Source organism: Eptesicus fuscus, chromosome 15, assembly GCF_027574615.1.
Source record: "Eptesicus fuscus isolate TK198812 chromosome 15, DD_ASM_mEF_20220401, whole genome shotgun sequence".
Lineage (NCBI taxonomy): Eukaryota > Metazoa > Chordata > Mammalia > Chiroptera > Vespertilionidae > Eptesicus > Eptesicus fuscus.
The window spans coordinates 8046319-8190497 of record NC_072487.1 but is presented as its reverse complement, the minus strand read 5'-3'; the positions used below and the strand labels follow the sequence as shown (position 1 = coordinate 8190497).

The 144179-nt window shown below is 45.9% G+C and overlaps 2 protein-coding genes across 2 annotated transcripts; one reads left to right on the top strand and one right to left on the bottom strand.

The window, feature by feature from the left end:
• The first annotated feature begins 46572 nt into the window (after window positions 1-46572).
• Window positions 46573-108857, top strand: ACO1 (aconitase 1). Its single transcript, XM_054726970.1, has 21 exons — window positions 46573-46684; window positions 67468-67586; window positions 68840-69008; window positions 70050-70187; window positions 82106-82175; window positions 82301-82484; window positions 82981-83120; window positions 84980-85151; window positions 87105-87205; window positions 88754-88870; window positions 89663-89822; window positions 91064-91199; window positions 91911-91995; window positions 92815-92971; window positions 94568-94692; window positions 96216-96320; window positions 97198-97340; window positions 99292-99439; window positions 104066-104188; window positions 107017-107202; window positions 108023-108857. The coding sequence occupies exons 2-21, from the start codon at window positions 67490-67492 to the stop codon at window positions 108134-108136; spliced, it is 2670 nt and encodes an 889-aa protein (XP_054582945.1). The 5' UTR covers window positions 46573-46684; window positions 67468-67489; the 3' UTR covers window positions 108137-108857.
• A 5496-nt stretch (window positions 108858-114353) lies between these two features.
• Window positions 114354-117131, bottom strand: LOC114228115 (procathepsin L-like). Its single transcript, XM_054727625.1, has 6 exons — window positions 117078-117131; window positions 116551-116649; window positions 116327-116455; window positions 115929-116147; window positions 114721-114880; window positions 114354-114361 (listed from the first exon to the last, which is right to left on the bottom strand). Exons 1-6 carry the CDS (start codon window positions 117129-117131, stop codon window positions 114354-114356), a joined length of 669 nt encoding a protein of 222 aa, XP_054583600.1.
• Window positions 117132-144179: the final 27048 nt, after the last annotated feature.

Sequence of the window (144179 nt, the reverse complement as noted above, 5' to 3'; positions counted from 1 at the left end):
ATCCTGTGGCCCAAGGACTTAGGATCTGCCCTGGGCCAACAGGGCGAACTCGAGTCACAGCTTCCCTTTCTGTCCCCACCCCTTCCCTGTCCTGACCCAGGCTCTGGGACACGACTTCTTCCTTGATGTTCCTGCTTATACCCCACGGCTGCCTGGGGCCACCGGAGCCCAAGGAAGCCTGTTTACGGCACAAAGGTCATGCCAGTCTCTGCAGGGACACTGGGTGCTATTTCAAACCCCTGCCCTTGGCTGGGACCTCATTTAAATGGAATCGGCTTTAAGCTTTCCAAAGCCAAGCCTTTTTCACATTTATTCTTACCAGAACGCGAGGTCTCCAACCGGCTGCACTAAATGGGAAGAAATAAGCATCAGATTCACAGCCTCTACTCTACAAACCGCAAATCAGTGATGTGATGGCATCATGTCCCCACGGAAGGAGGGTCCATGGAGTCAGAAACCCATTTGCTGTGGGTGACGAGGCTGAGCCCAGTTCTACTCCCCGCGTGGTGGAGGTGGCCTTGGTGAACAGGGAGCACATGTGCATGAAATCACCGGACTGCCTGGGAAATGTCCACACGCCCGGTGTGATTAATCAGCTCCACCTAAAGGTCACACTATAAATATCATTATATATGCAGAAGTTCAAAAACGTGGTCCCTTCTGCTGTGGAGACACATCCGGGCTGAGTGGTGAATCTCGATTCCCGGGGGCTGCATGTCCTCTCCCTGCCCCTCTTCCCGGGACGGTGCTGAGGGCCACGCACTTGCCCTTCAGCAGTGATGAATGGACTGTTTTGCTAATTCTGGGAGCCACCATTTTTCATGTCCCCGTCCTCTGTCCGGCCTTTCTTTAAGGGAAGCATCCTGGAAGTGAAAGCGAGAACTGTGTTACAGAGCAAACTTCCATCTCCCTGGTTATAATCCCTGACGAAAGGCAGGCTTTTCTACCCCTCGCAGGCCCTTCCCAGGCAGGGGAGGGGCATTCACTCTTGGACGCATCCTGGGTCGGTGAGCAGGGCCCACATCCAGGCAGCTTCACCCAGACTCGGATGATGGGGCTCTGGGGACCTACAACTTCAGTCTGAAGAAGCTGAGCTGATAATCACATCACTCCACCGCCACAGCCTTAATCAGCCTATTGCGGGGATAAATTACAAATTTTACTGGAGAGAACGTGTGTCCCAGAATTCCTGACTGCCAGGACCCGAGGAGCAATGCTGAATATGAAGTGTTCCAGCTTCTCCCAGCTCTCTTGTCGCAGCTGCTTATAACCCAGTTCACGCTTTTTTGAAATGCCCCGGATTTGTCAGTCACCTCTCTCTCCTTTTTAGTTCTTAAAGCGATACTCAAAAGAGGGTATGCAGTGACACAAATTATATCCAAAGGATATTGGCCAAAGATTTATTATTCAATAATATAATTATAGTGATTTTTGTCATAATTAACGAAGAGCCAGAACAAGTGACAAGCCCATTAGAGCACAATGCAAGCGTCCATTTGGGTTATAAGACAGTCCATTACTGTAGTTGATCGTGGCTTCTGTTAAGTCTTGGAGCCACAGAGGTTGTAACTTTGCCATCTGCTACTTCATCAAATGGTTTCAAAAGCTTCTGGCCTGGAGAAAAACTGTAACGTGCTGCAGGGTGCTTGCTTCTCTCTCTTCAAGTAGTCTAGGACCCAATCCAAACTGCAGGAGAAAGGTAAATGACTTTATGCAGTGGAGTGCCCACAAACCCTGGCATTCACCATTGCAAACGTTCGACTGAGATTGATTTTGAAGTTGCTGCACGGGCATGCCTCGCTTTACGATGCTTCACTTTGTTGTGCTTCACAGATACTGTGATCTTTATACAACCCTTAACCAGCAAAAAGATGACAACTGGCTGATGGCTCAAATGATGATTAGCATATTTTAGCAATAAAGTATTTTTTAAATATATTTTTATTAATTTCAGAGAGCAAGGGAGAGAGAGAGAGAGAGAGATAGAAACATCAATGAGAGAGAATCATTGATTGGCTGCCTCCTGCACACCCCCTATTGGGGATCGAGCCCGCAACTCAGACATGTGCCCTAATCAGGAATCGAACTGTGACCTCCTGATTCATAGGTCCATGCTCAACTTCTGAGCCACGCCATCCAGGCAAGCAATAAAGTATTTTAATTAAGTATGTGCATTGTTCTTTTAGACATGATACTATTGTACACTTAATAGACTATAAGATAGCGTAAACATAACTTTTATATGCACAGGAAAATCAAAACCATGACTGTGCATTGCGATAGTCACTCTATTGTGGTGGGCTGAAGCCCAACATCTCCGAGGTATGCTCGTACAGGGGGCACTGTCCTCGCCAGTGGGGTACCTAGGTAAAGGGAATACGGTGAGACTTGGGATATCTTTACATTATCCAACTGGGAAGGCTTTACATTGCTCTCTCCACATAGACTCAGAAGACCTCCCTCCAGGTTGCCAACACTGGAAGCCACTACCCAACAACCACTCTATAGCTGTGGACACATTATGAGGGGCGGGTAAGATAGGGTGTGCTCCTCTATCTGCCCTGGCTCCCCTTGCACCTCCCTTTCCTGAGTCCACGGTAGAGTCCTCGCTAGTCCAAGACCGACTCGTAGAGCGCAGACAGTTAGAAGAGAGTGCTGGTCTGTTCCCAGGTGTCCCTAAACAGGCGACTTCAAGGTTTCCCTGAGTGGCTTAGGTTTTACTAAGTAGAGTCTTCGTACCTCTAAGACTGAAGAGAAAACACAGTCAACTACAGCTTCAACTCATCTATTTTTTAAAAAGAGTCAGGGTCATAGAGCAAACAGGGAGTTACTTGTCTATAGTGCTAGGACTGACCATTTCCTGGCAGCGGCCCCTGGTCCTTCGATATCTGGGGCCAAAAAAGCAGAAGAGATTCCCAGTTGGTGGAGATGGCCAATGAAGTTTGAACAGTGGCTTCTATTCTATCTTTTGATCTCCTTCTCCGAAGAAGCTAGAGTGCTTGTGAGTTCTGTGTTTGAGAGAGTGTGTGAGTACCGTAAATAGAGGAGAGAAATTAAAACAAGTTTTAGAGAGTCTCTATTCCTCCCGGCATCTCACAGTCTGTTCAGGGAGATGGACAAGTAAACAGCCATAATTGCAAAGCAGCGCATTATATGTCCCAGCAGCAGCGTTGTGTGGGCCTTGAGGAGGGCACAGGACATGCTGGCAGGTGAAGGCAGACAAGGCTTCATGGAAGGTGATGGCTGGTTGACTCCTGAAGGACAGTAGGAGTTTCCAGATACCTTGGGGGTCAAGGCCATTCCTGCTCCACCTAGGTGAGTGGTTCTCAAACTTTAGCATGAAGTCACGGCGAGTGACTGCTGGGACAAAGCACAGACTACTGGGCCTCCCTCCAGAATTTCTGACTGAACGGGTCGAGGTGTCCCATGAATGTGCGTTTCTACAAAGTCCACAAGTGCTGCTGATGCTGAGAACTGGGGGCTTGCCTGCAGGATGGCATACGATCTGCTGGGAAGTTAGTCTATCCCTGGAGCCTAAGGGCCCCTGGGCCCCATGCAAAGACCATTCACTATCTGGACAGCCATGCCCCATAGAGAGGTTTTAAGCCACAAAGTGCAACAATCATATTTGTGTTTAAGATGGCAACTCCGGTGCAACTGCAGAGGGACAGGGCAGTTGTAACGTGGTTCCAGTCAGCCACTCAGGAAATGATGAGGTTAGAACAAAGGCCCTGGGGAGTGGTGGGAATGTTGAGGACGGATCGGAGGTTAGTTAAGTGAAAATGAGAGCAAACGTCTGGTCTCTTGAGCTATCCTTTCAAAGCGGAGATATAAATCAGTCGTCTCCTTTGCCTCCCTTGCTAAAATATGCATGATGTATCTTCTAGGAAAGGACACACAGATTTTAACAACGTTTGCTTAATAGCTATCGTTTGTTCACTCTTTTTATACAAGAAAGAGGGAAGCATCCTTATTTGGTGAAGTAAGAGTACCCCCGTGGGTCTTGCACATGCAAAGCCCTGGGTGAAGGGTACCTGGGAAACGAATGGGGGAGCCTTTGTGTTCGCAGTTGGGGCTAAAGCAGACCAGAGAAGGCTGGAGCAGCCCAGACTAGCGATGTAGAGAAGGAAAATACCAAAAGTTGGTGCACCTTCAGGAAATGGAATGAGGATTTCTAGGAAGCCTGGGGACGATTCCACACGTGACTGAATCTCCTGTAGAATATGCTAGATGAGGGTAATATAAAATGTTAGCAGTGACATGAAAGCTAATATTTATTGATGGTTATTATCTTAGCCTGGGTTCCCCCAGAAGCAGAACCTGAGACAGAGGCTCACACGCTGGTTGATTTAGGAATGGGACCCACACAGCAGGAGTGTGGAAGTGGGGAGTCGCTTGGGATCAGGGAAAGCCAGTCCCAGGCTGCAGGATAGACTGCCCACTGCTCACTGCATCCCATAGGATCTGGTTTGTGAAACACACCTCCGAACCATCCACCGAAGGAAGAGAGAGGGCAGGGTCCAACCTTCTCCTCGGGACCCAGGGCTGGCCCACTGGATGTTAAATCTCTTGTACTTCTGAGTTGCACGAACAGGCATGTCCTCTGCAGGTGTCAGAGAAAGAAGCCCTGGGAAGGCATGAGAAAGGTAAGGAGCGTTTAGGTTGCACCTGCACAGCATGTCAGCATCAGAGGTGAGGCCGAGAGCATATGCGATAGTATTTGATGTGTTCAGTACACTTTCAATGGGCCAGGTCCTGAGCTGAGGGCTTTGCGTGCATTCTTTCATTTAATCCACACAACAGTGCTCGAAGGCAGGCATTGCTACCCTGCATTATGGATGAGAAAATGGGAATTAGAGCCCCAAGATGAGACAGCCAGGAAGTGGCAGGGTTAGAACTCAAACCAACTTCTTCCTGGCTTCCAAGCCCAAACTTAACCACAATATTAGGCTGCACCCAACACATTAAACTACATGGTAACTTATAAAGTCAGTTGAGGAAGCTGTATCAAAAAAAATATTTAAAATACTTATTAATATTATTTCTATGCTACAAATCTAACTTAAATAAATAATCAAAATTATGCACACATGATATTTTAACAGTCTTACTTAAAATGGATAAGATAGTTAGATGATAGAAAGAGATAGAGATAGGTAGCTGTATAAATTAAATGTCTATGTATATATACTAGAGAATCATGAAACTATTTATAATGATGACTATTAAAAAACAATAACATATAGAAATATTCATGATATGAGGTTAAGAAAAAATACAGCCTACAGAACATATAGCATGATCTTCACAACATACCAAATATAAATATATAGAAAAGAAGCCTGAAAGGATAAGTAAAAAATGTGAGTGGCAAGATAATATGAATTTAAATTGTTTTTCTTTATACTTCTCAATATTTTTTTAAATTTTCCACAAAAGCATGTAATACTGTTACGCTAGCTTAATGTGCAGCGAGCGGAGTGACTACCCCTACTAGGGACCCTGCACTGATGCCTGGGTCACCTGCAGCACCAGAGGGGAGTCTGTTCTGTCCTGCACCCGTCACAGCAGCTGCTGTCGCTGCAGTCACTGAGGAAGAGTCCTTCATGGCGAAGAGAAGGCTGTGTGTCCTCACGAGTCTCTCTCACAACCCTGCTTGCAACCCAGAGCTGCGCCTCTACTCCCAGGCCAGAGATTCTCACCAGCCCCAGCTGGGCATCACCGCAGCCTGGCCACTGCTCTCTGTCCACGGCAAGGCTCACATCCTTGGAACGCTTGTGTTTGAGAGAATAGACTCCAAAGATAAAATGATGAAGGAAATGGCCCCACAGCAATTCCAGGAGAGATGTAGCAAGCGGCACCTCTTTCCCTAAAAAAGGTCTAGCCTGTGAACATGAGCATTCTGTCCGGGGCGAGGCTAGAACTCCTGCACTCCCTGAAGTCCTGGAGTCTTCCCGGTGCCTGGAGAAGATGAGACTGTGGGCCGGGAAAAGGACCTTCTCAACATTTGCGAATACCTCTAGTGGCAGCTCTACTTTCACCCCCTCGCCTGCCCAATTTCCTTCATTCCCAATGAAGAATTCTTATATCAATAGGATTTCCCACCTCTGAGTCTGCCTAGAAGTCCCTCCCTTTTGTGTGTGTGTGTGTTGTGTTGTTTTGTTTTTAGGGAAAGAGGTGCCGCTTGCTACATCTCTCCTGGAATTGCTGTGGGGCCATTTCCTTCATCATTTTATCTTTGGAGTCTATTCTCTCTACTTCCCTGCTGGGAATAATTCCTGGAGACCCAAAACTAGAAGGGTACTATACTCAGAATGGCCATGGCCAAGTGCTTCACATTAACGCTTCCAAAGGCCACAGGGTTGCCTTTCGTCCTTTATATAAACAGTCAGAGCTATTTCAGAAAAAACAGAGTTGCTTGGCAGGGTGCCCTATAGAGGAGACACAGCTATACATTCTGGCTATAATCTGAAGAATATTTGCCGTTCTATCTCACTCTACATTATCAGACCTCGAAAGATAGTCTGACGAGAGCCAGTGGGAGGAAACCTTGAAAGCAAAGGTTTGCTATTTAGCAGCCATACAGCATGTTTTAAACAGCATTCCTGTGAATCTCCAGAATTTCACACATAACATCCTTGGCAATGATGTGATGGCAAATGTGTCACAACCAGCTTTCCAGCGGGTAAAAAGCCCTGATTTGTAGTATCTGCCAATATCTATGTGTAAATACTCCTACTATACCTATTTCAAGTTGTCAATAGTTTTAAACTGGCCTATAAAGCCCTTGAAACTTTACAGTAAGCTCTCATAAGCTGATTTGAGACATAGAACTATGCAGGCAAGTGACTTAAATTCCATAATTAGATGCACCTGCAGGAAGCAAGCTTTGAAGAGAAAAGAGAGAAATGTGAGGAAGCAAGCTCCACATGGACTCTGTCTTTTCGCAAAGGGCAGAGTTGGCGTGTAGAAGACTTGATGGTTCTAGGCCCAGTCCTAGCACCAGCAGTATGAGTGGCTGCATCCATTCCCATAGCAACAGCAGTAGAAGCATCGTTCCTGACTTCAGGGACTCCTGCCCACCTGGAGGTTCTGTGAACATTCTCACATTCTTTAGTAAATCCCTCCGGTGCATTGACATAGAGCGGATTCTCTTATTTGCAAACAAGAGCCCTAACCGATCCTGTTTGAGGCGGAGATAGATACTTGTCAGCAGAATTGAGTATTGCTTCCATGAAATCTGTCTTTAGAGTTTGATTTTCCCCGTGGGGGTGAGTTCAGGATTCATCAACTCCAGGTGCTCCCCATGAACAGCAGTGGTGGACAGAAGCCACCTCAAACTCGATTACTCTGCAGCTCAAGACATAGGAAGGGTGCGGCCAGCTGTACTGCACAATGAAGCATCTGATAAGGGTTCGATGAAGACTCCGGAGAGTGAAGAGTAACTCACTCCACCTCAGCAGTGCCAGTTCTCACATCTCCCCCCAAAAGTGGGGAAAACTCCTTGGAGGAGCAACACAGAAACCATACAGTTTATCATGTATATTTTGATAACTTCTAACAATTCCTCAAATATGTGGACCCAGGACTTTGTGAACCTGCCTCCAAGATACCTGAAATCCTGGTTAAAAATTCTTTCTGCCTTGCCAGATCTCCTGAGTCAGAGTCTTGGAGGGAGACAAGGAATTTAAATTTTCAGCTTCTGCTTAAAATGTTTGAGAACCATGCCTGGTGGGCTGGTGGGCGTGGCTCAGTGGTTGAGCATCATCCCAGAACCAAGAGATCACCGGTTCGATTCCCAGTCAGGGCACGTGCCTGGGTTGCAGGCTCAATCCTCAGTAGGGGGCCTACAGGAGGCAGCCCATTGATAGTTCCCTCTCATCAATGTTTCTATCTCTCTATCCCTCTCCCTTCCTCTCTCTCTCAAATCCATATTTTTAAAAAAATTAAAAAGACAGATTTCCCAAAAAAATGTTTGAGAACCAAACATATTTGATGCCCAACACCACAGAAAGCCCACCCCCCAAAAATACATCTAGCATTTTCTGTTTAGGTTTAATAGAAAATGCTAGATGTATAACACAAAATAGTACTTGGAGGGGTACTAAGCGCACATCTCTTTGGAAATCATGTGCTCACTCATTCCTTTTACACAAGTCCTTTCAACAAACAGTCTGAGGTCTGTGCTTCTGCTTTGTGTATACACGTCTTCACCACAGAAAGCCCACCCCCCAAAAAATACATCTAGCATTTTCTGTTTAGGTTTAATAGAAAATGCTAGATGTATAACACAAAATAGTACTTGGAGGGGTACTAAGCGCACATCTCTTTGGAAATCATGTGCTCATTCATTCCTTTTACACAAGTCCTTTCAACAAACAGTCTGAGGTCTGTGCTTCTGCTTTGTGTATACACGTCTTCAACAGGACACTGACAGATGCAGGAGGCACGCATGTGTCATCGGCCTGTGTGCTCACTCTCTTCGCAAAGGCCGTACCTGGGAGTTGCAGCACCCAACAGAGGCGTCTACTGCCTGGGGAAGTGGGGAGTCGGGCTATCTGCCTCCACACCCTATCTTTTCCTCCAAACAGCAAGAGCAAGGCCGCTGTCCACATAGGAATCAATGGAACGCAGCAAGCTCCTCTTCTCTTCTCAGCTTCCCTTCCATCCCTCTGCCCTCTGTGCATGGGCCACCTGCTCCCTGTGCCTCTCCATGCTGTGCTAGCTTGAAACTCTCTCCAGAACAGAGAGCAGTGAATCAAGTCCACTTCCAAAGCCACGCGGAGGGGTAAAACCAAGTCAGATGACATTGGATGACTGAGGACTGCCAGCCCATCAGCTAAGGTAAGACTGGCTGGTGCCTTTCCGAGAAATGTCACTTGGGTTTCATTTCCCAGCTTGCCCCAGGACCCTCCGGTTGGCTTTCATCATATATTTCTGACATTTATACATAGGAATAAATTGATTGGTTGATCTTTCTGGATTTCCCTTTCAATGACTAACCAAGGAAAGAAAAATTTAAATACATTATTTTAAGCCACCGGTTGCAACTGCATAGAATAAGAAATGAACAGACTCTCTTCTTTAACCAGCCAACATGTGACCATTTACTGCGTCTATATGCTTAGCTGCACGCTCTCTGCCCTCAAGCCTCATGGACTAGGGCAGGGTTTCTCAACATCAGCAACACTGGCATTTGGGTGGGACAATCCTTTGTTGTGGGAGCTGCCCTGTCCATTGTACAATGTTGTAATACCCATAGCTTCTACGCACAGGATGCCAGTAGCACACCCCACCACAGTGGTGCCAACCAAAAATATTTCCAAACATTACCAAGTGTCCCTTGGGGGACAAAATTGGCCCTGTTTGAGAACCACTGGGGTAGACAGAAATGTGAATAAATATCTATAATGAAATGAGAAGGTGGTGAAAGGCAGAAACGTATCCCATGCTACAGTAAGAAAAGCTCACTCCACCAAGGAAATGAGGAAAACAGAAGAGATGATAAGTGAGCTAGATGTAAAGCCTTTGTTATCAGAAGTAACTCCTTATTTTGAACTCAAATTGGCCTTTTTACACAACTAATATTCTTTTCTCTAGACTCTCTCACCTGATGCTTTGAAGTTAATAAATATAAAAACTATCTGTGCCCTAACCGGTTTGGCTCAGTGGATAGAGCGTCAGCCTGCGGACTCAAGGGTCCCAGGTTCGATTCTGGTCAAGGGCATGTACATTGGTTGCAGGCACATACCCAGTAGGGAGTATGCAGAAGGCAGCTGATCGATGTTTCTCTCTTATCGATGTTTCTAACTCTCTATCCATCTCTCTTTCTCTCTGTAAAAAAAATTAATAAAATATATTTTTAAAAAAACAAACTAGTTGTCTACACAAGTATTTCCTAGCTCAATAATACCGGCTGACTTCACTACTCTGGACTCTGGCCATGAAGGAGAGAAGGTGGGGACAAGATCACTGGTGGAGCCTCAGACACTGTCAAAGAAGAGAGCAGATCCCGGGAGAAAACTTGAGGAAACATAAATGGATGGCATATCACTAAGCATAAGAATCCAAGTTTACACAAAAAGCAAAAGTCTGGACAATAACTTTAACAGTGTGATATATTTTTCTGCTGTGAAATGAAACAAAAGTGAGCTGTAGCCATGGAGTGGTTTGCATGCAACACTTACCCAGAAGCCTCTGCATGTGACACTGCTGTTGGCTAGGGGTATCTCCTGGGCTCTCCTTCCAGGTTTTAACTGTTTGCTCCTCTCCAGGTTAAGAAAAGTTCTGGGTAAAACAGCAGATGCTCAACCCTGGCTGGTGTGACTCAGTTGGTTGAGTGCTCTCCTGGGCACCAAAAGGTCGCCGGTTCAATTCCTGGTCAGGGCACATGCCCCGGTTGTGGACTCGGTCCCCAGCAGCTGCTCAGACACTCACTGCTGCAGGCCTTTCATGTGGGACAGCCACAAAATGTCATTGTCCCCTGTGTGCAGTAGTGTGAGTCCACAGGAGCCCTTTTAATTCATTGACTTTTAATACTAATAAATGTACAAAGCATCAGTGAAAGAACAGAAGCACTTGGAGAATGGTGGAGTAGAACTTCCAAAAACCCATTCGTCCATAAAGGCAATGAGAACATTGACCAAAAAAGTCAATATTAAATTTTCAGAGCTCTATAAATTAACTAAGGGTACAATGATCCAAGAAGTATTTATTCAAGAAAAGTGGCTGATTCTCAGTAAAAAGGGTGCTCTTTGTGATGCCCAAAATTGACCTATTACCACCCTGTTTTGAATCAGAAAATTTGCATCATTATTTGTTGAACACACAAGTGCAGTCTACTCTGATTGATTAAGCATCAATTGGTTTGTGTGATAAGTTCAGCTTACAAGCACTGTTAGGAATTTTTTATATAATTATGTCTTTTTCTCATAAAAACCCCTTGTAATCAGGAAACTTTTGGGGTTTCTTCCTGAATCTGTGCTCCCCTAATTGCACTTCTTTGATCCCAAATTAATGTTTGTTCCCTCTCATTTCACTTTTTAACTTCAGGTTAACATACCGAAAGATGCTTTTATCATCCTATCACTCAGAAAATTCCAAGTTTCAGAAGCTCTGTGCTAGGATCTGGGAGCAAAGATCGAATATAAGTTTCTTATTATATCACAGTATCACAGAGGCACACCAATCCTTTCACCGAAGAGAGAAATTAAATTCCATGAAGGCAGAACTGCACCTGGCCAGGTCACCCTAACTCTCTGCTCAGGGTTTGGTGCATAGTAGGCATGCGATGGATGTTTTATAGAGATTATCAATCCGTCAACACAGAGCACATTGAAAGAGCCTCGGCAAAAATCCAAGTGGAAAAGACTGAGTGGCCAACCCGCTCCTTGATCCCAATGGACATGCAAATGAATCAATGCAAATATTCTACATCAAATATTCTACATATAATTCAAGGCTCTAGGCCCTAACCCTCATGTATGGAAAGGTGTTCATTGGTACTAGCAATAAGTCATAGAGGATGTGAAGGTAGAGAGCTAATTTAATACCCAAAAGTATCCAACAACTGTTTATTCCTACCTTCAGTCTCCCTACCACCACCATACCTCTTAATAGAAACACTGATAAAGAAGGAGGAAAACCAGGCCCTGACTCTCCTCTCCCCGCTCTGCTGCCTTCTGGGAGCCTCCAGAGTGAGCTGGCAATAGCGGAAGAAGAATGAGGAATAAAGGGAGTGAGTAATCGCTGCGCCTCGGCTTCCAGTTGTCATGCACTGTCAGTTTCTGACAAAAGATCAGAGTCATGCCCAAGGCGTAGGCAACCTGGGGTGCCAGGATTCAGGATTCTGTATCCCCAGTCCTGGCCCCCTGCACAGGAAGCGTCTCAATACAGGCTGCCTGTCCACCTAAGAACCAGGCGATCATGGGAGGTTGGGCCCAACTGTCATCCACCTGGACAGCTGCTGAACGTGACCCTGAGCATTAGGATGCAGAAACCAACCCATACTGCACTTTCCCATGGAAATGCTCCTGTTTGATCTGCTTCAGTGCAGACTGCCTTTCCTGTGAGCCTGTCATGGCGTGTGATGCCTCTATTACATACACAGCCTCTGGCACCATGGACAAGACTGAATTCCTGCCCAGCATTGAAACGTGCCAGAGCAGATCAAAATATGAAGCAGTGCTTACACTGAGGTGGAGAGCAACTCAAAGGCATGGAAACCTAACTCTTAACTCTTTCCCTGCTTCTGTCCTCAATGTCCATTGTACTGCAGCAGCCTAACTGGATGCCACATCACCAGCATCATCCCTGCTTCTCAAAACCATTATCGCCACCACAGCTCACCCAGATCCCAGGACATCCTACAGGGCTACCCATGGGATCCTAGCAGAGAGGCATTTCCAGAGTCCCGGGAAAGCATCGCCCCTCTGGCACTCCCAGCTCTCCCCGGGTGGCTCACAGGCACTCCCGTCGGAGAGGACACTTTCCAGCCTACAGCAGCTGCTCCATGGAGCCAGCTCAGAGGTTGCCTCAGCCTAAAGCCAAGGTGCATGGCAATGCCCGCAGATTAATAAAGCATGGGCATAAAGACAACCCTCTTAGGAATTAGCCTTCGGATTGTAGATCTTGGAAAGTCATGCCTGATCCAAGCTTGCCTGCAAGTCTGGCTCCTTTAACCAGTACAGGTGTGAGCAAATAAGGTATGCTGTTACAAATGTTAGGTGCTTGCCCTACCTGGTTTGGCTCAGTGGATAGAGCATCAGCCTGCAGAATGAAGAGTCCTGGGTTCAATTCCAGTCAAGGTACATGCCTGGGTTGTAGGCTCTATGCCCAGTGCGGGGAGTGCAGGAGGCAGCCGGTCAATTATTCTCATCATTGATGTTTCCATCTCTCCCTTCCTCGCTGAAATAAATATATAAAAAATGTTAAAAAACAAAAACAAAAAGGTTAAGTGCCTTTCTTAAAGCACAGGTGAGAAGCACAGGACAGAGTCACTTCTCCCTGCTCCTCCCTAAATGTGAGTGTACTTCTCTGTCCCAGCTGGGGGGCACCAGGGGGTGGCCATCAAAGCTCCCAACTAGAATGGACCCTCGTCTGGGGAGAGGTAAGACCAAGGACTGATGTTAGACTGTCTTGAATCCATACGTGGGGAGGCGTCAGAAAAAAAGATTGATAATGGACCTTGTTGGCATTGATACTTGCAGCTGTTTAAAAAATAACGTCTTTCTTATTACAAAGTTATTAATGTTTACTGTAGAAATGCAGACAAGTATAGGAAGAAAAATAAATTAGCAATAATCCACTTACCAAAGGTAAATCACTTTTACTTTCCATCCATGCGTTTGTGTGTGTGTATTTTCTGTTGTGATACTATTCTATAACTTGTGTTTTTGCTTAATAAAACTTCTTGCCCTAGCCTGTTGGGCTCAGTGGATAGAGTGTCAGGCTGTGGACCAAAGGGTCCTGGGTTTGATTCCAGTCAAGGGCAAGTACCTTGATTGCAGGCTCCTCCCCAGCCTGGGCCCTGGTCGGGGCACATGCAGGGAGGCAATGTTTCTCTCTGTCTTTCCCTCTCTCTTATCAATGGAAATATATCTCCCTAAAAATCAATGGAAGAATATCTGGGAAAGCAGAATGATGGTCCTTCAGACTACCCCTGCCTTGCTCTAAACTTCTCGCAGTGTTCTCACTCCGAAGCCCAGTAAACCACATGAAACAGGTCACCAGGCAGATCTTCCAGGACCATCTCTGACAGGGCAGAGCGCATGTGCAGGCAACACAGACCTGGCTTGCTTCTCCGCCCTGCTCCCACGCAGTGTTGGACCCGGACTCAGTTTCACTGTTCCTGTGGGTGACACACGGCACCATTTCCTGTGCAGTGTCCCCTGCGTATCATGTTTAAGGCCTGTGTCATGGCCTCTGCTTCAGTCTTGCCGGGACCAGAGCACATTCACCATGTTTTCTCTGTTTCTGTCACCTCTTACGGAAGAAGGTGTTGAATTCCTCATCTCCCACCTTGAATCATTTGTCCTCCAGTTCTGTTCCCTCTCGCCCTGATTTCGTTACTGCTGTGTCTTTGTAAGACACAGTGCATTCCCCCTTTCTTTGTTCCCTTTGCTCGCTGCACCTCTCCCCACCTCACCCGGCCCCTTCCACCAACTGATGGTTCCCCAGCTTCATTTTCTGTAGACAGCACTCTGGTATAGAAGGGACCCTTCCTTTTGCCCTCGGTCAAGCTTGCTCATTCAAGGCTGCTCTCGCCATATGGAGGAGCCGGTGGACAAATCATCCGCCACACAATGGACAAATCCCCCTCCACATAATAAAGAGACCTGTGGGAAGTCATCCCGTCCAGGAGAACCTGCCAGCTGCTGCCACACACAAGCATACTCCCCTGACCACAGGGAGGGAAAGCTGTGTTTGCATCCCAGCTCCCATTTGTTCCCCGAAGGACCAAAACCACTGCGACATTGTTATGCTAAGGGTCTTTCCTGGAGCCTCTCCTCTCAGTCAGCATTTGGCTTCACCATGGGTTACAACCTCACAAAAGCAAATGCAGGTAATGTGTGCAGGAAGGTTCCCATGCACCCTACAGAGGCCATCTGGAGTCAGCTCTGCTCTGCTTTCTGACAAAGGCCAAGGTTCTTTCGCTGCAGCCCATCCTGTTAGCTAGAGAGCAGGCTGCCCAATTTCCCGTGTCACCAATAACTCAAGCTCAGGAGTCAGAACACTGTGAGCAGTTTAGAGTGAGGCAGGGGTCGTCTGAAGGGCCATCATTCTGCTTTCCCAGCTGACTCTCCAGCAAGGCTTTAGGGAGCACTTACTTTTCCATTTGATTATATTCTCTTCCCCCTCCAGGGTCTCCAGCTCCTACTGTCTCTTCTCTGTGATCCTGCCTAACCCTCCACTTACACACACACACACACACACACACACACACACACACACACGAAAATACATATACACCCAAGAGTTTAAGGATTTTCAAAACACACTCACTGGTAGGAACCAAGAGCTATTTATAACAGTTCTTTTGCTGTTGTTGCTTTTCATTTGTACCACATTAGAAAATAAAGAAGAGAACTAAGACAAGTAGAGCTCATTGTGAGGACAGATCCCTACCTATCTGGTGAGATGTGATCACTGCCAAGTCTCAGAGCACTGGGCAGCCCATGGACCTGGTCTCTGTAGGCTCCTGCCTCAGTGTCCCCAGGTGTTGGCAACATCACCTGCAAATAATGAATGAACCAAGACTGCGCGTTGTGGCTACTCACTGGGTTTGCTTTCTAGAAGTAAATCCAGTCCTGACCTGTCCTCCAGGGGTAACACGGGGGAGCTCTTTCACAGACACTAGTGTTTTCAGTGAACGGTAAAAAGCTCCCATTTGGATAATATAAGATCAAAACCGTGTTGCTGCTTTATCTCCGCACAGAGTCTGACTCAAAGCTAAATGGTGGCAGTGCAGCTCTGCTTTTCTCTGAGCTGGAAAAGAATCTGCATGATTTTCTGAAGGATGACAGGAACATGAAAAATAAGTCAGAATATAAATATCTCACGTAAGACCCAGTGAACAGGATTAAGACAAAGTCTATGGAGAAATGAGAAAAAAGCATTGATCTGGGGAGATCTCAAGCAGTTAGGAGGCAAGGTTTTAAATAGCGACTGCTAGCTATAAAAACAAGAGAACTGTAAATTCTTCTGATTGTGGGTTTCCTAAAACATCAGCGATAGAAATATTCCTAAAACTCGAATATAGGGAAAGTCACTGCAATACATACCTCTTAAGGGAATCGATGCATTAAGAGGAAGCGTTTGCAGACTGAAAGCCGCATAATACACAGAGGTTGCATTCTGACAGCTTACTTGTTAAAAGAATCCATTTGCGGCTCCAATATTTGGGGTCAGCCATTTCTCAGAAAAAGGTTAATGGAAACAAAATGGAACTCCGGCACATTCTCCCAATTGCTGTGCAGAAATATAAGCAAAAATACTCCCTTAGCATATCCTAGGGCTATAGAATGCAAAATTATTGCAACTTCTACTGAGTAGAATATGCAGTCGGTACAATGGAGAAAAGAAGGGGGCTAGATGCAGGGGGGCATTTGTGTGGTGATCGGGCAGGTGGACTAAATGTCCGCTGGTCACCTCCAGCCTGGGGTGGCAATGCTTCCATGTTTGAAGGCAGAGAGTATGGAATAAGCCAAGTGGTGACTGGATGGAGCCGTAGAAACTTTCTCAAGTCAGCTTCCAACCTAGAAACTGCTCTGAAAAGTTTTATAAATGTGTCTCAGGCTCACAGATATTAGGGAAAGTTGATAGGAAATGAAGTCGTAAAACCTAATGGCTGTGGTCTAATCTTCCTGTCTGGGCAGCTGCATTCTAGAAAGGTGGGATCCGGCTTGGGTTTCAGCATTTAGAGCAGCTGTGCTCTCTGGAACATCACCAACTGTGAAGGTCCCAACAGACGAAGAGAAGAATCGAGCAAGAGCTGATGTCAAGAGGGAGTCTAGAAACCCGAGGCGGACATAGAAGCCTTGTGCACAGCGGTTTGGAACAGGATGGATCAGCACGTGTGAGGCTGGAAGGAATCCTCCCAGAGGGGGTGTCAAGGCTATTCCAGTTCAAATGACTTACGGCAAATGCACCACTGCATTTAGCGGGCCACACAGCTATCCACACGCGTCAGCCACAGCAGGTGTTTTGCGTTCTTTGGCTGGGATTTGCATGATCCAGGCTGGTCATGAATGGCTTTTAGGGAGGCCTCACTACCTGCCAGGCTCAGGGCCTAGAGTTCTGCTTGTAGCATCTTGGTTAGTCTTCACAGCAACCCTCCATCCTTATCAAACCACTCAGAGAAATCATATTTATTGAGGATTGATGGATTCTAAATTGCATTGTTCACTTAAATTATAAAATCATAAAGCTACACTACAGGAATGTTTTGGGGTATATGGTGCTTACCCTCTCCCCACCTCAAAATCCTTTAATTCTGTGGTTTTCAATTGGTGTGCCACAATACCTATTTAGTCAGGGGCATTGACCCCTTTTCCCTCACATTAAAAATGACAACAGCCAACACAGTAGCCATCTGGTGTGACTGAATCAAAATGATACCTAATTGACTTTGTCAGGGCAGCAAAAAAAAAAAAAAAAATTGGTGTGCTGTAGAATTTTAATAATTAGTCTACATGTGCCCTGAGATAAAGGTTGAAAATCACTGCTTTAATTGAATAGTCCTGTGGCATTAGCCACCAGCTGACACTGTAAGAAGCAATCATGTGAAATGTCTCAATGTGTTTGATGTAAGGATATTATCTATTGCATTACACAGCATCCTCTTCGCGAGTCCCCAAGAGACATAACTCCTGATCTCAGCATAACAATTATTATAGTTCTCCTAACACCTGGTATGTTTTTATATTATAGGCACCAGATCATGCAACTGATCCTTTTTCCATACTTACAATAGCTGCTAGCAAGTTCCAGGCCAGATTTGTGGCCCAACTCAAGACATGCTCTTACCCTGACTTCATCCCATTCTTTCTTACTCCATTTTTTTAAATTTAGTTATGCTTTGTTCTTTTATCCTATAAAATTCTGCACATTGTTTAATACCCTCTTTGTACAAGATCAGGTAGAAACACGTACATCCATACAGTCATGTGTACAGATCTAAAAGTGCTATGGCCAAATTGCAAATACAGTGCAGGTAATAATAGTTTCATGTACATATAATGGAAATTAGTGAAATTCCTCTCCTCTGTTAAAATTATTTCTTGTTAATATTTATAAGTAACCCAATTTTCCTGCTTTACGTTCTTATTGAATAAATCCATTTTCAACTTCCCAGAATCCTGAATTTCTTTATTACTTCATGGAGGAGCCAAGTCTTCTGATTTATATGGAACAACTTCTCCATCTATTGGCACAATTTAATATTGCGAATGATATCTTTTTTTTTTTTTTTTTTGCAAATAGTATCTTGAAATCAAATGTTTCCTTATTACTCTGAAGATTTTCTCTGTTTAAGTATCTTAAAAAGTTCCTACTATCTCTTAAAAAGATCTCTGCTGCAGTAAGCACTTTGCCTTCAGGGGTTAAAAATCCTATAGAAATTAAATTCATGGTATTACTACTGGGCTGAGAGGCCTCCTGGACCACAATCTCTACCTCCTAAAGGGAGTCAAGCTAAAGTTTCCAAAATAAGAGTTAAAAAAAATGAAGAGATGCTAAGCATATATAATCTAAGTCAGGTTAAGATGTGATAATCATTTTTAAATCAGGTTTAAGGGCTGCGTAAAACATTGGACATGCCAACATTCCAATACTCATTGGAAATAGCTTATAAGTGATAAAACATATGGGCATTCAGAAGGGCCAATCAATTGTATAAATATGTATCATAATATTAATATTGAGATGGAACCAGTCTTACCACTCCACCTACCAACAAATCTCTGCCCCCCCCCCTTTTTTTTTTTTTTTGGTAGTATTGGTTTAGTGATGGTGATCTCCTTCAGCATTTCTTGTCTGAGAATCTCTTTATCTCTCTTTCAATTCTAAATAATAGCCTTGCTGGGTAATCTTGGTTGTAGGCCCTTCCTCTTCATCATTTTAAGTATTTTGTGCCAATCTATTTTGACCTGCAAAAGTTTCTGTTAAGAAATCATCTGACAGTCTTTTTTTTTTTAGTATTTTTAAATTAAATGTATTGGGGTGACATTGGTTAATAAAAGTATATAGGTTTCAAGTGTATGATACATCATCTGTATATTGCATTGTGTGCCCACCACCCAAAGTCAAATCATCTGCTGTCGCCATATATTTGACTCCCTTTACCCTTTACTACCTCTACCCCTTCCTTCTGGAAACCACCAAAAAGAGAAAGAAATCAGTTGATAGTCTTATGGAGCTCCCTTGTAGGTAACTGTTTCCTCTTGCTGTTTTTAAGATTCTATACTTTTCAAAAACTTTATCTTTATTGTTGAAAGTATTACAGATATCTCCCTTTTCCCCCCATTGACCTCTGCTAGCCTGCTCACACCCCCACTCCAGGCCTTCACCACACTAAGATTCTCTACTTTTGAGTAAAGCATTGCCTTTACCTGACTAGAAAATTCCAGTTTCTTGTAAACAAAATACATCCGCTTTGAAGATTTTTAAGGCATAAAATGTTCTCAAAATCCCTGTAATGTTTGCAATCTCTATGTGATTCTGTATGTCTGCTGTGAATTTATTTATATGTACACCTCTTGAATTATTACCCTACAGATCTGAGCTTAAAACCCCTTTCTTCCATTAATACAAAGAGTATAGCCTTGAACAAGTTGCTTTTATCTTCAAAACCTTCTTTTCTTGTGTGGACATTAAAACAATACTGATTACCTTGTAAGACTGTACTGAGCATTACATAGTATTTTTAAAAATATGTAGCACTGAGATGTCCAGTCAAGATGGTAGCGTAGATGCTCACCTCCTCCCACAACCACATTAAAACTACAACTAAACTACAGAACAGTCACCACTGAGAACTTCCTAAAGTCTGGCTGAACAGAAGTCCTATAACGAAGAATGTGGGTTTTTTTAAAGCCACATTGAAAATGGTAGGAGGGGCAAGATGCTGAACGGGCTGATCCCACACCCACGTGTGGGATTTAAAAATTGGGAAGACATCTCCACTACAGAGGTGTCCCCTGAGGAGCAAGGGGTCCCAGCCCCACACCAGGCTCCCTAGCCCAGGGTTCCAGTGCCAGGAAGAGAAGTCCCTATAACTTCTGACTGTGAATACCAGACAGGAAAAGGCAAATGGGAGAAGGAAAAAGTAAGAATTAAATCAGAAATCAATGAAATTAAAAATACGAAATCAATAGAGAAAAAATCAATAAAACACAAAGTTGGCTCTTTGGAAAAATTGAGTCTTTAAGCTTCTATCCAGGCTAACTACACTAAAAAGAGAAGAGCCATGGAAATAAAAGAGAGGAGAGGATATCACTATAGATCTCATGGACATTAAAAAATAATAAAAGAATATTATGCCCAGAAATTTGTTAACCTCGGTGAAATCAGCCAATTACTTGAATGATACAATATGCCAAAATTCACACACATAAAAAATAGATTATCTGACTATGTCTATAGATGTTAAAGGAATTAAATAAAAAATTGAATAACCTTCCAAGATAGAAAGCACTAGGTTCAGATGGGTCCACTGGTGAAATCTACTAAACATTTAATAAAGAAATTTTACCACTTGTCTACAATCTCTTTCAGGAGATAGAAGTAGAGGGTATACTTCCTAACTTATTACATGAGGCCAGCATTCTCCTAACACCAAACCTAGACAAAGAAATTACAAGAAAACTATCGACCAATATCTCTCATGAACAAGATACAAAAATCCTCAACAAAATATTAGCAAATTGACTCCAACAAGGTATAAAAAGAATTATACACCATGACCAATTGGGATTTATCCCAGGTATGCAAGGCTAGTTCAACATTCAAAAATCAGTTATATAATCTATCATATCAACAGGCTAAAGAAGAAAAATCACATGATTACAGGAATAGATGCAGACAAAGCATTTGACAAAATCCAACACCCATTTGTGAGAAAACTCTCAGCAAATTAGGAATAAATGGTAACTTCCTCAACTCAACAAATATCTACAGAAGAACCTCTAGCTAACAGCATACTTAATAATGAAGAGATCAACGCTTTTGCACTAAGGTTAGGAACAAGGCAAGGATGTAATCTCTTAGCACTGTTTTAACATCTTACTGGAAATTCTAGCTAATTCAGTAAGACAAGAAAAGGAAATAAAAGGTAGACAAATTGAGAAGGAAAAAATAAAAGTCTTTGTTTGTAAATGGCATGGCTGTCTACACAGAAAATCTGAAAGAATCAACAACAACAACAACAATAAACCCTTCTGGAACTAATAAGTCATTGTAGCAGGTTGCAGGGCACAGTTAATATATGAAAGTCAATCACTTCCCTATACACAAGCAATGAACACGTGGAATGGGAAATTAAAAACATATTACCATTTGCATTAGCACTCGAAAAAATGAAATACATAGGTAAAAATCTAACAAAATATACATAAGGCTTATAGAGGAAAACTATAAAGCTCTTATGAAAGAAATTAAAGCAGTAAATTAACAGAGAGATAGTCCATGTTCATAGATAGTAAGACTAAATATTGTCAAGGTTTCCATTTTTCCCAACTTGATTCACAGAATCTCAGCAAGTTATTTTGTGGGTGTCAACAAGCTGATTTTAAAGTTTATATGGAAAGGCAAAAGACCCAAATTAGCCAATTCAATATTAAAGGAGAAAAACAAATTCAGAGAACTGACTACTCTACTTTAAGACTTACTATAGCTTACTATGACGGCACAGTAATCTAGACAGTGTGATATTAATCAAAGAATAGACAAATAGGTCAATTGAACACAATGGAGATCCCAGAGGAGACTCACATACAATTAACTGATCTTTGACAAGAAAACTAAGACAATACAATGGAGCAAAGATGGTCTTTTCAATAAACACTGCTGAAACAGCTGGACATCCACATGAAACAAAAATTAATCGAGACACTGCCCTCACACCCTCCACAAAAATTAACTCCATAAGAATCATGGACCTAAATGTAAAATCAGGACTATAAAACTCCTGGAAGACAGCATAGGAAAAACCTAGATAACTTCAAGTATGGCAATGACTCTTTTTTTTTTAATTCAATTTTATTAGGGTGACATCAAGTGCGGATTACTAATTTACAAAATCTGTATATAGGACCATGTGCCCACCACCCAAAGGCAAATCTTCTCCTGTCATTAGAAAGGGGTTCTAATGTGAGGCAATTACTCTTCAGATAGAACACCAAAGGCTTGATCCATGAAAGAAAGAAGCGATAAGCTGGTAAACATGGGTATATTTTGATATTTTTTGCAGTGACTGTGCTTTACTTTTATAATAATAATGAAAGTGATGTAGAGAAATATTCTTAATGTTCACCTCTGTTTAAAACCACTTTTTTATTTTGCTGCACAGCAATAAACGTCTCCTTCAAGAATACTTCATTTTGCTCTTTCCCAAAGTTGCAAAAACAACTCCGATAATGAGTAGTTTATTTTCAGTAATAACATATTGGCTCTACTTAGGGAACTAGCTCACAGAACTTTTCCCTATGGCAAAACAGAAATGTCATACACAGAGTTATTTACAGGGTTTATGCTAACTCTGGCATTTTACATGCTTAAGCTCATTATTATTCTCATTAATTTTATGACTGTTAATAGCAATGCTATTTATAGGATGACTTAACCTTTACAGATTTCAATCAAAGATTTGAAAGCTCATTGAAGGATGTGTCTAGAATATAAGAGGATGTATTTCTGAGTGATTTCCCCTAGTGGGAAGCATCCTTTGATCCTCAATGTATTTAAATGATTGGGTTGCCTAACCAGAGAAAAATCAAGAAACAATTATCAGTAAAGGTATAAAACTCATGAATGAATAATTGGTTTTCATAGGAATATGTATGAATGTCAAATATGCATATGAAATGAAAACACCTAAGGGGGAATTTTTTAGATATTCCCTTTTATATATGTAATCTTAAACTAGGCAAGGAATAAGAACTTTTGAACAAGAGCCTTATTTTATAGCTAAAGCTGTTCTGGAATTAAATCTCAGCAGTTAAACTATAAAAATCCAGAGGGATAAAAATATAGAAAACACTATTTTAATTGTGAAGAATACAGCAAGGACACCACTGTTCACTTTTGCTCACAGACGGTTTCAGCTGTCCAGCCCAGTCATTATATTCTTCATCCTAGAGTTATTCATTAGTCTGTGTCAGCTGTGTTTCTGCATAATTGTGAAGTGTTTTACAAGAATTTTTAAAGCCATAAAACCAATAAGGAATAACATACCCTCCATCATTTTATGAACTTCAGAACAGTTTATAAAGCATGACAATTACCTGTTGTTTAAAAGAACCATCTGATGGCAGAAACTAAGTTTGACAAGGTCATCTTTTGCTGGGGATGTGATGAAATAGCTGCAGTGGTACTCAGTGGTGGAAATGCCTAGCAGTCATACCACACCCATGGAGACGGGACCCACAGAGATGATTAAAGTATGGCCTCTCCGCTCTAAATCTACCCACTTACACTCTGCTTCTTGACGCTGGGACCAGGACTCTCCAGCCACTCTTCTGTTTGTCAGGTGGCTCTAGGTTAGGATATGTCAACAGAGGCACCAGAGGGAGTCTGAGACGCTAGAGAAGGAGGGAGGGACTTGCTCCTTCCTGTCTGTTTCATGGAGGCTTCCTGTCTGCTTTCAGTTTTCCTCCTACTTGCAAACTCCTGTTCCCCACAGAGACATCACCTCCTTCTTCAAGATCTGGGTGGCAAGCCCACAGGGCTCCCCATTTCAAACTCGGGCAGAACCATCTCCTCACATGTCTGGGTTATAATTCCGTAGGACCCCTCCTCTAGCTTTCCTCTGCTGAGGGCTGATAGTCACTTCCCACATTTGCTGACTTTTTGATACCTTAAAAGTTCTCTTTTTTTTACCCTCTCATTGATTCATAACCCTCGTGAACAACTCTATTAGATTCTATTGATTCAAATAAATTGTGTGGTTTCTGTTTCCAATTTGAATCTTGACTTAGTTGGGATGCTTTGACAAATTACCATAGACTGGGGGCTTAAAAATAAACATGCATTTCTCACAGTTTTGGAAGTGGGAAGTCCAAGATAAAGGTTCCAGCATGGTCAGGTTCTCGTGAGGACTATCTTTTAGGTTGTAGACTCCTGATATTGCACCTCACATGGCAGAAAGAGATCAAGCTAGCTCTCTACACTTTTAAGAAAAGCACTAATCCCATTCATAAGAGCTCCACCTTCATGACCTGATCAACTTCCAAAGGCCCCACCTCCCAATACCATCACTTTAGGGGTCAGGATTTCAACATATGAATTTTGGGGGACATATTCAGTCCATTGCAGACCCTAACTGGTACAAAAAAGAATTTGGCAATACCTAGCAAACATGACATGATTTTACCCTTCGACCCATCAATATCACATCTAGTACTCTAGGCAAAAAGACCATATGACCTAGCATTTTCCTTGAAGTGCTATTTATAAGAGTGATTATTGAAAACAAAAAAAGTCTATAAATCATACATGCACATAACAGAGTATCATAAAGTTACAGAAAGGAATGGGATAAGGTGTGATCACTATGATATGTGGCTAGGAAAACAAAAACAAAAGCAAAAAATAACAGGGAGAAAATATATGTAGGATGCTGCTATTTGTTTACAAAAGAATAAAAGAAGAGCATGTGCAGCCAGGGGAAAATAGACTGTTACCTCCTAAGGAACCCCATTAAATTATCATCAAATTTCTCAATAGAAACATTACAAGACAAGAGAGAGGCAAAGGAAATATTCAAAATACTGAAAGAGAAAAACCACTAACCAAGAGTAATATATCCAGCACAGTCACCCTTTAGCTATGAGGGAGTAATAAAGGCTTTCACACACACACACACACACACACACACACACAACACACACACACACAGCTGAGGGAATTAGCCACCACGACACCTGCATTACAACAGATGTTGAAAGGAGATCTCCATTGAGTAGGAAAATTAACTGATCAGACAAAAGCAAGAAACCACAAATCTACTACAGAATAGGTTATTAAACACTTAATTATAACATAAATGTTAAAAGGAAAAAAGAGGGCATTAAATATAACTACAGACCTGTTTCTCTGAAAAGATAACAAAAATTGACAAACCTCTTAGTGCCTAGACGCTCTAAGGAAAAAAAGAGAAAAGACTTAAACAAGTAAAATCAGAAATGAATGAAAAGTTACAACAGACACCACAGGGGGGAAGGACAATGTAAGATTACTACAGAATACTATAGGCCATCACATTTGAGAATCTAGAGGAAATGGACAAATCCTTAGAAATACATAGCCTTCCTAGAGTGAACCATGAGGAACTAAAAAACTTAAATAGACCAATCACTGACAAGTAAATTGAAAGAGTAATCATAAACCTCCCAAAAAACAAGTCTTCTAAACATGCAAAGAAGATTTAATACCCACTCTTCTCAAAATCTTCCAAAAAATTGAAGAAGAGGGGACACTTCCTAATTCATTTTTATGAGGCCAAATTACCCTTATACCAAAAATGGGAAAAAACAACATACACAAAAAAAGAAAATTACAGGCCAGTATCTCTGTAATTCACACACACACACACACACACACACACACACACACACACACACACACACACAAATACTAGCAAATGAATACAATAATACATTGAAAGGATTACACATCACTGTCAAGTGGGGCTCATTCCAGGCATGCAAGCATAGTTCAGCATCTGCAAATCGATCAATGTCATACTACACACTGACAAAATAAAAGACAGAAATCATCGGATTATATCAATAGATGCAGAGAAAAGCATTTGACAATCTACAACATCAATTTAATATTTAAAAACATTCAACAAAATGGGTATAGAATGTAAGTACCTCAACTTAATAAGGGCCATATATGACAAAACCTCAGCTGATGAAAAAGTCAGTGTTGAAAAAACTGAAAGCTTTTCCTCTAATATCAGGAACAAGACAAAGACGCCTACTTTCCTCACTGTTATTCAAGATAGCACTGAAAACCTAGTCAGAACAATTAGGCCAAAAAAAGAAATGAAAGATACCCAAATTGAGAATGAATAAGTCCCTATTTGCAGATGACATGACTCTATATATAGAAAACCCTAAAGACTACACTGAAAGATTATTTGAAATAATTAACAAATACATAAAGTTGCAGGACACAAAATCAACACTTAAAAATCTTTTTTTCCCTATATACAAACAACAAAATATCAGAAAGAAAAATAGAGAAAACAGTCTCATTTACAATTTCAAGAAAAAAGATAAAATACCTAAGAATAAACATAACAAAGGAGATGAAGGACCTGTACACTGAAAGCTATAAGATTTGTTGAAAGAAACTGGAAACACAAAGAATGGGAAAGATATTCCATGCGCATGGATTGGAAGAATTAACAGTGTTAAAAAGACCATATTACCTAAAGCAATCTACAGATTTACTGGTAATGCAATCCCCATCAAAAGCCCAATGACCTTTTACATGGAAATAGAAAAAAAAAAATCCTCAAATTGATATAGAACCAAAGACATACAACAGAATAGCCAAAGCAATCCTCAGAAAAAGAACAAAGCTGTAGTATCACACTCCCAACTTCCAACTACACTACAAAGCCAGAATACCCAAAACAGTCTTGTATTGTCAGAAAGAGTCACACAGACCAATGGAACAGAATTGAGAGCCCGGGGATAAATCCACGCATATATGGGCAACTAATTTTCAATAAAGGAACCAAAAACATACAACCGAAAAAAGTACCTTCAATAAATGGTGCTGGCAAAACTGGAAAACATGAATGAAACTAGACAGATATCTGATACCATACACAAAAATTAACTCAAACTGGATTACAGATTTGAATTTAAGACTTGAAACAATAAAATATTGAAAACATATAAGAAAACATATTTCCTAGTCATTTGGGCTCAATGGTTAGATTCCGGCCAAGGGAACGTACCTTGGTTGCAGGCTCCTCACTGGCCCGGGCCCTGGTTGGGCTCCTGCAGGAGGCAACCAATCGATGTGTTTCTCTCACAGCGATGTTTCTCTGTCTTTCCTTCTCTCTTCTACTCTCTCTAAAAAGTCAGTGGAAAAATATCCTCCGGTGAGGACTAAAAGTTTCAACCCTCATCTCAGGGTTGGCTGCTCTGGCAAACAGCCCCCACCCCAAGGTGCTTTCCAAAATCTCCTTCATTAACATAACAAAGATACCTTGATGGTACTTCAAGATGCTCTCAGTACTCAGGAAATTCCAACGGTTTTAGGAGCTTTGTTTCAAAAAAGGGAGGAAAACCAAATACGCATTTCCTATAACCAATCACAATATCACAACTTGGAAATAATGAAAAGAATTTACATAATCATTAATAAAATTAAACTTGAAAAAGTTTACAAACATATAAAAACTCTCTCCACTAACATTGTTCCTACAAGTACCAACCCAACAGCAGTGAGAGTCCGGATCACGTCTCTAAATACTGTTTCCCACCAAGCGGAACCAGAACTCCTGTTATGAAATGGCAGGTGTAGGTCTGGGGAAGAACATGTACGAAGTGAGTGAAGAACCTCTTGTTACACCAGAAAGCAAAGAAGCTATTAAGGGCAGCTGGGTTATCTCAAAAGGACCCAAGAGCCAACCTGAAGAGACTCCATTAGAACATTTTCACCTGACCTGTAATTAATGAGTCCAGGCAGTGATCATCAGCGCCTGGTCACATCACACACACACAAAAATGGCAACCAGATATTAGGTACCTCCTGGTAAAAGCAGACATCATCTACAAAGTATTCTTGTGCAAAACATGGAAACATATTCAAGCTTCAAGAAAAACGTGGAAACATAATCAAGCTTCAAGATATATGTATTGTCCCAGCTAGTTTGGCTCAGTGATTGAGCATCAACCTATGAACCAGGAAGTCATGGTTCAATTCCTGGTTGTGGGCTCAATGCCCAGTAAGGAGCGTGTGATGTTTCTATCTCTCTCTCCCTTTCCCTCACTCAAATCAATATATATATATATATATATATATATATATATATACACACACACACACACACACATACACACACACACACACACACACACATATACTAGATGCCCGGTGCACAAAATTCATGCACGGAGGGAGGGGGGTCCCTCAGCCCAGTCTACACCCTCTCCAATCTGGGACCCCTCGAGAGATGTCTGACTGCCCGTTTAGGCCCGATCCCACTGGGATATAAACAGGCAGTCGGACATCCCTCTCACAATCCAGGACTGCGACCACCCAACATATAAACGGGCAGTCGGGCATCCCTCTCACAATCCAGGACTGCTGGCTCCCAACTGCTCGCCTGCCTGCCTTCCTGATTGCCCCTAAATCGCTTCTGCCTGCCAGCCTGATCACCCCTTAACCCAGTGATGGCAAACCTATGACACGCGTATCAGCACTGACACGTGTAGCCATTTCTGATGACATGCAGCCACTGAGGCGGCCGCATGCCGAGGATGAAACATTTGCTGCTCCTGAGGATGAAACATTTGCGAAATAATGTTTTTTTCCTCAAAGTGACACACTATCCGAGTTATGCTCAGTTTTTTGGCGAAGTTTGACACACCAGGCTCAAAAGGTTGCCCATCACTGCCCTAACCACTCCCATGCCAGCCTGATTGATGTCTAACTGCTCCCCTGCCAGCCTGTTTGCCCCCAACTTCCCTCCTCTGCCGGCCTGGTCACCCCTAACTGCCATCCCCTGCAGGGTTGATTGCCTCCAACTTCCCTCCCTTGCAGGCCTGGTGCCTCCCAACTGCCCTCCCCTGCTGGCCATCTTGTGGTGGCCATCTTGTGTCCACATAGGGGCAGGATCTTTGACCACATGGGGACAGCCATATTGTGTGTTGGATTGATGGTCAATCTGCATATTACTCTTTTATTAGATAGGAGGATAGAGGCCTGGTGCACAGGTGGGGGCCAGCTGGTTTGCCCTGAAGGGTGTCCTGGATCAGGGTGGGGTTCCCTTGGGGCATGGAGAGGCCTGAGCAAGGGGCCTGTGGTGGTTTGCAGGCCAGGCCACCTTTGCAGTGGCGGGTGACCCAAGCAGAGGCCCTGGTATCTGGAATTTATTTACCTTCTACAATTGAAACTTTGTATCCTTGAGTGGAGGCCTGGGCCCGCCAGTGTGTGTGGAAAGTTTAGCTTCTTCTGTTGCCAGGGAAATCCAATGGTAGCCATCTTGGCTGGGGTTAATTTGCATACTCGCCCTGATTGGCTGGTGGGCGTGGCTTGGCTGGTGGGCATGGCTTATGTAGCGGAGTGATGGTTAATTTGCATATTACCCTTTTATTATTTTTTATTTTTTATTTTTTTAAGATACCTGGAAACAAAACCAGCAGCAGATGTTCGACGGGTGGAGTCAGACCCAACCTTGGTTTAGCAACCTCAGTTCTTAAGTTCTGGCTACTAAAGAATTCAGAGACAAGACTAAAACTATATAAGAGAATGTTTATTTAGAAAGTCACAGAACTAGAATTGAGCTGAAATGGTCTCTGTGTTATCTGTGGAAGTGGGGTGACCACCAGTGGAAATGGGAGATCCCTTTCCCCACTGGGTGCTGGGGATTGGATTCTTATGATACCTTGAAAAAAAGAATTTTCTAAGACTAAAATGGGATAATGAGTGATTTTTACTTGCATGGAGTCATAACCCTCTGTTTCAAAAGTCCCATTCCCCTTACACCAGTCCTGGAAAAGGCTCGGCTGGGGATTCAGCAGAGCTGAAAGCAAAGCCAGTGTCCGGAGTTGCAGTTCCATGGAGGAGCTGGGTCCGATGCAGCATCAGGCTAGTTTCAGTCCATTAGTCCATTGCGTGGGGTCCACAGGGCCATGAGCAAAGTGGGCAATTGCAGGGGAGTGAGCCCCCTGCAACAAGAGAGCCAAGAGTGTGGGCAAGAAGAGTGCAATAGAGGGAACCCCTTTGTTCAGGTGCTTAAATATAAAATCGTCCTGTGCTTGCACTGGCCACACCTACATGCCTCCTCTGGCCAATGCCCTGTTCCCAGGTATGACTGACAGGCAAGCACCTTCCATATGTCACCTAGACTTTACTAGGCTTGCATCTATTCTTTCTTTGTCTAGTTCCCAATGTGGGCACACCCCCCACAGGGCAATTTGATTTTTAAGGGGGGCAATTAGAGAATGAGTTATTAACAGTGAATTTTTTGCATTTCTTATATATATATATATATTGTGACATATTTATGTATTTCAGTTCTCTATTATATGTTTTGAAACTTTATTTGCTATTTTTTCATATCACTTCATATTATTATTTTTTAACAATTTATTAATAATTTCTTCCTCAGTACTTCAACTGTCCTTTCCTTCTTTTATTTTTCTCTTTCATGGATGCCATGTTTTTTGGAAGCCTGTTTAGACCAAGTTAATGGCCTTGTAGGCTTCCTCCACATGAATAGGAGTTCACTTTTTGAATAATAAGAATTCTATGTCATGGGGGGGAGGGGCGGCTGGGATCAGGATTTAGAGATGCTTAGGTGGGGCATGGCCAAGAAAAGGCTGGGGAACCACTGGTCTAGTCCCTTCCCCCAGGATCTGCAGGGAACAGACCTGGAGAGTGGTAAGCTGCAGCTTCCTGGCACAAATGGCATGCCCATATTACCCAGCCCGCCCTTTGCTTCTTTCCTGTTAATTACTTAATCACTGGCTAGAATACAATGGTATCATCAGAAAACAGGTTCAGAGGCAAAAGAAGGGGCCCTTGAGCTTAGGAGGGAGAAGGATGAAGGTCATGTGCCTGGGGGAAGAGGACAGGGTGGGGAAAAGGGTGCAGTGCTCCCAGGAGGCACTGGGTCCTCGTCCTGAGGATATTCCTCTGGAGGTCTCAGGGGAGGATCCCAGTAGATTACCCATCACCGTTCCAGGCATGTCCTTTCAGAGTCAAGGTCTCTATTGATTGGTTGGCACCAGGGCAGGGGGTCATTAGTCATTGCAGCTGGTCCCCATGTCAGCCAGGACATTGCTCATCTGGTTTTGCTGCTTTTCTGGGCCTGGAGCTAAAACACACTTAGACGTTATCCCTAGGGGTGAGTGCTGAAGGGATGGTCATGCAAGGGCCCACAAGGAGTTGCATGAGGCCACTTTTCGGCCCATTGTTCCTCCTCCAGGAGGTCTACCCCAAGATTGGCAACATGACAGGGGAAGAAAGCTCAGGGGAGGGCCTGAGCAGAATGACCAGCGACATGAAAGGTCAGGGGCTCTAAACCAAATGATCAGTGCTATGCTGGGGGAGGAAAGGTCACCCTGAGGTCAAGGTCCTTGTTTTCCCAGTTTTGCCCAATGTTCACCCTGGTGACCTTCTGTACCTGGCCCATCATCCTGTTCTGCTCATGTTTGTCTCCCTGCCTACCACATACCTATTTTGCAAGAACAGAGGAACATATTGTGACATCATGGAAATGCAATTAACAATACAGGTGTTGGAACACTATGGAACAAACAATTATTTCCCCAACAAATAAACTACAAGAAAAAGATAGAGTGTACAGATCTGTAAATTAACAGAGAAAAGGTTATGGGTCTAAATTAAACAAACAAATTGTAAGACAACTGGAGAAATTTGAACACAGATGGGATATTTTATGACATTTGGGAATTATTTTTAACTTTCTTAATATGAAAATGATATTGGGCTTATATTTTAAAAAAATATATATATGATACATGAAATTGTATAAACTTGGGTATTTTCTTTGAAATTACCAGGTGTGGGGAAGAACTGAATGAGGATATAGAAGAAATAGTATTGCCCAAGACTTTATAATTGCAGAGTCTGGGTCATGAGTCCCAGGGGGGTTTATTATAGAATTCTTTTTCCTTTTTTATATGTTTATATTTTCATAATGAAAAGCCCACTTTTAAAAGTCAAAATCATCTGAGTTAGTGTTTTTGGATGTAATTCTTTGATAACTTTTCCTATTATGTTACTATTGCACTAGCCAAGGTTCCATTTCTTCTACAGCCGACTTTTGTTAATCATATGTAACTAGAGGCCCAGCACACAAAATCGTGTATGGGTAGGGTCCCTAGGCCTAGCCTGCGATCAGGGCCATCTTCTGCCTGCTCACCAGTCCCCAGTCCCGCCCTACCGCCACCCACCCTGGTTCCCTGTTCTCCATCTGGCAATCGGAACTTGTGGGCAGGAAGCGGGGGGATAGGGGCCGAGAGGTGGTCAATGCAGATCATAGAGACTGGTTGAGCAGTTGTTCTGGTCATTACACTGTTATGATCGCTGGGCTTTTATTATATAGGATGTTGTGAAGAAACAATGTATTCATCAGACTTTTTCTTAGATAAAAAATAAGTAAGTCCACTCTCTATAGAATATTAGCAAACCTGACTGTAGGAAGAACAATGCCTGATAAAATAAAAATTTTAAAATGAGAAATTTCTTGGTTATATCTGAAAGGAAATGAGAAGAAAGAGAGAGAGAGAGAGAGAGAGAGAGAGAGAGAGAGAGAGAGAGAGAGAGAGAGGAAGGGTGAGAAAGAGAAATATGGCTGCTGGCTATGCTATGTAATGAAACAATTCCCCATTACTCTTGAATTGAACAGAAATCATCCATATGAAATAAAAGTCTTGCTAATTCTATATAATAAAAGGCTAATATGCAAATCAACTGAACAGCAGAACAATGGGTCGCTATGATGCGCACTGACTACCAGGGGGCAGATGCTTAATGCAGGAGCTGCCCCCTGGTGGTCAGTGTTCTCCCACAGTGGGAGTGCCGCTCAGTCAGAAGTCGGGCTGCCGAGCACAGTGGCGGTGGCGGGAGACCCTCCCGCCTCTGTGGCAGCGCTAAGGATGTCCAACTGCCAGCTTAAGCCCACTATTGGACATCCCCTGAGGGCTCCTGGACTGTGAGAGGGTTCAGGCCAGGCTGAGGGACCCCCTCAAGTGCACAAATTTCATGCACCAGGCCTCTAGTTATACTCGTAACATCTAGTGAGCATTTACAATCAGCTTTGCTAAGCACTATATACACATTAGCTCATTCACTCTTCATCACAACTGTATGAGGTAAGAATCATTACCACTGTTTTCAAAATGAGGAAACTGAGGCACCGAAAGGTGAAATATTTTTTCCCACGTGACACGACCACAGCAGTAAAAAGTGGAGTCAGGGCTAAAACCCAGGATGGAAGGCAAATGTCTCCAGGAACTTCATTCTTCAGCCTTTAGACTGCAGGGCAGGGTTCAGAAAACTGTCCGCAGGCCCAGCGCAGCCAGGATCCCATCTTAGTACCTTTTTTCCGGTGTGGGATGTGTGGTGGCTGTTCTGCTTGGGGTTGTGGGGCTTACGGGGGTCCAGGGCCTGCTAGGCAGCCAGCGCCGCACAGCCAGCACCACAGGACCAGGTCGCGCTGCTGGCTGAGTGTCCGGGGCGACAGGAGGGCCAGCTGTGCCCGCCGGTAGCTGTCAAATCCTCGGTGGGTGTCAGCTGTGGATGTCGGCTGCCTGGAGCGGGAGAAAGCCCGGGAAGCCCCCTGACCTTGGAGGACGAGGAGGAGGAGGAAGGAAAGGTGGCGCCCCCTGCGGAGCCTTTGCCCATGGGGAACCGGTGCGAATGCACAGCAAATGCCAGGGATGTGCACCTGTTCAGCACCTCGTCCCTCAGGGCAGCCTTCCGTAACCGCAGCTCCACTTTCATTCTTGAGAGCTAAGAAAAGTTGTTACATTTTTAAAAGGTTGTAAAAAAAAAGCATATGCTCCAACAAAGCTTTGAAAAGCTGACCGGCCCGTGCTCTAGTACCTTGCTAGAGTTTCCACGCGGAACATGGAAAAGGGGAGCACATTGACGCCTGCTTTGAGTTGCTGGAAGTTAAGGTCAGCCACGGGATGCAGGAGCGTGGATGCTGTGAAAAAGATGGACAAGTCACAGAATCTCGAAGCATGAGAAGGTCTTTGGATTGTCACAAGAAAATAGAAGTAGCATTTGAACCAAAATCAACCAAATCCCTGAGAGGTGGAAGCTACAGCGGATATTGTTTAGATAGATGGATAGATGGATGGATGGATGGATGGATGGATGGGTGGATGGATGGTAGGTATTTGTCAGACTATTTGGTTTGGGTCAGGCCCAGGCACCCGGGCAGTGTCACTGGGTAGCTCTAGCCTCCTTTCCCATTCACGGCATAACCCAAGACCTCTCAAGCCACAGAGACGCATGTGCATTTGAAACAAGGTTGTGCTGGTCCATGTGTTTGCACCTGTGTAATGGGGGTCCTAGTTGGGAACTGCTATTGATGGCATCAGACAGAGCAGAATAATTGGGGTTCAGGCCACCGATGGTTGGGTGCAGTTCCTACTTGACAAGTGGCAGTGTTGGATCTAGGCAGCAAAGAGCTTGCTAACTGTACATCTGGGGTAAGGTGTTCCCACCACAGGTGCCAGGGTTGGTTCCAGGGTTGTTTACTCTATCAGCCTACAGTCTTCCCAGCTGGACCAGATAGCAGACCAGACAGCTATGTCATTGACAATATCCTAAGAATCAGTAAAAACATATATGCGTTTCATCATAGGGAGCATTGGCCAGAGTGATGAATGGCCTTGTGCCCACTGAGTGGACAGCCGCAGCAGTTTTCAGGGTGGCATCTCAGTGGGCACTGAGAGGTTTCAGCTCACTGAACCATCATTAACCAGGCCCAGGCGCTAAGGTGAACCTCTGTGAGTGGGGCCCCATTGAGCCAGTGGCTTTACTGCAGGCGGCATAATGCAAATAGTTTCCCCTTTAGCTGCCACTTTTTCGTATATACTGAGATGCTGCTGGGACCAGGACACTGTATACTTGAATATTCAATTTCCATTTGACAAGGGAGGTATATTGAGCCTTTTCCTTATTAGTTATCAAGTCTAAGTTGACACACCCCAAAATGGGGACATCAGAGTGCAGTGTAGAGCTGGGTAAAGAGGTGTAGTTGGTGCCTGATTCCAGAAGGTGGCGGTGTTGTATTAGGAAATTGCCTCTGCGTTTTGCAACAGAACTGAAGCTCTGATTTTCATTTCTTCTCGGATTTTACTTATTTTCCCTAGACAGCTGGGAAGAGGACAGAGGTTACCTCTCTACATGCCATAGTCCCTGAATGCAAGAAAACCTTCTGGACGTCACCAGCATTCACAGTACAAGCACGTACAACGTAAGTATCGATTATATATTCGGCTCTGCCTGTCACAATGATACTGACTCTGCCCAAAAGGTCCTCCCTACAAGGTCACTTTAACTTGCCTTTTCCAGACACATCAGTTTCAACGTGGACCCTCCCCCACAGCAGGATGCTGAACCTCGGCATTAGAGACGTTTGGGGCTGGATAACTATTTGCTCGTGGAAACATTCTGTTTACTCTAAAATGTTTAGCAGCATTCCTGCTTCTACCCAATAAATGCCAGTAGTACACACATACACCCTCCAGTTGGGACAATTCAGGATGGATCCAGACATTGTCAAATGAGGGGGCTGGAGGGATTAAATTGGCCTGATTGAGAACCACTGCCTTTTGGGATCATGGACCAATGGACCAAGAAGTCTAACAGGCATTTAAGGGCTACAGCTGCTGCAAGTCCAGAAAGTAGAAGGGAAGAAGACAGGCTGTGGAGGAGGCTTTTTTTTTTTTTTTTTACATTCAATATTACTGCAGTTTAGCTTCAGGTGTACCACACAGTGGTCAGACAATCATACATTTCACAAAGTGCTCCCCTCCCTTGATCTTTCCAGTACCCACCTGGCACCACACATAGCTATTTCAACATTATTGAGTATACTAGGGGCCCGGTGCACGATATTCGTGCACTGGGGTTGGGGGGTCCCTCAGCCCAACCTGCCCCCTCTCACATACTGGGTGCCCTCAGGGGATGTCCTACTGATGGCTTAGGCCCGCTCCCCACTCTCCTTTGTGGGAGGCAACCGGGCTGATCAGGGGAAGGCACCAGCCCCATCACCCTGCTGCTGAGCCACTACCAGTCACCACAGCCACCAAGGTGTTTTCATCAACACGGACTCCAGTCCCTTCACCAAGAAACAATGACAACTTTCTTTAGGGAGGGAGAGACAGAGAGAAACATCAATGTGAGAGGGACACTTTGATTGGTTGCCTCCTGTATGAGCCCTGACCATGGGCGCCAGGCTGGGGGGCATGCAGGGACCCCTGGGCCGCACGCAGTGGTGGCCCCCAAGGGTCTCCACACACCCCAGAGGCCAGCAGCCAGCCCCCCATCATGTGCGCCAGGCTGGGGGCGTGGAACCAAACTGCCTCTTGGTGCTGGAGCATTCCCAAGCGGCTGGGGGCACTATGGTGACAGGGGATGTTTCCACCCCGCCCCGCCCACAGCCCCTTGGCTCCTGCACCTATAGGCTCAAAGTGGCCAGGGGGCGTTCTGGGAACCCTGCCACTCAGGACCTAAGCAAGGGGCCTTCAGGCTCGGACTGGCCTGGGTCCTGAGGATGTTTGCGGGACCCAGCCCCTTGGCGCCTGCACCCTTAGGCTCCAAGTGGCCAGGGGGCATTCTGGGACCCTGCCCCTCAGGACCTAAGTGCAGGCCTACAGGCTCTGATCGGCCTGGGTCCCGAGGATGTTTATGGGACCCAGGCTGCTCAGGACCTAAGCGCAGGCCTACAGGATCTGAGAGGCTTGGGTCTGAAGGATGTTTCCCAGACCCGAGACTGCTGCAAGTGTTTGGGGGCGGGAACATAGCGACATGGGAATGTTCCCGCCCCGCCAAGGCTCCCAGTGGCCAGGGGGCCGTTCTGGGGCCCCTGCCACTCAGGACCTAAGCGCCAGCCTACAGGCTCTGAGTGGCTTTAGGTCCCAGACCCCAGACTGCTGCAAGTGTTTGGGGGCGGGAATGTTCCCGCCCACCAAGGCTCCCAGTGGCCAGGAGGCGTTCTGGGGCCCCTGCCGCTCAGGACCTAAGCGATCCGCCTGAGTCCGGAGGATGTTTATGGGACCCAGGCTGCTCAGGACCTAAGCGCAGGCCTACACGATCTGAGAGGCTTGGGTCTGAAGGATGTTTCCCAGACCCCAGACTGCTGCACGTGTTTGGGGGCGGGAACATTCCCGTGTCGCTATGGCGACACGGGAATGTTCCCGCCCAGCCAAGGCTCCCAGTGGCCAGGGGGCTTCTGGGGCCCCTGCCACTCAGGACCTAAGCTCGGGCCTACAGGCTCTGAGTGACTTAGGTCCCAGACCCCAGACTGCTGCAAGTGTTTGGGGGCGGGAACATTCCCGCGTCGCTATGGCGACACGGGAATGTTCCCGCCCACCAAGGCTCCCAGTGGCCAGGGGGCGTTCTGGGGTCCCCGTGGCTCAGAACCTAAGCAATCCCGCCTGGGTCCGGAGGATGTTTATGGGACCCAGGCCGCTCAGGACCTAAGCGCAGGCCTACAGGCTCTGAGCAGCCTGGGTCCAGAGGATGTTTACAGGACTCAGGCTGCTCAGCACCCGCATATGCAAATTAACCGCCATCTTGTTCGCTCTGATTGGCTGTGGGCGTAGCGAAGGTGCGGTCAATTTGCATGTTTGGGTATTATTAGGTTAGACTAGGGGCCCCAGTGCATAAATTTATGCACCTTGAAAGAAACTGTGGGCCCTAATCAGTGGGTAGAGCATCGGCCTGCGGACTGAAGGGTCCCAGGTTCGATTGCGGTCAAGGGCATGTACCTTGGTTGCGGGCACATCCCCAGTAGGGGGTGTGCAGGAGGCAGCTGATCGATGTTTCTCTCTCATCGATGTTTCTAACTCTCTATCCCTCTCCCTTCCTCTCTGCAAAAAAATCAATAAAATATATTTAAAAAAAAGAAACTGTGGGCTGCGAGGCTACAGTAGGCACAGGGGCAGGTCTCAGCCCATCCTCCCCGCCCCCGCCTGGCCCCTCCCGCCACAGCCCCCTGGTCTCCCCCCACTCCTGCCATGATGGCACCAGCCCCACTTGCAGCCACTGATGGCCAGCAGCAGATTTGAGGGGGGCTGGTGCCCTAATCGCCCCTTAGGAGCAGGGGGAGGTGAAGAAGCCCTCAGGGGCGATCAGGGCCGGCAGCCGCTCACACCCGCTGATGGTGCCAAGTGATCAGGACCAGCACTGGGCACCGGCAGCAGGTGTGAGCGCTGGGCATGACCACAGTGCATGGGAGCAAAGAATTTTCAGTAACCACCAGAGGCTTGCCCCAATGACAGCAACTGGCATTCTGCCTTGATCTGGCACCCCCACTCACCTGCTCCACCATCTCACCGTGGCCAATGCCCACCATGTTCTACACACACCCCCTGGTAGTGTCAGAGCGACCGGCTGTTCAGTTGTTCGCTTGTTCCCGTTGTTCTGCCATTCGGTCTATTTGCATATTAGCCTTTTATTATATAGGGTTCCCTATACTGTACTTTACACACTGTGGCTATTTTGTAACTACCAATTGGTACTTCTTAATCCTTTCACTTTCTTCACCCAGTACCTTAACCCCCCGGCAACCATCAGTCTGTTCTCTGTATCTATGAGTCTGTTTCAATTTTGTTTGTCTTTTTGTTTTGTCGATGGTTTACTTTGTTATACACAAACTTTTTATAGAGGTAATTTGATATAGTTTCATTGGTTTATTTTTTTCTTTTGTTTCTCTTACCCAAGGAGATCTATCAGGAAAAAAATATCACTAAGAGAAATGTCAGAGATTTCACTGCCTATGTTTTTTTCTAGGAGTTTTATGGTTTCAAGCCTTGTATTTAAATCTTTAATCCGTTTTTTGTATGTGGTGTAAGAAAGTGGTCTAGTTTCTCATTTGTGTTTGTGTGTATCTGTCCAATGTCCCAACTGCATTTATTGAACAGACGATCTTTACACCATTGTATGTTCTTGCCTCCTTGTCAAATATGAATTGCTCATGGAGTTGTGTGTTTATTTCCGGGATCTCTATTTTGTTCCTTTGATCCATATGTCTGTTTCTATGCCAGTATCATGCTATTTTGATTACTATAGCCTTGTAGTACAGGTTGATATCAAGTAGCAGGATGCCTCCAACTTTGTTCTTTCTCAAGATGTGACTATTCAGGGTCTTTTGTGGTTCCATATAAATTTTTGGATTATTCTAGTTCTGTGAAATATGCCATTGGTATTTTGATAGAAAGTGCATCAAGTATAAAAGTTGCTTTGGGTAATATGGACATTTTAATGATGTTAATTCTGCCTACCTGCCGGGGCTGACCGGCAGACCCTGAATGAGAGATGAATGACTGACACATGCTTCTGTGAAAGAGAAGCTAAGGGACTCCTTGGCTATCGCCACCAAGGAGCCCTGTTCGCCTGCCTCCTGAGGCTTTTATTGCAACAACAGCTTGAACTAAAATTAACTCTTAGACACTATCAGCAGGGTGAGCATCCTTGAGAAAACACCTGCATCCCCAGTGTCTTTCAAACAAGGATGTTTTCAGGTCTAAACATAAAGATTCTAGTAAAACCCCCTGGGGGCTCAGACTTGTTTGGAAAAGTCAAGGCAGGGTCTGCCGCCTTCGGCAAGGTCCCCCAGAGGCCTCTGACCTTTCAGAGAATCCTCCTTACAGACTTTCCAACCAAGTCCCATGCTTCCCCACACCTACCCATTAGCATGGTATATTAGTCCAGGACCTGAGATTTTACTCTACAAAAGCTAACAATTTAACCTGTTACCATTTCGTGAATGTTGGCAGAGGACATAAGATGCTTGGGTCAGAGATAAAGTGCTTTATTACTCATACACAACCAGTAGCATGAACATAATGTTGCATCCGTTCACAATGGGTAAAACAGGTAGAGGCCCAGGTGGATGCTATGCATATAGTGAGTTTACCTTGGAGCTGAGAAAAATGAGCTCGGGGAATCCACTGCTTTCACAGTAAATGGAAGACAGGTCAGTCAGAAATACCCAGAATGAAGAACAAAGAGACTAAAGCATGGGAAAGAGTCAAGAGAGCATACGAGACAGATGCTATAGGAAGACTTTAAAAATTACACTGATATGTGAAAGCAGTCTCTTCATAAACTGGGAATACAAATGAGTCCAATAAGTGATAAATGTGCGATCTGTTTAAACTCTCATTTGTCAATGTTATCAAGTCATTGTCTGAAAAAAAAAAAAAAAATCTAGTGCGGAGCAGCAGCCTCTGAACAGTGACATCACAGCATCCCGGGATGAGGAGCAGGGCTGCACTCCACTGTGCTGCTATCAAGGAGAAGACGTCCCGCAATTAATGAATAAGGAATCCTAGACTCCATGACAGACCAGCGTTCCCTCCCAGAAATTGTAAGCTCCTCTTCTTTGGTGCAGAGGGTAAGTAATGTGTAACCTTAGGGTATCCGGTGATTTCACTTCAATAAAATCACCTGTGGCTGCATAGAGGTTAAAAGCACAAGCTCTGGAGTTGGAACAGCCTTTGTTCAAACCCCAGCATCACCATTTATGAGTTACTAGTAGCCCATTTGCAGGAAGAATCCTGCAAGCGGCCGCTGCGGCTGCATGCGCTGCCGCTGCCGCCGCCGTTGCAGCCAGCACGCCTGCACCCCGCCGCTGCCACCCGCCCCGCTCCGCCCCACCACGCTCCGCCCTGCCCGGGCTTTCCCTCTGGCAGCCACCTTGCTTTCCACTTTTCCTCCCTCTTCCTTCTAAGTTGTTTTCAGTCTTCACTCCTCCCTCCCTCCGCGTATGCAAATTAACCGCCATCTTTGTTGGGTAATTTGCATACTCACCCTGATTGGCTGGTGGGTGTGGCTTGGGCGTAGCGAAGGTGCAGTCAATTTGCATATTACTATTTTATTAGGTAGGATGTGACCGGAAGCAAATTATGTGAAGCAGGTTCCGAATCTCATTTGTGAAGTGGCAACAGTGTCACCAGCCTCAGAGGGTTGTTGTGAAAATGCCATGGGACGTTTAGTCACATTTGGCTTTTATTATTAGCCAAGGTCAAGGGAGTGGCACTTAATTGTTAAGAAGGTGGTCAAATGACTCTGGTTTCCCAGAAAGGCAGCTCAGGACTTTAGGCACTTGGACAGTAAGAAAGAGAGTACAGCACTGACCTGTTTGGCTCAGTGGATAGAGCATCGGCCTGCGGACTGAAGGGTCCCAGGTTCGATTCCGGTCAAGGGCATATACCTTGGTTGCAGGCATATCCCCAGCAGAAGATGTGCAGGAGGCAGCTGATCGATGTTTCTCTCATTGATGTTTCTAACTCTCTATCCCTCTCCCTTCCTCTCTGTAAAAAATCAATAAAATATATTTTTTAAAAAGAAAGAAAGAGAGTACAAAATGAAGACTATAACAGGTGTGGAGGGGGTGGAAATTACATATTTGGGGGGGTCAATAGGAGCCTAAGAACTGCCTTTCTTTATAGCACTTTTTTTGAGGAGCAAAACATTTATTTCAAACTTCCTCGGGTATGAGGCAGACATCGTTTGGTGAGGAGCTTTGGTATTCTAGAGTCCCTCTACACAAACATTTCAGGAAAGACTAACTCATACTTCATGTATTGCCAAAAAGATATCTCCCTCTGTGTTATGAGAATACTGCACAGCACACAGGCCAGCAGAGAGCAATAAAGCAGGGGGCAGGAGAAACTGGCTGTAAGTCAGTCAACAAACCTGTATTTACCACCTACTATGTGTCAGGCTCCTGTAAGGGGTGATGAACAAACTGACATGGTCGTGCCCTCATGGAGCGTGTATTTCCAGGGAGCAGCTCCCCGGTGCCGATCTTGGACATGCTAGAGCAGAGTCACCTACAGCACTTAGATTCCTCAGACTCAGTGCAATCCCGCCTGCCCCAATGAATCAGAGGTTCTAGGAGGTGGGGGACACAGGAGGCTGTATTTTTATGTGTGTTTTTTAATCTTCCTCCAACTATATGTTTTTATTGATCTGGGAGAGAGAGAGAGAAACATCCACTGGTTTGCCTCGCAATTGCATCCCACCCGGGGGTCGAACCCTAAACCTGGGTATGGAATCAAAACTGTGACCTTTCTCTAAGGCACAATGCTCCAACCAACTGAGACACACTGGCCAGGGCAAAGAGGCTATATTTTCAAACATATTTTTTATTGATGTCAGAGAGAGGAAGGGAGAGAGAGAGAAACATCAATGACGAAAGGGAATCATTGATCAGCTGCCTCCTGCGTGCCTCCTACTGGGGATCAAGCCTGCAACACGGACATGTGCCCTGACTGGGAATTGAACTGGTGACTTCCTGGTTCATGGGTCAATGCTTGACCACTGAGCTACACCGGCCGGGGAAGGAGGCTGTATTTTTTAATAGGTGCTCCCTGGTGATTCTACGAAACACCCAGTCTGGGACCCACCACTGGTGTCTCTCAAAGGGTGGTCAGCCTCTCAAACGTGGTCTTTGTAAGAGGGCATCATGGGATGTATGTTTCCAGGGCACCAAGAGGTTTGGGAACTGTTCCTCTAGACGGCCTTTCTCTTACATCACTTCCTTTCCATTAAATAATGTGGCTGAACGTGCATGACAAACTGCAAAGCTGTGGAGGGGAGACGGTTCCCTGACGTGACCGCTGCTGGGACCCTCGGGCTGGGCCTGGGCCAGAACAGAGACTGCTTACCAAGCCCCCCCTAGACACTGTGTGATTGTAAACGATGTTCATTCTGACACACACCACCCTTCGCCTGCCTCTGGCTATGCGCTGGCTCCTAGAACAGGCCATTATCCTGACCTGGCCCGGCCTGTGAACCAATTTCCTGAACCTGGTAGCAGTCACACACTAGTATCTCCGATGCTCTCCGCCCCCCTTCACCCGGAGTGATTCCCTGGCGCCTGACGAGCAGTGTGGAGCGCCCACTTTGTCTTGCAGCTGCTCACGATGCACCTGCTGCGTACGTTTCCCTTAATAGGCCCCGCTACTTGCCAGACTCGAGTGGCCCGCCTCTCTCTGCGGTCTTTTCCCGGCCTCCGCTGACAGAGGCAGCTTCTCAGTCTCAGGGCTTTTCCCTGGGTCTGCGTGTAAAAACAAAAGCATGAAACAGAGTTAGCTGGGGCCAGCTTTTTGGATCCTTCTATAAACGGAGTCAGTCTCGTTTACGTAAGTAACTGAAGTCGGTTGGAGTGCAAGGAGACATTCCTGAGATTGTAACGGGCCTCCGGCCAAATCCTCGTGGTTCTTCCTACAGTAGCTGGAGCTCCTGGTGGTAAGGCAGCTGGAAGGAGCAATGCTGGAACCTCCTCCTGCCACTGGGCACAGATCTGTGGTGCGTGAGCAGGTACCTCCCCTGGGTGGCTTCCTCTCAGAAGGCCCACGAAGCATACGCACTCCTCTGGGCCACGTGCGGAATCTTCTGTTACGACAGGAATCTTTCTCAGGCAGACCCTGCGTGAGCACAGTAATACGACTCTGAACCCCTCGGACGTTTAGCTTTCCCAGCACACCGTGAGATCCCAGTTCAGAAGTGGGGTTCAGAACCAGGAAACAACTGCAGGGCTAGGAGGGACAGACAGGTGGTTAGAGGAGATACCGAAGTCCCACTTCACACGGGAAGGACGCCAGGTGCCTTTGGAACATCCCGTGTCGGCCGATGCCCCACAAATGGCTGGAAATAAAGAGCATGGAGATCTGAAGGGAGTTAAGATGTAAAGAAGGCGATGGAGCAGTTCAGCGACAGCGGCAGGAAGTTTGCCTGGGAGAGATGAAGAAAGCCCCTCCGTCTGTGAAGTCACGGGGAAAGGGAGAGTGCAGAGTGCAGTGAAGGAGCCGAAGGAAGGGAAGCCAGGAGAGCAGCGGGCTCTAGGGCCAATAGGAGGTTAACGTTTCAAAGAAAGACTAGTCACCAGTGTCAGATACCACAGAGCAGGCAGCACAGCAGGCACCGAAGAGAGGCCACTGGAATCGCATGCCATACGCAGGCCACTGGGACAGTCCCGAGGGCAGCAGGGTGGAGTGATGTGGGAACGATTCCTTATGGTCTTGCCAGAGTGTTTCCTAATACATCCCAATTCCCTTTATAGTTCTGATCTGATTACTTCCTGTCAAGGATTGCCAGGTACCATATTATATGTCTGCTATCATTAACTTTAAGACATTTTGCTTTCTGAAGGGCTGCCTCCGTAAGAATCAAAATTCAGCTGGAAAATGTTCTCTCCCTACCTCCCCGCCTCCCCCTCCTGCTGTCCCCCTGCTCTCCCTGACTTCCACGGAGGGGGCTCCAGTATTATTTTTCTGGGTTAGTCCTGCACCTCTGGCATACAGTGGACACTCAAGGAAAGTTTGCTCAATGAATGTTAATGGAAGGAATTTAGAAACTGGGTGAGAAGTCTTCTCCGATACAGGAAATATATGAAATATTCCCTTTCAAAATTAAATACAATCCTGTATGTTGAAAATTTAAATGTAACTGGGGGATAGCTGTACTCTGTGGTGTAGCATGATGAAAACCGTGTGGCCTTCAGAGTCAGCCAAGCCTGAGGGCTGCATCCCCGCTATGGGACATTTCATACTTGCAAAATGGGGTGCTATTCCCCACTGCATAGGGCAGTCGGAAGAGTCGAAGCACATAACCTGTAAAGCTCCAACCATAGGGCTCTGCGGACTCCGAGCATGGTAACTGGTAGCAGCTGGCATTAGTATTAGCTATTATTCATCTTATCGCTGATTTATTCAGATACTCAAGACAGAAAACTACATTGTCTAACCACTATGCTGTTCGCCTGAAACTAATATAAAATAACTAGAGGCCACTGGGAGGGTGTCCCTCAGCCCAGCTTGCACCCTCTCTAATATGGGACCGCTGGCTCCTAACCGCTCACCTACCTGCCTGATTGCCCCCTAACTGCTCCCTTGCTGGTCTGATTGCCCCCTAACTGCTCCTCTGCGGGCCTGATTGTCCCCAAATACCCTCCCCTGCTGGCCTGATCACCCCCAAGGCTTTTATTAGTATAGATATGTACCATAGTTTTCTGATCCAGTCATCAGCTGATGGGCACCTAGGCTGTTTCCAGATCTTAGCTACTGTAAATTGTGCTACTATGAACATAGGGGTGCATATATCCTTTCTTATTGGTGTTCCCAGTTTCTTAGGATATATTCCTAGGAGTGGGATTACTGGGTCAAATGGGAGTTCCATTTTCAGTTTTTTGAGGAAACTCCATACTGTTCTCCACAGTGGCTGCATCAGTCTGCATTCCCACCAGTAGTGCACGAGGGTTTCTTTTTCTCCGCATCCTCGCCAACACTTGTCGTTTGTTGATTTGTTGATGATAGCCATTCTGACAGGTGTGAGATGGTACCTCATTGTTGTTTTGATTTGCATCACTCAGATAATTAGTGACGTTGAGCATGTTTTCATGTGTCTCTTGGCCTTCCTTCTGTCTTCTTTGGAAAAGATTCTATTTAGGTCTGTTGCCCATTTTTTTATTGGATCATTTATCTTCCTTTTATTAAGTTGTATAAGCTGCCTGTAGATGTTGGAGATTAAACCTTTATCAGTGATGCTATTTGCAAATATGTTCTCCCATGCAGTGGGCTTTCTTGTTGTTTTGTTGATAGTTTCTTTTGCTGTAAAAAAGCTTTCTACACAATGGAATATTATGCTGCCATAAAAAAAGAAGGAATTCTTACCATTTGCAGCAACCTGGATGGAATTGGAGAACATTATGTTAAGTGAAATAAGCCAGTCAATGAAAGAAAAATACCACATGATCTCACTCATTTATGGATAATAAAGAACATTATAAACTTGAACAAAAAGATAGACACAGAGGCAGTAAAGCATCAGTCTGTCAAATTACAGCAGGAAGGTTAGGGAGAGGTGGGGGAGACAAGAGATCAATCAAAGGACTTGTATGCATGCATACAAGCATAACCAATGGACGCAAAACTCTGGGGGGTGAGGGCATATATGGGAGTGGGGTGCGGGGGGGGGGAAATGGTAAGATATGTACACATATAATACCTTAATAAAAAAAATTGGAAAATAAAATAAAATAATATGGACAACTTTCCATCTAACTGGGCAGGAAAACCTCACCACCTTTCATCCAGAAGGAACTAATCACTTCGTTGGACTCACAGTGCCTGGGAGGGCAAAATTCCAACCAACATCCGGAAAGCAGGTCCGTGGAGAAGGCCGGGGCCACTCTCAGCCACTTCTCCTAGGGCCCAGCCTGCATTATAAAGAGTTTCCACACGTTTTTAAAAAGTCACTCCCAGAAACTTTGCGTTTGTAACCATGGAAACCTTGAAGTCTCCTTATCTTGTCAGCATGACCCCGAGGCCCACTTGGCACGCTTGGCAAGGAATTAAGGCGTGTGAGAGAGAGAGAGAGAGAGAGAGAGAGAGAGGGGGCGGGGGGGGGGGGAGAGTGGGGGGGGCGGGCGGGGGGGGGGGGAGGAGCGAGAAGATCACACCTACCCAGCAGCCAAATAATGGAGCCTTAGGGTGGCCTTGCAGCCAAATCTTTTTTAAAAGCTGCATTTCTGCCCCCCCCCGCCCCCGCTCCCCCCCCCCCCCCCCGCCGTCCCCGTTGGCTCACTTCCCAGCTCGAGCCTGGCAGGCGCCCTCCAGGCCCCAAAGTGGCTCAAGTCGCACTGGGCGCAGGCCCTGGGCGCGCACGAGTGGACCCGGGCCCCAGGGACTGCGGGTCCCCAGCTGCGGCCGCCCATCAGCTCCCCCCGCCCAAGGCCAAGTCCCTCCCGCGGGGCGGGGCGGGGCGGGGAGCGGGGCAGACTCCGGCCGCCCCTCCGGCCCCGCTCGGACCATCCCGGCCGCGCGCTGGCCCCGCCCCCGCCCCGCCCCCTGGCGGCCGGCCGGGTGGCGCGGGGCGGGGCCCGGGGGAGGTGGCCGCGGGTGGACCCGTGCAGCTCGCGGAAGCGCGCCCCGCAGCGCCCTGGAACGGCCCTGGAGCAGCGTGGCGTCCGCCTGGCCCCCGAGCCCTCGGTGCAGCCCCGGTGAGTACCGACCGGGCCGGCCCGACGTCGCCGGCGGGAGCGCGGCCGCCCTGTCCCGGGAGGAGCCGCGCGAGCCCCTTTCGCGGCGTCCGGGCCACGTTCCCGAGCGCGACTCCGGCGCTGGGCGGCCCAGGGCGGGGAGCGCCCGGGAGGCCGCGGGGAGAATCGGGGACTAGTCCTCCCGGGGGACTGACCTCCTCACCTTGTCCCCAGCCCGTGCCGCGCGGGGGGCAGGGGCCGGGGCTGGCAGGGCTCTCCTCGCCCCCGGTGCCTGGGTGTGCGTGCCGCCGGAGAACCCTCGCCGCGGTGCGGGCCTCGCTGGCGAGCCCTCCGCAGGCGGTGCCGGCCGAGCTGGCAGTCCTGACTCCGAGGAGGGTGTGCGGGCCTCCCGGGTAGGCCTCGCCGGGCCGGGCTGGCCGGGCCGGGAAATCCTCACTGGGTGCCCGATCGGCAGTCCACACCAAGTGGCCAGAGGAAAACGGGCGAGGGGAAAGCGCCCCTCGGTGGGAGGTGGGAGGGCGGCACAGAGCACATCCTGAGAGATGCAGAGCCGGGAGGGCGCAGGGGCTGCCTTCCTAAGCCAGCGGCACGCCGAGTGGCATGTCTTCCTTCCTGCACCGCGCACAGCTCCTGGGGGTGAGGGCCACGGGGCACAGCCTCTGGGACAGCAGTTCTCAAACTTTTGGGGAGACGCAAAACCCCTTTACACTCCTAAATATGAGCGTACTAAGGAGCTTTTGTTTATATGGGGTTATATCTTTCGATATTTACCGTCTAGAACAGAAATTTTTACTTTATTTTAAAATAATAGCGGTCCTGTTATAGTTAGCCTAACGTATTTTTCTGCAAGTAGCCATGTTGTCCAAAACAGACTGTTACTGAGAAGAGTGGCTTGTTACATTTTTGCAAACCTCTTTGATGCCAGGTTTCATAGTAGGCAGCTGGATTCCTCTGTCTGCTTCTGCATCCAGTCTGTTGCAATATCACGTGTCATGTAGCCTCGGAAAGCCTCCCGGTGTGTACTCCTGAAAACGTGAGAGGGAAAAAGCCAATCGCCTCTTGGTGTCATTACAAAACTGGTGTTGATTCCTAGACCGCCCGGCCCCGCACCACACTCCGAGAACCGCTGGTGTGGGAAATGCCTCCGAGGCTTCAGTCGTTGGCCCGGCTTCTTGTTTGCGATCCTGCCTCTGAATGGAACGCACGCCAGGCCAGCCCATGCCGTGGGCAGCAGTGGGCAGCGTTAGCCTCTGCTATTTGCGACCAAGTGCTGGGGCCCCCATCAGCGCTGGTGAGCCCTGCTGGCCTCCTGGAGACTCAGCAAGGCTCACAGGTGGCTCAAAACTTGCACACAGTTGGCCTTCCTTTCAATAACCTACTATGGATTCTTATTTGATCCCAAGTCCTTTGCAGTTGTCACTCTAGCCGTGTCTGTCTAGGATGTGAGTTGGATCCCCATTCAGGGCGCGTGAGTATGGGGGCAACTGATTGATGTTTCTCTCTCTCCCCCCCCCCCCCCGCCTCCTTTCTCTCTAAAAGTCAATAAAAGCATATCCTCGGGTGAGGATTAAAAAAAGAAAACAAAAAGAAAAACTCTCATTATATGTACATATGTTATACACTGTAAATGTACATTGTGTGTATGTATGTGTATGTGGGCATTTGTGCGTCTAGATATGTACCTAAGTCATATGGGTGTGTGCTTACCTAATCCATTTATTTAAAATTGCCTTATAGATGTTTGGGCGACAGATGTACCGAACTATGAAAGTTGTAGTGAGTGTGGGATGGGTGGAAGAGGACAGTGGACTTTTACTTGGTTGTTTCTGTGCCTGCAGAGTGAGCTGTCTGCATCCGGATGGCAGCAGTCCGGGTCCGACAGGACCTGGGTCCAGAGAAGAGCCCACCCGGAGGTTGTGGCGAGCGTGCAGGGGTCCGTGTGGCTGTTATCAGAAGTTCTTTCCGAAAGAACAGGAATGCGTGCGTGCTTTTGTCTTTCCTTTCTCCGTGTGCATTTCTGTTTGCCGTTGCATGGCCTTGAGTTTGTTGGGAACTCACTCCCCAGCCTCGGTGCTCTTGCACTTCCCACTTGCAGAGGTGTGTCCCTGAGTGGCCCTTCCTGCATCCTTCCTGGTGCGTGGTAGGTGGGACCCCTCTCTGGGTTATTTCCGCCACGTCAAGTTCGGTCAGCACAGGTTCAGGTAGAAGTTCCATACATCGTAGACAAGCAGTTCTCTAAGTCTGTCCTTCCTTCCGCTCCTGCATCCACAGGGCCTCTGTGCTCCAGGCTGCGGCCTCCCCTTCGGAAATGTTGCAGGCACACGGGCGTGTTGCATCTGTAGCTACACTCTCTGCAGATGGGAGCAGCCCGTGGATTCGCCTCTGAGCGCCTGCTCTGTTCTTGGTATAAAGATATTTACTGACCTACTTCCCTTGCCCCAGCCCGTGCCCAGCTCCGCATTGGATTCTGGAAAAAGTAGGAGCAAAAACAGGTGTGGGCCCCGTCTGACCGGAGCTTCCCGCTGGCGGTCCCTCAGGGAACTGCGGTTCATAGAGACAGAGCCCATATGAGCCATGGTCCTGTGTGAAGAATAGTACCCCTTCCAGGTGTGCGCTCAGAGCAGGTGCTGGGAAAGCCCGGCCCCGAACGGTGAAGATACCAATAAAACCAACGTTTATGGCCACGCGCCTCGCCAAGAACTGCCTTCGCCTGCCTTCCTCCGCGCTTTTATGGAGGAAGTCACCCCCGGTGAGGCAGCCGGACTCTGCAGGGAAAGGAGCTCCAGCCTGGCTCGGTCACTAGCCCAGTCCCGGGCGAGGCCCTTTCTCTGTCGGGGCCTCGGTCTCCTCGCCTTTGAAGTGAGGGCTTGGGCCACTGGTGTGTCCCAGGTCGGGGCCCTGCAGATGCTGGAGGAGCCAGTGTTTTGCGGGAGCTGGTTGGCACTAGTGTTTGTGTGCATTTCTTCCAGCTCCGTTCCAGTGGCATCGCATGTTTTAGCGTGGAGTGCACCATCATCCGTGTATTCACACCACGGAAATCTGCTCGAAAGCCAGGGCGCTCCCCCACTCTGCAAGTTGTTAAAGGTTTTCCAGCTCACCGTTGCTGTGTCAGAGCCGGGTGATTTTCCTCTGTATTTTAATAGAAAACAGACTCTTTAGCCAGGACAAAAACACTGGACATGGGGTGCATGGTTCAAGTTCTCCAAATCTTTGATAGGGAAAAAATAGTGTGTGTTCACTATATTCTAGAATACGGGTCAGCAGACTTTTCTGTAAAGGGTCAGATAGCATTTTACACTTGGTGGGCTCCCCTGTCTCTGTTGCACCTATTCAGCTCTGCTGTTGTAGTGTGAAAACAGCCAGAGACAATATGCAAATGAATGGACACAGCTGAGTTCCAATAAAACTTTATTTATAAAAACAGGTGCTAAGCTTCAGGTTGCTGACCCCTGTGCTAGAATGTCGAAACAGGAGCCATACTTCCAGGGGGTAGTTTCATGGAAAAGGAAATTCTTTGGGACTTTATGCATGAATACTAGGGACTTGATATTCCAAGACAGACATGGCTAGAGTGACAACTGCAAAGGACTTGGAATCAAAGAAGAATCCATAGTAGGTTATTGAAAGGAGGGCCAAGTATGTTCAAGTTTTGAGGACACAGCCATGGGTGGAGGAAGGAAGGGGATGTCTTTGTTCCCAACTGTCTCTCTGGAGCCATCTCGGACGTGCTGGGATGGAGGGACCTGCAGTGTAGCCCAGAGTGAGTTTTGGGTGTTCATTGGCTGGAGCATCATCCTGTACACCAAAAGGTTGCAGGGGTTCGATTCCCAGCCAGGGCACATACCTAGGATGAGAGTTGGATCCCCATTCAGGGCACGTGCGTGTGGGAGGCAACTGATAGATGTTTCTCTCTCTCTCTCTCTTTCTCTCCTCCCCTCCCCCCGCCTCCTTTCTCTCTAAAAGTCAATAAAAGCATACCTCGGGTGAGGATTAAAAAAAGAAAACAAAAAGAAAAACTCTCATTATATGTGCATATGTTATACACTGTAAATGTACATTGTGTGTATGTATGTGTATGTGGGCATTTGTGTGTCTATACATGTACCTAAGTCATATGGGTGTGTGCTTACACATTCCATCTATTTAAAATTGCCTTACAGATGTTTGGGCGACAGATCTACCGAACTGTGACAGTTACAGTGAGTGTGGGATGGGTGGAAGAGGACAGTGGGCTTTCACTTGTTGCATTTGGTGATGCCATATGTCTGCCTGCCCTGCAGCGTCCGTGTATTGCTTTTACAGCCTGAAAACAAAACTAAAACCGAAAATCCCAACAACCGGTATTTTAAAAAAGAAAGTAGTTATTTCTCTAGTAAAAATGCTACTGCAGCCTCCTCTCCCCCGATAAAGAAAATCATGTTAATTGTCACATCCTGGTTCTGAACAAGTGTGTATGGTACGGGTATATATTAACGCAAAATAATCTTGAGAGACAGCCCTCTCAGATCGGAAGATTTCGTTAAACAGCCATGTTAGATTTAAGCCCCAGATCCAAGTGTTCTTTACCGAACTATCGCTCAGCCTTTACAAGGGTGTTGGAAAATGCTATTTCACGGAGTAGCCGGAAGTAGAGTTTAATGAAAAACATATTACCCAAGAATATTTCCCTGTGATCCTGTTTTTCAAGGAGAGGAAACATGCGCCTGTATGTGTGGGTGTGCACACGCGTGGACCGAGGCAAAGGCTCTGCCACGCGCCGAAGGCTTTTCTCTGCGTTCTGGAGTAAGCTGGCTTTAAATGGTCTTCACTTTGCTTATCAGTGTTTTCTAGCTAGTATTAAAAAAGTATTAAATTTGATAGGACAAGGATTAAATTGGACATGACCAAAAATACGCCCCACAGTTACTTGTACACCTAGTAGGAGAACAACCCGGTAGCCTTCGTCTGTCTTAGACACACTTACCACCCTTCCTCGCAGTGGGAAGTGGGGGAACACGGCCCGGGGGACGGGCATGGGGAACCGAAAACAGGCCCGCCGCCAGGCCGCCGGCACGTTGTACTGCTTCCCCGCGGAATGGGCTCCAACCTCCGCCCACCCTCCCCCTCCCGGTGACCCAGACGTTGGGAAGTTCTTCATAAACACCACCATCTGAGAAGCCATCAGCTGACCATCTCCCTAGGTCGCCTGGCCTTCATTTCTTTCTTGGCCATTTTCAATGGAACATGTCAGACATAAGAAGTGGAGAGTAGAAACCTCCAGCTTCAACCAAGAGGAACGTTAACGTATGGCCAATCTTGTTTCATATGTACTCATTCCTTTTTCTCTCTGACATCTTCATTTTCAGCTGTATAAATTAACAAAAGATATTCTTCTTTGCTGTGTCTTTTTAGTAACAAGCATGGGCTGACTGCTGTAGCCAAACCTTTAAACCCTCTGCCCCAGGGTCAGCGCCGCTCAACCACCCCGTGGCCCTTGAGCACTTGCTGTGCTGTTCCGCTTTCTGTGGCTGCGTTTGCTCTTCCGTGTACACGTGTCTTCCCTCTTTCTTTCCCCACTTCTCTGCAAAGCCTTTCTCCCCTCGTTATAGCTGTCCTCAGGTGACCTTTCTTATAATCCTTATCCTACTGTAGTGACTTGTGTGCTGATCTTAGTCTCCTGGTTAGATTTATTTGTATGAAGCAAAGAAGTGTTTTCCTTATCTTCTGTATTCCTTAGCAGTGCTTAATGCAAAGGAGATGCTCAAAGAATAGATGCTACATTAATTGGAATCAAGTTCATTGAAGGGAAATTTTTTTTTTTTTTAATCCTCACCCAAGGATATATTTTTTCCATTGATTTTTAGGGAGAGTGGAAAGGAGAGGGAGAGATAGAGAGAAACACCAAGGTGAGAGAGACACATCGATTGGTTGCCTCCCGCATGCCCCCGACCAGGGCCAGGAGCTGGAAACCAAAGTATGAGCCCTTGACCAGAGTTGAACCAGGGACCCTTCAGTCCTCAGGCCGATGCTCTATCCACTGAGCCAAACCAGCTAGGGTGGGAAATTTTTTATAAAAGAAATGCATCACATTGAAAGAAAAATTCACAGACCCTGCCTTGTACCAAGAACATTGATGTCACCTGACTTTAAAGGATTGTGATGAAAAGACTTCAATTTGGTCTGTTACCATTTTTTCAAATACACAGCTAGAGCCTTTAGGTCTTTTCTGATTTTATAAGTTTTTTCCCCCGGTAGATAAGAGTGGCTCTGGCTAGATTTTAGAGTATCCATAGTGTTTTAAAATGTAGATTTAAATCTTCAATAAAGAAATAGGCCATATTTAGAATCCCCCTGTCCCATGAAGTAAGTGGAGAGCAATCTCATGAATTATGGTAGGTCACAGGTATAGAGTTCCCAGCGTGCACTGTGCTTCCCTCTGTTGCCTTGTTTCCTTACACAGCAGCCATTGTGAGCCAGGCAGAGCAGTGCAGGTCAGGTATCATTACCTTAAATCTGCAAAGAAGTAACTGAGGTTTAGGGAGGTAAGTGAATCTTGAATACTTACCTCCAGAAAATGGCAGTCTGATTTTTGGTGTTGATTGGAAACCAGAGGGCTTTGAGATTATATGTTGCAAACATGCAAAGACAGAAAACTATCTTTCTGAGCATTATATGTCTTTGGGAGACATACCCGGCTCTTGAGGTAAGTACGTATGTGTCCCTTAATGCCATCGAACTACTAAAAGGATATCACACTCTCTGAGCTAATCGTTTCTCAGATTCCTTGTGTTCTGCTTTAGTGTTTGCCTTTCTTACGCAGTTGTTGAGAGACCAAAAGTTATCCACCTTCTGATGATTTAGCAAGGCCAGCGCATGAGTGCTGGTGTGATTCTCATTCTGCTCTTGACCTAAGATGACTCTGGGCAAGCCCATGTTTGGATAGTGTGATTTGCTCAAGCAGATGTTTACAGAGCACTTAATTATTCCTTACCCTCATCCTCCTTTTGAGACAATTATTGTGACATTACGAAGCACAGTTCACGCCATGGCATCGTTCACAAAGAAGCTGCGTCAGTGAAGGACAGTGCCCTCCTACCTAATCGCCAGGTTTGAATTTTTAGTTGGGGAGGGGTGAAAATCATTGATGACACTCTGTTGTGTGCAAGAGCTGTGCCAGGGCAGACGGACCAAAAGTACGGTTGTGTAATAGTGGTGGGGCCTGACCTGCCTCAGGGTTAGTCTTCAGGATGGTAGGTTTTATAAAACCCCTGTTTGCTCAGGTAAGGAATGAGTTGCTTTATTTGTGCTGGTGACGCCTATACTTTTATTTTATTTTTTTATATATATATTTTATTGATATTTTACAGAGAGGAAGAGAGAGGGATAGACAGTTAGAAACATCGATGATAGAGAAACATCGATCAGCTGCCTCCTGCACACCCCCTACTGGGGATGTGCCCGCAACCAAGGTACATGCCCTTGACCGGAATCGAACCCGGGACCCTTCAGTCCGCAGGCCGACGCTCCATCCACTGAGCCAAACCGGTTTCGGCGCCTATACTTTTAAAGGGTGGGTTGCTGTCAACAACCCACCCTTTAAAAGTTATCTACCATATAAATGTTGCCAAAGTTAAGGATATTTTAGGGGAAATAGAGGTGACTAGCTAGTCCTCACATGTGTACCTTTGAGTTTGAGGATTGTTGTAATGTGAGATTTAACTTTTTCAGTCCCTTTGGTTAATTTGAGTCCTTACGTGAAGAGTGACTATAAAATGCTGCCGCTGTGCAGCCCTGGCACCAGGGGGCCTGGGTCTGACTCCCAGCCTGGCCAGGTGCCAGTCACTAGACCTTGGCAGGTTACTGAACCCCTGTGATCCTCGGTAACATGGGGTGGCGATGCCTTTCTCACGCAGTGGTTGAGAGAGCACATTACACAATGTGGGTGAGGTGCCTGGCACCCCACAGGCACCCAGCACATGCCATCGGGCCCAGTGCTGGTGGAGTGATGTGGCGCTCGTGGCATAATGCCTGGTGATTGCTGCTGTTCTTCTGAATTTCCGTTCCAGCCCAGAGCTCCTGAGCTCCAGGCCCCGGTATGCAGCTGCCTGCTGGATGTCATCACCCCAAATCCAGCCCAACATCCTGGTTCTCATGTTAGTCATTGGTCCTGCCAGCGTGCCCAAGTGAGGGACACAGGCGCTCTCCCCGACCGCTCTGTCTTCAGTGCTCACCCTGCGTCCATCCTGCTTTCCTCGCTCTTCCTGGGATTCTTGAACTTGTCTAACTCAAAAAGAGAGCCTCTGGCCCTAGCTGGTTTGGCTCAGTGGATAGAGCGTTGGCCTGGGGACTAACGGGTCCTGGGTTTGATTCCGGTCAAGGGCACATGCCCCGGGTTGTGGGCTCAGATCCCCAGTGGGGGGTGTGCAGGAGGCAGCCGATCAATGATGCTCTCTCATCATTGATGTTTCTATCTCTCTCCCTTCCTCTCTGAAATCAATAAAAATATTTTTTTTTAAAAGAGAGAAAGAGAGAGAGAGAGAGAGAGAGAGAGAGAGAGAGAGAGAGAGGGGGGGGGGGGGCCTCTGTTCTCTTTTTCTGACGTGACTGTAGTAGCACCGAACCTGCCTCCCTGCCGCTGGCCCTGAGTCAGTGCCCTCCACTACCAGGCTGATCTCTGACAGTCAGATCAGGTCTTGGGGACTCCAGCTTAGAATCCTTCACTGTGCATCCTTGTCTTCCGGATGAATCCCAACTGTCTGTGAAGTCCCTCGTGATGTGGACCCTGCCCTCCTTTTCCTCTCGGCCCTGCCCAGCATGCACCCGTAGGACTCCCCCAGGGCCCACCTCCCGGGCCTCTGCATGTGCTGTTTTCTGCCCGCAGTTTCTCTTCCTGACTCCCTCCCGCTGCGTCCTTCTGGAAGGCTCCTGCAAGGTGTTGCCTGTAGCTACAGGCCTTCCTCACACCTCCCATGCAGGTTAAGGTCTCCCTGGAGGCTTCTTTGTCACCCTCCCTCTGCCACTACCTCCCGACCAGTCTGTGTGTGACCGAAGCGCGAGGGGGCTTTTACCCCTTTACCCAGGTGGTCCATAAATGTCCTCAGTAAGCTCATGAATCTACACCAGGCCCTTCTCTTGAACAGTCCAGCCCCCAGATGTGTCATGGCCTAATGCCACTCCATTACTTGTCACATCATTGACCCAATGTGGATCTCATGCCACTGTGTGGTGGGTACACCGAGATGGACCGGAGCACAGTGCTTAAGAGCTGGGCCTTAGGGTTGGGTGGATTGGCTTGGAGTCCCGTTCCCCCTGCAGCACGCCTGCAGTCTGTTCCGATCTCAGCTCCTGACCACCCAGCTACGCTGCTGTGGGCCAGCAAGTGCGGGCCAGAAGCCAGGACCACCGGTCCTCCAGCAGCTGCCTTCCTTCTGGAAAACCAATAAACATGCGGGTTTATACCTCAAGCTTCTTTCTGGGAGCTTGACGATCGTGAGTCATCAGCCTTGAGTCCAAGCAGTTCTGGGGTGGGTGGGGGTAGATGACTTCTGAAACTGGGTGAAGTCATGGAGATAAATGCTGCCCTGGGGGACTGTGGCAGCCCTGCACCCAGCCTCTGGTGGTGACACTTTCTCAAGTCTGCGTTAGACAAGTTCAAGAATCTGTGAAATGAGGGAGGGAGCCTGAGGACGTCAGGCTGCTTTCGTAAAGAAAGGGTGTCGCCTAAGCGTGCTCTGCAATGCTCTAACACAGCACAGCTGCCTGCCCCGACTCCTGCTCTCAGGACTGGGGCGCGGTAGGCCTCGGTTGGGGTCTCTGCACGTGTCAATTTGGAAGCCCCACTGGTGATGGGGGTTGCTGCAGGGTAGGGGACCCACGTTCTAGGAAGGGCTGAGGACTGACCTTAACGAGGAAAGGAGGAGGTCGGGAGCAGAGCTCGGGCTGGGTCAGGACCCCTGGTTCTGAGGAGGCCTGTCCAGCTTCTTCCTTTATTTCCCGGCCAAATGTTTCCTGACCCCAAGATGCCTTTCTTTTCTCAGTGCATCTCTGGAATTATAAATGCTCAAGTTCACCAAGACTTTTTGGGGAAACTCTGCTTGTATTAGCCCACTGTTTCGTTCTTTTGAGTTGGTGCTGATGCAGTTGATATAAAGTGAACTTCGAGGATGTGTCGGGCTGGCCTTTCCCCTTTGGGAATCGTGCCGCCTTGGTCGCGACCTAGAACTCGGGAGCCTCGAAGAGGCAGGAGTTTTACTTTCTGGCCTGAAAGTGAAGAGCAGGGGCTGCTGGATTAGGCGGTGCAGCGGCCACGGCCTGGCCCCCCAAATCCTGACCCTTGCCTTTGGCAGTGGCTGTGCACATCTGCCGAGTGAGTCACGATCATTTTAGGATACATCCTGGAAATTTCCAATGTTACTTAATAATGAAGCTCAGAAACAGAAGAGTTAGTTTTGAGGAAGTAGCCACTTTTTAAATGCAATTTTTATATTACAAGCTAATTTCTTACCCAACTTTAACAAATTCAGATGTTGGAAATCTACAGTTTAAGCCAAACGTAAAGCTAGGAGAGTACTCCATAGTTTGTCTTTAGTCAAAATCACTAGAGTGGCCTACTCTGCTCTCCTCTTTGTCCTCTTTTTTTGCACTCATTCTTGCCTTTCTCAGACCTACCTCAGGGCCTTTGCACATGATGTTACCCCTCCTCCAGATTGCATGTAACTTGTTCTCTCTTCCTTCAAGGCTCTGCTCAAGTGGCTCCATGTCAATGAGGCCTGCTTTAACTCCTGACATCCTTCAAGGCCCCAACACTCCCCACTGCTCTCGCCCTGCTTTATCCACACAGCTGCTCTGTCTGACATTGTTTGTATATTTATTTATTTGTTTAATCTTTCTCCTTCCACTAAAGTGGGAGCCCCGTGAGGGCAGGAACTTTGTCAGTTTTGTTCCTGGGTGTATCCCTACGGCCTAAACCGTCCTTGGCATATGGATCATAAAAATATGTATTGAATAAATGAATGAAAGAATAAGTCAGAAATTTTTTCATTTGGTAAGGCCTATTTAGATCATCAACTAACCTTATGTTGCAGATTAGTAAACTGAGGCACAGAAAGGTAATATGGCTTATTGAAATGATATTGAATCATTTGAAAGCTGTTGTAACTCTTTAAAAGGCCTAGGAATATATGTGGAGCATTCTGGTTGATTGTCAAGTAGAAAACAAACTAACTTAAAAATTTAGCAAAAAGAGACAAGTCGTTGTGTGGTAGCAAAGCTTTCTGATATAGAAGGCAGACTCTTATTCATTTTTAAAGTGTAAAGTGCACCTTGCATGTAAATAGTAAAGAAAACTATGTCAATGGATTTAGTTATATTGTTATAAAGCCATTTCTTTCTCCAACTCCCTCCTTCTGCACTACTTTTTCTCTTTTTCATTCTCTACCAAAACAGGCAATGGCTCTTATCACTTCTCTTGCAAAATTCTTTTGATTACAAGTATCACATTTAAGAGATTTTTGTTTTGTTTTTGTTTGTGTTTGTTTTAATTACTTTTTATGATTCTAAGAGGTTCAAAGAGGTAATCTGGCTCTGGAAAAAGTCAGAGCTTCTTGGGCTACTCCAGTTTCCTAGATGCATCTGCAAACAAGTGATTTCTAGCTCCCCGCTTGGCGAAAGAACCAAGTTAACAGGCTGTGGTGGTTTGCTGGCCTGAACGGGCCTGACCTCGGTCTTGTTTATGCTCACATAGACATCCTTGGAATCTCACTTTTGTCAAAAAGTTGTTTATAAGTAGAATGACATTCAGATACATGACCGTCAGTTTAGGAGTGGGACCAATTAATTTCTCTTTAAACAAACAAACAAACAAAGCAGCATATCTGATTTTGATAGTGAACTGAAATGAACTCTAGAGATGTAGTGATATTTGACCTTGGAGTTGGAAGCCATGATAATTCAGATGGGTGTTTTTAGGAAAGTGAGAAGAGAGGTGGGTAAACCACATGAAATACAGAAGGAACTCTTTTTGTTGTTTGCATAAATTTTAAAAATCTACTCTCCTGGAAACTGCCATGTATGTATGCACACTCTGTACCCACTAAGCCCCCTTCTCCCCCCCTCCCCGTCCCTGTTAGCTCTATCCTCCCACCCCTTGCTGACCGGGTCCTGCTGCTCAGGGTCACTCCTCTCCTCTGCTCCTTCCCACAGGTGCATGGAAAGCCTGTGGTTGGCTGTAGGGCCCACTCATCTCTTTGCCTCTCTCTGTGTCCTTGGGCAACATAAGAGGCTCCAACTCTTGACAGCAGAGGCAGCTAAGTCTTGGACTTACATTCTCCAAAGGCAGGAAATGATCTGAAGAAGTGAATCTTATTTTATCTGATCACTGGAGTTTGGCTAAAGTCAGCCGACTGTTCCAAACATCTCTACAGACCTGGCTGTGCCAGCACGCATCACTGTGTGGCATTCACTGTGGCCTGGTGTAGGGTCTGAAGTGGTCTTCTAGCAAGCGTGATGGCGTCGCAGTGTTCTGCCCATACGCTGTACTCAGGCTCCCTCCGAAGGCCCACGGGCAAGGTTGCTGCCTGGGCTTGGACGTTCAGTTTGGGTTACAGATGGCAAAGCCTACTGATCAAAGAGGGATTTTGCCCGAGACTTAAACTAATTGACCACTTACCTTGCTCTTCCCATCGAGGTTCACGATATACCCGAGCATGGGCTGAAATTGTACATCAGATTTTAGGGCCTACCCTTCATGTAAAGGGGAATCTTGTAGACTGCAAGTCTGAAGATCAGAGAGAGGCCAAGGGCAGTCCTTCCTTCTCCAGGGTTAGAGTCTCATCCACATTTTAAGCTCAGTCAAGTCCTCTCCAGAGGCCATCTCAGTGTCACTCAATTTGGCCTGTCTGGCAGACACGCAGTTTATGAGAGAAGAAATTCAGATGTCTAACAGACAGATGGAAAAGTATTCATCTTCACTAGCATTTAAAGAAATACCCAAGATTAGCTTTTTAATCCCTCAATTTGGCAAATGGCAAAAAGGAAAATTATGTTGCCTGGTTTAGGCAACTCCAGTCACGGCCTCAGACAAGGGTCACAAACCTGGAACAGCCTTCCGCAGCTCCCGGTGCTGTGTGACAGGTGGAGATGGGCAGAGCCTCTCTCCCGCCGTCCTACTTCTAGGAATTGAAAGCTCCGAGTTTATTTTAAGGAAATGGATTAAGAACCTGTTCAAAGAAATGTATACAGAGGTTGTAGCATTGTTTGAATGTAAATATTTGGAAACAACCTAAGTACAGATGGTCTCCAGCTTATGATGGTGCAAAAGCGATACACATTCAGTAGAAACTATACTTTGAATTTTTAATTGTGATCTTTTCCTTAGCTAGCAATACGCAATATGATACTGTCTCATGATGCTGGGCAGCAGTAGTGTGATATTTTGCCCAACTGTAGGCGAGTGTGTGTGTTCTGAGCATGTTCTGTAGGCCTGGCTAAGCTAGGTTATTCAGTAGGTCAGATATATTTAAGTACATTTTCAACTTAGGATTTTTTTCAACTTGCAATGGTTTTATCAGGATGTAACCCCAACATAAGTTGAGGAGCATGTGTATTTTATTAAGGATTTAAATAAATTGTTTTATCTGAATGACAGATTTTTATGGTATAGTTAAAAGTGATATTAAATATCATATAATTGCCCTATAAAGATGTTTGTGGTCTATGGCTGAGTGAGAAAAGCAATTTACAGAACAATGTGAAGTTTATAAAGTCTCATATGATTGCCCTGTAAATATGTTTGTGGTCTATTGCTGAGTAAGAAATGCAACTTACAGAACAATGTGAAGTCTGATCCACTTTGTTAAGAAATTCAAATACATTTTTAAATCATGTCCAATGAAACCGCAACCATAATACAGATTGACTTTTCTTTTTGTTCACCTGCATTTTTTAACATTTCTACAATGAGCATCTACTTCTCAGTGTAATATTTTTAAAGTTATCACCACCTACCAAGATGTAGTTCAACAACAAGCTTGATACCTGCTAGGATTCCCTAGGAAGGAGAGGGGAGGGGCTGGGGTGAGAGGAAGGGGTGCAGCTTGGATTGACTTGTGTGAGTATGGAGTTGTCCATCTAAAGTTAAACATGAGCCACTTCACTGCGTTGGTGGATAATGGAGGACACATTTTGGGGAGCAAGATGGGTTTATCTAAGAAGTAATAGTCACAGGTTTACTTTTAAAGAAATCCTCATCAGACATTATTAAAGAAAGAACCACATATTGTAGTTCCAGAAATGTTGTGGACTGTTTTATCTTCTTTTCAAAGGACATAGCTGTCAAATTCTCATTTTATAGAGACCACTAGTAGCCCTGCGCACGAATCCGTGTGCCAGTAGCTCTCTGCGGGGCCTGGCCACTCTGCGCCCGCTGCCCAGAGGCTCTCCGCGGCTCAGAGGCCCATCCGCCGCTGGGCGCAGAATGCTTGCCTCGGCACCGTGGCAACGAAACAAGTATCCGCCAGGCCGCTCACGCTGCCCACTCCCAGCGGCTGCCACCCCGGGACTGGGAGGCTGAGAGGACTGGGCGCCACCATCATGTGGCTATGGGAGCTGCCATCTTTGTGATGGAGTGACGGTTAATTTGCATATTATCCTTTTATTAGATAGGATGCCTTCCTGTGTGAAATATCCTCTGAAGATATTTATGTGAAAACTGAAAATGGCTGCTTCAGCTTTTAAACTAGTAAATAGTAGATGAACCCATGCTTATGGAAAATAGAACCTGGGTTATATTCAGTGGTGTATAACATAAAAAGTTAAAGCCCCTCCCCCTTATGCAATGTATTCTTCTACCTAGGGATAATCAATGTTAACTTTAATCTTTCTTTTTTGTATGCATTTTCAATACAGTGGTATATGTGTGTGAATGAATATATACTAAGAGTCTTGAAGGTTTTTAAACTTAAACTTGATTCTAGTATATATATATTTTTATTTTTTTTCTGTAACTTTTTTTATTTCACTTACTATCACTAAGTGTGAGTCTGGGCTCACATGTCTTATATTGAATCTGAGTAAGGAGTTGTATGTTTGATGTTTTATTGATAAAGTTGATTTGCCCTTATTCTTGGGAATAAACTGTTCATTCAGAACAGACTGTCAAAACTTAACCATAAGTTGTTTTCCCAAAGCTTAGCTATCCGTCAGTTCTCTGGAATTCTGAACCCCATGGAAGGTTCAGTAAATGATTATACAACTAAAAGTGCCAGAGGACTGTGATATGCCTAACTAAGTAGTACACTTTCCAACTCTACTTCTAAAGGACTTTAAGTTGTTTTTTCCCTGCAGGAAATCTTTATTTCATTGGAGGGAAAATCAGTGCTAATTCTTCCATATTCCTGTGACCCCAGGCAGTCACTGTCCTCAGGGCCTGGCTTTCCTCATCAGGGGAATCTTTGCAGAAGACAACATTCTCTGATTCCCACTCACACGTCCTTATCATCTGAAGTCACAAATCCCTAGGGTGGGTGGTGGGTTAATGCCTGTCCACATATGCACAGGAGAAGGTGCCTCTGCAGGTCAAAAGGTCAGTTGGATGCAAGACTGGATGTAGTTGGGGAGGACTCTGGACTCTCTCCACCTTTTTGCTGGGAGCATGGCTCATTTGTTAAATATCTCAGATCTGCCTCCCTGTGCCTAATATTTAATATTTTCCATGATTTAACTTAAAAAATCGGTGTTTGACACTCTCTTCCCCATATCCACTCGTCCAGGCACAAAATGCACCCGTGATGATCGTGATATTTTATCTGTCACCTAGCTGGTGTTTCAGGAAGGCTTAGCTTTGAAAGACACTGTTTCTCGACCAGTTGTCAATTGTCTTGACTTTCGAAGGTGAACTAGTTATGGCAAAGGGCTTGCGACGCAGTCATGTGTCTCTTTTTGGATTCCTTTCATAGAAGAACCGTTCGCCTGTCCCACGTGACTGTCTGGTCGAGCAGCCCAGCATTCTGAAGGCAAGTGTTCAGGAAGGACAGGTCCTGAATGAGCTCCAACCTCAGAGCTGAAAAGATGCCATTTCCTCAGCTCTCCTTTCCTCTTCCTGTTTCCTTTTTCCCCTTTACCTCCAGGCAGTGCCATCTCATTCTGAGGAACAGGAGAGGCAGCAACCCAAACATAGTTCCATGCCTACTAACGCTTCCCCTTCCAAAAGGATAGAGTAACACTCCGCCCTCTCCTAAAAAATTCACATGGACTCTCTCTTTTACTAGATTGAATGGGGAGAAGGTAAAACGGAAAAATGAAGGACAAAGCAGAGCAGAGGAGGATGGGAGATAAGAAAAGAAAAGGATGTGAAACCGGATCGGTGCTTAATGTGAATGTGGAAAGTAGGCAGGGCTCCCTGGCCAGTTGGTAGGGTTCCTAGACAAAACCCCAATCTTGGGACAATTGGGGAGTCAGCAGGAGCACGGTATTACTCAAGTTTGGGATGGGGTAGGATTCTGGGCAGGGGAGGAGACCGAGGAGCACTGGATTCTGCTCTGGATCTGGCGGTTCCCAAGCGAAGGTCTTTCCCCTCCTAGCCTCCTTGGAATGCTGCTGTGTTGGCTTTCTCTCAGGATTGCTAAGCACTGGGAATCCTGTACGGGGATTTGAGACAAGGGTCACAGAATGAGGGGGACCTTGGAGTGGCTCTGATTTCCAGAGCTCTCCAGGCTCGTGTGGAGGGGTGGTTTCCCAGCTTCCAAGCAAATCCATTTTGGGGGGTTGCCAAAACACAGCTGCTGCTCTTCCCCCCCCAACCCCCACCCCGACTGTGGCTCAGTCAAGGGTGGCGGGGACAGGTAACAATGGCTGCGCAGACCAAGGCACTGACTGGGTGATCCCTGAAAGGAAGTGAAGGCGACTCCAGGCGGGCAGAACAAAGTCCTACCATTTCAGCTGCTAGTTTTCGGGGCGGGAAAGTTCAGTCTGGGCAGAAGCATCCGTGACAGATCAAAGGGATAGCAGCATGACTGCCTTTTTAGATTCTCCAGAACTCGTCAGTGGAATGGTTAACCCGTTTCTGAGCCCACAGGTTTGTAAACGTCTCCTGGAGACAAGCTAGCCTGTTTCTCCGATGTATCCATGTGGTTTTATCCCCCTGTCGGGCTCCTCTTTTAGTGGGGATAAATGGCAAGTCTCTTGAATTTATGTTCCTCTTCATCTTAAATGCGCTCTCTCCTCAAACACTAAAGCCACAGTCTCTCCTTGGCACCCGGAGTTCAGTAGTATTTTTTCTCCTCCCTGAGATTCCCATTCACAGCCATTTTCTCTACCTTTTGCCTCTTCGGCTTTTGCTCCATCCACTACTTTTCCATTTCAGCTGCCCGCCAGGCTCCATCTCACCTTCACCCGAGTTTCCTGCCTGACGTTTCTCTGTCTGGTTACCCTACCGTTCCTCCTGGCCAGTGCACCTGTCAGTTCAGGTTGGGACACAGGTCACAGACGGACCAGCAGTCCAATAGGGCCCACAGGCGTGTTTGGTTGGCCATCATGGGGCACAGCCACACAGTAGTTTACAAAACGTTACGTACCAACATCTGTAATTCCAGTGAGTGCATGTAAAAATCCAGGTGGCCAGCCTTCCTACCTCAGACCTTGGCTGGAGCCAAAAGGCTGCCACCCCTGAGACGGGCACACACTGCCCAGGCTGCCGGCCCCTCTGCTGCCCGCTCTGTGTAGGTTCCCTGCCTGGGCCGTGTAGGCATTTTGGTTGTGACCCCCTCTCTCTGTGGAGCATGGCCCTCCTTTCTTCATACACTTACACACCTTTCCTGGCACATCGCTGCATCCTGAATTAAGTGTAAGCTCCTACTCCACAGTGTCCACCAGTGATTCTCAAACTGAAAATGTGTCTGAAACATTTGGGAGATTAAAGACTGATTCCTGCTACACCCCCACCCCCACTCCCAGTCAATTATGATTTGGTATATCACGGGGGGATACTCAGAAATGCTCATTTTTAACAATAAAGATCCCAGGTAATTCTATGCAGATTCTAGGGCACATCTATAATAATAAAAACGTAATATGCTAATTAGACCAGACAGCCGAACAACCTTCCAGATGTTATTCCAGACGTCCTTCCAGATGAAGTCGCCATGGCAGGGGCCAAGGCAGAAGTGGTTAGGGGCAATCAGGCAGGCAGGCAGAGTGGTTAGGGATGAATCAGACAGGCAGGCGAGCAGTTAGGGCGATCAGGCAAGCAGGCGAGTGGTTAGGGGTGATCAGGCAGGCAGAGTGGTTAGGGGCGATCAGGCAGGCAGGCCAAGTGGTTAGGGGCAATCAGGCAGGCAGGCGAGTGGTTAGGGGCAATGAGGCAGGCAGGAGAGTGGTTAGGGGCGATGAGGCAGGCAGGAGAGTGGTTAGGGGTGATGAGGCAGGCAGGAGAGTGGTTAGGGGTGATCAGGCAGGCAGGCAGGCTAGCGGTTAGGAGCCAGCAGTCCCAGATTGTGAGAGGGATGTCCCACTGCCAGTTTAGGCCAGATCCCGCAGGGATTCCTGCAGGATCTGACCTAAACCAGCAGTCAGACATCCCCCTAGGGGTCCCAGATTGCGAGAGGGTGCAGGCCGGGCTGAGGGACCCCCTCACCCCCACCCCCATGCATGAATTTCATGCGCTGGGCCTCTAGTCCTTTTATAAGTATAGTTCCAGTATGTTCCATTGCCCCTTGCTAGCCTTTCTTAGTTTCAGTTCCAGAATTCTTAAAGAAGGAAGTGGATTGGCCCAAATTGAGGCAGATACCTTTCCTCACCCCATGATGGCAGCTCCTACAAAACCCACATGGGACCAGGGCACAGAAGCCGTTCCCAGCAGAGTTGCTGGCACCCAACCCGCTCTTTCCTCCAGCTTCTCTTGCCCCATCAGGTGTCTGGCTTGTCACCCGTGCTGGTGGCCCCAGGAAGGCAGGGGCTGCTTCTCAGCCAGCTGCCTCTTCCCAGAACTAACTAGTACTGGACTTTAAGCACAGTAGATGTACAAAGCCCTATTTCAAAGTTATATGTGTACACAATTAAAAATGCAAACCATGCAAAGGGGTATATGGTAAGACTGAGTCCTCCTTCCCGACCTAATTTGGAAACCTCTGTCCCTCTTAAAGGAACCAGTCCCTTTTATGTCTTGATGAAGATAGGGACCTGTCTTTGGAGAAAAGGCCCATTTGTAACTTTTTATCTCCACAAAGAGTTGTTTCCTATACATGTTTGGTTTTTTTTTGTTTTTTTTTTTCATTTTACAGCAATATGTTGATCATTCGGATTAGTCATCTCAAAATTAGGTTGAATATTTACTCATGAAAATTTTGGATTAATTAGGGAAATGTTACTATTCTTATCTTAAAATTAAGACTGTTGGGGAATGGATTCATTAAAGGATTTTTGCCCAAGGGGTAGGAATAGAGAGCAAGTCTCTGTCACCCACCCCAAAGTGTTCTGCTGTAAGTTGTACATATATGATTTGAAATCGCTGTTTATCTGTGTGGAGGCCACAAACAATGTCCTCCCTTGTTCACTGCTTATCCTATATAATAAAGAGGTAATATGCAAATTGACCATCACTACAACACACAAGGTGGCAGCCCCCATGTGGACACAAGATGGCCACCACAAGATGACCTGCAAGGGAGGGCAGTTGGGGGCGATCAGGCCTGCAGGAGAGGGCAGTTGGGGGGGGGGGAGGACCAGGCCTGCAGGGGAGGGCAGTTAGGGGGGACCAGGCCTGCAGGGGAGGGCAGTTGGGGGCGACCAGGCCGGCAGGGGAGCAGTTAGGCATCAATCAGGCTGGCAAGGGATGGCAGTTAGGAGTGACTGGACCAGCAGGGGAGGGCAGTTGGGGAAATTGGGCCGGCAGGGGAGGGCAGTTAGGCTGGCAGGGGAGTGGTTAGGGGGTGATCAGGCTGGCAGGCAGAGTGGTTAGGGGCAATCAGGCAGGCAGGCAGGTGAGTGGTTGGGAGCCAGCAGTCCTGGATTGCGAGAGGGATGTCCCAGATTGGAGAGGGTGCAGGCTGGGCTGAGGGACACACACGCACACACACACACACACACACACACACACACACACACAGTGCACGAATTTCATGCACCGGGCCTCTAGTAATTTATAAAAAGAGAAATTCTGCCCAGTGCTGGGTAGAGGGTCTCCTGCAAACCTATCATGGAAGTTTGGGCCTTGATGCCACCACAGTGTTACCTTAAAGATTCTCTGCTGTGAACACTCCATTGTTGTCAGATACAAAAGTGAGTCAGGAACACTTCTGACCAACACGTTTATCATTTACTTACATTGCTGCAGAGACTGACAACAGAAAGCAGCGGCTTTTAAATCCCCATTTCCAAAGTCCACGTTTTATACAGTTGCATAATATCACCTGCTATAGACCTCTTACCTCCTGTCAAGCAAGTCATGGGTCCAGCTCAAAGGTCTGTTCAAATATACAGGATTTACCATGAGGCACATCCTTCATTTCACTTCTTTCTATTTCTTATCAGTGGGAAAATGTTGGAAAATTGTAGAAAGAAGACAAAAGAAGTTTGGGACTTTATGCTCTCTTCAGAAGTGAATGCCGGGTTTCACAATAGCTTCACAGAAACCCATTTTATTTGCTAAGACATTCCTGTATTCATTTATGTCCCACCTCCCTCTCTGAAAAGATAATGAATGATTTCTTGAAGTGAATGTGTACCATAATGGTTATAGAAAGCAAACACTCATCAAAATAAGTGAGGTCCAGCTTTGAGAGTAGAAATTAAATGTTCTTGTTCCTTTCCAGGGACACAGAGCCATCAGCAACCATGAGCAACCCATTTGCACACCTCGCTGAGCCTTTGGATCCTGCACAACCAGGAAAGAAATTCTTCAATTTGAATAAATTGGACGATTCAAGATATGGTAGGTACATGGCTCTATGAAGTAAGTGCTTTGGCAGCAATTGGTATCTCATTTGCATAATAATTATGCTATGTAATTAATTAGCTTTTAGGAGAGTTGAAAAAGGCATAGCAGAGAACAGGTCTTGGATTAAGCTTTATAAACACACACACACCTTGCATTGCTCATTTTTAAGTAGTAATAATGATGATATCCATGTAGCATTTATATAGCATTTTATAGGGTATAGAGTGTTTGTACATATGTATTATATTATTTAATCTGAGTAACAACCCTAGAGATCATGTTTATAAAGTGCAACAAGTGCTGAGGAATCTGAATTCCCAGAGAGAGTCAATGACATGGTCAAATAACAACTTTGTGGTTACGCAGAATAGGACAAAAACATGTCCTTTTAATTCCAAATCCTGTGCTTTTCTACCTTTATACTCTTGTCTTTTCCAGATAATATTGGGGAATAATTTCATATATCAGGATGGAACATTTCCTTTTTAAATGAGCAAAGTTTTTCTTATGAATTACCATTGTTTTATCCTAGAAATCCCAGTTACCACACTATATGCTGTTTGGGATTTTATCTCCTTGGAGAGATGTATGTTACTATACTTTGGTCTTAATTACAATAATTGTAAAAGAGGTATTTTCTCATTTCTTAGACATTTTCATGAGAAATATTACTGTGTGTGTGTGTGTGTGTGTGTTTTGCTAACATATAATACATTAAGTATCTACATTGATTTCTTTCATGATGACTTGTGAGGCAACCATTTATTCTGAAAGAATTAACTGTAATATTTTGTTTTTGCCTAGTGTGTGGGTATTTTCTAGTACTGAATTTGTCCTAAATTCATTCAATATCTTCAATACCTTCATATTTTAAACTTTTAAAATCAGTTTACATTTACCCTCTTTTCCTGTTGGAAGAATAGTCAAATGCCTTATATCAACATAGAGGCCAGTTGTACAAAATTCGTGCACAGGTAGGGTCCCTAGGCCTGGCCAGCGATCAGGGCCGATCGGGGCCTTCCAGCTGCCAGCTGGGGCCTTCCTTCATTCTGCGCTGCCCCCTGGTAGTCAGTGCACGTCATAGTGAGCGATCAAACTCCTGGTCTCCTGGTCAAACTCCCAAGGGGACACTTTGCATATTAGCCTTTTATATATAGATTATATAGAGATGGGCTTTAAAGATCTCTTATGATAAAAAAAGTATTATGATTTTTGTTTGTTTTGTTATGCTTTCTCCTTTACCCTAGGACGCTTACCATTTTCTATCAGAGTTCTCCTGGAGGCAGCCATTCGGAACTGTGATCAATTTCTGGTGAAGAAAGATGACATTGAAAATATCCTAAATTGGAATGTCATGCAGCACAAGAACATAGAAGTGCCGTTTAAGCCTGCTCGGGTCATCCTGCAGGACTTCACGTGAGCCTAATGTCACTTTGCTCTCTGCTTCTCTGCCTCCCTCGTCAGACTTTAAAGAAAGCTTTAAATAAAAAGCCAACCACAGTGACTATATAATTTATCACCCACTACCCAGACACTTTTGAAAACGAAAGGGAGCTATTGATCCCAGACAGCAAGAGATTGTTTCAGGCAAACGATGGGATGTGTTCCCTCCACCTCTTCCAGTGACAAAGTTCATTGTCTTGGTCTTGAAGACGGCAGTCCTAAACGTACCAGCGAACGGGGAAAGACATAGGAGTGGAGCTATCTTGGAGTCTTCTCCCCCCACGTCCTGCACTCGGGGAGACAAGTCTCAAACAACTGCACTTGAACATGGATGTGCAGTTGAACACTGACGTGCAGTCCCTTGAGGAGTGATAAGGAGTTCACAAGGCCTGACCCATTGCCGTTAAGCCCCCGTTCACATCCTGCTGTTCCCAGAAATCTTTGCTCCCCATCGGCCTCTTTTTTGAGGTAGCACTCACTACCTTTCTATTTTTAAATGATATTAATTTACTCCTTCTGGAGGCCCAATTTTATTTTTCTAAAGGGAGATACCCAAATTTTATACTCTAATATAACTGAAAGGAAGGATTCACTTATACATTTGATATATAACCTATCTCTCTGAATTATATTCATTCCTTGAAGTTTGGTCTGAAGTTGATATATGTTTTCTCTAGGTCTTTGTCAGCCCACCATGTGAATGGGAAACAGTCATGGCAATAAAAGTTCCAGAGTTTTTAAGCACCAGCTTTCCCAAAGTTTCTCTACTTAGACCATGTTGGTTGTTAACCTTAATGCAGTGATAAAACTGCACATAGAGATACGGCTCAGCCATAGCACTTACTACTTATGTGATTTCTGCTCAAGGAAGTGTGGTCAGAAACTTCCACTTTTCTAAGTCATCGTTCGCTCCACTGATGAGAGTTTCGTTGCCAATTTTTTGTCAGTGGAGACAAAAGCTAAAAAACTCAATGACACATGCTTTATCTTCTGCTCAATTCCTTCTTTTCTCAGGGGTGTGCCAGCCGTGGTAGACTTTGCTGCGATGCGTGACGCTGTGAAAAAGTTAGGAGGAGATCCAGAGAAAATAAACCCCATCTGCCCTGCTGACCTTGTGATTGATCATTCCATCCAAGTTGATTTCAACAGAAGGTGAGAGATTAAAACGAATACCTGAGCTTTCTGCTCTGTGCAAAATATTGGAGTGTAGGTCGTGTGTGTGTGTGTGTGTGTGTGTGTGTGTGTGTGTAATTAAATAAATGAAGAAAATATTTAAAACGAATATTTAGGAAAACTCAAACTTAATATGGATTTTGCAGTGAAGCTTTTTATTTGGGAGATGAGGGTAAATTTTTTAAAATCTTTTTTCTTTTTTTTTTTTCCTTTTTTCTGCTTGCTTCTTGGGGTGAGCAGCCTGTGTTTAAATCTAACTTGAAGTCTGAGTGAAAACCATTCACGTGAATTTCTGCCATGAGAGTTTGTCAATGCAAGTATTTGTTTGACTTTAAGAGTTTGGTTTTTAGGTTTCTTGTTGTTTTTAACCACTGGATCCTTATTCCTTTTTTTAATTTTTTAATCCCAAGTAACTATTTTATATCTGGCTATCTCCCCCTCTCCCTGTCGGTTTCTATAATGCCTATGCCTTTTTTCTCCTTTGTTCTTTCTTCTATTGTTTGTGATACTCCTTTCACTCTTCCCCAAAATTCTTCCAGTAATGCTAACATCTCCGTGGCAGTCAACAATGAGAAATTATTTCTTACACATCTACAAGTTGACTGGGAGGTCAGCTGATCTAAGCTGAGTGCAGTGGGGCAGCTCTGCTTCATCCAGCCCTGGCTGGTCAGCTGCTGACACTGCACTGCACATCTGCGGAGCAGCTGGGACAGCACCACTCCCTGTGTGCTTCTGTGAGGGCCCAGGCTGAAGGAGAAAGCGACTCCTCACAGGCTCACGAAGGCAAGCAGGAACGCACAATATACTGGCATAAGTTCACTTCTAGTCACAAGGACATTAATCAAAGCAAGTTACACAATTAAGTCCAAAGTCATAGACGTAATTGCAAGATTACACAAGGGAGGGCAGCCAGGGCCTGCTAGAAGGCTGGTATCTTAACCTAGAAGTATAGCTAGATAAAGTTCTTATCAGTTATCAGTGAGGAAAGAAATAATTATTCTGCATACAGTGCTGGGAAAATTAATTATTTGATAGACGTAGCAGTTCATAAGAATTAAAGCATTAATATTAAAAAATTAAATCAAAATTTAGAAGAAAATTCAAGAACATATGTGTCAAATATCTTTATGAGAAATACCTTTCTAAATTTTGAAGCAACGAATAAAACAAAAAAGGGGAGAAATCTGTAGATTTAATGACTTCAAAGTTAACAGGAAATAACTTGAAAAATATTTGCAACAAATATGGCAAGGTGTTAATATTCTTAATAAAGGGGGGTGTGGAAGGTGATGTCAGCAGCATGGCATTGTGAGAGGTCCTTCTGATCTCTCCCCTTGAAGTTAGAAGTTGGACAGCTGTAATTCAACAGAGGATTCCCTGCTTAACACACAGACACGTCTGAGAGATCCACGCATTGAAGCATCTGAAGGTGAGCGAATCAGAGCTAACGGGAAGAGGGAAGGGGGAGGAACAAAGATAGGGGTCACAGTGGGCACACTCTGCCGTCCTGAGGAGTAGAGGGGTAGAGTCAACATTCCTGCCTGAGTGGCCAGCACATATGACAGCTGAACCAGTAATGGGCCGACACAAAACAGTGGCAGCAGCTGTGGATCAGCAGCTGCCATTACCAGGCACTAAACAAGGCCATAGAGCCTCCCTCCCTCCCTCCCAGCGCGTGCCTTCCCTCACCTCCCAAAGCTCACATCTGCCCCCAGCAAAAGCTCTAGCAGCAAGTGTCGGTTACAGAGCACAGTATCTGCAGCCCTGAGAATTGGAGAAGCAGAAACATTCCTCCCTGAGCAGCAGGCACACACTATGGCTAATCCCAGTGACGAGTAGAAATACAGAAGTCTGGCATTAGAGGTGTGGCAGCTGCTGTTAGTGGGAGGAGAACAAAGCCATACATGCATGACTTGGCCTCTCCCAGCCCATCCCGTCCCAGCCCATTGCAGCTGAGCCCAGCAGAGGCTTAGACAGTACAGCCCGGCCAGCAGCATCTAGTTGCAGGATGCGTGCTGGGATTCCACCAGCTTGGAGCACCATTGCCCACCACATTTACCCCTTGAGGGTGGTGCCCTGAGACCCAGGTGACCTGGTGAGGGGACACCCACCTCCCCAGGGAATACAGGGCATTTTCCACTGCCCTGCAGAGAGCTGAGAAGCCAGAGCAGTTCAAGATAAAATAAAAACATGCCTCAGTGCCCCCTACTGGAAACCAAAAGAAAGACCTCTTCCTATCAACCTGCTGATAGAGATGTGCTAAACACTCTTAAAAAGGCAGATTTCATTCCCATAAATTCCTCGACAGAGAAACAACCCATCCAGTACCATGAATAACCAGGGTAACAAGGCAGCACAGAAAGGTAATGAAAAATCTCCAGAAAATAAACATAGGGAAATGTGTGACTTAAATGACAGGTATTTCTAGATTGCAGTTGTGAAAAAAAACTCAGTGAGATACAAGAAAACTCAGGCAGTTTAATGAACTCAGAAATAAAATCTTCGAACCAAAGAGATTGAAATTTTAAAAAAGAACCAAATAGAAATTTTGGAACTGAAGAGCTAAATAAAAGAGATGAAGAATGAACTAATGAGCTTAGGAAAAAGAGCTGACTAGATGGAGGAAACATTAGTGATTTTGGAGATAGGAATCTAGAAATGGCACAGATGGAAGAATAAAGAGATTTGGGGAAAAAATAAAAATGGAAGAACTCTAGAGAACTATTGGACTCCATCAGAAAGAGCAATATAAGAATAGTGGGTATGCCAGAGGGAGAAGAGAAGGAGAAGGGAACAGAAAGCCTATTCAAACAAATAGAGAGAACTTCCCAAACCTATGGATCCTCAAATCCAAGAAGCTAACAAAACACCTAAGTATCTCAATCCAAAAAGGCCTTCTCCAAGGCAAATATTAAAACTGTCAAAAATTAATGACAAAGAAATAATTCTCATGGCAGCCAGAGAAAAGAAGATAATAAACTATAAAGAAAATCTTATTAAAGTATAGGATTTTTCAGCAAAAACCCTACAAGCTAGGAGAGAGTGCAATAAAATAGTCAAAATATTGAAAGAGAGAAATTGCCAGGCAAGAATAATATATCCAACAAAGTTGTCCTTTAGATATGAAGAAGAAATAAAGACTTTTCCATACACGGGAGCTGAGGGAATTTATCACCACAAGTCCTGCATTACAGGAAATACTGAAGGAGGTTACCTGAAACAGACATGTCTAAGATGATTCATGGACAGACACAAACAGAAAATGGCAATCCTTTATTTAGAATATTATACCCTTAAATGTAGTGTAAAGATTAAAAGAGGTAAAAACGTTTTTTAAAAAGAAAAGACATAGCTACTACAATTTGGAAATGCCCTCAAAGCATGAGAAGATAATTTGTGACAACAAAAATATAAAAAGAGGGGGGTAAAGGTCTGAATTTGCACCGGGAAATAGAGATAAGATGCAACCAGAAGCAAAATGACTGCTGCCTATATGAAACTTTCTATTACATAAACCTAGTGGTTACAACAACAACAAAAATCTAACATAAAAACCAGGAAAACATTATAGAATGCCACCAAACTAAAATAACAGACAGAAGCCCCAGGGAAAAACAATAGAGACACAGAGCTACCCAAAAGCAAAAGGTTTAAATGGCTATAGGAAATACTCAGACATCAATAATCACCCTAAATGGAAATGCTCTGAATTCATCAGTAAAAAGGCACAGGGTGTCAATTGGATCAAAAAACAAAGTCCAACCATATGCTGCCTTCAAGAGATACATCTAAGCTGCAAAGACAAAGGTAGGCTCAGAGTGAAAAGGTAGAAAATGATAGTCCAAGCAAATGGCATCCGAAGAAAAGCAGGTGCAGCCATGCTTATGTAAGACAAGTAGATATCAAAAAGTAAGCAGACAAGGATGGACATTGTATAACGATAAAGGGGACAATACATCAAGAAGATATAACACTTATCCATAAGTATGCACCCAGTGAGGGAGTACCAAGATATCTAAAGCAACTACTAACAGAACTTAAGGGAGAAACTGACAAAAACATGATTATTGTAGGGGGCCTAAATATCCTTTTGGTAGCTATGGATAGATCAGCCAAACAGAAAATCAAAAAGAAAATATTGGTCTTACACCACTTAGACTAAATGGGCGTAATCGCATTTGCCGAGTATTTCATCCCAGAACACCAGACTATATATTCTCTATTGCACATGGAACATTCTCAAGGGTAGACCATATGATGGGACACAAAACTATATATATATTTGTTGATTTCAGAGAGGAAGGGATAGGGAGAGAGAGATAGAAACATCAATGATGAGAGATAATCATTGATCAGCTGCCTCCTGCACGCCCCCAGGTGGCAACCAAGACAGCAATCCAGGTGTGTGCCCTGACTGGGAATTGAACTGTGATCCTCCAGGTTGGTGCTCAACCACGGAACCACACTTGGCCAGGCTAGCCTCAACAAATTTAAGATTGAAATCTCATCAAGCATATTCTCTGACCACTATGCATTGGAATTGGAAATCAACTGCAAAAGGAAAATGGAAAAAGCTATGAATATGTGGAGATTAAGCAACATGCTACTAAACAATGACTGGGTCAAAGAAGAAATAAAAGGAGAGATCAAAAGACACATAGACAAATGAGAATAACAGTATGACATATCAAAACTTTAGGGATAGAGCAAAAGTGGTGAAAAGAGGCCTATCTTAAGAAAAAAGAGAAATTCCAAGTAAACAATCTAATATCAATAATAGTAAAAGCATAATATGCTAATTAGACCAGATAGCCGAACACCTTCTGGACAAAGCCGGGACTGCGAGGGCCAAGGCAAGCTGCCGCAGTTGCAAGGGCCAAGCCCCTTGCACGAATTTCATGCATTGGGCCTCTAGTTTCAACATAAAGATCTAGGAAAAGAAGAACAAACCAAGCCCAAAGTCAGCAGAAGGAAGGGAATAATAGAAAGTAGGGCAGAACTAAATGAAATAGAAAAAAAGATAACAGAAAAATTAATGGAAGAACTAGTGTTTAAAAAGATTTAAAAAATTGACAAACTGTCTAGACTAAAAAAAAAAGAGAAATAGACAAAATCAGACATGAACGAAGAGAAGTTACGGTGGACACCACAGAAATACAAAGGACCATACAAGAATAATATGAAAGACTATACGCTACCAAGTTTAATAACCTAGAAGAAATGGAAAAATTCTTAGAAATATATAACCTTTCTACACTGAATCATAAAGATCTGGAAAATCTGTCCAGATGGTGTTGATCAGTAGTTGAGCATCGACCCATGAACCAGGAGGTCACTGTTCAATTCCCGGTCAGGGCACATGCCCGGGTTGTGGCTAAATCCCCGGTAGGGGACATGCAGGAGGCAGCCAATCAGTGATTCTCATCATTGATGTTTCTATCTCACTCTTACTCTCCCCCTCTGAAATTAATAAAAAATATTTTTTTAAAAACTGGAAAATCTAAATAGACCAATCAACAGAAAGGAAATTGAAATTGAGACTATCAAAAACCTCCAAAGACATAATACCCCAGGACTGAGTGGCTTCAGTAGTGAATTCTAATCAAACATTCAAAAAAGATTTAATACCTATTTTTCTCAAAGTCTTCCAAAAAATTTGGAGGAGATGCAATACTTCCTAACTCATTTTTACGAGGCTAATACTACCCTGATACCAAAACCTGGCAGGGATAACACACAAAAAAAGGAAATCTACAGACCAATATCTCTGATCAATACAGATGCAAAAATCTTAACCAAAATACTAGCAAATCAAATACAACAACACATTAAAAAATAATACATCATGATCAAGAGGGGTTCTTTCCAGAGGCATAGTTCAACATAACGAATTGATTAAAGTGGTACATCACTTCACAAAAGGAAATCAATATACTCAAGCTTATAAACATTATTAATTATAAAGGTGTAACAAAGGAGACATTTTTATGCACTGCTGATAGCACTGTAATTTAGAAATGATTTAAACAGTATGTATCAAGATCCTTAAAAACTGTGATAACCTTTGTCCTGGAATTTCCAAGCTTAACTGGTACAGATACTGAAAAAAGCTTAATGACTTAATAGTGTTCATTAAAGTATTATTTATAATAATGAAAATGTAGAAGCGTTCTAAATATACAATAAAAGAGAATGATTTATTAAATTATTGTATGTCCTTAAAGTAAATTATAAGATAACTTTTACAGTTATACTTATAATGTGCTACGTAACACTTGGAACCTGCTTATGTCATACAGCTCCATGAGCCAGGTGTAAATTGCATATATGGAATGATCTCAGCTGGATGAAAAGTTACGCAGAGATTAAAATATTAGAAAGTGATGTGCAGTTATTTCTAGGATTGTAATTTTTTTTTTTGCAATAAGAAGCTATTATTTTATAATGAAATATCATTTAAGAATATGAAACAATCCATTCAAAGGGAAAAAGGAAACCATTATTTGCTTCTTTGGGGATTTAAGCAGGTTCTGTATAGCCTCAAGAGAAATGTAGAAACTGATCATTCTCCAGTTGGTGTTGCCAATATGCAAACCAAATAAATCCAAGATAAAGAGAAATCTGCTTTGTAACTGACAGTTCTTGGAACAAACAGGCTGGATGCTAGCCAGCTCTTCCTTTCCTTTGGACTTTAAACCCATCCTTAGGCAACATGTCTCTCCCCCTTCTCCTCCTCTTACATCACAGGAGCTTAATTTAATGTTTGATTTCAAAGGAAGAGTTAAAAATACATACACAAAATATCCTATTTGAGATTAATGATGTTTTCCTAAAATCCAACTTCAGAAGCCATAAAAGGTAGCCTCACAAAATCATGGCCAACTTGATCTTTCTTGGAAACTCTCATTGTGGATGGATTTACCTCATTTTGCTGGCCTGGTGGAGACAGAATTGCTATTGTTTTAATGTCTGAAGTCTTTCCTCACTTCTCACCATTCAGAGAGCTCCTGCAGGGGAGGACAGTTGCGGGGGACCAGCCCTGCAGGAGAGGGCAGTTGGGGGGGACCAACCCTGCATGGGAGGGCAGTTCAGGGGGACCAGGCCTGCAGGGGAGGGCAGTTGGGGGTGACTGGGCCAGCAGTGGAGGGCAGTTAGGGGTAACCAGGCCTGCAGGGGAGGGCAATTGGGAGGGACAAGGCCTGCAGGGGAGGGCAGTTAGGGGTGGCCAGGCCAGCAGGAGAGGGCAGTTAGGGACAACCAGGCCTTCAGGGGAGGGCAGTTAGGGGTGACCAGGCCAGCAGGGGAGGGCAGTTAGGGGCAATTGGGCCGTCAGGGGAGCAGTTAGGCGTCAATCAGGCTGGCAGTGGAGTGGTTAGGGGAAATCATGCAGGCAGGAAGGTGAGCATTTCGGAGCAAGCAGTCCTTAATTGTGATACCACTGGGATCGGGCCTAAACAGGCAGTTGGACATCCTTCGAGGTGTCCCAGATTTGAGAGGGTGCAGGCTGGGCTGTGGGACACCCCTCTCCCCCGTGCACGAATTTCGTGCACCGGGAGTCTAGTATTTTTATAAAACAGCAAATCTAAGGTGAACTTTGATTCTAAATTGATATCCAAATCTAGCAGGTCTGTTTTATTTTGTTTTGTTTTGTAATTAAACAGAACATTTCTGTTAGAAGTGTTTTCGTTGGTGTTGTTTTGTTTTATTTCTTGAGTTTGGTTTTGCAATTTGACCTCCTAGTCTCTTTCCTCATGTTTGTAAGGAATTGAATGGGATGTGTCTCAATCTTTGTGGAACTGTGTGCTGTGGGCATATTTCCAGCTGTTTCCAGAAATGAAGTAGAAAAATGGGGTAGAGGTGGTAGGGTGGTAAGTTTTCTCAGTTAAATACTTCCAAGCTCTTTGCCTGGTTTGAATAATATTAATTCGACTCACATCATCTTTAGGCATTGAGGATCTAACTAAGACATTATTTTAAGGTTTTACAAAGTTATCTCAGAAATAACCATTTTTAAAATCCCAACAAGAATATCGTAACAATTTCTGACCAGATTTCCTGAGTGTGAAAACTTATCTCCACTGTTTGTGAATTTCTAGAGTACCATCTATAATAATAAAAGCATAATATGCTAATTAGATGACGTCCTTCCGGACAACCTTCCAGACTAAGATGGGGCTGCGAGGGAAGCCTGGGTCCTGGGTGCCAGAGGGAAGCTGGTGCCGGCAGCTGGGGGTAGGAAGGCCTACTCTTGCACGAATTTCGTGCAACGGGGGTCTCTAGTTAAATATAATCCTCAGAAACTTTGAAGGCCATCCAAATCTGAATTCAAATTCTGTAACTAACGAGGAATTTCCTCTTTAATCTGTGAGGCCACCACATTCAGAGACCTTACTAAAAGCTCACTAAGATTGGGTGAATTTGGGAACATTCTGAGTGGTGCAAAGATCTGAATTCTAGGTCTGTTTATTCATGTTACTAAATAGAACTAAGTTACTCGAGCCAAGGTTAGCACAATTGATGTTTTGTTTTCATGAATAAATAGGGTTTTACCTGGAATGAATATATCATAAAATAGCCTAAGCATTTCTGTCTTCCCTTGTCCTATAAATGTGTTTATCTCAAACTGACCTTCCCAGCATTCTCTGGGGTGAATGTTCTGCTCCATCCCTGCTTCTGCTGTGAGGAGCTCTGACACGCTCAGGTGCCGCAGCCGGGAGGACAAAGCTAATGACTGGGAGTTAGGTCACAGGTGTTCAGAGAGCAGAAGTGACGGGGTGCCAGAGGCAGGGGGGCGCCATGTTTCAGAATGATGTTCCAAGGTGTGTGTTGTTTTTTTAGGTAAACCCATGTAACAGACCTACTATGTATCAGTATTTGTTCAGGAAACAGGTTAGCTTAGAAGAGGAGATTAGTAAACACACAACTTCAATGCAGTTAGTAAATGGAGCTGGGGCAGGTCCTCCTGACTTGGGCTGACAGAGGTCCTTTGAGCAGTGTCCTCGTCGGGTCCTGCAGGGTGATTATCACAGAGAGGAGAGCCAGGAAAGGCAGTCTGCTCTGAAAGAGGGAGTGTGCAAAGGCGCGAGGACAGGGGCTGGGGAGAAGGTGCGGGCTCCGGTGTGTGTGAACTGGAAGTTTGCACTGCAGGTTAGGAGAGGGCTCACAAAGGAAGGCTGAGGACAGCTTGAAGTATTTTTTCAAAGCACGAAATTTGTATATTAAAAGATGGGAAGCCATTGGCAGATTCAAGATGGGCATGATCTATTTTAGGAAACATTCTGATGACGTTATAAGAGATATATTGACTAGGCCAGTGATGGCGAACCTATGACACGCGTGTCAGCACTGACACGCGTAGCCATTTCTGATGACACGCGGCCGCTGAGGCGGCCGCGTGCCGAGGATGAAACATTTGCTGCTCCTGAGGATGAAACATTTGCGAAATAATGTTTTTTCCTCAAAGTGACACACTACCCAAGTTATGCTCAGTTTTTTGGCGAAGTTTGACACACCAAGCTCAAAAGGTTGCCCATCACTGGCCTAGGCTGACGGAGAAACCAGTGAGGAGGCTATTTCTGGAATAGACTTTGGTAGCCATAGCTGCTAAGTGGCAGGACAGGAGGGCGTTAGCACAGACAGACAAGGACAAGATTTAGGAAAAAGGCCAAGCGTTAGGGTTTGCGCATTAAGTCTGTATTCCTGACGCAGGTGCTCCAGATACGTTGGGCATGTGGGTCCGGACCTGAGGAGAAGGTGGGCATTGGAAGGACGGAGCCCTTGGTGTGCTAGTGAGAAGGGGATGAGTACCCTGGGGAGTAGCTGCCCGGCCAGCAGCGGTCCTGCCTTGTTGCACTGAACTGGGCCTCCTGTCTCCATTGCCTCCTCCTGCCTTTCTCTAACACACACACACCTTCACAGGCATTCATCCCTCTGTCAGCAATCAGCAAACTTCTGTAAAGGGCCAGTAGCTCAGGCTTTGCTGGCCACATACTGTCTCTGCTCACATTTCTTTTTCTAACCTTTAAAAATGTAAAAATGATTTTTTGCTTGAAGGCCAAACACACAAGTGTTGGACTGCGTTTGGCCTATGGGCTGTGGTTTGTGGACCCCGAGGTAAGGCTCTCCAGGGATTCATTCCATTACAGCCACCAGCATATTCTTGGAGGATATTCACATCAAGAGGAAAAGGGGGGTTGGGGGGTAACTGAATGTGGTTTTTGTAGAGTAAATCAGTGCCTCCAGTTTTTCTTCCCAAAGAATGCCTGCCTGTTTGTATCAGGTCGACTCCCCTCCCCCTTCAGACTACATCGATGACATTTCCTCTGGAAGGCATTTCGGAGCCCAGTCTGAGCGCTCACGGCATGGCGGGTGTATTCCCTGGATCACAACACTGCTGGTCACTCCTGTCAGCACCTGGCTGAGTGCTGTCTCGGCCCAGGCTCTGAGCTCCCAGTGGCGGTGCACATGCTGCTTTTGCACTTTGTGTTCCGTGCGGCACGAGGTGGGCTCTGCAGAGCACCAATAAGTGAAGGAAAGGGCGGAGGAGGAGTGTGGGGGTTAAAGTAGAGGCCCCAGGACCATCAGACCTGGTTCAGCTCTGTGACTTGCATGCATCTGACCTTGGACGAATTACCTAAACTTCCTGTGCCTCAGCTTCCTCTTCTTCACGTCGGGGTGACAGTAGTATCTGTGCCAAGCGATTGAGTTCACACTTGGCACCGGGGACATAATCCTAGACTTTAGCTCCTGCTCTTACTGTGCTGCTGCGGTCATTCCCACGACCACCGTGACCGCTCCTGTTTCCGGAGCAGCAGCTACGGGAAGGCAGCACGGCTTAGGGGTTTAGAGCGTCAGTGTTCTCGGGTTTGAGTTCCAGTTCCACCCTTTACCTGCTGTGTGGTCCGGAGCAAGCTTTTACCCTCCCTGTGTAAAATTTTTCCTCTTGAAAAATGTGGATATTAGTTGGGCCCAACTCAGAGGGTCATTATAGAGACTAAATGAGAAAAATAAAACATTTAGAATAGTTTTATTTTCATGTCATGAGGTTGTGGATGAGAAGGGAGTAGAGAAGGGCTGGTTCCTGGGAATGTCAGTAAGTGTTAACTATTAATGAAGTCATCCTTGGGTCTTAGCTACTAATTTTACTACCCTTTCCCATGTTCCCCAAATCCAGGATATACAGAGTATGAGCGCCCCCTGTGTGCTGAACCTGCAAAGTTGCAAAGATGAGTTACACTACCTAGACTCAACACAATGAAGTTTGATTACAAAAATCCTGGGAAAGTTCTTGATGCCCTGAGTGGCCGGTGTCATTCCCGAAGGACTGAGTGACTTTGAATAAACCTCGGCATGTAGTCTGGGCTTTACAGTCATTCTTGGGTGGCCCCATCCTCTTCACGGACCTCGTTCGAGAGAGAAGAGATTATGGTTCTGTAAATGCCTGTCCCTCCCGGCACCGGTTGCTCCCTGTCTCCCAACATAAACGGATGGAAATGCCAGCCCAGCCATGGCTCAGCCCAGACAGGAGTTGTCAGGAGGTTGTGGATGAGCAGGGAGTAGAGAAACAAGGGTTCTTTAACTGGATAAGCTGCTGGTGTCATCCGAAATGCCTTGAGTCTGTTCCTATGGGTCGCACATTGTGATTGAATTAGTTTAAACTTAAATTCACTTAACATTTTCTACCCACCATGTTTAAGGGGATTGTAGGAATCACTTCAATAAAATCATTACTCTTTTTACTTTTGCTGATTACCTTTCCTTTCCCCTGTGAATGAATGTATAATACTACCCAGCGGGCCTGCAGATAAAATTACCATTTTGTTTATTCGTCTCCAATAAATTTGACAAGTAACATTCTAACTCTTAAATTTTATACATTTGGTTTTTCTCTCTGACAGGGTAGACAGTTTACAGAAGAATCAAGACCTGGAATTTGAAAGGAATCGAGAACGATTTGAATTTTTAAAGGTATGGGCAGAGTTTGGTCCAGGTTGATCCTTTCCGAATGTGGGTACGAGGGAGAGGCGCCCGGAGCTGGGCTGCATGGGAGCGCCTCGGGCATTCAGCGTGTTCTCCCCGTTTTTCAATCCTAGTGGGGCTCTCAGGCTTTTCGCAACATGCGGATCATCCCGCCCGGCTCGGGGATCATCCACCAGGTGAACCTGGAGTATTTGGCCAGAGTGGTATTCGATCAGGATGGATATTACTACCCAGACAGCCTTGTGGGCACGGACTCGCACACGACCATGATTGACGGTTTGGGCGTTCTCGGGTGGGGTGAGTGTCCTGCGTGTGTTCTGCACTGTAGCTGTGCGTTAGTTTATGCTGGTGCCATTGCTCCCAGGAGCAGGAGTTTGTGTGACCACAAGAATCGGAGAGGCATTTGTGTCTGCTTTGTTGGCTGCTGTATTCCCAGTGCCCAGAAAAATGCCTCCTGCCTTTGTTTGGAAGCGTGAACCGGAATAGGGGTCAGGGTCCTTTAGAATAAGTGTGGGTGTGTTGTAAGTGGAGCTACCTGAACCCCCCATCCACTTGGTGTGGAATCAAAGGGATTTTGATACAGGTGTTTGGGGAACCACACTTGGAGTAACACTCATTAAAAAGTCTGTGGAGGGAGATAGGGAGAAGGTCATTGCTCCTTTTAGAAGCATAACTCTGTACTAGTAACTAGTAATGTTGTAACTGGGTTTATTGCCTGTTAATGACTCTGAATTCTGCCTGGGGATATGGTGAGAAGTAATGAAACATTGTTTTATCATGCCACTCCTTGCAGGTGTGGGTGGCATCGAAGCAGAAGCTGTCATGCTGGGTCAGCCAATCAGCATGGTGCTTCCCCAGGTGATTGGCTACAGGCTGATGGGAAATCCCCACCCTCTGGTCACATCCACTGACATCGTGCTCACCATCACCAAGGTAACAGACGCTGCCTCTTCTGTGGTCTTGGAGAGCCACAGTGACAAACGGGGAAATACGTGATGGGTCCCTCTTGGCCTCCGTGTGTTCTCGAAAAGCTAGAAAACTGTATGTTGATGACTTTAAAATGCAATGGATGGGATAAGGGATAGTTCTGTGGTTAAGTCTTAGGTAATATGTTCATTTTACTATTCTGTTGCCTCATGGATCTTTTTCTTTTAAAAAAAATATATTTTTATTGATTTCAAAGAGGAAGAGGGAGGGAGAGAGAGATAGAAACATCAATGATGAGAGATAATCATTGATCAGCTGCCTACTGCACACCCCCTACTGTGAATCAATCCTGAAACCCAGGCGTATGTCCTGACAGGGAATCAAACTGAGACCTCCTGGTTCATAGGTGGGTGCCCAACCATTGAGCCACACCGGCCGGCTGGATCTTCTTCTTTTGAAATTGTGAAATAGTTCAAATACACAGACATGAACATGATATTCATATGCCTACCACATAGACTTAGCAGATGATAACATTTTGCTTCAGAGCTCTCTCTGTATATTTTTTATGAAATGAAGTTTGATACATGTGCTTTAAGCTATCTTCTCTGTTCCCAGAAATAACCACGACCCTGGGGCTGTAAGAATCATTCCTTTGCATCTGATTACACTTTTACTACATTTTCCCCATGGTTCTTCCTTAAATGTAAATAACAAACTTTTTCTGTGACTAATGTTGGGCTTTTTAAATTCCCTTCTCTGTACTGTAAGTTACATTATTGTAAAGATGTTTTTCTAAACTGGAAAATACTGTTTTTTCTTTTAGCCCTTTTAGGAAATAATCTTTTTTTATGTGATTTGCTTGCTTTGCAAAAAGAAAGCAGTTTTATTTTGAAAGATTATTGGAAAAGTAATTGACTTATTATCACAAACATAATTTTTTCTGGTTATGAGTTTGGAGGCTTGAGGTGTTTGGATGGACACTATACCAGGAAAGGCCCAGAAATGGAATCTCTATGGAATTTGGAATTGGATTTATTTGAACACACTAGCTAATCATAGATGTCTGTGCATTGCTCTTCAAATGTGGAATAATATAAGGCTTGCACACAAAATTTGGCAAAATTTCACATCACCAAAAGAGCCTGTCCCTGTGTTTGTCCACAGTTCCTGGAACTGGCTTCCTGTAGGGCCAGTGGCTCGCTTGGAAAAGATAGGGGAATCAGACTGGATCTTTTGGTTACATTTGACTTGTACCTGTGTTTAGGAAATTTGTCCATTATACACCTGAAAATAGCCATTTACTTACTCAAGCCATCAGTTATTTTTTAGCACTTCCAGGCATTTCCAATGATCTCATCGCAGAAAAAGTGTTTCACATTTTTAAACCCTTTTCTTAGTATTTTTCTTCGTGTTTATGGCATTACTTTTTTTTTTTTTTAAGAACGGTTTTGACATAATTTTAGATTTACAGGAGAGTTTATGTAAAGATGATATGGAAAGCTCCTGTTACCTTTCTCCCGGCTCCCCAAATGCTACCTGGCATAACCGTAGTGCATTTATCAAAATAGAGAGGCTGGCATTGTTACGAATGGCACTGTGAGCCAAGCAGAAACTTGGCCGGTGTGCTTACTAGCAGTAAAGTCCCTTTTCTGTTTCAGCTTCCAGTCAGGATACCGTGTTCTATTTAGTTGGCATTAGTTTTCAAGGTTTGTTTTTTAAAGTAACCAAAAACATGTTGAGCTAACTTATTGTTTCTGTTTATTCATGCTAGTTTGTAGGAATTGTAAGGGGATGATAAGGTGATAGTTCCACATTTTAGATGTGGTCTATCCACTCTGACACCTTTCCATTCTGCCGCTCAGCACCTCCGCCAGGTTGGGGTAGTGGGAAAATTTGTCGAGTTCTTCGGGCCAGGAGTGGCCCAGTTGTCCATTGCTGACCGAGCTACGATTGCCAACATGTGTCCAGAGTATGGAGCAACCGCTGCCTTTTTCCCGGTCGATGAAGTTAGTATCAAGTACCTGGTGCAGACAGGTGAGTGTAATACCCTCAGAAGCAGGGGCCCTGCGTAACGTTTCATAGAGCAGCATCGGGCACAGCCTTCTGCTTCCAGCCCGGGAAGGGCACTGGGTCAGATTTGCAGATGTCTTCCTTCTCTCTGTGGAGTCACAGTAATTGCTGGGGTATCAGCAGATGTCAAGTGGTAGGGTACAGCCATCAGGAAGAGCTCAGCTTCTCTGGAAGCCTAGGGTTGAGGTCATGGAAGGTGAGGTTAGTGGGTGGGCAGGCAGGAACCAGATCCACACAGGCTCGGAGGCCACAGTGATCAGTGAGGATTTTATTCCACACGTTCTAGGAAGCCACTGAATCATATTGAGCAAGAAGGTAACATGAAATAATTTTATTTTCACTACCTCATTCTATGTGACAAAAATAGAGGAGACCTTTTAGTTCCCACATGACTCTTAAAACTGTAACGAAGGCATTAAGGAGAAAGGAGCGAACTCCGGCGTTCTCACCCACGTCCCGTGTTTACTACAGTGGCCAGTGTTTCTTTCGCAACCAGAGTAGTGGGCAAAGTAAGAGCCGGGTGCCCATCTCCGAATGGGTCTCATAAGGCCCGTTACTTCCAGCTTCTCCCTGACTTTCCCAAGGAGAGGTTTCCTGGTAGAGTTACGATTGTCATGAAAAGTTCATTTTTTAAAAAAAGGTTTTTGTATAAATGCAGCCACATCGAAATTGATTAATTGCTACCTCCCTTGATTTCCAAAGGACTTGAAGTGAAAAAGATATAGAAATTAAAGGACAGGATAAATAACTGAGGAAATCAAGCTAAAGAAGAGCAGGGAAGGGATGGCGGGGAGGGGAGCGGGAGGAAAGCTGCAGAACCATCCAGAGCAAAGATTAGTGTCTCCGGCTCCAGGCGGGCCACTTGAGTAGTGACCTGGCACCACATTTGAAGCATCTATTAAATTGAAACAAACATACCCCTTAGAGAAGTGGAACTCTTTCTCACTCCAAAGAGAAATCTCTCCAGCGCATCTTTACGAAGGGATGGCGTGGGATGTAATCAGCATGGGCTCAACAACAGGTCAGGATAAGCACGTTAATGAAGCTCGGACCGTCGGCTTTTGTGAGGCCGGTGCTAGAAGCTGATGACCTTGACAATTCATGTCAAAGAAACAGGCAAACAGAAAATGCTGCTGTGTGGTGGGTCCAAGAATCAGGCTTTCAAACAGTTTTTTTCAGAGACATGGGTGGACTGCATGTCCTTTGGGCATACTTCCTGAGTATTATCTCCTACAGCCAGGGTCTCGTGATTAAGTGCTGAGCGTTCAGGGTCATATTCCTGGTGATGCAGCATTATGAGTTAAGACTTTGGACTTTGGAGTCAAACTCAGGTTCGGATCCTGGTTCTGTCATTTACTGGCTGTATTCCATGGGAAAGTTACTTCATCTTGAGCCACCATTTCCTCATCTGTGAATGAGAATAATGACAGTAGTTGTCTCCTAAGGTCATGATAAAGGATTAGAGATTGAGATAATGCATTCAAGACGTGTAGCACACAGTGCCGGGCACCCAGGAAGTGCTCCTAGCTGGTGACTTGTGGGATCGGGGTGGACTATTATGTTAGCAATAATAATGTGGGATGCTGGGAGTCTGGCCAGGTGAAGACAGAGGCAGGATGTGCCGAGGCCTAGGATGCTCCTAATTGAGGAGCATAAGAAAGAGAAGGGGGAGTGCTTACAGGTACGAGGAGCCTCTCATAGCCTCTTCCTTAGGAACCACAGGTCGGTTAATAGTCCGCAGGGAACAGCAGATCAGCTAGAGTCAGACTAGTGGCCTGAGTGCCGTGGCATCAGCAGGCCTGACATGTGAATGTGAAGTGCTGTCACTGTATAATCGCTGGTGGAGGTAGTAGCTTATAGTCTTTAACCAGAAATATTAACATCTATCGCTTGTTTCCTCTTAAAATGCCCCCCTAGGTCGTGATGAAGAGAAGGTCAAGTACATTAAGAGGTATCTGCAGGCTGTAGGAATGTTTCGGGATTTCAGTGACTCCTCCCAGGACCCAGACTTTGCCCAGGTATGAGAGTGCCTCCACAGACTTGTGTTTCCTCTTCCTGAGGCATGATTTTAGTGCTGCGTGGTTTTCCTTGGGGGGTGTACTTGTAGAAAATTAGTAGAGGAGCTTGGGGAAGGACTTCACCAGAAGGACTGAAGGCTAAGCTCATCCTTATTGAAGACTAGTGGCCCAGTGCACAAATTCGTCCACATTGAAAGGAAATTAATTAGAAGAAATATTTTAACATCGCTATTTGCCCTTTCTCTATCATGTCAATCAAGCCAAATTCACGATTGACAATGACAGATGGAAACACACACACGTGCAATTGGTGCCAGCAAGAGCTTTATATGTATCGTGATGCGCGAGTCAACTTAGCCTTTTATACATATAGAATAAACTTGCTTAATTAGACCTGCTTTCTGATTTAGCTAAGCTTTTTCCAGCCCAGTGAAGCACCCCAACTACTCTTACAGGTAATTGTCAGCAACACAGCAATAAATATCAACATGAAGCAGATTATTATTGTAAACCACACAGGGAGAATAAGGGGTAAAATATTTAACTGCAGCAGTGTTTGACTATATTCTGCACAGTGAGAAAACCTGAAGTCATTTTCAAGGTCCACCATTTCTTACTTCTTTTCAGTCAGGTCAAGTTTCTAAACTTTCTAAATCTCCATTTTCTGGCTAATGAAAAGAAAATAGGATTCTACCGAGTCTTCTATATACCTACTCCAAGACTTCTGTGAGGATCAAATGAGATGAGGCATGGGAAAACGCTTCACAGACATTTGGTTACAGTGTAAAATGTTTCCACCTGGCTGTAAAGCAAGTCGTGTTCCTGGGCTGAAGAAACTCCAAGGAGGCTAGTCACTAGGGAGAGGAAGCCAGGCATTGCTATGTGACATCATTACCAGGACGGACACTTGGCATATTAGCCTTTTATATATATAGATGGGAAAGAAATTGAGGTTCGAACAGGTCAACTAGTTCTGATTTATCCAATGACTAAGCCTTCACTCATTTCCTAGGGTGCTAACTGAATCCACACTTTTCTCAGCAGCCAGGAGCAGAGGGCACACTAGGTGGGGCCCTCATTTTCCTTCATATGACACTGAGGGAAGGAAGTGCTGCATTAGACTAGGGCCCACTTCCTGGCATTGATGACTTGATGGCTGCATCCCTTCCAAATCATCTTAGAAAAGTATAATGGGTTATGTATCATTTCAATAGAAAACCCATCCCAGATCAACTTAAAATAAAAAGGATGTAGGAGCTGCTTTTCAAAGATGGCTGGCTGGAAGGCACTGGGCAGCAGCCACATGCCCACCCTGCTCTTCCTGAGAGCAGCACAGCTGCCTGCTGTCCCACGCTGCCTACGTGACCATCTTCATCTTCGGAGATTCATCCCTTAAGAGTTAAAACGAACACTGACCTCCTTGGCTTTGAATGTGGTGGTGTAGTTGGTTTTTATTATTGTAGTGCTTTGAGATCTCTGACATGGCTTATGTTGTTTCTGTGTGGGTATAACATCAGTTCCACATTTCCTTTTCTTCCTGGGCGGCAGGTGGTGGAATTAGATTTGAAAACGGTAGTGCCTTGCTGCAGTGGACCCAAGCGGCCTCAGGACAAAGTCGCCGTGTCCGACATGAGAAAGGACTTTGAGAGCTGCCTCGGAGCCAAGGTCAGTGCCGGGAGCAGGTGGAGGCCCTCCCCAACCCGGCCCACCCCACGCTCGATCACCTAGTGCCAGGCTTCAGTCCACCCCATTCTGAGATGACTCCTCCAGGAGCCTGGCTGGGGGGGCGTGGGGGGGGGCGGTGTCTTCTCCATCCTGACATCCTCAATGCCTCCCCACCAGCCAGGAGCCAAGCAGCCTCCTGAGAGCACTTGGCCGTGTGTAAGCATGATCCAGCCCACCTTTCAGAGCATATCTGCTTTCACATGCCGCTCCCCACATCCTTCCCTCTGCTCGCCACGCTTGGCTGGCCCTTGTGCTGCTGTTCATTCCGTTCCCTGCTCGCAAGGCGGCCTCCGGCTCAGAGCAGACAGGCATCTCTCCTTCTTTGGAACCTTCATGCACTTGCCTGGCTGAATCTGACTCAAATGGCCCCTTTTTCTAAATTTCCATCTGGTTAGAATCCGTGACCTCATTAAACTGTAATAATGCCATTGAATTCTACGGAGACTAACTTTAAACTAAATTTGTAGTTTTAGCATTTCCGGTCTTTAGGTAGAAAGGAAGTAATTGCTAATTTCAAAACAAGAGTAAGATTTAGAATTATGGCTGCTGATTGTAAATATTTTAAAAGACTAAAGAAAACTTCATTTTTACTGTAGCATTTTGGATTTTGTTGGCCAAGATATTTATGTGTTGTTAAGAATTGCCCTTTAATGTTACAGTTCCCAAAGTATTTCTTCATCTTTTAAAGTGATAAGTTTTGAAAAAAATATCTATTTTTTTTTCTTCCTGTAGCAAGGGTTTAAAGGGTTCCAGGTTGCTCCGGACCATCATAATGACCGTAAGACGTTTATCTACAACAACAGCGAATTCACCCTCGCTCACGGCTCCGTGGTCATCGCCGCCATCACTAGCTGTACGAACACCAGCAATCCGTCCGTGATGCTAGGGGCAGGTGAGTGCATTTGACACCCTCCTCGTGGCCATGTGGAGGACATGAGGGTGGAAATCCCCCAAGACATGACCCAGGGGCTCAGCATGTGGTTCCCTGAACCTTGTCTTTCCCAGATGTAGGAATTTATGGGCCCAGAAATGTTTACACAATAAATAGCGTCCAAAGCAAAGTAAAGTAGGACAAATAATGCATAACCGTGGTTAGAATAAACCAGAAAATAAGTAGAAGAAAGCAAAGGAAGATGAATTTCTGGCAAAGCCCAGAACTTATGTCAGACTTTAGAAGAAAAAACTAATTTCCCACCCCAGGTGGTTCTCTGTAGCACCCCTGCTGGGCCCTTTTGTTCAGTGGAATTCAGGCTTAGATTTGTCATGAGCACCTGAGGTAGGGCACAGGCCTTGTCTGCAGTTCTGATTAAGTAGCTAACATTTGCGTACAGAATTTTGCTACTATAAGGTCTCTTTAAGTTTCCACATTTCTGAGCATCCCCCACAGTTCCTCTTGAGCTGCATGTCATAGATGATGGAGTTACAACAGCCCTTTCCCTACGAGCTGGACGGTGCACAGGAAAACCAAGGAGTCAGCTGCTGCCAGCTAAGCTGGTTTTTTCTGGCACAGACCAGGTTCCTTAAGAGCAGTCACCAGCATGTCTGTAGCTTTCTGTGTCTCTACACCCCCTCTCCTCATTTCTTTCTGCCTCTGTGATACAGCCTCAGACAGAGCACCCCAGGGCCCAGGGCCCCTGCAATGGGCTGTGTTTGTGGAAGTCTTGTGGCCCACGAGCTCCTGATCTTCCACTTTAAGACATTTTTACATCTAGACCGACTGTATTCCTCACCAGCCAGTGCACCATTCAGATGCTTTAAGAAGGGGCCCTTCCGATTAGAATTTTCATCCAAATAAAGCATAGTTAGAAAGATTGCTCTCCCTCCCCAATTAAAAACTCATTCTGTAACATATCCCTAAACAGTTTATCTCTTAAAATACACACGCACGCACACGCACATCTCTTTCTTCACTTTCGTGGCCGCTTTTGAGTGTACTGCACACCTGTGAGGGACGTGGGCCAGTGAGCTTTGCGTTTCTAATAAGCAGCAGAAATAGCAGGAAGTGCCCACATGAACGGGGCTTGGTCTGGCAGGGGCCGGGAATGCAGACTGAAGAGCCAGTGTCTTTCTTGACTGCCCCTGGTACCTAGAGTAGGCGGCCACCCACCGTGTGCCTGTGTTTACCCTCCGCAGGCTTGTTAGCCAAGAAAGCCGTGGACGCCGGCCTGACCGTGAAGCCTTACATCAAAACGAGCCTGTCACCTGGGAGCGGGGTGGTCACCTACTACCTGCGGGAGAGCGGAGTCATGCCTTACCTGTCTCAGCTGGGGTGAGGGAGAGTTCTTTTACGCCGTTGCCTTTGTCGTATCGTCTTCCACATGTACCTTGCTGTGTCACCTGTAAGAGATGTTAGCTCATCTGATGGTATTTTGTCAGATACTGAGTGACCTTTGACCCTCACATTCTCGCGGAGTAGGACCCTCAATTGCGCTAGTTGTTCATCATACGAGGGTGCCCGTGAAGGGCAGCGCAGGGCATGGATCCAGCCTGTGGTTGGGTGCCGCTCCCTCCCTGTGCCGGGGGCCAGCGCTGGCTCTGCACCGAGAGCTGCCCTTTGGTGTGAGCATTCTTACCCTGGCTAAGATGTTCTCATTCCTCAGGTACTTCAGTTATTTGTTTCCAGATACAGTTTCCCCAGCTTCCCCATTATTCCTAATTCGGATGACAGAGGTTTTATTCCTGTGCATCATAATAGTCAGAAACCCTTAGGAATATATGATAAAAATAGTGAATAGAGACAATAAGTGGCATATCCAATTTTAACTTTCACTTAGACTTATTTTTATAATTTGCTCAAAAAGGAGTCTAATGGAATGATCTAGAATGGATGAATGATGTATCAGAATGCTCCGGGAATGAACGCTTTAAAGGAACGGCGCTGTCCCAGGCTCATTTCATGCCCTGCTCTCCTCTTGAAGGCAGCGCTCTCCGGGACTGTTCCAGCAGAGGGCGCTCTGAGCATTCCGTCTTGTGCTTCTAGGTTTGATGTCGTGGGCTATGGGTGCATGACCTGCATTGGCAACAGCGGGCCCTTGCCTGAGCCTGTGGTGGAAGCCATCACGCAGGTAACTCCAGGGGCCTGTGGGTCTACAGAGCTGTGGCCTCTTCTCATACGATGTGTGACCAAAACACTGGTAATTTCAAAGAAGGTTTAGGGAAGCAGGGGCTGTGATTAGATGTATGGCCCTTGAAGTCAAACTAAACTTACTCGTTAGATAACCTGGGGCAGGTTAATGAACCTCTCTCCACCTGAGTGGTCACGACTGTAACTGGAGGTGATAAATAGTACCTGTTCCAGAGCCTGTGAGCCCTGAGATGAGAATGGACACAAGTGGGAATGAATGCAAGTTCTGACTCCAGAGGGCTCCAGATTGTTTCATCTGAAAACTGGTTCCAAGTCAGAGAAGTCTTCCCCCACATGAACCTAAACTGACTTGCATTGGCTTAGGTTTTGTCCCATAAATTCTGTAGCGTTGACAAATACTATTAGGTTTGCTTTGCATGAACTACAGAATCCATGTAAGTCAGCGTGGCTGCCTGTAGCTTTCAACTTTTAGTCATCCTCACCTGTTCTTAGGCCCCAGGCAGCAAAATAACTAGGATGTTGCCTCTGACCTACCTGTATTCCATATTTGCAGATTTGCCTGTTCACTAAAATGCATCTCCTCATGAGCAGAAACCAGTGACCATGTCTCCCTGTGTCTTTTGACACAGATGGTCTCCCCCAGGGAACCCGTGTGTGCTCTCCTATAGGGGAGAGGACCAGTGCAAAGGAAGCTTAGAGAGCTATGTCCTGGTGATGGGAAAACTCAGCAAATGGCTTAAAACGAGCCGCCGGAGAGATCTCGTTTCCTATGACCTGATTCCTCTCTCGCCTCTCACAGGGAGACCTTGTTGCTGTCGGAGTCCTCTCGGGGAACAGGAATTTTGAAGGTCGAGTCCACCCCAATACCCGGGCCAACTATTTAGCCTCTCCGCCCTTGGTGATAGCGTATGCAATTGCTGGGACCATCAAGATCGACTTTGAGAAAGAGCCACTGGGTAAGACTTTGTTTATCTATATAATAAAAGCCTAAGTGACCATTACAGCGGAACAACCAGAACGACCAGTCTCTGTGATGCGCACTGACCACCAGGGGGCAGATGCTCAACACAAGAGCTGCCCCCTGGTGGTCAGTGCGCTCCCACAGGGGAAGTGCCGCTCAGCCAGAAGCTGGGCTCACGGCTGGCGAGCACAGCGGTGGTGGCGGGAGCCTCTCCCGCCTCTGCAGCAGCACTAAGGAGCAGCAAGCCGGGTGGTAAGGAGCGAGGGGTCCTGGACTGCGAGAGGGTGCAAGCCAGAGGGTGCAAGCCAGGCTGAGGGACCCTCCCCACCGCCCAGTGCATGAATTTCGTGCACCAGACCTCTAGTGGGGTTATAATTTCCCCCCAATGAATTTGAAAATGTAATTGAAAGAGAACTAGTGCTTTCCTTAATAAATAATGAAGCCTAGAACGTCCAGAGGTAAGATGAAAAGGGAGGAGAGTCCTTTCTCTATTCCTCAATACACAGCCAGACATAACTGAAATAAATAAAAATTTCCGTAAGAGAATGGGATGACAGAAAAGAGTAAGTACAGAGAGGAATAGAGAGCTTGCTCTTCTGACAGCTTCTCCAGTTCCCTTTTCCGTCTCCTGCTTTAACCTAATGACAGGCATTGCTTAAATACGCCCTCTGTGGCAACACCTTCAGGTAGTGTAACCTCCCCAAATTCAGAGAAAAGGATGCTTTGTCTCCTTACCTCTGGTTTTCTTGCTTCCTATCCCCTCCTCAATTCACTCTAAACAAATTAGATTCTATGAAAACAACGCCCTTTCAGTTCGCCTCTAGGAAATTTTAACTTAGACGTACAGGTGGGACTCATTATCTGTGTATTCCATATTTGCAAACTTGCCTGTTCACTAAAATGTATTTTATCCCCCAAGTCAGTGCTCATCGTGCTTCTGAGGTCATTCACAGGCACGCATAGAGCGGGGAAACCGAGTCATGCCAGGCACACCTTCTCAGCTGCAGTCACGCGAGGCAGCCCCCTGCCATCTTATCTCAGCTGTCACCCTAGCTGTCGCCCTGTAAATGAGTGACCTGTTCATGGGCTACTCGTGCCGGGGTGTTTGATTGTTGTGCTGCTTGCAGGCGATGTCACTGTTTCAGACGGCCCCCCAGGAGAGTGCGGAGTGCTGTCTGGGGTCCCTAAGCCAGACAGGGACCCGCCCCCAGGTGTCACCGAGGTAGAGTCGGTTGGGGGAGTGCACAGGGAGCCTGTGAGGTGGCTCGTGCTAAGTAGGCTTCCTCAGGCACGGGTCATCATGCCGTTGGCAGGGAGTTCAATGTTAATGCATCAACAACATGTGTTAACTAAGGCGTCTGTAAACGAAACACATAAAGCCAGGCTAAATACTGATCAGCTGACCGAAATGTTGTGGCCAGAGGCTCAGACACCTGCCCTGTGTTTCCTCAGGGGGTGATTTGGGATTCACCCTGCAGTGTCGGCGTGGACTCGATAGGTATAACTACCGCCAAGAACAAGACTCAACTGTATGGAATAAAGACAAAGGTGTTAAATGAAGTTTTCTCATTAATAAACATTTCTCCCCCAGGGGTAAACGCAAAGGGACAGCAGGTATTTCTGAAGGACATCTGGCCAACGAGAGAGGAGATCCAGGCGGTGGAGCGTCAGTACGTCATCCCTGGGATGTTCAAGGAGGTCTACCAGAAAATAGAGGTGAGGGCCCGCCCGCCCAGAGAATCTGAGGGCCAGCTGCTCCTTAGTGTCATCTCCTCAGACCTGGAGGCTAATGGGGGCGGAACCAGTTCATAACTCCCTCTTCAGAGAATAGGGCAGTGGCTCTCAGTCATTTTTCTCCGTGACTCACAGTTTTACGAACCTCACTCTCCCCAGATGTTCCATATTTAGACAGGTGGGCTGGAAGAAAGGCCTCAGGTTGTGTGTGGTTCCCAGCCAGCTCTCCATCACTCTCCCTTTCTCAGACCCCTGGGCTGTGGCGTCCCTGTGGGTGAGGACCCTCCCCCAGGTGTCACCGAGGTGGAGTCGGTTGGGGGAGCGCACCTCTCACAATTATTTGGATGCTTAAGAATAAATAAATAAGCAAACAAATAAATAAAACCCACTCAGTAGAAAGCACCAAACTGCTTCAATAATTAAAACTTTTTGAGCATTTTACAATTAGGGATAAAATGTATGGGCTTAGTATTATTTGTTGAGACCCTTGGATGTTATTTCTTTCCCTGCTTTCTGTGTTCGGCTGACTCACAGCCTGCTGACAAGGGCTTGGGTTTGAAACCAGACCGCAGACTGTCTGGGGTGGGGAAGGGGAGGCTGTGCCCTCCCCTCAGCAGCCCTTGGGAAACGAATGGTCTGAGGGAGTTTGGTGGGCATTGCATTAAATGCACGCATTCAGAGGCTGAGCTAATGGACCTATGGAGAGATTTCAAGCTAATTTGTATGCAAAGCAGCTGTGATTGGCTATCCAATGACCATGTGACCTGGAAGTCTACTTCCCCAAATCTTCAGAGAGTAAATGATTTCCCTTCAGAACAAATCTGGATTATTTTTTCTTAAGTTACATTTGTAAGTATGTGGATTAGTTATCTCTTGCTGTACAACAAATTACCCCGAAACTTAGTGGGTTAAAACAGCAAGCACTTATTATCTCACAGTCTGTGGGCCCAAGGGTGGCTTAACTGGGTGGCCAGGCTCCAGTCCGATGTCAGCTGGGGAGCTGCACTTGTAAGGGCACTCACACAGTGTGGCGGGACCAGCGCCTCAGGGCTGCTGGACCAGGGGCCTCAGTTCCTCATGGCCATCAGCCACAGGCCTTGCTGGTGGTCTCCGCACAGCTCGCATGGCAGCTCACACCATCAGGGCAAGTGAGAAAGCAAGAGAGGCGGAGGGACATAGAAGGCAGAGTCTCTGTATAACCTAACCTTGGAAATGAGTCACTAAGTTCAGCCCACACTCAGCAGGAGGGGCTCCCTTTAGGGTGTGAATCCAGGGGTGGGGCCAGCTGGGGTCCTTGGGGGCTGCCTGTCGTAGTGCATGTGTATTGTTAAGTTACTTAGCGTGGCACTGTCTTAGTATAAAGGAATTCTTTTGTATGACTAGAATAAGAATGGTTTTTATTGTACTCGTAGCTCAAATATGTGTTATGTGTTTATGTGTTAAATTTTCCTTGTAATAGAATGTAGTTGGATTGGCCCTTTTCTTTTTTCTTTTTTTTTCTAAAGACTGTGAATGAAAGCTGGAATGCCTTAGCAGCCCCATCAGATACGCTGTATTACTGGAATCCCAAATCTACATACATTAAGTCACCACCATTCTTTGAAAACCTGGTATGACTTTTTATTTCTAACAAACTGAATTCTTCAAAAGGTTTCTTTCCTTATAACATCTACTTTATTACCCCATATCCTTGTTTTCACCACCTATTTCATTCAAACCTCCACAAACCCAAGCAAATGCCACAAGGGAGGGTTAGGGGAGTCTGGGAGGTTGGCTGGAGTGAGACCTCAGTTTCTCTGTCAGGGCTTGTGTGTGGCTGTGTAGAGACACCTGGGGATCAGATGCCACCTGTGTGTGGTCTCGGTGAAGTCTGAGGGCTGTTCCCGAGAGCATGCAGGACCTGCCATCTTTACCCCTGAGACCCACTCAGACGGGAACGCTTCCCCGAAACTGCTGGTCAAGGAGTCCTTGCTGCCCAGGATGGGTCCCTCTGGGGAGGGGATGGGATAGAAGTCAGAGTTCTCTGCATGTGGAGAAAGAGAATGCCATTTGCAGCTGCATCCCTGTTGCTTTGGAGGGGACAGGGCCAGTACTTTTCTAAGCACCCCTGATAAAACTGGAAAAAAAAGAAGAAAAAAAACCACCCTAGAATTTCCTGTGCACTGATTAGGGCTGTCACCTGGTTCAGTCCACAGAGCACCACCGTTGAGACTTCCCTTGTGACTTGTTGGAGGAAACCTGGGCTAACCCTACTTGTTGTGTTTTTGTTTTTTTTTTTTTTAAATATATTTCTATTGATTTTTAGGGGGAGAGGAAGGAGACAAAAATATCAATGAGAGAGAATCATTGATCGGCTGCCTCCTGCACACCCCCCGCCAGAGATCAAGCACAAAACCCTGCGCATGTGCCCTGACCGGGAATTGAACCAGCTTCCCCTTGGTGCATGGGGCCACACTGGCTGGGCTGACTTGTTGTGTTCTTTGCTAGACTTTGGAGCTGCAGCCCGCTAAGTCTATTGTGGATGCCTACGTACTGCTAAATTTGGGAGATTCGGTCACAACTGACCATATCTCTCCGGCTGGAAACATTGCAAGAAACAGCCCTGCTGCTCGCTACTTGACTAACAGAGGGTAAGTGTGAGTGAGGTGCGAGCTGAGGACCGACTGAGGGCAGCGGGCGTGACCAGGCCAGCATTGCTCTTCCGCCTGGTCCCGCTGGAAGCAGACTGTGGTCTTCACCGAACCCTGGTGCTTAGAAACCAGTCAGTCTTTCTGTTTGCTGCTTTGAAGCTTCTGGGGGTGAATCCATCATCACGTGAGCCCTGTCAGGGGAAGGGGGGACATTCTTTGAGCAAGTGTTGTACGAATTCAGCTCAACTATCATTTCTGCCCCCGGCTTGCCAAGTAGACAAAGCACAAGGGCCTGCTTATAACCCGCGGCAGAGCCTGGCTGCATTGAACCGCTCAGCGGGAACATAATGTGAACTGCATTGCCGTTCCCGGTGGGACACACTCTTTCCAGAGAACTGTTTCTAGGCCTGGCAGGTCACGCACGCACTCAGCAGTCCTTCGGCCATGTACCGATTTGACAGGTGCTATACCGGCTTTATCTCTGTTAGCCAGCAGACCCGGATTAGTCAAAGTCGGTCCCGACTCTCACTTTGCGTGAGAATCATCTGGGGAGATAAAGACTCCTGGTTCCCATCCCCACCTCCCGAATCAGCTTCCTCTGGGAGGGGGCCCAGAGCCAATTCGAGGAGCAAAATCCAACACCTTATTTTGATTGGTGATTGTTGACCTCTTTTGAGACATGTACTCTTTAGGGCAGTGGTCGGCAAACTCATTAGTCCACAGAGCCAAATATCAACAGTACAACGATTGAAATTTCTTTTGAGAGCCAAATTTTTTAAACTTAAACTTCTTCTAACGCCACTTCTTCAAAATAGACTCTCCCAGGCCGTGGTATTTTGTGGAAGAGCCACACTTAAGGGGCCAAAGAGCCGCATGTGGCTCGCGAGCCGCTGTCTGCCAACCACTGCTTTAGGGAATTGAATAAAAGCAAATATAATGCCTTCCCAGAAAAATGCACATATCATAACATTTGGGGTATAATTTTAGTTGCTCCTGAAACCCATTTATAGGTTCTCTCAATCCTCAATTAGATCTAACCTTTAAATCGCATTAACACTCACACCATTTCCTAGCATTTTAAGGAACAGCCCAGTGGAGGGGTCACTGTGTTGTGGTAAAATGTTGCCTCTGATGTTCTCATGTCCCCCTGACCAGGTTTTTCTCCGACCTCAGGGCCAGGAGGAATAGCTGTTCTGCCTCCTTGGCACTGCTCTCACTTTCATCTTATGAAAATGTAAATCCTAAATCCTGTTGCCAGTTGTGTGTCTTCCCTTTCAGTTCAGTTCCTGATAACTGGGGGACAAATCTGAACCCCCTTCTGGTTAGCTTATGGGACATAGTTTATGTTTCCCCCATTTGGGGCTCCACCTGACCCCTGACCAACTTACTTTGATTATTCGTCTTTACTTCTTTTTCTTACCCATTTATTTTTAAGCCTTGCCCAAGGCTATGTTTATCGATATTAGAGAGAGAGAGAGAAACATTGATGTGAGAGAGAAGCATCAATGGTTTGCCTCCCGGATGTGCCCGGAGTGGGGATCGAACCCATGGCCCTTTGGTATACAGGACAACACTCCAACCAACCGAGCCACCTGGCCAGGGCTTTCTTACCCATTTTTCCTATTTTAATTTTTGTGAAACTTTATAGGCTTCCTTACTGAATAAATGAAATAAATACTCTTATTAGAGTTCCTCCTACTTTTTCTACCCAGATTTGTAAGACGGAGGTTGGCCTGGGGTAATATTTAGTTCCACCTTCCCCCCCACAGAGTGGAGGTTGGGGATTGCACCCCCAGCAGCCTCAGTTGAGACTATGGGGACAGTTTGCTGCCTGGGAGGGCACTCTTGGTAGAGGAGAGGAATACCGAGGTTCCTGTTTCCCCTTCCTTGGTGTAAGCCAAGGCCATCTTCACCCGTTCACTGACGGCTCCCCTCCCTCTCGCCTTGGCAGCCTGACTCCGCGGGAATTCAACTCCTACGGCTCCCGCCGGGGCAACGATGCCATCATGGCCCGGGGCACATTTGCCAACATTCGCTTACTAAACAAATTTTTGAACAAGCAGGCACCGCAGACGATACACCTGCCTTCTGGAGAAGTGGTGAGTATGGTGCCCTCGTCCGGCCCTGGCTGGTTTGGTGTCTGCCCTGTCACTTTCCTTCGATCTTAGCTCCTTCTCTCCCCCCCCCACCCCCCCCCCCCCGCCACCTCCGGCTTCCTGCGGTCTCGCCAGGTGTCCATGTGGAGTTCATCAGTGATAGGGACGCCCTTTAACCTGGGGAACCTCCTCGTCCTGCTCAGGGGTTCTGCCTTTGGCTTAACCAAATCTGCTTTCCTGGAGTTGAGCTTTCAGAGCCTCTGATTGAAATGCTCGGAGTTCAGAGTGTTGGAGGGGAAATCCAGGTTAAGGTAGAGGGTGTTTATCCAGAAGTGCTGTTTTAGGGCTGTATTGGCATTTCATTGAGTTCACCATCCCAGGAGGAAAGAAGGAATGTGGAGGCCTACAGGGTCCTACAGGGAACCCGTGTGTGGACCTGTGACGGTGGAACTGTCTGCTGGGAGGCATGAGAAAGGCCGGGAAAGCCGCCCTTTGAGTCGGACAAGCCCGGGTTCAAGTCCCAGCTCCACCTCAAACCAGCTGGAGCTCACAGCAGTGCGTGTCCCTCTGAGCCTGAGCGTTCCTACCTGTGAAGCAGAAATACTGTGCTGTCTCCCTCGGCAGGCTCTGAGGCTGAGCCGTAAACGGAGGGACATGTGAAACAGCTAGTCTGGTGTGTAGTCCGCAGTGTCACTTCCCTTCCCAGGGAATGTGGCGAAGCTGCTGCAAACGGGATAGGCCACTTGAGAAATAACCTTCCCAACCTATTTTAAAGCAACAACAGCTAATATTTATGTAGAACTTACTGCCTCAGGTACTGTTCTAAGCTGTTTGCATGCATTGTCTAATTTAATACTCGTAACAACACTTTGAAGTGGGTACCGTAGTTACCCACATTTTAAGTTGGGAACCCATGGCATCGAGAGCTCATATGTCCCTCAGGCCACAAGTAGAGAAACGGAGTTTAAACCCAGGGAGTGTGGCTTCGAAGCCAGTGCTGTTTACCGCCATGCCCCCTGCCTCCCCTGCCGCTGATTGTGTTTTTGTAAAGTCTCTTCATAGACAGTCACTGGTCACCAGGACCAGCACGGAGCCAGTGCCCAGGTATGTTCGGTGGATCAGGGATGATGCGCAGACTGTTAGGTGAAAAAGATACCGTTAAATGGCGGGATGCGCAAGAGACCGAGGGGAGGCCTTGGGCGGCAGACATCGGGGCCTCCGGGTACTGACCGTCGCAGCGAACGGCGCATATTTGCGAGCCCCGCCGTGACAGAACTTCTAGCCAGGTGTTCGGTGCTTCTCAAATAAGGAGACAGAGCAGAGAAGGACAGACATTTGAGCCAGTCCTTGAACTCGAAAGGTAGACCGAGGCCAAGGACAGGGAGGAAGGGAGAGAACACAGATAACGCAAAGAGTAGAAGAAAACGTCGTTTCTTCAGAGTGGTGAGATGGTTTTCTGTTGCTGTACAGCAGGGGTGGGAGCCTTTTTCCTGCCCAGGGCCATTTGGATATTTATAACATCATTCGCAGGCCATACGAAATTATCAACTTACAGAGTAGCCTGCTATATTTGTCAAACACCTAATTAACTCACCCTAACGCCGTGGCGGGCCCAGACCAAATGATTTTGTGGGCCAGACGTTCCCCACCCCTGCTGTAAAGTCATTAGAGGGCAAGAAAGAGCTCTTTGAATTTAAAAATAATTTTTTTTCCTTAAAAATTTCACAGGAAAAGTTGGTTAGTTGAAAAAAATCTCTCAAAATATAGAACAGAAATTAGAAACTAAGAAAAGTAAAGACTGAACTGAGAAAGCCCAACATCTGACTGAATAGAGATACTGAAAAGAGAAGAGTGGAAATGGTCACACACTAACATAAGGGAAGATCGAAGACTCCAGATTGAAAGGGCCCCTGAGTGCCCAGCAGAGTGCCTGAAGATGGCCTGCGCCAGTCACATCCCTGGGAAGTTAAGATCAGCAGGGTTCTGGCCAGCGTAGCTCAGTTCATTAGAGCGTCATCCCTTGCACGGAAGTGTCACGGGTTCCATCCCTGGTCAGGGCACATGCCTAGGTTTCGGATTCCATCCCTGGCCCCAGTCAAGGAGGCAACTGATCGATGTTTCTCTCTCACATCAGTTTTCCTCTCTCTCTAAAAAAAAATCAATGAACATATCTTCCGGTGAGGATTAAAAAAAGGAGAAGATCTAGAAACTCCCGGAGAAGCTAAAACAGGTTATATACAATATGCTGGAGATCAGAGGTGCCGAGGCAACACTGGGAACTTAGACTGATTTCTCCCTTACAATTCTGTCCTTCATACTCCAGTCAAATGAAATTAAAGTAATAACACATTCAGATACTCAAAAACTTAAAAGATATCCCTCAATTCCTGTTGCAGGAAGCTGCTTGCTGAAAGTGTTCCACCAAAATAGAGGAAGGTGTCGGCTCCAGGAGAAGGCAGGGCTGGGAAGCCCCAGGATGCGGGTGGAGGGCTCCTCTGTCTAGTCCAGGGAGATCCCTCAATAGCGCCGTCAGCCCACGCGGAGCAGTGCCGGCTCCAGGAGCGAAGCCCCAGGAAAAAGACTTTCAGGGATAGATTGCCTGATACGACTGAGTGTCTTTAGAGGAGATTTGTGCTTTAGGCAGATCGCTTGGGGATTAGTTAATGGGTGGGAACATAGAAACAGGTGAGCACACACACAAAATGAAAATTATTAATTTCAGTGAAAATTGTTTTTAAATTGCCAAGAAAGGGAAGTCATAGTACATTACCTGACTCAGCAGTAAATAGCGTTTACATAATCAAAATGCAAATACCAAATACTGACATACCAGCCATCTGACATCACTCTATCGGGAGGTGGGGGGGAGGAGAGGTGCAGAGGAATTCTTGGGAATGGTGCTTAAGAGAACCTAATCCTCATCAAACTAGGGAATGTGATAAAACTGGAGAAATGAAGAACGGACTGTTCAAACCTAATGCCTAGGAGTTATAGAGGCACAGAAGCACGAGAAACTTCCTAGGAGAGGGAGAGGGCAGAGCTCCCACTCTAGCCTGGCTAGCACGCAGCAGGGCTCCCGAAACAGCAGTCCGGAGACGGAATCCGGAGCTGCTTGGTCCCCCTGACCTCGGGTTTCATGACCTGCTTTGCCGTGGGATGCTCAGCTTTGCAGTAGTTCTGAAAGCACATTAAAACTCAACTCCCACATTCTTAATACCCAACGCTGGTAACAGATATCTCTGAAAGTATCAGGCAGGATGTTTCTTTTTGGTCTTTGAAGCAGTCTAGACTATTTGGTTGGACAGAGAGGCTTTTACTGTTTTTGTAAGTTTCTCTATTCATGAGCTCTGTCCAGCTGCACACATACAGACTTCCACCCAGATTTAGCTAAGGCCCTGGGGAATTAACCACAGGCTCCTGCGCTCCATCAGAACAGTAGTTTGTCAAAGCTGGCTTGAAGGTTTGATTAAATACCTTCCAAAGGGAGCACTCTCTAGAGGGATTTTATTTTCCGACTTAGTAGCTGGGAAAAACAGTTGTTGCATTGCTCCACCACCAGCAATGGCATCAGATGTGTTTGTGAAGTCTCAGCTCAATATTTAGAGTTCCTGTGAGAACAAATGAATCTATTTATGTAAGGTGTTTCTCATATGTACTAAAATATTCATCTTCTCCTGTCCTTTAATGCTGGGCATTAACCCATCAATATTTATACTCTCTCTACCTTGACCTCCATGCAGAAGGGTGACTAATAAAAGTTTGCATTTTAAATGATTTCAGAACCTTACCTTCTTGTGTTTTGCTACCCTTCACAATTGACCATCACTGAGTCTCTGATATGGAGTTGAAATCCAGGTTTAGGTGGGATTCTCTGTTTTTAAAATTTTTTTAAATAGTTCAGTCAATGGAAGAGGAAAAAACAATCTAATCTACTTTCCTTTTTCCCTTGATGCCTTAGGATTTGAATGTTTTTCTAAAACCCTCACAATCAGCCATTTCAGTTAAGAGAATATCTATGTATATAAAAGGCCAAGCAACCAGCTGACCTGTCGGTAGGGATGACGCTCACTGACCACCATGGGGGCAGGCATTTATGCAGGAGCTACTGAATGGCAGCAACTTGCAGAATGCCCTCTCCCACTCTCAGACCCCTCGGGGGATGTCAGACTGCTGGTTTTGGCCTGATCCCCACAGGCTAGGCTGAGGGACCCCACCTGCCAGAGGTACCCCACTCACTCTGCAGACACCCTTCGAGCCCCGGCACCACCCCAGGTGCGGTGGCCGGGGAGGGACTGCAGGAGTTGGCTCCAGGGCATGTCCAGCCTCTCTAGCTCAGTCCCACCGCGCTAGCCACCTTCTGATTAATTTCCTTCCAATGTGCACGAATCTGTGCACCGGGCCTCTAGTAAAATAGAATTTGGTCAGTGTAGATAGATGGAGCTCATTGGGAATCTGTAGACCAGGCATCTGTAGACCAACCTGTAGATTTGGCTGAGTTTTCCGTTGGCTTTGCGCTGACCTGGCTCACTGCAGACCTCTGACCCTGCGCACCCTACCAGGTCTCCCTGGCCTGTGTCTGCACTCTGTGCCTTTACTACATCTGTCATACCTTCCGTTTCTCTTCCTCAGCTTGATGTGTTTGATGCCGCCGAGCGGTACCAGCAGGCGGGCCTTCCCCTGATTGTTCTGGCCGGCAAAGAGTACGGCTCGGGCAGCTCCCGCGACTGGGCAGCCAAGGGCCCTTTCCTCCTGGTGAGTATGACCTGGGGACATCCCCGCGGGCGGCTGCCCCGTGGACCGGAAGGGACGCTGGGAGGGGCCAGGAATCCATCCTGGTGCTTTACTCTCCACGATGTGGAAGACAGCTCAGAAAAGCAGTGGCGTTTGTTCCTCCCCTGCTTCTTGGGGAGGCTTGCCTTCTCTCAGTGAAGAGTAATCTGGAGGTGAAATGTTCCCTCAGACCAGACATACCCCGGAACCGTGGTCTTTGGGGGTCGCAGTAGAACAGCTGGGCGGAAGGTCTGTGCAGTCTCTGAAATCATATCCAAAAGTTTGTCTTTCTTTTTCTAAGGGGAAAATTCTATGGTTTTCATAACGTTCTCAGAGGCTGAGGACCCAAAATTTGTTTAAGGCCATTGTCCCAGGTGAACTTGAGGAATAAGCCGGGCTGCGGCTGCTGACCTGTCTGCCAGGTTCCTGGAAGGGAAACAGCCAGGAGCCTGAGCTTTGGGTAAACTCAGGGAAAGTGCTTCCTACGATGCTTTTTCCTGCCTGTGACAGTCTCGGAGACTCCGCAGGAAGGACGCTCTCTCTAAATGCGAACAGGACACTCTATAGACCCTTCAGCCTTTCAGGTTTGACCTGGAGGTTTCCCCAGAGGTGGGGCCACACAGGCAGCAGAGAGCTCTCACCTCTTCAGCATCCTGCTGCCGGCTTTATCCTCAGGGCAGGTAAAGGGGCTCAGCTGATGTCAGTGTAGATAACGTGTGGCTCGAGCCAGTCAATGCACTTGGGAAACCCTACATAGGTGGTATCCACAAGTACAGTAAAACATGTGGCTGTCCGGCAGGCAGCCCCAGACATCCAGGCTTCTGAAAATCTTTGAATATCACACACCTATTATTTTGTTTTTTTAATCAATCATTTTGCTCTGTCAGGAAAAAAAGGTTCTCTGATTATTTGGTAGTATGTCAGGGGTCTGCTCTTTTAGAATCTGCTGAAAAGAACCAGAGAAAGGAAGGAAGAGGTTTGAGGAAGGGAGCTGGTCACTAACAGTAGTGCCAGTCAGTTGGGTGGGGAACTGTAAGACAGTCAGATGGGTGGGAGGGAAGGAGAACCGGCACCCAGGGGGCGCTCCAGAGTCTAGACTTCCCTGTAGAGCTGCTCTGAGTCCTGGCTGCCCAGACACCATGTACTTCAATCTGTAGCTGCCCAGCCAGGGCCACTCAGCAGTCTCTTGGGCTGAGTTCATGCAGAGAGGGTCATACAGTTGTGATCTGTGGCATTGACAGGCCTGCACAGCCATTTATACAGAACTAGGGACATGAATAGTATGCATTTACAAAGATTTATACTCCCCCCCAAAATAACTACGTAGTACATGTATCCAAAAATCCGTACAAAATATCAGCTATCCTGAAGAATCTGCCCTTCCTCCATAAATTTGTTTTTAAACTTGGAAACAGTCTTGGCCAGGTAGCTCAGTTGGTTAGAGCATGGTCCCGATACACCAAAATTGCAGGTTCAATCCCCAGTCAGGGAACATACAGGAATCAACCAATGAATGCATAAATAAGTGGAACATCAAATTGATGTTTCTCTCTATATATCTCTCTCTCTCTCTCTCTCTCTCTCTTTCTCTCTCTCTCTCTCTTAAAAGTCAATAAATAAATTTTTAAAAATTTGGAAGCACCTGTGGGATTTTTAAAAATACCTGTGCCTGGATCTCATCCCAAGAGATTATGGTTTAACAGGTAAGGAAAAAGGCCTTGATGTCAGATTTTAAAAGCCTCCCTTGGTGATTCTAATATGCAGCAAATTTGAGAGCCACTCCTCCATAGCCATATAGCCATGGTTTCCATGACTTGCAAGAATCACTCTCTTCCTCCTGCCCACGCTCCCTGCGTGAGAATCTGTGCAGTAGATCGGGGGTAGTGCCCGAGATGCTACATTTTTAAAACATGTTTGTTTGTTTGTTTGCATTGATTGATTAGAGACAGAGAGAGAAATGTGTACTGGTTGCTTTCTGTATGTGCACTGACGAAGTATCCAGTGCGACCTTGGCGAATCGAATCGGGACGACTCTCTACCCAACTGAGCTACCCGGCCAGGACTCTAAGATTCTACATTCTTAACAAGCTCCCTGAGGGACCCTTATGCAGGGATGTTCTTAAAAGTGTACCCTAGATATCAAGAGACCTTTTAGGGGTACCTAAATATTCTATTACTGTTAACTAATATTTGGGAATAGGGTGTTTTAGTTAATCAAGTATCCTGGTTTATCGATCACTGCTGTGTATTGCCAGTTATCCTGGTAGATTGCCAGTAAAGTGTACTGTATAGATAGCTTAATGTCAAGATTATATTCCATAGCATTTGATCCTTGAAGCAGGAAGTATAAGAGCACACAGTAGGTAATTCTTTACTCTCTTGATAGTATGTTCTATAAGTTGCTTCTCTGATTAAATCTTCCATGTCTGCCAGTGGACCCACAGTCATAATAGAATTGATTCCAGTTACAGTGGAAGTTTGCTGAGAGGTGCTGCATCGCACAGTGGCTCAGTGTGTTCATACTGCGTGTGTTCAGAATACTAGATACTCCCCTGACTGCCTGGCGTGGTGGAGGGGGAATGAGAGCAGCCATTTGAGGGCTCACACGGTGCCTGTACTGAGTAGACACTCATTTAGCACTGACTACTGTGTTATTTATAGCGAGGGGGTAGCTTTCTGTGTGAACGATTACTTCGTACTTACAAAGAATGCAGGTGTGAGAAGAGTTTTGACTTAGGAAGCCTTTTGCTAAGTTTCTGTGTGTCTAAGGAAAACCTGGGACTGTGTCCAAACCCTCTCTTGGTCCTCAGGGAATCAAGGCTGTCCTGGCGGAGAGCTACGAGCGCATTCACCGCAGTAACCTGGTCGGAATGGGCGTGATCCCCCTCGAGTACCTCCCCGGGGAGACGGCAGACACCCTGGGACTCACGGGGCGGGAGCGATACACCATCAGCATCCCAGAGAACCTCAAACCACGAATGAAAGTCCAGGTCAAGGTGAGCCGGGGCCTCTCCACACCAGGGCCAGCTCACTGGGACCCTGTGTTTGTAATCGATCTTGTTAGAAGGAAATCAGTGGGATTTGGAAGAAGAAAAAACAAAGGGTAGGACTAAATTAGACTTAAGAGTTTTACTAGCCCCTTTTCTACCTGCCTCACAACATCTCACGTATTTCTGTTTATTCATAGAGTTATCAGTTCCATTCATACCTCCAAGCCTTCCCCATTCCTCCCAATGTCACTTAGCCCGGAGACTAGTGGTGCAAGCTCAGGGGCAGGACAACAGATGCTGTCCCCATCCCTGAGTCTTACCCCGGATGACAGCTCCCTGGGTGAGGAAAGAGGAGGTGCCCACGCCAAGGTCCCAGGGGGGCTTAGACTCCCAGGCAGAGGCAGCTGCTGAGGTCTGTGTCCAGGCTGAGGAGCTGGGCCCAGTGCCTAAGGGACCCCAGCAAAACCTGCTGACCTGAGCACTTCCCTCTGCAGGGAGCCCTGAGAGAGGCTTGGAAACCCCGTGCCCCAGGTCACAGTGACTACTGCCCAGAGAGGCCCTTTCTATCTCTCCGATGCCTCTCACGTCCATCACTCACACCTGCAGTGCCTTCCCATGCGGATGAGTCGCTGGGGATCTTTAAAATGCAGCATTTGAATCAGGGTCTGGGCGGGGTCTGAGGCCGCGCATGTCCCCAGGCGCTGCGGGCGGTGCTGGTGTGCGGTCCACTCCCCGGTGGCTGATCCGGGGCCGGCACCAGCCGCTCCTGACTGAGCTGCCTCCCCTGCTCCCCCAGTGACGCTTCTCCGCTTCTTTGTCGTCGCAGCTGGATACCGGGAAGACCTTCCAGGCGGTCATGAGGTTTGACACCGACGTGGAGCTCACTTACTTCCACAACGGCGGCATCCTCAACTACATGATCCGCAAGATGGCCCAGTAGGCCCTGGTGTCCTGGGAGACCTGCCCGGGAGCTGCCCCGGAGCGTGTGCGGGGCCCCGGCCGCCGAGCCCCGGGTGCAGAAGCGAGTCCGATGTCCCCGCGCGGGGTGCTGCCTGGCAGGCGGAGCCCGGAGCACTGCGTTCCGGGCCCTTCCTCCGGGCACAGGCAGCAGTTCCTACATTCTCTGTTTTTAATCTTTTTACCTTTTTCTAGAATTTGGAAGCTAGCATGGTGGAATGTCAGTAGTGCCAGAAAGAACGGAGCTTGTCTTTAAAGTGACTGATCACAGAACGTTGATTTTTTTACTCTCGGCCTGTTCGTGTTCAGCAGAACACAAATAGGTGTTCTCAGGAGGAACTCCCTGCCCTCTGTTTCTCGGTTCTCCCGGGCTCGCCTGTTACTCCAGTGTTAACTGACATGGTAGATGTGAACTTCTGCACACTTCAGATCACAGTGGTGATTGCCACTCTCCCCCGCCCCCTTTGCCTCCGAGTGAATGGTCCAGACACCTTGTGGACAGGCCAGAGGTTAACACTTTTTGATTATGTAACTTTTGATCGATCATCATTAAAGAAATGTGAAGTTTTCTTTTACTATCTTTAAAAATTTTTCCCCAGAAAATTTTTTTTCATTTGTCCAGAGGATGACTTTGTTTGGAGGTGGTTTGGCTGAGAAACAGATGTTTCTAATTTGAATAAAATTAAATCTATTTTCAAGGAAAACCTTTTGACTTTGGGATTGAATTCTGCTGTGTGTGTGGCTAAAGTTTTGGGCTATTTAGAACAGAGCGAATCTCAGATGTTAGCTTCCCAAAGCCTGGCTGACCTTCAGGTTCTCCTGTTTTTACAGCCACGGCAGTGATCTGCAGGTGGGGCTGAGGGGCTGAGGAACCAGCATGGTCTCTGCCCTGTTTGGGAGCAGACAGGCAGGTAAAAGGCAGTATAGTGAGCAGGTCATCACTTTGATTTTTGTGTCCTCTAGTATATCTGCTCATTTTCATTTCTGAAGTTGTCTCTTATTCTGTGCCAGCAGCAATAATAAAATATAGACTTAAGTGGCTCAAACATCAGAAACTTATTTTCTTCTAGTTCTGGAGGCTAGAAGCCCAAGGTCAAGGTTCCAGGCAATTCATTTTTATGGTAAGTGCTCTTTCCTGGCTCGAAGACAGCCACCTTCTGCTGTGTGCTCCCATGACCTTTCCTTAGGGCAGGCACAGAGAGAGAAAGAACTAGCTCTCTGGTGTCTCTTCTTAGAAGGGCACTAATCTTATCAGATTAGGGCCCCACCCTTACAATGTCATTAAACCTTAATTACTTACTTAGAGCTCCCATCTCCACAGAGGCACACTTTGGGGTAAGGACTTCAACATATGAAATTTGGAGGTACAGAAACATTCAGTCTATAACAGGGCAAACAGTCTAGAAGGGCCATTTTCAGCAGAAAAATCACCCAAATTGGAGCTAAAAGGACCTATTACAGCTAAAGGAGCAGACTTAGAAAGGTCTAGTAACTTAGCAGTATTCCTCCTAATATGCTTACAGGTCAAACAAGTTGGGCTGATTAGAGACTTCAGCTTTCTGAAAACCAGAGAAAACTCTCAAGTTCTGTCATCATCTGAACCAAACCAAGCACTCTACCCTCCCCTCCATAAGCAGTAAGAGTTACATCCAATTACTGTCTTTGGAGATTTTTAAACCCTTTATTTAAGGTTTTACAAAAAAATATATATAGAAGACTAACCTGAGGATATTTTCTTTTTAAACTAAGGAAATATTTTTATTTCATTGTAAAACTGACCCATAGCCCCAAAAGAAAGTTGGGAAAACATAAAACAGTACCAAGAGAGAAAAATGGGAAGGTGCTCACTGAAAAACATCTAACCTCAGTAAAATTGAGGAGGAGAATTAAGAAGTGCTAAAAAGTTTCTTCTCACTGAAAATGTGGAATAGGTGTTTTGAAATACCTTGGTCTCCAAACTTGAGGAAGTAGTTTTTTTTAAATGAATCAACACTGATGTAATGTAATTCTGTCCTAAAGTAATTTGTTGGTCTGCTGAATTGTAAGGTTCATCTTTTTGAGTTAAAATATTCCTCACACCTCTGTCCAATAACGACTCTCATTTTCTGAGCACTTGTTTTATACATCTCATTTTATCCCCCAAACTTCCCTGCGAGTTAAATACCATTATTTCCCCAACTTTGCAAATGGGGAGACTGATCATTTAAAAGACAGTAACTCTCTGAGTCACATCTTGAATGTGGCAGAACTGGTATTGGAACCACTGATTCTAACGGTAAAGCTCTCCCCCAGCTCAGTGCTTCCAGAGACTCTGAGGTGAGATCTCTGCAAAGGCTCTGGAGAGAGTGTGGGGTGTGTGTGTGTGTGTGTGTGTGTGTGTGCGTGCCTGCAGCTGTGTGTCTTGACTTTCCCCCAATCTGGTTCCAGCTTCTGTGTTACAAAGGAAATTACAATAAAATGACGGTCACTACCAAGAGGCTGAACTGAACAGGTGGCCACTCCAAACTCTACGTTATTACCCATCCCAAACCTGCACAGCACATTGGGGGCTTTTCTCGGAGGACTCCAGATGTTAGAGAGAGATCTGAAAGACTAAGGGTGTTGTCCACAAGGGGAACTGTCAACTAAAGAGCAATTTTAGCTCACTTTGCCTTTTAGATCTGAAAACATAACTCCAGGTATTAGCACTAATCCTACCTAATAAAATGGTAATCTGTAAATTACCATCACTCCACTACACCCACGATTGGGCCAGCGGGAGGCGCAGGGGGCGGGACTCGAGGTGGCTGGGGTAGCCGATTGGGCCAGCGGGACGCTGAGCTCGTGTCGCCAGCGGCAGCGCAGCGTCTGTGCCATGGCTGTACTTCGGAACAGAAGGGGCCTCTGGGGCAGCGAGCTCACGTCCCGCCGCGGACCATCAAAAGCAGGGGAGGTGGGTGCCTGTCCGCTCCGGCACCAGCGAACAGGCACCCAGCTCCCCCACGATCGAAAGCGAAAGCGTGTAGGGGACCCTACACGTGCATGATTCAATCATGCACTGGGCCTCTAGTAAGTTATATTTTAATCTCATTGAGACTTAAAGCATAATGAATTTGAAGTTTGCTGCAGGACAAAATTTTAAGCATAAATGTACTGTTCTAATGCATCCCTCAGGGTGTTATGATAACAGGTACCAAACATGCTCACGTGTTACGTATGGTCAGATTCTTACAGTAATCTTACCTAATAATAGAGAAAATTACCTAATAATAGAGAAACATGTAAATTGACCGTACCTCTGCTATGCCCACAGCCAATCAGAGTGAGTATACAAATTAACCCAACAAAGATGGCAGTTAATTTGCATACATACCTGGGTCCCGGGAACCTCCTTGGCACCCAGGTCACTCCCAGCTGGCCATTGGAGGGGAGGGACAAGGCGAGGGGGGGGAAGAAAGGGGGCTTTCTAAGCCTAAAGCCTGGAGCTTGGGAAGGGGCGGAGCCTGCGACCAAACACAGACCATCGGAAGTCAGCGCTGGGTTGCCCAGCTGCAGCCTGGCGACCCAACACTGACTGCGCAGGTTGCTGAGACCCAGAAAGTGAGTCGGGGTCTGATCTGCAGCCTCACTGGAAGCTGTTGACCAGTGTACTTACCTCTCTCTTTCTCTCCCTCTTTCTTTCTGATCTTCGCCAGCAGCCAGCCTTTTCTTTCTCTTCCGACCTTGGTGGGGGAGGGTGTGGAGGTAGGGGGGGTGCTGTTAAGCCTCGCCTCTTTAATCAGGCCCAGAGATAGGCCTGGAGATGCTGACTGGCATAGGAACCAACCAATCAGAACCAAAGGTGGGTGCAGTGGGGAGTCAATGGCTGCCTAGGAGGTGGAGCTTTTGACACTGACTGACATAGGAACTGACCAATGAGAACCAAAGGTGGGTGCTGTGGGGAGCCAATGGCTGCCTAAGAGGCGGAGCTTCTGACACTGACTGGCATAGGAACTGACCAATGAGAACCAAAGGTGGGTGCTGTGGGGAGCCAATGGCTGCCTAGGAGGTGAAGCTTTTGATGCTGGCATAGGAACCGACCAATCAGAACCAAATTGGCCAGCAGAGGAGGGAAGTTGGGGGTGACATCAGGCCTGCAGGAGAGGGCAGTTAGGGGTGATCAGGCTGGCAGGCAGAAGCAGTTAGGGGCAATCAGGCAGGCAGGCAGGTGAGCAGTTAGGAGCCAGTGGTCCCAGATTGTGAGAGGGATGTCTGACTGCCGGTTTAGGCCCGATCCCTGGGATCAGGCCTAAAATGGCAGTCGGACATCCCACAAGGGGTCCCCAATTGGAGAGGGTGCAGGCTGAGCTGAGGGACACCCCCATGTCCCCCGTGCATGAATTTCATGCACCAGGCCTCTAGTCCTTCCTATATAATAAAAGGGTAATATGCAAATTGACCAAGCGGCAGAACAACCGGTCACTATGATGCGCATTGACCACCAAGGAGTAGATGCTCAACACAGAAGCTGCCCCCTGGTGGTGAGTGCGCTCCCACAGAGGGAGTGCCGCTCAACCAGAAGCCGGGCTGACAGCTGGTTAGCACAGCAGCAGTGGTGGGAGCCTCTCCCGCCTCCATGGCAGCACTAAGCCATCAGTTGAACATCCTCCGAGGACTTCCACACTGCGAAAGGGCGCAGGCTAGGCTGAGGGATCCCCACCTCCACCCCAAGTGAACGAAAGTCATGCACCAGATCTCTAGTACAGGTAGAAAGACTTAACCTTTTCTTTACATGCTTCATCCCATGTCTAAGGCTACAAATGGAGTCATTCATCATTTTTTTCTTTGTATAGGTTTATTTTTTATTTTTCAATTACAGAATTATTACTAGTCAGAAGAAAGCTCTTGCTATCTTTTGTTCTTCCCCTGCCAATCAGAAAGTAGAGGAGGAATAAATAGTGATGGATGAAGACTTGACTCAGGGTAGTAAACACACAATACGGTGTACAAATGATGTGTACCTGAAACCTGTATCATTTTGTTAACCAGTGTCACCCCAACAAATACAATAAAAAGGAGAAAAACAAAACAAATGAAAAAAATAAATATTTGATATCTTTGACTTAAAACTGTAATAAATCTGAGAATATGTAAGCAAAGAGATTGGTGTATTCCTAAAATTCAACTTTGGTTCACTGAATCCTGCTCTCTAGGAAGCAGAGCTGCTGGAGCATGGACTCAAATGCAGGTGTTCACCTGCCCATTAAACATGTAGGAGCTCACCTCAGCCTGGCCTCCTCGGGGTCTCCATGGTGCAGGGTAATCAGTGCTACATTATCAGAAATGCTGTTTTCAAGACAATCAAACGTGAACCTCAGGATGCCACTGGGAGTGATCCTCAAGAGCTCTCTAGGAAATGGAAAGTGAGGTATATTTACACTAGAATGTAGGTGGAAATGAGAAGTACTATAAAGAAGAGAGCTACAAAGGGTTATGGGCATTCAAAAGAGACCGCTGCCAGCTGGGAGAATTCGGGGCAGGTGGTATGGAGGCAACAGAAGGGAGGAAACTGAGATCATCAGTTGCAACACATGAACAACTCCCTCAACAGGAAAAAAATTATCAAGTCAGGTTGGCTGAAGTGAATAATGAACAAAGGGGAAGAATGGGAAATAAGGTTGGAAAAATAAGTGGGTGCTAGATTTGAAAACTCTTTAACATCAAAAAAGTTAGGGGCCTGGCCAGCATGGCTCAGTGGTTGAGTGTTGACCTATGAACAAAAAAAAAAAAATGGCAATAAATACGTATTTATCAACAATTGATTCTAAAAATCAAAATAAACAAACAAGGAATCTAGTGAACAAAATAAACTGATGAATAAAGTAGAACCAGAGGCATGGAAACCTGGAACAGACTGATGAATCTCAGAGGGAATGAGGGTGAGGGGATGGGAAGAGATTAACCAAAGAACTTCTATGCATATAAGCATTCCTTATGAACAGAGACAATAAGGTGGTGAAGAGCTGGGGCAGGGCAGGAACCGGTTGGAAGAGGCAATGGGGAGAAAAAAGGGCACATCTGTCACACTCTCAACAACAAACATTTAAATATAAAAAATAAAACCAAAATCTTTTTTTCTTAGGTTAGAGATTTAAGCCCTTATGTAATATATCAGAAATACATCTCTTTTGTAAACAACTTATCAAGAGGCATAACAGACCTCTAGTTGAAACACTAGCATTCTACTCCTCTAAGGAAACAGCAGAGAACACAAAATTACCAGATCCAAGGGGTCTTTTTAATTTAATTACAGAGTAAAATTATTTGGTAAATTTGAAAGGTCTAACAATTACACAAAAAGTAAAGTATTCCTATACCAATCAAATTATAGAGCCATGGAAATATATTTATGATGTTCTTAACATCATGGAGATAAGGGTCAAGTTATATCAAATAGAAACATCAGGCACAAACATTATATGTATGTAAAGTCACACACCGAGGAATTCTACATTGAAGTCTACATACTGAAGAAAGAGTCAATCTTGTTTTATGTCATCGATGTTTTCCTGTTATTCTGCCTCTATTTATACAAAGGCAAATGCTTACCTTCTTTGTAGAACTGAAAGCTATACTGACCTGCATCCATAGTGACAGATGAGTCCACAATTGCCATTTTCTTCATAAGGAACCTCTCTTGCTTATGAATATTAATGAAGTCAGGGTCATTGGCAGTAGAATTCTCAGGCCTACATCTGCAGATTCCATTCTTTCAAAGTTAAAGGGGAAGATCTTGATTACTACCACTCACTTCCCTGGTAACAGGAGTTCAAGACAGTTTGCAGATTAATAGTTTTCAAGTCAAGTTTGTTATAAAGTGGAAAAGAATATGGAATTTCCTCAAACAATTAAAAATGGAACTCTCATTTGACCCAGTCATCCCACTTCTAGAAATATATCCCAAGAAATCAGAAACACCATTCAGAAAGGATATATGCACCCCTATGTTCATAGCAGCACAATTTACAATAGCTAAGATTTGGAAACAGCCTAAGTGCCCATCAGCAGATGAGTGGATTAAAAACTTTGGTACATCTACACAATGGAATACTACACTGCTATAAAAAAGAAAGAACTCTTACCATTTGCAACAGCATGGATGGAACTGGAGAGCATTATGCTAAGCAAAATAAGCCATCAAAGAAAGATAAATATCACATGATCTCACTCATATGTGGAATATAATGAACAATATAAACTGATGAACAAAAATAGGTCCAGAGACATAAAAGCATTGAACAAACCATAAAACCTCAGAGGGGAAGTTGGGGGATGGGAGGGGTAAGAGACCATCGGACTTGTATTCATGAGTATAAGCAAAATCAATGGACACAGACAGTAGGGGGGTGAGGGCATGTGCTGAGGGGTGGGAGCAGCTGGGGAGAGGTCAATGGGGGGAAAAGGAGACATATGTAATACTTTAAAAAATAAAAAATTTAAATTAAAAAAGTTTGATATAAAGCATCTCAGGGTGAGACATGCTATTGATTGTTTTGAAATTAAAAAAAAAACAAGCTGGTGTGTCTACTCATTAAGGCACTACAGGTATCTGCTCATAAGATACATGGAGAAATTTGTACTATATATAGAATGGTAAGTACATCTCCATGTAACATGGTAATAGACTATCTTAATCATATCAACGGAGAACTGTGCAAAGCTAATAGAGTTTGCAGAAATAGATTGTTCCCCAAAGTGTTGAATTTCTAAAGTAGAGCTGGAACGATCACAGGATAACAAGCACCTTTTATCTTTGCGAGATATGGATAGGATTCCTCTGTGTCCAGGCCTTGGTTGTCCTTGACATACTGGAAGGCATTATCCATTAGGCCACCCCTGCAGCCCTCATTGCCCTGAGCGCGAGAGCAGTCCACCAGGTTCTGCTCACTCAGCGAGACAAGTTTGCCAGTTTTCCGGAACATCTGTCCTTCGAGGGCACCAGTGGCGCTAAAAGCCCAACAAGAACCACACTCAGCCTGGAAACAAAATCCAAAAGCTCTCAGCTACAAAACAAATAGCAAGACTGACAACAGCCCCTGTATCTGAAAACTCTTTTTTAAATAAAAAACTGCACATTGGTATATATTCTACATAAAAAGGCCACGGATCCATTGTTGGCTTTCCTCTTGGAGAGACCGGCTGGACACCGGCATACCTGATTCTTCATGGGAGTCACACGGCCTTTCTCTCCAATCCACAGCCAAGTGGGCTCCTTGGAGCACCGTCCCCTTCCGGGGTCCTGGTTTTGAAAGCCATTTAGCATCCTCCTGAACTTTTTGTTGGTCTTTAAGGAAAAAGGAAATAGAGTGTTGCAAAGCAAGATTATTTTTGCTAACATGCTAGGAGAAGAAACACAAAAAGCGAAGCCTCGGATGCCACACTCACAGTCATTGCCATGGCGAAGCGGCATCTCCCTCCGCTGTGTTCAGTCATTTTCAGGCTCTTCTCCCCCTCTGCTCTTCTACACGCTTCTTCATTCTAGAGGCAAAGGAATTAGCGGTGGCCTCTATTTCCATTTAAAACAGGGATGCACGTCCTACTGAGTCAGGACAGGGTGTCACGAAGTGAAGGCCTTGGTCAGAGCCGGCCTCAGGAAGCTACTCTGTGCCATACACTCCCAACAGCCTGGACCTCTGTGGGGCCTTCAAGTGAGTGTCAAGGCTCAGTTAGTTGACCCTAACTTGTCCCAGGGCAGGTCATACCTCAGTGAACCTGGGGGAAGGCAAACGCCTTACAGGAATCCCTCCACCCACCTCAGTGGATTAACCCCAAGTGTGATTTCGTCCTATACTTGGTTAAAATCCCAGCAGGGCTGAGAACAGCCATCTCTCTGGTGGCTCCTGTTTATTCTGCTGCAAAGGAGGGGCGGGTGGGGGAAGGCAGGGCTCACAGGCAGAGGTGCTCACTGTCTCAGGAGGGGCGCAGCTGGGCTTGGGAAGAATGGGGAGTGGGATGGCCATGCCCAAAGCACAGACATGGAGGTCCAGGCCCTGGTGCTGGGATGACTGGGACGGACTGGGAGGGCTCCAGGGAAGGGGGACACTCCTAGTGCTCCTGTCCTGTCCCCCCAGGCAGGGAGTCTCCTCCCTCCCAGGCCTTTCTCCAGGTCCCCAGGAAGGACTCATTTACAGAGAAACGTGGTCTATGGAGGAGAGGGGGAAGCAAATGGCTTTTACCTCGCCCCTCTGTAAGTCCTCAGTATCCAACTGACTTTTCTTCAGGTTTAACTAAAAAATTGTGGAAAAGTTTTAAATGGAGGAAGATACATGTCTGTATTAAATAGGAAGGTACGTAATTAAGAATTTAGGAAACACAAACCAGAGGAATTGTACATTTATTACCTAAAAGTGTGTACTTATTATAGAAAATACACTTAGAAAAAAAATCTTTTTATCCCACATCCCTTCCCACATCAGATTTTTCTATGCATGTTTTAATTTTTTTTATAAAAATGGAGTCAGTTCATGAAGTCTAATAACTACTTTCTACGTATAATTAAATTGACAAACTTTTTTGGAACCACAGTGAGATACATTTTTTAAATTTTTTATTGTGGGGACATAGACATAAAAATATTGTCTTGGGAAGAGCTGGCCTCAAGAAGCTACTTTGTGCAATAAACTGCCAACAGCGTGGGCATCTGTTGTTATCGACCTTGTTATACAGTCTCTTGTGCACTGCCTTCCCCTGGATCCATGGTGCATCTTAACTGCCATCAAGTTTTGGAGGCTCCTTATCTCACGTCCTGGGTGTGAGCAGGGTGGCCACGCTGTAAATTCCCAGGCTGCAGCTCCAAACAGCTATTTCCTCATCGCAGGAGTTCCATTGCTGTCCTCTCCCAAACCCATGGACAAGAGGGTCTCCACAGCGGCTCTTCCCACTTTCTGTGCCTCTGGCTCTGGGATCAGTACATCTCCTGCCTGGAATTCTGCAGCGATCTTCAAGGAAAAGAAAACAGAACGTTGAGAAGCAAGAGATAATTTTGCTAATAAACTAGGAGAGGACATTTTGCGTGTCACACTCACCTCATCAGCGGGGGCATTGGCTACTGTCTCCAAGCTCAGTGCTTTTCCCTCAACCAATGTTTTAACCACGCTGCCAAGGACCGACTGAAGCACACCTGTGAGGACACCTTTAAGCTAAAAGGAAAAAGATACAATATATCATGTTTATTTCTATTTCAAACTAACTCACCTTCCTCAAGGGGATTTGCAGACAGAGAGGATGAGAAACCATGACCAGGGAAGGGTTTATAGGTCGGGGAGCTCTTCTCAGGCACCCATACAACAGGGATGCAGGCCCTATTGTGTTAGTAAAGGCATCAAGTTATGGCCTTGGGAAGAGCTGGTCTGAAGAAGCTACTCTCTGCTGTAAACCCCCAACAGCATGGACCCTTCCCTTCAGGGCCCCTCTGGACAATTTCACATGGTACCTACCACGCCAAGTATAGCTCCGGGTACTGCGATCAATTCATTTGCTTCTGCATGGAAACTGTGATCAACTGTTGGAGCAGCGGAGGCAATTCCCAAGCAAAGAAGTATCAGGAAGACTGAAGCTTTCATGGTTCAGAAACCTAAGGAGAAAAAATAAATGAGTCTGATGAGAGCGATCCTTCTAAAAACCCATCATACCTTCTTCTGAAGAAAGTAGGCGGGACAAAAAGATTGAATTCCCTCTCCCAGGGACTTATCCAAGGCCTGTGGAGGAAGGATGAGGATTTGCGTGGAGAAAATCAGTCCAGATGGAGGTATGTGATTCAGTCACTGAAGGAAAAGCAGCAGAGAAGGACTCCAGGTGGGAAACACGATGTGCAAAGATCATTTAGGTTGGGAGAAGGCTGTGAGGGTGGCTTATGGGTCAGGATCCTGAGGCTCCAAAGAGGAACCAAGTAAAGGCTGGTCCAGGGATTTAGCAACAGTGCCGAGGTGACCCAGGAGGGCCTCCCTAACGAGGACTCCTGACCCCAGGTAGGGACAGAGGTCCCAGGAGTTAGGTGGCCACTTCCCACTTCCTCCCTGACTACTGCATGGCAGGGTGAGATGTGCCTTCCAACAGCCTCTCCTTGAATTGGAATCTCTCCTAAAGGCCCTGCCAGGGGAAGGTGGGCAGGAGGGCAGCCAGGGCTCAGCTGCCCCCACCTGGACTGGGCCACCCATCCTCCCACTCCTCCCCCAACCAGGGAAGTGCTCACCTGGCATGATGGAGCCCAGAGACACCCTCCCCCCCCACACACACACCAGTTCATGCCTCCTGACAGGGCCTTGGCCAGGGACAAGGGTCAGGAAAGCAGGCAGGACCTGGGGGAACGCAGCCCTGCTCCCTGCCCACCCACACTCCTGCCTCTTCCACAGATGCTGAAACAGTCAGGCAGCGCGGGCCCAGCAGCGGATGGGCTGTGCTCAGGCTGCTGTGTCCTGCCCAGCAATGGAAGAGGATCATTCCCACTGGGGGCCTAGGATCCTGTCCCCCAAGGTGGTGGGCAGGCCGGTTCCTGGGGTGGCCTAGCCCAGCCTGGCCTGGCAGAAGCACTCACCAGTGGGTGACACACCTGAGAAGGTGCAGTAGGCAGTGGCAGGTCCAGGGGTCTCTGATGCATGGTTGTGGCCCCAAGGCCTCCCATTTAAGGATCCTGAGCAGCCTGGCCAGCCCCACCCCCATCTCTTACCCATGCCTCATTGGCTAGGATAGCCTTGGGCGGGGCCACCAAATTCTGGGTCTCCAGGTGAGTGATAAAGCTCAACTCTGGGGGGATGGGAATGACCAGGGAGAGGTCAATGGGGGGAAAGGGAGACATATGTGATACTTTCAACAATAAAGAATTTAAATTAAAAAAGAAAAAGCTCACTTGGTCCCAACTGGCTTGGTGACACCTGGGGGTGACTAGCTGGGTAGAACCAGGAAAACACTGAGATGCACTCCAGGGAGGAACTGGAACCCATGTCAATGAATTACCTGCAGTTCACGTCCTGGGCAGGGGGTTCAGGAACAAGAGCTTACAGGGGACCCCAAGTGGTATTTCAGCATAACCCTGCCTTTCCTCTCAGTTCTAGGGGTTTTGGTTAAAACCTCAGGAGTGCTGAGAACAGCCATCTCTCTGGTGGCTCCTGTTTATTCTGAGGCAAAGGAGGGGCGGGTGGGGGAAGGCAGGGCTCACAGGCAGAGGAGCTCACTGTCTCAGGAGGGGCGCAGCTGGGCTTGGGAAGAATGGGGAGTGGGATGGCCATGCCCAAAGCACAGACATGGAGGTCCAGGCCCTGGTGCTGGGATGACTCGGATGGACTGGGAGGGCTCCAGGGAAGGGGGACACTCCTAGTGCTCCTGTCCTGTCCCCCCAGGCAGGGAGTCTCCTCCCTCCCAGGCCTTTCTCCAGGTCCCCAGGAAGGACTCATTTACAGAGAAACGTGGCTTACCTATGGAGGAGAGCGGGAAGCAAATGGCTTTTACCTCGCCCCTCTGTGCATCATGAACCATTATGTCTTCAGTGTCTAACCGGCTGCTCTTGAGATTTCACTCAAGAAACTTACTTTGGACTTTTATTCAATGAAGTTTTACTTTGACTTACATTTAATGTCAGCATTTTAATGACATTTGGTGAAAATGTTTTAAATGGAGAATGTATATTTCTATATTACATGTTAATTTCTATAGTTAAGTATTTAGGGAACACAAACCAAAAATGTTGTATGTTTGTTTGTATTCATTATAGAAAATACCTGTGAGACAATTTTATTATCTCAGGTCCCTTCCCACATCAGTGTTTTCTATGCATATTTTCATTTTTTAAAATGAAGATGGAGTCACAGTTCATGAAGACTAGTACCTATTTTCTACTTACAATTAGATTGACAAACTTTCTAGAACCATGATGAGGCACATAATTTTGTTTTTTACTCTGGCGATATAGACTTAACATAAAAATACTGATTGCCACCATTTTTAAGCGCACAGTTCAGTGGCATGAAGCTCATTCACGTTGTCCTCAGCTGTCACCACCCTCCATTCAGAACCTGTTCATCTCCCCAAACTCAAGCTCTGTCCCCTTTAAGCAGTTCTCTGCATTCCTCCCTCCCCCAGTGCCTGGCAATAAAATAGAAATATCTTATTTTCTGTCTCTATGAATTTGACTACTCTACGTATATCACATTAGTGAAACCATGTAATATTTTCTTTTGTACCTGGCTATTTCACTTAACATAATATCTTCAATGTTCATCCATATTTTAGCACATGTCAGAATTTTCATTTTTCAAAAGTGAGTAATATTTTGTGAGTAAATGTGTTATGTTTGTTCCTCCAGTCATCCCTGGATGGGCATATGGTTTACATCCACATCAGGCTACTTTGAATAATGCTGCTGTCCTCACAGTTACACAAATGTTTGAGTTGCTCCTTTCACTTCTTTGGGTGCAAACCCAGAAGTGGAATAAATTGCTGGGTCTGAAAATTCTATGCTTATTTTCTTCTATGATTGCCACAGGGGCTGCAGAATTTTAAATTCTTACCAGCATTGCACAGGTTTCCAATCTGCTATAATTTGCAAGAATTTTCTCAAATCCTCTGATTTGCCATTTTATTAAGTAAATAATGTCCTTGGATGGACATTTAAAAACTTGTAATTAATCATATGAAACTTATTTTATTTGTTGCTTGCCTATTCTTTTAACATCTTTTTTTTTTTGCCTAAAATTACTAATACATTTAATATTATGACATTTTTCCTTTGTGTTTTCATTTTAAGGTTTGTAATTTTAGTGTTCATGCTTTGGTCTTTGATCCATTTTTTGTTTATTTTGGCATAGGTTTGAGGTAAGGTTCTAATTTTATTCTTTTGCATGTGGATATTTGATTTTCCAAGCATCATTTGTAGAAAAGATCATCCTACCTCTATTGAATAATCCTGGAAACCCATACAATTTTGAAAAATTAGTAGCTCATGTGAATTTTATTTTAAAATCGTTGAGAATATAGAAGCTCTCCTCTCTCAAACACTGGAACCTGAATCTGTTAGGTGGTTAAAATTATGTTGTATTCTATATCAGTGGAATTGTATTTTTTGAGTACATCATGCATTTCAACCCAATCAGTGATCACGGGATGTAAGTAGATATTCTGATATATGGCTTTACAGTTTCCCTGGGGTCACAGATCGATAAGATAGTTAAACCTGCTACTGCAGGAACCCCTGCCCTCAGGCAATTGCCACAGGAGGCTGTGTGGCAGGTGCTACTCCAAATAATGGCATCCCCTTTGGGTTTGAGGAAATTCCAGACCACTTTCCACAGTGGCTCCTTTATTTTACACCCCCCTCAGCACATTATGGAGGTCCTGATTCCTGCACATCCTCTCTAATATATCCTACTGCCCATTTTTAAATTGTGTCCCTGCTAATAGGTAGAATTGGTATCTCATTTTGGATTGAATTTGCATTTCTCTGATGAATGATGATGTTGAATATCTTTACAAGTGCTCACGCATATGTGCATATATCCTTTGGGAAATATGTATTCAAATCATTTGCCCATTTTAAAATTGCATTATTTGTTCTTTCATTGCTGAGTTTTAAGGGTTCTTTATATATTCTGGATATTATGCATTTATGAGACATATGATTTGCAAATACTTTTTCCCACTCTGCTATTGCATTTTTATCTCTTGGCCATGTTTTCTTTTAAAATCATGGTAAAATAAACATAACATAAAATTACCACTTAAGCCATTTTAAGTGTACAGTTCCGTGGCATTAGGCACACTCACATTTTGTGCACGCATCACCGTCATCGAGCGCTGGAATTCTCATCGTGTCAATCTGAAAATATGCACCCATTCAATACTGTTCTCCATGTCTCCCTCCCACCAGCTTCTGGCAACCATTATTCCACTTTCTCTGAATATAACAAAACCAGTGGATTGTATATGCTTATCTGGTGAACTTTCTCATATGAGAATCATATCTCAGTTTAGAAAGTAAAGAGGGGAATATATTGACGTCATTAGACACTCTATGCTGCCTCATAACATTGCTGTAGCCCCGTGGGTTGACTAGCAATTGCCTGCCCCTCTCCCCATACAGATCTCCAGGGAAGTTCAAGAGAAAGAGGAACAATTGGTGGAGAAGTAGTAAAAACAAGCATGTGGCAAATATACGTGTTAGTCAGACGTCTCCCCTGGTGATTCCGAAGAGTGACGGCATGGTAAAATCAGGAGGTAAAGTGTTGCTGTGCTCACCACTGTTGAGCACTCTGAAGATGTAGGAGTCACACCCCACAGGCACAAAACCCTTCAGCATGGGCAACGGAGAACTGCCACCTCAGCATGGATAGTTCGATGGCTCTGCCCAAATGATGAAAGGGGAGGAAATTAGGACTTGACTGAACTTTCTGTGGATGAAAAAGGGGTTCTATGGAAAGTGATCTCACAGGTGATCTGCTCATAAATTCCTAAGTGGGCAGGTCACGGTGGGTAGTCACACCCCAGCTATATACATTTTTATTAAAAGGTTTATCTTTGACTCAAGCAAGCCCTGTCCATTGTTTCCATGCATCTAGACGAACACACCTTGGCAATAAGCTGTAACCAACCTCAAATAGTACGTAATCTCACTAAGCATCCTGTAATCCAATTCCTGCCTGGCTTTCCCCAACCTTCATGTAATCCCCCTTTTTAATTTCAAATGCATAAAAGAAACTGCACAACTGTTATTATCTGGAACATTTGAGATCTTTCCCCCACCATATGTTGCCCATTTGTCTCAAATAAGCACCTATGAAAATTATCTACAGCCAGCTGGCTTGGTTCAGTGGTTGAGCATGGAGCTATGAACTGGGAGGTCATGGTTTGATTCCTAGTCAGGGCATAAGCCCAATTGTGGACTTGATCCCCAGTAAGAGGTTTACAGGAGGCAGCTGATGAGAAATTCTGTCTCATCATTGGCGTTTCTATCTCTCTCCCTTCCTCTTTGAAATCAATTAAAAATATATAAAAATATTATCTACAGGTTTGGATTTTTCTTAGGTTGACATTTTATTTCTGATTTATCATTTTGCATTTCCTTCTGGATAAGAGAAGCAATGAAAATCATTTTTTTTCTTTCTCTTCTTGTTTATTATTTTAATTGAACTGGAAGAGAACGTTGATAAATGTTTTGCCGGAAATAGTAAGCTTTGGTCACTAAAATTACAGAATATATCAAAGTTTCTATTTTAAAACCATTGTATGTTACTGCCATGTCTGAGTTAAAATAGTGGATAAATGATACATGAATTGAAACATTTTTTTTAACTCTTGAAGTCAAGGTTTTACCATAGAATTTCATTGTGGTAAATGCAGGTAAATCCAAAGTCATCCCTCACAGGAATAAATTTGGGGACAAAGAACCTATCTTCTCCAAGCCACAGACATAGTCACCTACCCCTGAGAAGTTCATCAGCATGACCACAAAGCTCATGACAAGATTAAGTTAAGATGAAAAGAAGAAGACACTCTTTACTCCATTTCTCTATCAGGTGTCCCTTTGAACATCAAGTACTCATTGGCATGGAGTGTAAATGAGCCTTTTCAGCACAGGTGCCTTGGATGAGCCACCATCCAAATGCACTATACATGTGGTTAACATCAAAGATGTTAAGGGCAACCCTCATACGTTGGGTTACAAATTAAATGAAGTAACAGAGGTGTTGATAAAACCCATCATATCCAGAATTTCTCCCTTGAAAATGGACTTGTCCTTGAGTAAATGACATTTAACCCAAAGGCCCAGTAACATTGCAGTGACTACTGTTGCCATTAAGTATTGGCTCTTGATCATGCTTATTGTATACTAGAGGCCTGATGCAGGAAATTCGTGCAAAAGTAGGCCTTCACAGCCACAGAGGCTGCCTCAATCCCGCAGCTGCAGCCCCAGCTTCGTCCGGAATGTGGTCCAGAAGCATGTCTGGTCTAATTAGCATATTCTGCTTTTATTATTATAGATATGTACCACATCTTCTTTATCACTTGTCTATTGATGATAGTGATTTTCTTAACATATCTTGGCTATTGTAAATAGTGCAGCAATGAACATAGAGGCCCACATATACTTTTGAATATGTGTTTTGAATAAGAAATAGCTTTTTTATCCATTTATTGATTCATGAACAATTAAGTTGTTACCATACCTTGACTATCCCATAATACACACACACACACACACACACATACATGCACACATACAATGTGATAATGCTAACCATTAGAAAAATGAAATCTTGCAATTTTCTACAACATGGATGGACCTTGATGATATTACTGCAAGTGAAATAAGTTTTACCAAGAAAATTAAATACCATATCGTCTCTCTCTAATACATGGATCTTTAAAACAAAACAAATAAAAAACTAACAAACAGAAAATAAGCTAATAGATATAATAACAGATGGGCGGTAGCCAGAGACAGGTGGGAGGTGGGAGAAATAGATGGAGTTCAAAATGTAAAAAAATAACTAAACTAAATTAAAAATTTAAAGCCTGAAGTAAAGAAAAAAAAGAAAAACTATTGTTTCTTCCCTCTATCTTATCACCTGTCCTACTTTATTCTCAATTCCCCCTTTAGCCAGGGGCAGGGAATTTAGTATCTCAAAATCTGCAAGTAAAAAGATGAACAGAATCTAAAACATCTTCAATTACTTCCATTCAGAAAGGGTCTTTCACACAAATTTTTATTTTCTTTCCTCCATTTCCAGGTGTGCTAGCATGCTGAGAATTTTCTCTGTAAAAGAAGTAATTTACTTGCTGGAGCTCAGCGAAGGCTGTAAGAGTCATCAATCCATCCCTACATTCTACATCTTCGCTGCAGTTTCCTAGTTTTCCAGCCTGGTTAGCTGTTTTCTATATCCCAGGTACAATAGGTGATAGGTCAACTACCTTGTCACAAATATTTTCCAATTCTTAGTAAGAACAGAAATTTTCTTACTGCCATCTATCGTATTACAGCGCTGCCCATTGCCAACTTTATGGACGTTTTTTGATAACACCCTATTTCTAAGGACTGGTTTCTGCATTCGACATACCTTTTTCATGTTCTGGTGATTGACACCACCTAACTCAGTAAGCTTTGAAAGAGTGACTTAGGGTAGTTTTTCTTGAAGTAGAGCTGGATTCCACCAAAAGCTTAGTAGGTTTGGTATTAGTCACCTTGGTTGATATTGTCGCATCACATTCAGGTGCCCTTCCTTTTCACCCAGACAATCTTGTTTTTGGCTTTATTCTCGGAGTTCTTATACCCACATTCGGCGATTATAAACTGACTGTTCTAAGGGTGGTATTCTGAGAAGAGAAAGGCACTTGGCTACTAGCATAACATTGCCGCTAGGTGGCCTGGCTGAGACATGAGCTCATCCTGAACAGATCCCTGTGGGTTGCATATGATTGGCAGGTCTGGTATTCATGCTGGAAGAAGGTTTCATCAGCTGCACCTGAAACCCTTTCAAGGCAGAGGAGCTGTTAGAAAAGAAAGAAAGAGTGCGATTTACGGCTGATATGGTTAGGGTGTGTTTAATTTTATGAGAACTGCTTTGGTAGAAAGTGGACAAAGGTGTTTAAAAGGTACAAACCTTAGTTTTAATATAAATAAATTCGGACGATGTAATGGGCAACATGGTGACTATGGTTAATAATGCTGTATTGTGTATTTTAAGTTGCGAAGAGAATAAACTTAAAAGTTTTTATCACAAGGAAAAATGTAACAATGTGAAGAGATGGATGTTAACTAACAGATTGTGTGAATCATTTTGTAATATATATACATATATTAAATTATAATGTCTTATAATTTAAACTAATACAATATTTTATTTATATGTTAATTATATATGAATAAAATGAGAAGGAAAAGACTACAAAATTATATTTGAGAATAGCTGTATTATTTTACATTCCTACCAGCCAATCTAGTTTTCTCTGCATCCTTACCAGCATCTGACAATACTTTTTATTTAAGCCAAACTAATAGGTCTCTAGTAATATATTATTGTGGCTTTAATTTGCATTTTCCTAATGGCTAGTGGTGCTGAATGTCTTTTCATGGGCTGATTTGCCATTCGCATACACTCCTTGGTGAGGATAAACTGTGGGTCAGCACTCCCCCTTTACACATATGGTGCATGGATGTCAGGAGCCCACCCAGTGTCAAACGAACGGCTGTGGTTCCTGCCTAAGTTGGATGTTCATTCAAGGCATCTGTGCTGGAAGACTCATTCACACTCCATGCCCACGAGACTTGATGTTTAAATGTGCTACCTGATAGAGAAATGGAGCAAAGAGTATCTTCCTTCTCTCTTAACTTAATATTCACATGAGCATTGTGGTCATGGTGATGAGCTTCTCGGGAGGGAACTGTCACCGTGTGACGGTGACTGTCTCTGCCGCAGGGAGGCTGTGCCTGTGCCTCTGCAGTTCTGGGCTCTTCTCTGTGTGTAGTGACAGGACTCACTGGGGTTTCACGGGAATGCATGAGGAGTGATGTTAAATGCTCTCCCAGCAGCTTCACTTTGCTTTATGTGACACAACAAGAAGTCCCACAGCCAAACAGAACACATTGGAGCAGGGAAGTACACCTACCCATGTAAGGGAGGAGAGAAAATTTTGCCAACGTTTAACAACATTTTCTAATGGAAAGTGCATTGAGACCACGACACCAGTGGAGAGCTGATGCTGAAAAATTTAATTTTCAGATTTCATTTTCACATGTTAATTCACATTTTATTTATTTGTCCTTTCATAACCAACATCACAGATTCACTGAGTTGCCTCAGCACATATCAGTTCACATCTTATCTAATAAAAGAGTAATATGCAAATTGACCATCACTCCAACACACAAGATGGCCGCCCCCATGTGGACACAAGATGGCTGCCACAAGATGGCCAGCACGGGAGGGCAGCTGTGGGCGATTAGGCCAGCAGGGGAGGGTAGTTTGGAGGGACCAGGCCTGCAGGGGAGAGCAGTTGGGGGGGACCAGGCTGGTAGGGGAGGGGAGTTAGGGGCAAACAGGCTGCAATGGAGGGCAGTTTGGGGTTACCGGACCAGCAGGGGAGGGCAGTTAGGGACAACTGGGCCAGTAGGGGAGCAGTTAGGCATTGATCATGGCAGGCAGAAGCGGTTAGGGGCAATCAGGCAGGCAGGCAGGCGAGCGGTTGGGAGCCAGCAGTCCCAGATTGGAGAGGGTGCAGACTGGACTGAGGGACACCCCCCTCCCCCATGCATGAATTTTGTGCACCGGGCCTCTAGTTCTATTATAATTATTGAGGCTTATTTATTGTTTAGATACATAATTAAAATTTGATGTGGTGAGAAGCTAAGTGAGATCATTCTTGTTTTCTCCCCAAATCTAAATTAAGCCCACAGTTGGAGTTCAGATAACCTCTAGCTATGAGGTCAGTGCCTTTTTTCTGGATTTGTCCTGTCAGCAGGACTCAAACATCCCAAACCTCTGTGGCTGTAACACAACATTCCAACACTTCCTGAAAACAAGGTTCATCCACAGGTCTGTGCTTGGCTGCACGTTTTCTGATCCAGGTGATCAGCCACAAAAATAGTTTAGTGGCATCCCTCATGCTCTTTGGATTGGCCAAGTCATGCTCTACATGTGACCATGACAGAGGTACAAGAAGTGATGGGAAACACATGGACTCATAAGGCCTAGGCTCAGAACTAGCACAATATCTCTTCCACATATACTTTGGTACAAGAGAAGTTACACAGCCAAGCCTAACGTATTGGAGCAGGGAAGTATACCTACCCATGTAAGGGAGCAGAGAGAATGAATATTTCTGAATAAGAATCCATGTACAGCTGGGTGTGAAGATATATGACTGCACACAGCAAGGAGGAAATGTATGGCATTTTATGCCCCAGCCTCAGAAGTCACATCTCATGATTTCCCCCATAGTTCATCAGGAGCCATCAGAGTTTCTACCAGGTTCAAGGGGGGGGGGAGGGGGGAGGAACCACATAGATCCCATTGTGCAATGGATGAAGTACGAAGGTCATTTTGTTAGAAGACCACATATAATTGGAGAGCTCAATATGGTTATCTCTGAAAAATGCAATCAGCCACAGGAACAATGACATGGTATTTCCAAGGAATGAGCTTCCATGGCAGTTAGTGTTTGGGGAACTAGAGGGCATTCCCTGGACCCCGGGTGGTGGTGGCACCATTTAGTGTCCTGAAGACAGGATTTCCTCAAAAGGAAATGAGCTCCAGTTTTCCAACTGTAAGTTTCTCCTGGGACCCTGGGATCTCCACTGCCTTTAAGTGACTCACCTTCTTTGTGGAAGCCCTTCACTCACTGGCTGATGTAAGTGTTCAGTGCTGATGGGACATAGGGCCTCCCGGAGATCTTCACAAGAACCACCCACACCCACGGGTGTATCCCCAGGAGGTGAGAGAGGCCAAGCAGAGAGGGGTGTGCAGATTCTGGGTGCAGACTGTCTCCTTACAAGTGTATGAAGCTGGGGCATGCCCTCACCCTCTCTCAGCTCCAGTTTCCTTACTCTGTACAACAGGGCAAGCAGAAACTTGTTCTGAGGGGTACACTGTACTAATGCATACAAAGTATAGGATTGGTACTGGGCAAGTTCTGGACAAATACACACTGATATAAAGATGGTGGTGACTGATGCTGCCTTGAGGTAGAGGAAGAGCAGAGAAACACTGGGTGTTTGCTAGACACTGAATGTTTGCTTTCCTCTCTCTAGTCATGTGTTTAATCCCTAACTCCTAGGTGATGGTTTGAGGAAGTGCTGCTTTGGGGAGTTAATTGGGACATGAGGGTGGTGCCCTCATGAATAGGATTAGTGCCCTTATGAAAAAAAGCCCAGGGGATTCCCTTTTCTCTTCTCCAGTTGAGGACATCCAGAAAAGATAGAGTTCTATGAACCAGGAAGTGGGTCCTCATAAGACTCCAAATTTGCTGGTGCCTTGATCTTAGACTTTCAGTATACAGCATCGTGGAAAATAAATTTTTGTTGTTTATAAGCCCCGAGTCCATTTTACTCTCACAGCAGTCAGAGCAACTAAGGCGGTGTTGATGTATTCTATCAGCTGAGTCCTGATTTCCCCCCATGGATGCAATCCTTTGTAGGGCTGTGTGGACAAACAACACTCTCTGTGTTTTCTTTCTAAGATAAAGAAAAGGCTTGTTTTGCTTGAGGAGTCATATGGCTCCAGTTCTCCACTTCACAGGATAGAAGTTAAGGTTAGTTAAAGTGACTCTAGATATCAAACCTGTATTTTGAGGAGCAGAGGAATTATTGGGAATCATAAAGATATATTCTGGACAATGTTTCTGAGCCTTCTTTCTATGTGATTTGATAGCTAAGAAAAGCATAAATTAACCAGTGTAATTTATTTTTAAAATGTGTACCAGTTAAAATTCATATGCCACTCAATTTTATTCAAAAATGTCAGGTTCATTTTTTATGTCAACACATATAGATCTCTAGCATTCTATATAATGGTTATATAAAATTCTACTTTATAGACATTTTCTTTTCTTGATATTTTTGTTTTGTGTTTACATATTTTTCCTATTATAAATTTGTACATAGTTATACAAATATTCTAATACATTTACAGGGATATTTTTAGCTCCTTAAAAACTTACTACATCAATTAGTATGCCCATGAAAAGTTATGTGGATGTTTTTAAAAGTATCCTCCCAAAGTATTGAGTTGATTGATACCTGCACAGCCAGTGTGAGAGTCTTTCCCTTCCTTACCCATCTCAGCCAAGACTGGATATGGATGTGTTAGTTGACAATTAACCTATTCCTATTATAATGGGGTGTTCTCTGTGTTGAAAGTCAATTCACTATGAGAGCTGATACTTTTGTCTTTATCATTAAAAATAGTTTAGTGGCATCTGTAATGATCTATAGCGGGTAATCAATTCATAGAAATAAAATGATGTGCCGAAGCCGGTTTGGCTCAGTGGATAGAGCGTCGGCCTGCGGACTGAAAGGTCCCAGGTTCGATTCCGGTCAAGGGCATGTACCTTGGTTGCAGGCACATCCCCAGAGGGGGGTGTGCAGGAGGCAGCTGATCGATGTTTCTCTCTCATTGATGTTTCTAACTCTCTATCCCTCTCCCTTCCTCTCTGTAAAAAATCAATAAAATATATTTAATAAAAAAAAAGAAATAAAACGATGTAGTATTTCATGTTTATCTGTGGGATAGGTATGTACAAATAAATATATGTGAATAAGAAGTTAATTTTCTCTCCTCCTTTTTGTTTTATCTCTATTTTATTGTGTATACAGAATAAATAAAGACTAATTCTTGAACAGTCTCAAAAAATATTAACTGGTGTCATACCTTCCTAATGCCCCCAATAACTTGATTTTTTAAACACAAATATATAATTGATTACTTAATATTATAACCCCAGGGTTGTAGTCCAGGAATCAGGTTTTCAAGCAATAACTCCACCACTGCAGGCAGCGATTGGAGTCATGTGAAGGCAGCATCATTGTCCTGTGCCTGTTACACAAGCCCCGGGCCCCTTCCCAACACCTGAGATGAAGACAGCAGTGAGCTGAGGGGCCCGGGGGCAATCAGCTGGGTCAGCAAGAAGAGCCGAAATGGCAGCAGCATGGGTAGAATGGTCCCTAAGGCCTGTCTGTCTAGCAGGTGTGTAGCATCATCAGCATCTTCCTTCCATAGCTGAGCATGAGGTGTGTGACCACAGTGTGTGCCCTGGGGCAGGGGTGCTTCCTGGACTAGGAGGCCAGAGGGTAAAATGGAAAGTGTGAGTGCTATGCAGTTGAATTAGATGAGAAACAACTAGTATTGAGTCATTGAACACGTGACAACAGATTTGTCCTGTATATTCTGTGCCTTGTGGGTAAACCCTGAGCACAAAGAAAGACTAGAGCAGGGCTCCTAATCCGTTGTCGCGGACTCCTTGGGCTTATGGATAGATTTCAGGAAGCCTGCGTTAGTCAGGACTCTCAAGAGAAACAGCGTCAGGAAGATGTGTATAAATGTGTTCATTACAAGGTATTGGCTCATGAAATATGGAGGATGGAAAATCTCAAGAACTGCATTTGGCAAATTGGAGACTCAGGCTTCAGGCCCAGGAGATGCTAGTGTTTCTGGTCCAAAGGCAGGAAAGATCAGTGTTCCAGCCAGAAGGCAGCCAGCCGGAGGAGCCCCTGACCTGCAAGAGTGCCAGCATGTTTGTTCTGTTCAGGATCCACCTGATTAGGTGAAGGCTGCCCACATTAGGGAGGGCAATCTGCTCTGCTCAGTGAACCCGCTCCAGCGTCAGTCTTGAAAGCGCCGCACAGACCAATCCTGGGTACTCCATGGTCCCGCCAAGTTCACATATAAAATTAACCAGGAAAGTCCACTCTTTGTGAATTTGGTACCTTCTCAAATTACACTTAATCTCCAGATAAGGACATTAAAAGGTCATATTGCTGCCAAACACATTGCAAACGTCATTATACAACCAATAATATACAAACCCCTCACCCAGAAAATACACTTCTGAGGGATGTTTACTCTTTTCCTTAATATTCTATAACTTAAACTCCACGATGTAAAACCAACCATACTTTAATATCATGATATATCTTCAATACATCTCATGTTACCTGGTAAGGGAATAAAGAGCGGAAAGTAAGACGTTGTATGCACACACACAGACAATCATACCTGTAAGAAAATAGGGAGGAATTGATCTTGGTAATTATAGTCCTCATTTCTGTAACTGGTATTCATAACGACTGTCTTCCACTACCTGCTCTGTATTCCCTTTGTCCTCGGCAAGCTCCTCAGCTTGTTGTGTTCTTTCCCTGGTGGGCTGACCCAAACTCTTATTCCTCAAGGGTCTAGGCCACTGATTTTCCATCATTTTCATCTCATGGCACACAAACTAATTACTAAAATTCTGGGGCACCCGCAAACTTATATATATATATATATATCTATATATATATTTTTTTTTTGCTGATCTGACAAAAAATAGGTATAATTTTGATTCATTCACACTGGATGGCTATTGTGTTTGTCATTTTTTATTTTCTTTTTGACAATGTAAGGGGAGAGGTCAGTGCCCTGACTAAATGGGCAGATGTTGCATGTTTAAAATTCCTGCGGTACACCAGGTGAAAATCCCTGGTCTAGGCCGTTACCAGTCCTGCCTGGATTGGGCGTTGTTATTTAATCTTAATCACAGGACATCCTAAGGGATCCCTTGTGTGTCAAACATCTTCTCCCCTGCCTCCAGGTAGAGCCGCAGCCCCACCTCACCTTGGCAGTGAGAACCAGTCACCGTCAGCACCATAGCTCCCTTGCTTGCTGACTGACTCAGAGGCATGCGGGACCCCAAGTGTGAGCAGACACTCAGGACATCAAACCAGGTGGAGAGGGACATGGGCCATGACAACCTGGTTCATGAGTGTTGACAATTCAATGAGCTTATCGTAAGTCACTGACGTGAAAACCTGACCCGTCAGAGAATCCTACAGCTCAGTTAGGAAAAACACAAAACCCCAAACGCATCCCGATACAGGTTCCCCAGGTTTAAAAACAATTACAGAAATTTCTAGGGCATTATCAGTAATAACATTTGAAACTAATGTTTTCTCAACTCTCAACACCTTTAATTACATCTAATAATTTTTATCCTCATGATGGCATTAACATTGAATTTTCTTTATGTTGTTGCTCAAAGGTTTATATTCTAAAAGCCATTATTTGTAGCAAATAATAGTAAAAAAGTGTAAGATGAGTCAAGAGTTAATGGATAAAATGATGTTTTTCTGGGGAAAATAGTAAACCAGACAGAAACCAACAAAAAGGCAATATTTTGCTCGGCCAAAACTGCGCCTTGGGTGATGTCCTGCACATAAAGCAAGGAAAACAGCTTCCCGTCCAATCCAAAATGCAGAAAAAATGTGCGTAAGGATGTTGATCCCAGCTTTACCTGTAACAGGGAAAAGGCCTGGCTGTTTCAGGTTGGGAAGAGTTAAGTCACTGGGTGTGACAATGACTGTCAGTGTTATGCAGCCATTGACACCGATGTTTCTGAAGAGCTTCTAAGAACACTGACAACTAGCTGTCCTAATGTTAGGTTAATAGGTTCAGTTTCTTTAAAAATGTCTAGAAAAAGAAAAGCCAACACTCTCCTCCATCAAATTTCTCTGAAAGCCTCGGGCATTGCCTGAGCCCTGGGGAGGCGGGCACCCAGGACTGCTCTCTGCTGACTTTCAGAGGCAAGGAGAGAAGGCTCAGCAGGAAACGCCCGCTTCTCCTTCCCAGGGGAGTGCTGGCCACAGAGTCACTGACCTCCAGGAGGCAGCCCTGGCCTCCCTCTAGGGGGGCTGCCTTCCCTTCTTGGGAGACAGAAAGATTGTCAGGGCACTGGCTGTGACAGTCCGAGGGCTCACAGAACCAGGGGGTCACTCAGGGGCAGCGGGGTGGCATGCAGGCGTGGGGGGAAGAATGTCTCGGGATGCTCTGCGGTCACCCTGCTGTGGACACGGGTGTCATGGCTGAATCAGTGAGAACCAGGCTCTTGGCCAGAAGCACAGATTCTCTTTAGGGCTTGAGAGCCCCTCACTTCATAAAACACAGACACACACATACACACACTTATATACAACACACACATCACACACAAAGTCACACGTTTATAAACAATACAAACATAACAGACTTATACATAATATACACATTGCACATATACATTCACAAAACATACAGAAAACACACATACACTCACACATAAACACACAAACTTGTACACATATACACAAATACACTTAGACATATGCACACACACAATTCCATACCTGCACACACACTTAGGCTCCTATGCACAAATGCCTACATGTGCATTCACACTTACACAATACACACATGCACTCATACACATGAAGGGGTTCTGGGGAGACTCCTCTAGAAGTATTATTATCGCACGTGGGTTATTTTGAGCAGAAGACAATCAAGACCCAGCAAATTCAAGAAAAACTCACCTCTCCCTTAGCCGTCTGAAAGCATTCGGTTGAGGTGTGGAGACGGGCCCAGAAAAGGAGCTGTGCCCAGAGTGACCTTTCACCTGGAAGACCTGTCTGGAGGGCAGGGCAAACCTCTGCTCTTCTTGTCCTCTGAATGCCTGCCTCCCCTTTGAGGCCCCGGCCTCCACCCATTCCTTAGCTCAGGCTGGCACACAAGCCTCAACCGCCAACTGCCCTTGGGTCTCCTTCTCTTACGGGGCTCCCATTCGCAATTACATTTGTTTTTCTCCTCTGATCTGTCTTGTGCCAATGTGACTGTTAGATTAGCCAACCTGGAAGGGTGGAAAAATAATTTCCTCCCCAACACACACACTACATCCCACCATGAACACTTAGCAGAGGTTTATAAGGAACCAGGTGTGGTCAGCTGGCCTGACACTTGCTCTGGATTGTTAACAATTGATGGTACAATTTTGAGTAAATCTCTTGAACACTTTCCTTCCAGTCTCCATTGAGTGCAGTTAGATTAAACCCTCTCTGAGTCCCTTTTCAGTGTAAAATTCTGTGATTTCAGTGGGACAGCACACATAACCCAAAGCCCTGGTCTCGGTCCCTCCTCTGCACCCCTGACAGGACCCTGCAGGCTGGAACCACAGCATCAGGCACCTGCCAGGCTGCCTCAGCAAGCATCAGCCCTGGGAGAGACAGTCACCACCCTGGATCCAGGGGGCCCTGCTGTGGGTGCTTGTGAACCTCCTCTACCCCCCCCCCCCCGCCCCCAGACACCTCTTCACGCCCTTTGAGAGAAGACTTGTGCTTGTGATCAACAGTCAGGAGCCAGCAGCCCTCTGACCTGGGTGGTTTGGGAAGATGAGCAGCTGTGTCCTGGGGCCACTTCCTGCTCTGCCACCAGTACTTCCAGGGCTGCACATGGAAGGGGGCAACTACTCCTTAAACCCCCTTTTGGGGCACCGCCCTGTCCACCCTCAGGCCAGGGGGTTCGGCTGGGACAGACCCTCCTGCCCCTGTCCTGGCTGTGTCTGCAAGCTGTTCCATTCTTGGCCTAAAGCTTTTGAGACTCAGGCCTCTCATACTTTGGGACATTTGCTTGTGATGATAAAGTCTGACCCCTCCTGCAGGTTGTGACCTAGAGCACAGCTATAACCCCCCTCCCCAGAGCAAATTCCTCAGGCTGCTAATGAGCTGAGCCCCATGACCAGCCTCAGGGAGCAGGTGACCAGCCTCAGTGAGAGGTGACCAGCCTCAGTGAGAGGTGACCAGCCTCAGGGAACAGGTGACCAGCCTCAGTGAGCAAGTGATCAGCCTCATGAGCAGGTGACCAGCCTCAGTGAGAGGTGACCAGCCTCAGTGAGAGGTGACCAGCCTCAGTGAGCAAGTGATCAGCCTCATGAGCAGGTGACCAGCATCAGAGCAGGTGACCAGCCTCAGTGAGAAGTGACCCTCCTCAGTGAGAGGTGACCCTCCTCAGTGAGAGGTGACCAGCCTCAGTGAGCAGGTGCCCAGCCTCAGTGAGCAGGTGACCAGCCTCAGTGAGAGGTGACCAGCCTCAGTGAGCAGGTGACCAGCCTCAGTGAGCAGGTGCCCAGCCTCAGTGAGCAGGTGACCAGCCTCAGTGAGCAGGTGACCAGCCTCAGTGAGCAGGTGACCAGCCTCAGTCAGCAGGTGACCAGCCTCAGTGAGAGGTGACCAGCCTCAGTGAGCAGGTGACCAGCCTCAGTCAGCAGGTGACCAGCCTCAGTCAGCAGGTGACCAGCCTCAGTGAGAGGTGACCAGCCTCAGGGAGCAGGTGACCAGCCTCAGGGAGCAGGTGACCAGCCTCAGTGAGAGGTGACCCTCCTCAGTGAGAGGTGACCAGCCTCAGTGAGCAGGTGACCAGCCTCAGTGAGCAGGTGCCCAGCCTCAGGGAGCAGGTGCCCAGCCTCAGGGAGCAGGTGCCCAGCCTCAGGGAGCAGGTGCCCAGCCTCAGTGAGCAGGTGACCAGCCTCAGTGAGCAGGTGCCCAGCCTCAGTGAGCAGGTGCCCAGCCTCAGTGAGCAGGTGCCCAGCCTCAGGGAGCAGGTGCCCAGCCTCAGTGAGCAGGTGACCAGCCTCAGTGAGCAGGTGCCCAGCCTCAGGGAGCAGGTGCCCAGCCTCAGTGAGCAGGTGCCCAGACTCAGTGAGCAGGTGACCAGCCTCAGTGACAGGTGACCAGCCTCAGTAAGAGGTGACCAGCCTCAGTGAGCAGGTGCCCAGCCTCAGGGAGCAGGCACAGGTGTGCTTGGCTCAGTTCCCTGTTGTGAGCCTGGGGCTGGAGCCCAAAATAGGTGCTCAGCAAACTTCTGGGAAATGATGCAGCAGATCATGTACCTCCTCATGAACAGTTTGTCCTAATTAATTCCTCAGGAATGCATCTCACATGTTCCCAAGTGAATTCAAACTGAAACAAGTGAAAATTAAACAGCAAACTAAAAGAAAAAAAATAATAAAAACTTTTTTTTTTTACCTTCCCTCTGTAAGACTCTCAGATTTTTTTGAAATAACAAATATCAAATGTTTCTGAAAGTCCATCTATCAGTTCTCTATCCCCTTGCTGAGGAGCTGATGTGAACATGGGGCAGGCGTGTACGTGACTTTGAAGCTCCACTGTCCTCCTGCAATTCCTTTATTTTAAAACCATTTTAATAAAGTATAGTTGGCCCAAAACAGTATATTTGTTTCAATTGTACAACATAGTGATTTGCCATTTGCCAGCACAGGGGATGAGGAGAGGGAGAAAAGATGAAGGCTAAGATGTAAAAAAATAAATAAATAACGAAAACAAAACCTGATGAGGAAAACTACTGACTCCTCCTCCGATCTCAGGTTCTGTCTTACTTTTAGCCTCAATCCCAGTCTTACCAGGGGCAGAGAATCGTCTCTCTAAGCCTCAAGTTGAAGGATGGACAGAATCTAAATACCTTCAGTTACTTGTACACACAGTCTTTCTTCACAAGGTTGTATTTTCACTCCGCACTTTCCAGGTGGCCTCGCAAGCAGAGAAGTTTCTCTGTAAAAGCTCTTTTCTTGCTGGAGCTTAGAGCAGCTGCAAGGAGGAGCAATGCAACCCTACATCCTAGTCTTTCCGCAGTTTCCGAATATTCCGGCTTGTTGGGTGTTATCCATTCCTCCAGGCACAACAGGTGACAGGTCAACCACCTCGTAGCAAATACTTGCAAATTCTTAATTTAATGATGATAGAGACCTACTTGCTGCCATCTCCCAAGCTACCAAGCAGCCAACTGCCCGTTTTATGGACTCTTATTTACAACACCCCAGTTCTAAGTTCTGGTTCCTGCATCAGACATAGTCTTTCATTTTCAAGTGGAAGATCCCTAACTCAGTGAACTTACAATAGTGCATTGCTTTCTGTATGTGAAACAGGGCCGTGTGTCCTGAAGGAAAGCTGGACTCCATAAAAAGCTTAGCTTTTTGGGATGAACCTACTTGAGTGACGCCGTGTCCACCAGGTGCCCTTTCTCCCACCCACACCTTCGATGGCCCTTGGCTTCCTTCTCAGAGTCCTTCCCCTCAGGCGTGGCTGTCACAGGCGCAGGCCTTTCTCAGGACTGTAGCCCCAGGGGAAGAGAAAGGCTCTGGTCGCACAGCACAGACAGCCTGGAACTGCTCCCTGGCCTGTGCTGGCCTGACTGACACGTGGGCTCCTCCTAACCAGGTCACTGTGGCTCCAGATGATTGGCAGGCCTGGTGCTCATGCTGAGGCGAGGTGTGGCCAGCTGCACCTGAAACACTTTTAAGGAAGAGTGGGCGATAGAAACACATTTTTAAAGGAGGGCAATGGCTGGGTCTTATGGTGATTGTGTGTTTAGTTTTATAAGGAACAGCTTGGGGCGGGGAATGAGTAAAGGTGATGAAAGGCCAAACTTTCAGCGTAAGGTAAATAATTTCTGGGGCTGGGATGTACAGTGAGGTCACCATGGCTTCCAAACTGTACTGTGGACGGGTGCACTAGTAGTACTGTCCTTCACTCATGCCTCTCACATGCTGCATCCCTTACATGTTGAATGTAAGCCCTCACACTGGCTAAAACCTTATGAGGAGCTCAAATGGTACGCAGCATTTCTTTGCAACCAAGTACATTTTATTTAATTTATTTTTTTAAGTATATTTTATTGATTTTAGAGAGGAAGGGAGAAGGAGAGAGAGATAGAAACATCAATGATGAGAGAGAATCATTGATTGGCTGCCTCCTGCACGCCCCCTACTGGGGATCGAGCCCGAAACCCAGGCATGTGTCCTTGGCCAGAATCGAACCTGGGACCCTTAAGTCCACAGGCTGACGCTCTATCCATTGAGCCAAACCAGCCAGGGCACAACCAAGTACATTTTAATTAAGGTGCGTACTTCTTTGTTTAGACATAATGCTTTGCACACCCTTAGACTACAGTATAATGGAAACATGAATTTTATATGGGACTTGTTTTATTGCAATATTTGCTTTTTTGTGGTGTCTGGAACTGAACACAATATATCTCTGAGACATAGCTATATTTGAAAGTACTAAGAAAGTAAATCCTAAAAGTTCTTATCAAAAGAAGAAAGAAGTTGCAATTACCCGAAGTGATGTATGTTAACTAAACTTATGGTGGCAATCAATTTGCAATATATTTATATTTAAACTAGAGGCCTGGTGCACAAAATTCGTGCACGGAGGGGGGTTGTCCCTCAGCCCAGCCTGTACCCTCTCCAATATGGGACCCCACAATCCAGGACTGCTGGCTCCCAACTGCTTGCCTGCCTGCCTTCCTGATTGCCCCTAACTACTTCTGCCTGCCAGCCTGATCACCCCCTAATCACTCTGCTGCCAGCCTGTTTGCCCCCAACTTCCCTCCTCTGCCGGCCTGGTCACCCCTAACTGCCCTCTCCTGCAGGGTTGATCACCTCCAACTGCCCTCCCTTGCAGGCCTGGTCCCTCTCAACTGCCCTCCCTTGCAGGCCGGGTGCCTCCCAACTGCCCTCTCCTGCTGGCCATCTTGTGGTGGCCATCTTGTGTCCACATGGGGGCAGAATCTTTACCACATGGGGGCAGTTATATTGTGTGTTGCAGTGATGATCAATCTGCATATTACTCTTTTATTAGATAGGATAGAGGCCTGGTACAGGGGTGGGGGCCAGCTGGTTTGCCCTGAAGGGCATCCTGGATCAGGTGGGAGTTCCCTTGGGGCGTGGGGCGGCCTGAGTGAGGGGCCTGTGGTGGTTTGCAGGCCGGCCACGCCCCCTGGCAACCCAAGCGCAGGCCCTGGTATCTGGAATTTATTTTCCTTCTACAATTGAAACTTTGTAGCCTGGAGCAGAGCCAAGCCTGGGGCTCCCTCTGAGGCCAGCAGCCATTTCTGTGGGGGTTATAATTGAAACTTTGTTGCCTTTAAGTGGGTGGGCCAGGCCAGGGTGTGCAGAAAGCTTTGCTTCCCCTGTTGCCGGCGGCAACCCTGGCCTGCTCTCTCAAGCTCCATCCTGCCACCATTTGTTTGAATTTGTTTACCTTCTATAATTGAAACTTTGTAGCTTGAGTGGAGGCTTAGGCCTGGCAAGGGCAGGCAGAAAGCTTGGCTTCCTCTGTTACCTAGGAAACCTTGCTCTCTGTGGCTGTAGCCATCTTGGTTTGGGTTAATTTGCATACTCGCTCTGATTGGATGGTGGGCGTGGATTGTGGGCGTGGCTTTTGGGTGTGTCGGAGGTATGGTCAACTTGCATATTTGTCTATTATTAGGTAGGATCTTTATGTTGTACACCTTCATTTAATACAATGTGATTTGTCAATTATGTATCTTTATGAAACTGGAAAAAATAGAGACTGCTTAACTATAATCCAGAATAGCTGTACTATTTTTAAATACTTCCAGGAATGAACGAGTGATCCATTTTCTTTGCATTTTTTCAAGTATTTTATTTTTTTATATATGTGTTTGGGAAGTTGGCATTTATTTATTTTATTTTTATTGTTGACACTATTAGAGTTGTCCCCATTTCCCCTCCCCCTTTGCCCACCTGCACTCAGCCCCTGACTCTCCTTCCCTCTGGCCATTACTACACTGTTGTCTGTCTATGGGCTATGCATATATGTTCTATGACTAATCCCTTCACCTTCTTTATTCACCCCCTCCCCCTATCCCTCTGACAGCTGTCAGTATGTTCCAGGTATTCATGCCTGTTTCTATTTTGTTCACCAGTTTGCTTTGTTTATTAATAGCACATATAAGTGAGATCATACAGTATTTGTCTTTCTCTAACTGGCTTATTTTGCTTAGCATAATAATCTTCAGGTCCATCCTTTTTTATGGCTGCATAGTATTCCATTGTGTAAATGTACCACAGTGTGTGTGTGTGTGTGTGTGTGTGTGTGTGTGTTTGTATATATATTCTAGATGCCTGGTGCACAAAATTCGTGCACAGGGGAGGGGTGTCCCTCAGCCCAGCCTGTACCCTCTCCAATCTGAGACCCCTCTCACAATCCAGGACTGCTGGCTCCCAACTGCTCACCTGCCTGCCTTCCTGATTGCCCCTAGCCGCTTCTGCCTGCCAGCCTGATCACCCCCTAACCACTCCCCTGCCAGCATGATTGATTCCTAACTGCTCCCCTGCCAGCCTGTTTGCCCCTAACTTTCCTCCCCTGCAGGCCTGGGTCCCCCCCAACTGCCCTTCCCTGCAGGCTTGATCACCCCCAGCTGCCCTCCCTTGCATGCCTGGTCCCTCCCAACTGCCCTCCCCTGCTGGCCATCTGGTGGTGGCCATATTGTGTCCACATGGGGGCAGCCATCTTTAACCACATGGGGCAGCCATCTTGTGTGTTAGACTGATGGTCAATTTGCATATTACTCTTTTATTAGATAGGATAGAGGCCTGGTGCACGGGTGGGGGCCAGCTGGTTTGCCCTGAAGGATGTCCCGGACCAGGGTGGGGGTTCCCTTGGGGCGTGGGGCAGCCTGGGTGAGGGGCCTGTGGTGGTTTGCAGGCTGGCCATGCCCCCCAGCAACCCAAGTGGAGGCCCTGGTATCTGGGATTTATTTATCTTCTATAATTGAAACTTTGTAGCCTTGAGCAGAGCCAAGCCTACTGCTCTCTGTGGCCACAGCCATTTTTTGGGGGGATTTATTTATCTTCTATAATTGAAACTTTGTAGCCTCAAGTGGAATCCAAGGCCAGCCAGGGTGTGCAGGGAAGCTTGGCTTCCTCCATTGTTGGGGAAACCCAAGCCTCCTGCTCGCTCTGTGGCCTCAGCCATCTTGGTTGGGTTAATTTGCATACTTGCTCCTAATTGGCTGGTGGGTGTGGCTTGCGGGTGTAGCAGAGGTATGGTCAATTTGCATATTACTCTTTTGTTAGATAGGATATATATTTCAGAGAGGAAGGGAGAGAGAGAGAAAGATAGAAGCATCAATAATGCTCAACCACTGAGCCATGCTGGCTGGGCTGTACCACAGCTTTTTTACTCACTCATCTACTGATGGGCACTTGGGCTGTTTCCACATCTTGGCTATCTATATATATAAAGAGCCAGGGTCCATAAAGACCGAGGTTCCACTAAACACCAGAAGTCAATGCTTGGTTGTCATGGCGACCCAGCACTGACTGCTGAGGGGGCTGCGGATCAGGCCCAGAGAGAGGCATGCAGAGAGAGAGGCAGGTTCTCATCCCCAGCCTCCGTGGCAGCTGTTGATCAGCCGTTGCCTCTCTCTTTCTCTCCCAGCTTGCCAGCAGCTGCGACTCTGTTTCTCTCTGGGCCTCCTTGGGGGCTGCTGACCAGCCCACCTCTTTGATCAGGCCTGGAGATAGGCCCAGAGATGCTGACTGGCATAGAAACCAACCAATCAGAACCAAATCTGGGTAAAGTGCCAGGAGTCAATGGCTGCCTAGAAGGAGGAGCTTTTGATGCTGACTGGCATAGAAACTGACCAATCAGAACCTAATGTGGGTGAACTACGAAGGCAGAACCTAAAGTGGGAGCTGAGGGTTGGTTTTAAGGGAAATAGCTGTTTGGTATAAGGTGTAAGAAAGCGGTTTATTTGTTAATGACCAGTTTTGCAGTATAGTGCATATGGCTGGCTATCAATCCATATATAGGGATTATGTGTTTTTGTCTGCCAAGAGCATTCCCTCCTGCTGAAAAAGGCCCCCCACCCATTTAGGCAATCCTATCCTATATAATCCATCTATACTATTAAAAGAGTAATATGCTAATTAGACCGGGTTGACTGGCCATCTGATGGACGTCTGACTTCCTTCCAGACAAATCCATGGTGGTGGGGGCCGAGGCAGAGGCAGTTAGGGTCTATAAGGCAGGCAGGGGAGGGAAGTTGGGGGTGAGATCAAGCCAGCAGGGGAGGGCAGTTGGGGGCGAGATTAGGCTGGCAGGGGAGGGCAGTTGAGGGCAACCAGGTCAGCAGGGAGGGCACTTGGGAGTGAGATCAGGCTGGCAGGGGAAGGCAGTTAGGGGCATTCAGGCAGTCAGGCAGAGGCAGTTAGGGGCAATCAGGCAGGCAGGCAGGTGAGTGGTTAGAAGCCAGCAGTCCCAGATTGCAAGAGGGATGTACGACTGCTGGTTTAGGCCCCCGGGTGGTTGGACATCCCCCAAGGGGTCCTTGATGGGAGAGAGTGCAAGCTGGACTGAGGAACCCACTCCCTCCCCCCATGCACGAATTTCGTGCACCAGGCCCCTAGTTGTAAATAATGGTACTATGAACATAGGGGTGCATATATTTTTTCTGATAGGTATTTCGGGATTTTAGTATTTGCCTATTGGGTATGATGTTGGATGTAGATTTTTCATATATGGCCTTTATTATTATTGAGGTATGATCCCACTTTGGTGATAATTGTTATCATAAATAGGTGCTGGATTTTTTTGAATGCTATTTTTGTGTCTATTGATATGATCATGTGATGGCTTATCTTTAATTTTATGTGATGTATCACATTTATTGATTTATGAATATCATACCAACCGTGCAGCC

What these genes read in the sequence shown, in the direction of transcription:
- ACO1 (XM_054726970.1), top strand. Translation starts at nt 67,490, where the DNA reads ATGAGCAACCCATTTGCACACCTCGCTGAGCCTTTGGATCCTGCACAA. An exon ending in GTCATCCTGCAGGACTTCAC is followed by an intron (nt 69,009 to 70,049) that starts GTGAGCCTAATG and finishes TTCTTTTCTCAG; the next exon opens with GGGTGTGCCAGCCGTGGTAG. An exon ending in GTCCGTGATGCTAGGGGCAG is followed by an intron (nt 89,823 to 91,063) that starts GTGAGTGCATTT and finishes TACCCTCCGCAG; the next exon opens with GCTTGTTAGCCAAGAAAGCC.
- LOC114228115 (XM_054727625.1), bottom strand. Translation starts at nt 117,131, where the DNA reads ATGGCCATCCCACTCCCCATTCTTCCCAAGCCCAGCTGCGCCCCTCCT. An exon ending in CCATGGCAATGACTGTGAGT is followed by an intron (nt 116,456 to 116,550) that starts GTGGCATCCGAG and finishes TTTTCCTTAAAG; the next exon opens with ACCAACAAAAAGTTCAGGAG. An exon ending in TGACTCCCATGAAGAATCAG is followed by an intron (nt 116,148 to 116,326) that starts GTATGCCGGTGT and finishes TTTTGTTTCCAG; the next exon opens with GCTGAGTGTGGTTCTTGTTG.